This window comes from Rhipicephalus sanguineus, chromosome 1 (assembly GCF_013339695.2).
Source record: "Rhipicephalus sanguineus isolate Rsan-2018 chromosome 1, BIME_Rsan_1.4, whole genome shotgun sequence".
Taxonomy (NCBI): Eukaryota; Metazoa; Arthropoda; class Arachnida; order Ixodida; family Ixodidae; genus Rhipicephalus; species Rhipicephalus sanguineus.
This window is the reverse complement of record NC_051176.1, coordinates 133,349,357-133,488,261: the sequence shown is the minus strand read 5'-3', so window position 1 is coordinate 133,488,261 and position 138,905 is coordinate 133,349,357. Positions and strand designations below refer to the sequence as shown.

Sequence of the window (138,905 nt, the reverse complement as noted above, 5' to 3'; positions counted from 1 at the left end):
AAGAAAGAAAAAGAAAGAAAGAAAGAAAGAAGAAAGAAGAGAGAAGAAAGAAAAAAGAAAGAGAGAAAGAGAGAGAAAGAAAGAAGAAGAAAGAAAGAAAGAAAGAAAGAAAGAAAGAAAGAAAGAAAGAAAGAAAGAAAGAAAGAAAGAAAGAGAGAGAAAGAAAGAGAGAGAAAGAAAGAAAAAGAAAGAAAGAAAGACTATGTAAGAGAGGCGTTCAGAGACATTGCTCTTCCAATATGGAGGCTGTAGCATGAGTACGGATTTATGAATCACTGTGCCAGGCTGAACATTTATGGACGAAAAAACAGAGGAGGCTGTTTTTCCAATAAGCTGACGTAACGGAGGTAATTGAGTGCGTCTGTAATTGGCAGATATGAGGAAGGGAGCCACGGAAACGCGATGTTAGCAATGACATCACCTACACTTTCACATCGTTATGTGTGTCGACCACAGCGCAAAAAGCGGCGCCGCAACACGCGAGCAGCTGCGCATTGGAACGCATTACACGAGGCTTGTCGCGGCCGAGGTTGTCGCTAATTGCTGTACCCACAGACTCAAACACCACGAAAAAGGTTGTTTTCAACACTTTTGTTTGTGTTCAGCCGCATGTATGCAATGATGTATACAATGATATACAAGGAAAATGCTACTACAGAGACAGCTTTCGAAACAGGGTCTGCCTAACAATGTCAACTTGCAACAATTGCAGAAACGCATTTCAATATGCGAGAGCGCATCTTACACTCCCGATATTTGTGAACAGCTGTGAACGGCGACCCGGTGTCCCGGCCTGCTGTATTTACTCGTTTACTACCACCAATGGTTAGCACTGGCAATATGTAGGCTAGTATGGTAATGGTGTTAATGTGTGCTATCCACTTTTATAACAACAACATCGTCTTAAATTCCAGTGCAGTGATGATTTCGCATGTACACAGACAACGTGAGCGGATATTTGCGCAGTGTTAAAATTATGGGGTAAAATAAGCCAGCCTCGAATAAGGAACGTATACTTGAAAGAAGTAAAATTAGAAAGGGTAATCTTTATGCTGCACTCTTAGGAAATGTAGTAGCATATCTTACTAACTTTGCAGTAGTAAATGCTTGTCATAACATTCACTGGCTATAAGTAGATGCACGTAGTAACTGCCAAGTTACGAAATTTACTAACCTGACACTTACTACTTATTTTTACTGCATATACAAAAAAGTGTCGAAAGTCGCAGGTTCGGTCCCTGCCGGCGGCAAGTCATCTTTTCGTCCACTTTACTTTCTTCACATTTATGTTCTAAATACTACAGATAACACCCCCTATACTTTCCTTGGCGTTATTGTCTGTTAGTTCTCATTAATATTGTGTCTAACAAAGATAAACGAGCCCTTAGAAAATCATCTCCCTTCCTTTATTACAAGGTTAGTGACTTTACTACCACGACAGTCACTGCCTTGATAGTACAATTACTAACACCAGTGATCTACAATCCGCCTTTTTTCACAATGCCACGGCGCATGCGCCTTTCTCCTAGCGGAAAAGTCGTGAAACGCCCCTTCAGCTTGGAGGCTTTATTTCTGGCAATACCGGCTGCACCGGCCCCTACTAAAACCCTACCAGAACGGCAGAGGGCAGTACAGGAAAAAGAAAAAGGCGGATTTCCAAGCAATAATAGGTTTTCAAATATTTGGTTTATGTGTGCTCTTGGTATTTATAATCAAGTCGATTCGCTTACAAAAGCATAAGCTCAAATAAAAAAAAATGAAACGGTACGGCAATCATTGCTACATATATGAATGATCCCTACTTACCTCATGAGATTACCCTGGTAAATACGCACTATAAAATGACATCTTCAGATAATAATGTACACATATAGGCGTGAACGAACCATAATCGAGAACACACACACACACACACACACACACACACACACACACACACACACACACCGATTATCAAAGCTTCTAAGCGGCATATACAGGGTGTTTCAAGAAATGTGTCCGAAAATACTCAAAAATCAGGAAGATGTGATATTTGTTCGATGCCCTCACAATTACTTCTTTTGTAGCAGCAGGCAGCTTAAGATTAGCTAAAGACATCATTTGGGACATAATTATGAAAGTTAGATTAATTAACGTTTTAATCAGTGGAGGTGGGTGGTTAAGTCAAATGGGAGAATTCAAGTCCTTCGTGCGAAGAACCTATTGCAGATTTGAGATTTCGAAAAAGCGGCCTCTAGTAATAATTGCGAAATAATGAAATAAACCATGCAGCGGCGAAAACGAAACCGAAACGCGGAAGAGCTATACTGCCAATTTTTCTGAAACGTCCAGAATGAGTGAGCGTCCTTATATCGACCATCAACCGACTTCGTTGTATTAGTGTGCGGGCTGCGGTTGCAAATATAGCACGCATGGGGCACATACATTAACGAACGCTGAAGAACTACAGCTCTTAACTCGTTGTCTTGAACAGTGACATCATTCTGGTCGTCTGCTTCTTGCGCTCATCGGTGCTTTCGGTTTCGGTTTCGCCGTTGAAATTGGTTGAATTTCATTCCGCTGCAATAATTATTAGAGGTCGCTTTTTCTTTATCTCAAAGCTGCGATGGGTTCTTCGCATAAAGAACGTCAATTCTGCCATTTGACGTAACCGCCTGACTCCATTAATTAAAAAGTTCATTAATTTAACTTTCTGAATTACTGTCCCAAATGATGCCTTTAACCATCTTAAGATGGCTGCCGCTACAGAAGTAGCAACTGTAAAGGCAGCGGGCAAATGTCGCATTTTCCTGATTTTAGAGGATTTTCGAACACATTTCTTGAAACACCCTGCATCCTCTACCAGCAACTTTGAAGCAGTACTGTCACAAAAATGTCGTATCTTGTTTTCCTGTTGCCATAAGAAGGTAATGACCCACCTACCACGGCTAGAGGCCTCGTTTGCTCGAGTGCGCGACGGTAAATTATTTGTAGACGCTTTTATAGTGCCAAGTTATAGTTTCGGTTCCAGAAGCGGAAGCAGGGTAGTTTTTTTTTTTTTTCTGGACACATCTGGACACGTGAGTGCGCAATACAATGACGCATTCGCCGCGCCCGACTGCGCCACAGAGCAGCCGCAAGGAGCATAGCAACCAACACGAACTCGTGACGTAGACTTTTGTTGGTTGTTTACAATAAAATCAAGTTGATGTCGATGCCGCGATGTGTGCCGTGTCGCGCTTAGCTGTGTGGCATACGCTTTAAAATTGATTTGATATGTGTTGTAGGTTGCATTAGCTGTTGATATTTAGTAAATGATGAGTCTGGGTCCACACAGATATATTTCACAAGTTATCTCGCGTTTAAACTTGTATGTCATTACTTCTGTAAGGCTACACCTGGCGATATATAGCCCTACTTGGTGCTAGCACTCGTCGTACCGGTGAGCAGCCTGGAACATAGACATATCATCGATGTTTTAGACCCAGATTATTATACCTTACTCCGTGCGTATGCATGTGCCATGAAGTCGCTCAAAACTGTTTTTCCAACATAATCAAGAAAATTATTGTTTGCCTAAATTTTCCACAAGACTGTCACAATTACAGCATGACATACTACGGCCAGTAAGACAGTAACGTTTACTTACCAGTCAGTGCGCAAATAGAAACCTTTACTAACCATACCACGCTGCGTAGTATACCTGCGTTTACTACCTCTCATATATTTCTATAGTAGTAAAAGGTTAGCGACACGTACAGTAAAGTTGATATGGGGGTAGTAAATAATGTAGTTACTAACTTTTCCTACCTTTTTTTTTTAAGAGCGTGCATTTTCTAATGCCTAAGAACGCACGGCTGACATGCATGGTACCACACAAGTTGATCAGAAGTGAGAGTGGAAATTTCCCCAACACTTCCTCGCCAACTTGAGACGCTGTACCATCGTCTTCGACTGAACGTGGCATACACGAACAGTTATTTGTACCGCATATGGCAAACCACTAGTCCCTGCTGTGATAACTGTGGCAGCATAGAGACAGTGGAGCACATATTACTGGAATGTTCCGCGTACCGCGATGAGAGGCAATTGCTTGAGCGACAAATGGACATGATCTGCCATATTAGGCCCAGTGCCCAACCCATATTAGGCCCAGTGCTCTACCCTTGAAAGCAGCGACGGGTTTTGTAGTCACTGTTTAGTCACCTGTCAAAAATTGGCCTAGTCGGAAAGCTTTAATGGTTGGATATTCCACATAGCAAAGCCTTATCTTACCTGACACCCTCCTTGTAAATATTTCCATCAGGTTCACTTGCTCATTTAATTTTTTTTATATTCTTTCTTTCTATTATTATTTCCTCCCCTCTCTCCTTTAATCTGTCAATCCCATTCCCCATCCCTACACAGAGTAGCATGCCAGCAGTATACAGACGCCGGCAAAAATCTCTGTTTTTCTAATAAAGAGCATCTCTCTCTCTCTCGCTCTCTCATGCAATGAGGCAGCTGATGGACGTGGAGAAAATGGAAGTCGTCACAGCTCGTGTACAAAGTGACTCCCCAATGCCGGACGTCATTGCTGCCATGAGTCGTTTGATGGATTGTTATGAGGTGGCCTAAGAGGCGCGAAATATGCGTAGATAACTAAATGGCTGTACGTGTTATTCGTTGCTTAATCATTTGCAGCTAAAACCTACAGTCTCCACAATTTACTTTTTGCCCTCACGAGGTTTAAGTATCTTTCTAACCCAGCCGATGAATGAGCAATGCAGTGATAATCACCTAAACATGTCTAACCATGCTTTAATTGCACTTCATGCAAGCCTATAGAATCGCCATGCGTAGGTACACCAAGTGGGCCGCATTTTTATGCATGTGGGGAATCTCATACGACGCTCAAATGGCATGGCACTATGCCTTGTAATTCATATGATAACAGGTTTGCGATGCTGCTTCTAGCAAGCTTGCATCCTGGATTATATATGCACGGTTTTCAATGCACCGCATTTATCAGACCACGATGCCTATACAGCCAACGTTTCCACAAGGCAGGTGTCATGTCTTCGTCAGGGCTACAGAAGATGACGCCACAAAGTGCGTGTCGTCTACTGCACTGAACGGCGTTCCATGTTCTATCAATGTTTCCTGCTTTTCGTATCCGTATTCCCTTGAACTTGTGTCTCATTTGTCCAGCCATTTGAGTGTAAAACGAACCATATTAACCAAGAAAGCATCGCTCCTGAACACAGTAGCGCACCCAGGATATCTGTAACGGGGGAGGGGGGGGGGGGCTGAAATTTCGACAAGATCCAGGGATTGCGGGGCAGGTGTCAAACTGCCAACCCATGAAAGGCGAAAATGGCATCTTTGCAAATGGAAGATGGCCGACCCCTGCTTCAATGGAACATATCGCAGAGCCACCGAGCATGCGGTTTGTGCTCCTTCAGTTTAGAAGCGAATGAGTGAATGTACGTTCTGGCGGGCTAGTTGGTTCATTGCTGTTAGACGTTCTTAACCTGCGCGAAATGTCTAGGACACAAGCAAGAAAACACAGAGAACACGACGAGCGCAGTTGCGCTCGTGGTGTTCCACCCACTTTCCCTTTTCGGTGCGCCACTGCTTCAGCGCCGCCTGGTTGTTACTCTATTCATCTCTATCTTACATTCACAGAATAACGCGCGGGGGCGTTACACGAATGTTAAAACTAAGTGGCGGCAAGTGAACTGTATTATCAGCTCAGAAACTGAGAGTAAACAATAGTAAAGTTAAGATCACGTGGCAATTGAGCCCGAACGAGCGCACACTCATCCCCAGCTGAAGCCTATATATGTCCAATCCAGTGCTTACGCAGTTGATCATTTACGTCACTGTCACATTTCGAGCTGAAGAATGCGACATTTAAAAACTGCATTTATTGCTGCAAGGCGAAATGCCAAATCAGGCATACGCATAGCGCGTAGAGGAAGACGGTTATTTTATCGCTTCTGCGACAAACAGGGGCCGGCACACTGAATTTTCCCCAGCGACGCGGCATCGAAGCAAAATCAGTTACTGCTTGATAATTTTTGGAACTGAATTTCTGCCCTCAATATAATCATTTCATCGTTACTCTTTTGCTAACAATTGCTTTGTGTTATTAAAAGATTTTACAGTGTTAGCTAATGACTCATTCAATACGGTGTCTTGTGTGTTTGCATATATGTGCTTTGTGTTTACTTACCTCACTCATTTCTAACGGGGAGGCCTCCATTACAGCCTGTTCACTATGGGATCTCCCTCTGTATGTTTGTAAATCCCCATTTGTAAGCTTACTCTTATGCATAATAAAAAGAACGACAGAAGACTATAATTCTACCAGTCATCAATGAACGTTCAAATAATTAGCGCAAAAGTGCTTGAATTGCTCTAAACAAAAAATTACACATGTGTGAAAGACATGGTCGTATGCGCCCTATATGCAGCAAGCAAAGCGCTGCAATTATGAATGTTAGCCCTCTGCGCCGAAAAAAAAAAAAAAGAACGATGCTATTATTTCATGCTATAACGGCTAGCGGGAAGACGTTGTTTCTTGCATCTTTGACGGACAGTGCAAAGATTTTCGATATACACTTCCGTATTCATACTTCGACTCTTGCCATACCGTTAATTCCGCTATACTTGCAACGAAACAACGAAAAACGAACATCAGCGCCTCCCATATAGGAGCACACGTATGCACACAAAAGGGCAAGAGGTGTAACGAACACGTGTGCATGCGCTGCTGCGGAAGAGGAAGAGAAAGGAACACTTAAATGTCAGCGTCTGGCGTTTCTCTCTCGGCTAAAGTAATGAAGAACAAACCTCGCGTAAACTGCCTGTGAAACTGGCCGAAATCAACATGTACAGGCCCAGTGCGACGTGTGGTCCCGGTGGGGCAACACCAACTGTTGCCGCCGGTCACGGCCTCCGCGGATGCGCCGATAAAACCGAGCGGCAGGGTATCACACGCCGCCCATTTGTCTGTGACGAGTCGGCTCGGACGGGCCATTATGCATTTCGGCGGAGCCCGCGGAGGCAGAACGGGAGAAAATGAAAATAAAAGGGCGAGATAAAAGCTGCCGCGCAGCTCGACGCCCAGCACCGAATAAAAAAAAAAAAACGACATAAAGAGAAGGTAGCGCGCGTCGCACAACTGGCCTCGAAACGCACTCGCCAGGTGAACGGCGCGCGCGCGGCCGTGAAACCGCAATGCATGCAGCGAACCCCCCACCCCCTCTTTGCTCTCCGGCCCGCGCTCTTTCTTTCTCCGTGCCGCAGAACAACCTGAAAGCGCCGTCGAATGCGCCACGATAAGCAGCCGCCGCGGCGTCGTCGCCGACACTGAAACAAAAACAAAAGGGACGTCGAGGTGGAGGGGTGGAAGGCAAAACAAAGGGAGACCTGACAGGAAGGTGCTAAATGAAAAGAAGGCTTCGAAAGGAAATGCGGGAGGTAGCGGGCGCAATTCAGTTGACGCACCTCGTACTTTATTTGGCTATTTATTTCTTTTTGTTCCAGAACGGCGTCATACACCGGTGCACTCGCGCCGTCCGTCTCTGTTTATTTATTTATTTTTATAAATCGTTCACGGTTTCCATCGTCTGGGCGGCTGCAACATCCACCTCCGGCGCGCAACGCGCCGGTGGCTCTCTTCCGACTGGTGCGCCGCGCTTAGCGCACACACAGGAGTCCTCGTTCTTCAGTTCCCTCCTTATAGATTCTTGTATTCAGAGTCAGCGTCACGGGAAGAGAAGGTGGGTGGCTGCACAGGAGAGGTGAGGAGGATCGCAGCGGTCGCTTTCGTGAACTGGCTCACGGCGACGTCGGTGGTAGCCGGAGCTGGACAGGTGGTTTCTCTTTTTTCGCTCTCTTCGGCATCGCGCGCCACGTAACGCCAATGGCTCGTCCCTACAACTCTAACTTCTTATTTGTTTTGGCTGCCCCGTTTAAACTGTTGCTATGCTACTCACCCTTGTGTTTCCGGCCCTAAAAACCATGATTGCTTGAGCTATAACTGCTACTTCACTTACTGGCGTATTCTAGCGCGTTTGTACTACGGTGGCTTCTGTAACCGTCCATGATTATAGCGTTGGAACCGTTTGCGATCTCTGCGTGCCGCCGCGAATGCCCGGCGGTTTCAGTAAGAAAGGGGGCGGACTTAGCTACTTGTCTAATACAGAAATGGCACAGACGGTGGTCAGGCTCGACGTTGCAGCGCTTTGTGGCAGTGCGTCATAGACTCCCCACAGTCCCAGGGCAGAGTGGTTAACGAGATTTGTGTCTCTCCCTTCGTGGTAGCCTCGTGGACAGTGCGATCTCCTTCCTGTACCGTGACGGCTTGAGACGCTGCCACGTTGGTTGCCGATGCCTTTTGTCGCGCTGCTGTGCCAACAACATATGAAACACGGGGGCTGAGTCGTGCGCGCCCTTGACGCTTCCGCACTTGTGTGCTGGGTGCATGCAAGGACATTTTATTGAGAAGAGCGCACAGCCGAACATCTACGACTCTTGCTCAACGTAAGGGAATAGCGAGAAACTTCCTTAGGGAGAGCACTCGAGAGAACAGGAGCGCGTCAAACCACAGGTTGTGCCGTACTTGCACAAGTTGAGCCACAACCTCAAGAAGGTGGCCGCCAGGTTCGCAATCCCTGTTGTGTTTTCCGCTCCGAATAAACTGGCGCACTTGTGCCGACGAATCTCTCGTGCTAAGGAGCAAGGGTGCCAAAAGAGGCACGTAAATCCTCTCAGGCGTTGTGCCGAAGGGGTTGTATATGAAATTCCCCTGAGCTGTGGCAAGACCTACTTCGGTCAAACGGGTCGGTGTATCAACGACCGCCTCAGGAAGCATGCCAACAGCATAGGTAAGAGTGATGGTGCGCACCTTCCCGCGCATGTCAGGTCATGCTCGTGTGTGCCACGTTTTGCGCAAGCTAGGATTATCGGCAAAAGCAGAGATCAAACAGCAAGGGAATTACTAGAGGCGTATCATATTAGAAGTAAAGGGTCCGCTTGTGTCAGTGACACATCCATTGTTCTCTTTCAGTCTGAGTTGTCCTTCTTTAATGAACTGCTCACGTGATGTCATGTTTGGGGTAACTCTTCCACTCCACTGCGCATGTGTGGAAGTTTATCTGTTTTTCAGCCTGCGCTGGCAATAAACAGTTGGTAGTTTGGCGCTCTTCTGTCTCTTTCCTCCGGCCCTTTTTCATGTTCCTAGCTTCGCGCCACTTACGATATGTTCAGCAAACTTCCTTAGGGAGGCTTAGGGTGAGAGGGGGCTACCCCCCCCCCTTCGCTTTTGGCTACGCTAGTGGCTCAACGGCGTGGTTAAAATGTGTTATTGACGCGAAGATCTATTAATTCGCCGCTGATTTATGCGGGCACTTGGTATATATACTGACAGGCTAGAGGAGATGCTCGGGACTATAGCGAAGCGAATTGCGCAAGCAGGGTAGTTTTCAGAGGAGCTGTCACGAGTCAGGTGTATTTCGACACAACAGCATTGCCAATAACAAGGACATTAAGTGTAAGTGGGGATGTTAGCAGCGAATATGTCTCACGCTTACATTAACGAGAGTAGAACAATGACGGCGATGATGAGGATCTGGAAAAGAACGAATAACACGACGCGTTTATCTACACGGCTCCACAGTAACTCGTGCTTAGAGCATAAAAAAAAAAAAAAAACTCGAATTTGTTCCCCCTACTTCTGAAACAGCTAATCATCGACTTCGAATCAATCTCTTAGCAGCTATGCATCAAGTCCAGGTGTTATTCTGACTCGTGTCATAAAATCAAGTGTATAGAGATCAGAGGAGAATGCTCGTAGGCGTTCTCAATAAAAGACCGTAATGCTCAACGTACAAGCACCAAATATTTCTTGTGATACTAAGGTCGTGTCCCGCCGGGTTGAACTGCTTGATTTCTTATGCAAGAAAATAATTCATATCTAAAAAATAGGGAAATATAAAACGCAACAACAGCAGAAAAGTGTGTGATTGTGCATGGTGCACAGGGGAAATCGATATCTGTGCCTCACCAATGGTAATTGTCCGCACGATAATGATAATCTTTTTTTTTTATTTTTTTGCAATGAATGCCTATCCCTCACTGTGCGAGCCTCGTTGCGTTTAATGACGTGTTACCTGTGATTCTCGTTGCTGTGGCATTTTCGGCTCACCCATTTCAATTTTTAGAAACTTTTACAAAACCTGGAAGACCAACTGAACAGTCTGCCTTTACCATGGTGGTTTTCAAGGATGCACGTAAAAAGCGGAACTAGCTACAAGCTGTATAGACTAGATTCAGTCTTCAAAAAGGGATTTGTATACTAGATTATACACGTTCTTCCAGCAGTACTATAAAGTTTTGCATCCACGTCATTTGCGAAACCACCTATAAACGATTTTGTTTTAAATATTCCTTATTACGTTACAGTGCCATATATGCCAGGGGTCTCAAGCTCACCTCAGCTGGCGGGCCGCAGTTATGAAATTTAGTCTCCCACAAGCGCCGGAACAGTGAAGACGATGACGATAGGAGCGGGGGGGGGGGGGGGTTGAACGAGATATCAGCTAACATTTCCATTTTCAATGCCTTTCCTATATCTCATATATGGGTCATTTCAAAAGGGGATTTGACGTCAAAATTCGCGAAACATTGACACTGATCTCTAGTATGACTGAAATCCTGATGCCGATTCTGAAATATATAGTTTTTTTCTTTTTTTCTTTTTTTTTTGTTCCACGGTTATGTTTCAATTGCGTTTCAACACATCGTGACTGCATGGGGTGCTTCACGAAAAAAAAATGCTTGAGATCAATCACTGTCGTGTCGCACAAGAACATACTTCAAGGGGTCATGAAGCACCCCTTGGGCTTGTTGAAAAAACACATCCGGCGGAAAGCTGACACGGCTATGAACTGCTCTGCCAAATATTACAGTCGTGCGCGCCGCCTAAAGGCCACAAGCGGAGCGCGAAGTTGTCGTTTCCCCAGGCACCCTCTTTTCAAACAGAGGCCGGTTCTCACTCTCGTCGGTGGGCGGGGCGTCTGCACGTTGACGTCGCGGATCGTCCAGTTTACGTCGCAAGAGACATAGAATGCTTATTGGCCGATAGCCGACGTAAATCGAGAGCGGCGTTCGGATCAGATACGCTTCTTGCAGCGGGGTGCCGCCACTTGCCGGCGCCGCACTCCTCAGTACACGGTATAGCCGCACTTGCGCAAGCGAATCACAGCGGGAGAGCGATCGCGTTTCATGACGCGCGCTGACGTAACTTCTTTCCCCCGTGCCAACCCTCCCTGTCTAGCTTCCAGTGCGCTCATCGGCACGAGAAAAGAGAGAAAGCGCTGATAGCGTGCGCCAAACCCCCGTAACTCCGCTGATTCTTGAAGGATTCGAGAAATTTTTTGCGGCAATCGATTCGGGAGGCAGTAAGCTCCGATACTGAGGTCATTAGATCATTACTTGGAAAAGTGGTTCATGACCCCTTTAAGAAAAAAACATATCCACGGATGAATGATGAAGAGCTTGGGCGAAGCTCCTGAAGCAATCATGGTCTCGGGATTCGCTTCTCGTTGAACCCGTTTCGCAGCGGCGTCCTTGGCGCGCACCGTCACGGGATCCGCCTGGCTGCCGCCAAGCGAGCGCCCGCCGCTGCGCATCGTCCATGCTCCGCCAACGATCCGACACGTACGGCGACGATCCAGGAGAATGAGAGAGGCGCTCGCTCCCCGTGCATCCCCGCGCAGCCCGCGCAGCAGCCAATCGGAGAGCAGCGGCACTTCCAGCGCCATCTAGTGTCGATTCACACAAGCGCCATATTGCACACAATTCTATTGGACCAACGGCATCTAGGAAATGAGACGAGAAATGGTGATGACGACACAGATTGTGTACAGCGCCATCTAGAATATCGTCCCTGAACTGCAGTTTGTATGTACTTCTATGAGACAGCGCCATCGATTGCATCATACGGGAGATCCGTTTACGCCGGACAACGGAGACGTGACAAGGTTAGACTAAAGGCCCGAACACACGTACGCGTTGCAGCGCGTCAACGCGTGACTTTTTGACACGGCGTCTCGCCCTCTCCCTATGAGGAGAGAGGGCGCGTGGCTACGCGAAGCTGCGCGCCCTCCCTCTCCACAGGGAGAGGGTGCGACGCCGCGTCAAAAAGTCACGCGTTGACGCGCTGCAACGCGTACGTGTGTTCGGGCCTTAAGAGGAGCTACGCCCCTAAAAAAGACACTGGACGAAGACAGTTAAGTGCAGGCCGGGCCGCGTGCTTGAGACCGCTGCCCTATGCGATCTTTATTAAATCAAGCACGGCGCCTTTAGGTTCGTTGCAGAATTTCTGCCACTTTTTGTTTCCTATTACGGCAATGTGTGCGAACATCTAAACACAAAGAAATATACGCACAACGTATTAAATAAATGACAAGCATAGCGAGGAAAATCCAACCTATAAGCTATTACGGCTGTATATATTGCTTGAAGTGACTGTGACATTCATGACGCAGGCCCACTGGCACGTAAAGCGTCCCAGACCTATGCTAATAGCTGGCCTTTATTTTCTTTGGCAACATTCTATGGACCCGTTCATTCTCCGCTATTGTACTCTATACATGTAGAGCAGCTGCACGTGCAGTGCAGATCTAAAGGTAAAACATACCGGATTATTCATGTCACAAGACCCAAGGATCTAAAAAAAAAATGTGCTTAACCGTAATTGAATGAAACCAGCGACATATTATTTGCCGTTATGTGACGCTCGGTATTGTGTTCTTTATATTGCGCTTAATTAGTTAAATAATGAAGATATTTTGCAACATTTTTAAGGTTCCCTTTTGCGCCAAGTGCGTTTCGTTACATTGGGGCATTGCAAGACGATTGATCCTAACTGATCCAATTTTTTGTGGCAACGTATACATGCTGCATGGAGATTTTTTTCTGGCGTTTTAAAAAGGCCGTGTAATATGAAATAAAACCACGTGACTGCGCTCATGCGCTACTGCACTGCAGCGCTGTCAACCGTGCTTCGAGCCAAAGAACCGTGAGCGCGGATCGTGGCGCAATGAGTGCCCCCGGCTCTACAGGCATCGGCTTCAAGAGCGCTGCATTACGGCAGCGCATTTGCACACTCACGTGTTTTAGATGCGAAGTATCTTAAGGCGGAGCTCAATCCGGTGGTGGTGGTGTGCGGCGTGACCTCCCTTACTGCGCATGCGCATACCCTCTCCACACACCTCCTCTCTACACACCTCCTCTCCACTTTCCATCTCCCCTCCCCCTCCCCCCTCCCCCTTTCCACTCTTCCTCTGAAACGAGGGCTAGACATGCCGAAATTCTCTCCTGCGCAACGCCGCGATGAGCTCGAGCGCATGCGCGTCCCCTCCCCTTCTCTCTCCTCTCCTACGCTGCCCCCCTCTCGCCCACCTGTCGACCGCGTTCCCCGCTCGCCCTGTGAGAATTAACGGCCAGGCTAGATGGAAGATACGACGCGCGTAGCGTCCCTCTTCGCGTTCCACGACGCGAGGTCGGTAGCATGCCCAATGAACGCCAACGGAACGCGATCGTGCAAGTGCTCCGGCTTCGCATCGCGTCATGATCCCCTTTAGCGCGAGATGGTGTAATTTTTTATTTCATATTACGCGGGCTTTCTTTAAGCGCCGGAAGAAATCCCCACGCAGCATATTCGCTGCCACAGTAATTGTATCGGTCGTCTTGGAGTGCCCTCTACAGTATAATGAAAGGCACTGGGCCCTCAAGTGAATATTAAAAATTTTGCATAGTTTGTGTTACTTAATTGACCAATTAAGTGCAATATAAAGAATATCCTAACGAGCGCCAGCTGCCGACAAACCATAAGTTCTTGGTTTCATTCAGTTGCGCTTAACCACTTTCTCTTTAAATATTTGGCTCTTGTTACGTGAAACACCTTGTATACGTGCGAGATTCCATCTTTCGTGCATGCCTCTTCTGCAATGCTCAGTGGTAGTGCGAAGAAACTTAAGCGATGTGGAAATGCTGCTCGAGGAAACTTGAGTGACCATCTTAGCCATACGCGGAGCTCGTGAGGCTATAGATGTGCAACTTAGCGCTTGTTCATGTCGCTTGCCCCGTCTCATCAGCTGTTCCTGCTCTAGGAAGTCTGATCATGAAATACCAAGTAGCCCGATTTCTTACATTACTAAGACTTACAAGCATTCTGCTCACAAGTAAGGTCAGCTTCTAGGCTTTTACAAGTGAAGCTTGTACTGAGTGACCTGTGTAGCTGGCGATGGTGGTGTTTAATAAAAAAAAATACCCCTAACCCACAAAGAACCCTCCTCCACTACAGCTTGTCCGCACCAAAGAAATAATAAATATACAAAATAAATTTCCTTCCCCGGGCTGCGGTTTGAACCCGGTTCACCGCTGTCCGAGAGCGAGTGCCTTGAATACTAGGCCACGCGCCTATGCTTGCCCAATGTGAACTGAACTGAAGCCTACGAATGCGTTCTATACTGACGATGCAAAAAACAATTGGGAAGCCGTACACTTGGTATGGGTGCTTCATTGAAAAATTTCATGTTGTTGGACTAAAAGCGATCTGCAGGCCAACACGTAAGGTCAATACCAGGAATTGCACATTTCAGGAAAGTTGAGACTTCGAGAATATTGAATTCCAAACCCGCGTTTCCCTGATGGCGTGTTTGTCCTTTCGTTGGGCCGTTCTAGATGCTGATGAACACTGGAAAGAACATGAAAGATGCCATGCCGATTCAGCCCGTAAACAGCGTTCCGGGGACGGCTGCTACCTAGAACGAAAGAAAGAAAGAAAGAAAGAAAGAAAGAAAGAAAGAAAGAAAGAAAGAAAGAAGAAAGAAAGAAAGGGAAGCAGCGCGTCAAGCTTCTTCCCTTTCTCCGATTGGGGACGGGCTCCTGATCTTTTAGGGCTTCTCACAGCAAGTACTCGTATGTACGCCTGGGTGTTTCATGTATGCATATGCGTCCATCACCTGTCTTTTTCCAAAGTGCTTCAGTTGTGAGGATATCAAATGCCGAGGCCTTATCACCACACTTTCTCAACGGAATAAGTAAATGGGCTAAAAAAAGCCACCCGGTAAGCGCGCGAGGGAGAGATAAATAACTAAATAAAATAAGAAACACCCACACACACACACACACACACACACACACACACACACACACACACACACACACACACACACACACACACACACACACACACACACACATATATATATATATATATATATATATATATATATATATATATATATATATATATATATATATATATATATAGATAGATAGATAGATAGATAGATAGATAGATAGATAGATAGATAGATAGATAGATAGATAGATAGATAGATAGATAGATAGATAGATAGAGAAAGAAAGAGGCGAGGATAAAAAGCTGAGGTGATTGGAATCTTAGTAGCCGAGAAAGCAATCACTGCAGAAATAAATGCAAGGGATGAGGTAAGTGATGCATTTCCGAGCGCAAAGCGGCAGTTTGGGCACGTTGGTATTCCATCTTGAAAAAGCTAAGAGCGCACGGAAAGCACGGACGACAAAAAGTCACACATATGCACACACGTATACGCGCATATGTGTGTGCATATGTGTGACTTTTTGTCGTACGTGTTTTCCGTGCGCTCTTAGCTTTTTTCAAGACCGAACGCAAAGGTGGTGGACAATCGACACTCATTGCAAAGAAAGTACGTGGATCATGGTATAGTTTATTTACAAGCAATGCAAACTTTATTTAATGTTAATTCTGCTCTTTAAATAATATTAGCACACTTTAGCTATTAATATTACTTGAGGCACACTGCAGCTATACTGAAATATTACTGTATTGGCACGCAGCTACAATGAAGTGTAGCTACACATCGTTACAATTATTTATGTGTGCTACGGGAGCTTTGAATATTATCGGGGACAGTTCGACGCTCTCTTAAGGTATACATCCGTTTGTGTATATATAGTTGCAAGTAAACTAAATGCTTCGAGCATGGTGCTTCCGGTGAAACGACATATGGTCCCCGCTGCTAAGGGAACTAACAAATTCATCCCTGGGGCGAGGAATTGGCAGTTAATCTTCCACTCTATAGGTTTCTACAGATTTAGGAGTTCAAACGGATTTAATGGTAGCTAAATTTTCTTTAAAGCACAACAAGTGGTTGGCGAATATTGAAGTTATAGAAACGCTGAACAGTATCGCTGGCCAGTCCACGCGCGTAAACATTTTGATGTAACATGATGAAATATCCGCAGGTGTAGTCGAAGCTTTGTGAACGCATCTTAGACCCATGCTTGCATCCATTTGACCAGTATACTCTGTTACTCCGTTACACACCTTTTGGTCCTTCATCCGGGTGCACAGCGACATGTCGCATCTGTGTAAGAAGCTACGGGTATTCGCAATTCGTACAGGCTCTGAGATTCCGCTGCATTGCCAGATACACCTTCTTGTCATCTACGATTGGCTCGAAACGCCGAAGCAGTCAGTACTGAAAAGAGACTCCACATCCAGGAAGCGTATACGCACTCCCGCGCATCTGCCAAATCTGGCGGTGCTGTCAGCTGATCTCCGGTATATATAGCCATCTGCGAGGCGGCGCTAACATTGACACTCTAGCCTTCGCAATCTTTTCAGCGACGAGAATGTCAAATTTTCTCTTTTCTGATTAAGTTTTTGCTAATCATACAAGCGCATAATATATTAACACGCCAGGAGAATTATTACATGTGCTGGCTTTCCGCAGACCTCCACTATCATATAGTGGCATGCCTTGAGCTTGCACAGATAGCCCGCATCCGGAGGTGCCATTCGATTAAACTTGAAACGATCACGTGAAAATGAAATTACGCCCGCGATGGACGGCTAATTGCAATATGCACCTCAATGCGTCCATATAATCTTTCAAAAGCAGGCGTTGGACACCTTCTCATCTTATGTCGCTAGTTTTCTGGTTTACATCCACGCGCCGCGATTAAGCATTTGAGAATGAACTCGTGGTGTAAGCGACGTGCGGCCATGCTCGAGTTCTCATTCAGCATGCATGCTGTTCGTGTTCCGTATCTCTGCGGCGTATTACGCCCAATGGCAACAAAGTCGATACTGCGGAAATAAAAAAGGCCGTGTAATTTCTATGCAGTTATAAGCACCCAAACAAATTATGCGAGTCTTGGAACGAAAAAAAAAAAAATAAGTAAAACAGTCCCTGCATCAAACCTACCATTTCACTATATTTTTCCATCCAATTAGACCGCCGTCCTTACAGACCCTCTGCTGGCGCTCATTACTGGTACTTAATCTCTCCCCTCTTGGACACTAACTTCACTTTTACTAAACACTGCAGAGAGGCGTCGCAGCATGTACCACACTGGAAGTCGCATTCCGAAGTAATGCACGGATATCTCACATCGGCAACTTTAATTAATTAGATGAAAACACGCAGGAGAGCGGATTTACGGTATATTTAAGAATGAATCACGCCGGGGGCCCTCCCCATCCCATTTTTTGTTTCATTTCAGAAGAGCCCGGCAACTAAATCTCAGCTGATTATGGGATCAGACTTTGGAACGGCACCAAAGGAGTATTCTTCTCAATATCCTTCTTTCGCTATATATTCAACACAGTTCATTACGGTCTTTTTTAATTTTAGGTGTGTGCAGCACAACAGAATCAACAAGCGACCCACAGGGTGTATATGTGGCGCACGACCACCAATGCATCCAACCTCTTCATTGTTCGGCTGAACTTGCAGACCATTCACGAAGAGTTGAGCATAGTTCCGTTGAAATACCATACTACTACTACTACTACTACTGCTACTACTACTACTACTACTACTACTACTACTACTACTACTACAACAACAACAACAACAACTACTACTACTACTACTACTACTACTACTACTACTACTACTAATAATAATAATAATAATAATAATAATAATAATAATAATAATGCTAATAATTACAATAATGAAGGAAAGGTGCAGGTAAAAGCTGCTCTTCGCAGAGGCAGCTTGACAAAGGCCCACCGCTGCTTTTGTACAAAACAGTGGCAATTTCAAGAGCATGCAACATCAGCTAACAGAGGACAACTTAGCCTCAAACAAAAACACGAATAGCAATATGCAATACTCAAATATGATTTGAAAACTTAACATAGGTATTTCTCTCAATTTAGTCTGCGTGCAGTGCAAGAAGTCAATGCCAGCTCTCACATATTTGCGAAGTAGTGTTGGAACCGTGTAATGCAGTTTACCTTTAGAGTAATTTGTATTGGGGTTTTATTTTCTACATTTCGTTACTTCGCGTATTAAGCAGTATAATATTTGGCTGTAGTTGGGAAAGATTGTGTAAAAACTGTCGATTTTATTTCGCTTCGCGCCTGATAAGCTAATACAAGAGTGCAAAGATGATGGACGGGTAACATTCCAGAATGCCACATTGTTTCCTTCCAGAACACGCTCAAGACCGGAAATTAATTAGAGAGGGAGATAATCTTGCAAATCCCCCCCCCCCCCCCCAACGCATTAACCAATTGCGTCGCACGGTAGCATCCCAGCAATTTGAAATAGCGTTATTCGGGGCAATTAAGCAGCAGTAGCCGTGTCATGCTGCGGTGTAGCGAGGGGAGTGCCGACAAGTCTGAAGGTGCACTGACACGGGCGTGCCAGAGAAGGGAGCGCTTGGCTCTGCAAGTCGGGAGGGTGGGGGGTGCAGCAACATGCAGCAGAGAAGCAGCGGCAGGCGCAAGAGCGCAGCTTGGAAAAGCGGCAGCGCGCAGAGCCGCTTCTACGCGCGCCAAGTGGGCGGGGGCCCCGTGACGCGAGTCCCTCCTTCGCGGCTCTCGCGGCCCCACCGGCAGGCGGTGCCTGGGCCGAGCGCAGCGGCGGGATTTTATTCGCGACCAGGGCGCTGCCGTGGCCGCTTCTCCCGACTCGCGCGGCCGCCTCGCTGGATCCGCCGCTGTTGCCGGCTGCTGCTGCTGCTGCTGCTGTTGCTCCCTCCGTCAGCGCTCGCTCTCCGCCCGTGTTACCGCTGCTGGTGTAGGACTCGCCTCTCATCTTGCTTTTCCATCCCCTCCGCCGCTGACACCCATCATCGGCATCGATCGTCCCAGCGTTCTTCTCTCCGCCCTGGACTTTCGCCACCGGACAGCTCTCCGCGTCGCCGTGTGCCGCGCGGTGCGCGTCCGGAGACAGCAGCGACGAGCGCATCGCCGGCCCCGACACTCGCTGTGCCGCGACGCAAGGGGGGAAGCGCTGGATACTTCGCGCCAAGGTGGGCACTGCATTGGATATTTGATTGTGATGCTCGGATGTTGTCGCTGTGACAGCGCTTCTCGGTTCCGCGCCCGCTCGAGGGACAAACGAGGCAGGGCACGGACGTTCAAGGATCCATGATCTCTCGTTCGCTGTGTCGTGTCGGTTGTCTCTTTTGTTCCTCGCTTTTCGGCTTCTCTTTCATCCCTGCCAACGGTGCACGAAGTGCACACGAAGGTGAGATGTGCACAAGCGCTCACTAACAGCTGTTACAGAGCGCTTGTCTTTCTCATCTTTGCAATGCTTCACGATCGATCGATTAGCTATGTAAGTCAAGGTAAGCTTTCCCTTCGACCTTTTTGTTCTTTACTTTCGTTATTATATAAAATTATCTCTATGTAGCCTGCCACGTCCCATCCGTGCGGAAAGAGTGTGCAAAACGGCCTTCTTCACTCGTTCATCCGTGTTCGCTTTCAAAGTTTGCATTATTGAGAGAGGAGGTAGAGAGTGTTTGTTATTAATTCGTACTCAGTCTTCATGAACATTCAGGTGGTGTTTGTGAAAGTAAGATGTATGCGAATTGCCACCGGTGGCAGATGTCGAGAATTCGGTTGTATGGGGGAAAAAAAAAAACTTTGATTGGTGGTACCCGAAAGAACTTCGCGAGTTCCGTAGCTTTATAGCCATCCCGACAAAACACTACCGCATTCCCTGTAAAGCAGTGCGTTTTATAATGCTTCCCCAAAGTGGTCCGTTTTGTTATGACTGTATACTCACACAAGACACCACCGTGCGCAGTCGTTTATTGTGGAGAGTGCGCATAGAGACGGCAGCGCCGACAGCAGCTAACCGAAGGCTATATAGGTATACATATGTGTGTGTTCTTTATATATATTTGTCAACGAATTGGTTTTGCAGTCGGGTACATCAACCAAACTATAGGCAGAGTAATGCTTGCTCTCGTTGCTGTCATCTCGACGAATTGACACTGCTCTACTATAGCCATATATCAATAAACACTATACACGGCGCACGTAAGATATGCATGTACGATGCGAGCGCCATGCGGGAACTGCGCGCACTAGATTTTGAACTTTTTGATAAATTTATCATACTGTCTGAGGCCGCATACTGTGATGCATTTGTGACGACGAGCAGTTGCGGAGCCTTTTTGCCACAATACCATCGCCCAGCCGCCATCCAAAGGCGTTCCAATCCATCAACCTGAGTACCCGTCAAATGAGCCATCTTAGTCACAATGCATCGGCTCATTTGCGAGCTAAGCGCGCGCGCCTTCCGTGCAGAAATGATTATTAGTTGAAAGGTGTTCGGAGAAGTTCAAGTCTCGCGTTTACCGAATTCGCACACGTCATGTCAGACAGAGACTTCTTTCGTTGCCCATTCATCACCTATGGGAGTTTTGCCGGTGATTAGCGGAGTTGAATGCTGCATGGGCCGCTCGCGAAGCTCTTTGCCGTATATCTTGGGTCGGCACCTGTTGCCATCTTCGTGGCTGTTAGAGCTGACTACACAGTGCCCGTCTATACACGAGGCTCGCTTTCTCGCGAAACCAGTTTCTATGACTCGGCGCCTATCGGTATGCATGCGACCATCTGTATCGTGTTTGCATGTAATCTGTCTATTAATGTCAAGCATCCCGCATTCTGCGATGCGAAAACGGCATGTAGCGTTAATTAGAGCTTTATAAAATATCATGTATTTGCCCGATGCTATAGCCATTGCTGCGTGCGGTGGTATATATACACATTTATTCACACATCGTAAAGCTCGTGATAATCAGAGAGAATTCTTCATATCGCACGACCAGTCGTCAGAACTAAGAAGCGAATTTACCGCTCGTAGTATGTTCGCTGGATGATCGGGGATGTCCTTCGTTACTAGTATGTACACTTTTTCTATCGAGCAGGTATTGTTCTTACAAACTTAACTAGCACTACAACGTTTAGCAGATGGCCCGTGCACTGCTCTGCAGGTCCCTCAAGTTTCACTTGGTTTGTCTCCTGGGATTAAGCCTTTCTTCTGAATTAGGAGCATATATACATGGTAACTCACAAGGACGCAAGCGAGGGGATACAGTACACGCGTGTTGATCGTACAGTACGGTCCACTGTTAAAAGGAACACTCGAATGAGCCTCTTTCATTTTGCTGGTACCCTATTCCAAGTGGATGTGGAAACGTTGTTCGTGCACGGTACCGGTCAGTCAAAGGGAGTCGGAACTGTCAACCACCAGTAGTCTTATACAAATCTAAGTCACTGTGCTGTTGCAACAGAGCATATCCTGACGTGCCCTGATCGCAAATGTTCCCTTTAAGAGTGGACCCGTCTGTACATATATCATGCCCACCCGCTACATATGACTGCTCCGAAAGACGCGACCTGCATGTGTTATTCATTGATGTCGATGCGGGAAGAAAAAGTGAAAGATTAAGCGTGGAAGCATGAGAAGGTGGAGAATATGCCTGATACTTGCGTTTCATTAATCACAGTGAAAGCCCGCAGTGGCAGCTTAGGTGTTATGAGGTCGCGTGTTCGATACCGGCGGCGCCTCACTTCGATGGAGGCGATGTGCCAAATATTGTAGTGGGGCGCAGGTTTATGTGCATGTTAAACTTAATCGGTAATAAGTTATCCCGAATCCCACATTGTCTCATAATAAGACATTCGTTGGCGCTTAAAACGCCAGCATTTTCTTGGGTTAACTCGACAATGCGATAAAGACTGATGGGCTACGTCCATTATAGTCACGCAAAATTGCGATGTGGAGCTTCAACATCCCGTTTTTCGCATGATCCATATAACGTTTTAATTCGCATTTTCGTTGATAGTCGGAAATTGCGTGAATTTGAACTATTACAGCTGTACAACTTGCTGCACTTAATCAGGAGGACAAAATAAAATCAAGACAGCAATTAAATACAAACACGTCATTAACCTCCAGTCGCGCTTTCACTTCGTCAGCGTCCGATGTGTAAACAGCTGCGTATATTTGATATAATGTGAAGCGAACAGCGTTTGCCCTTCGTCATCTTCTTTCAGCGCATAACAACGTTTAAGTTCTGCAGGTATTAGCAAGGTAAAGCCATACAAACATTAGGGCAGATACTGCACCTGGTACCGCCAAATCCGTACGTTAACCGCACACATGCGAGAGGGTATGGGTGTCGGGCAAAGATGGTAGCAATACAGTGGTGGGGGATAAACTGAAATAAATTAATATTGGAGGTTGACGCCCGTCAACTGTGCGGCATGTAATAAGGGATGCGGTGGTGGAGGGCTCCGTATTTACTTAGCCCACATGGACTTCCTTAAAGTGCACGGTATACATGAGTATTCCGTTCCAATCGGAATGCGGCAGCCGGTCTAAATCGAACCATTGAGCTCGAGATAAGCAGCGCGACTTTGCATGACCACTGCATGGACGAGCCCGTCAGGTAAAAATATAGCAAGAGAGAGCTATAGAACGCGTATAGAGATAGATAGATAGTCCAGAGATAGTTCGATTTGATTACTCAGCACGGGGAAAGAGGGGATAAAAATAGAAGGAGAATGAAAGGGGACATAGTGAGAGAGCAATAGACGAATCCAAGCGAAGTATCAGTGCTATGAGGAGGTGTTCTTACAAGTCTCTCACGAATGCATGTAACCCCTAGTAGCTCGAATAATGCTTTCCACGTGGACTTTCTTTGAGACCACTGTCCTAGAACATTTTGTACTATGGTGGCCGATTGCCTAATTGGTGCAGAACTGAACCCACCACTTGCTTCACGGCAATCGTGTGGGCAAATAAAGTGTCAATGGCCACGAAAAACATCAGCGATATGCAGATTGTACCTACATAGCCCATGCAGCTGGATTCGTTGTTAACGTGCGCCAAGTATTAAAAAGAAGCATGCGCTAAGCCTGCCAAATTGGCCCAGTATTGTTCTGAGCCATATGCTGCACGTCATGTTTTTTTTTGTTCAAACCTCCAAGCTGGGCAATCAACAAAAATTGCTTAAATAACTTTTTAATTAGTATCTCTAGCGCAAGTTCTTCCATAGCCTTGTAACGCTTGTTCAGCAACGTCGGGCTATTTCACCTATGCAAAAATAACTGCCCTGATTAATTTATAAGAGCGGAGCTCTTTAAGGTTTTCACGGGACAGGCGTTGTGGCAGGTTTTCAGGACAGTTTTTCGTTGCGCCGGGTAGTGCGAACAGAAACTATCCCCCATCGTGAATCAGCACGCGCTCTCTTCGTCCTCTACTTCCGCTCAGTCCTCTTCTTTTCATATTCTGCTTCGCTTCGAAAACACGTGCGCAGATTTCTGCGGCGCGGGATGGAATAACTCTGATGGGTGAGGGAACGAGTACAGAGAGAGAGAGAGAGAGGGGGGGAAAAAGAGAGAGAGAGACAGAGACAGACAGACAGCAGAAAGAAAGATATAAAGAAAGAAAAATCTTGGCGAAAAAAATTCCCTCATGAGGCGGCGGGATTCGAACCAGCGTAGCCACGATCCGAAAGTGAGCGTCTTAACCACTCGGCTATCCAGGCACGCCGTCAGAAACTTGTAGCCTTGTATAGCATAGTATAGCAATGTGGCGCGAATGGGAAGTGAGGGTGAGGCGGAGGGAAAGGAGGAGGGGAAAGAGTAAAGCATAGCATATAAAGAATGAGAAAGAGAAGAAAGACAGAAAGGGAAACAAATAAAGACAGAGAGAAAGAGATAGAAAGAAAGAGCAAATGAGAAATAGAGCGAGAGAGAAAGAAAGAAGGGGCAAGAAAGAGAAAGATAGAAAGAGCGAGAAAGGCAAATGAATACATAGAGAGAGAAAGAAAGAAATAGAAATAAACAGAGACAAAAATATAGAGAAAAAACAGAGATGAGAGAAAAAGAAAGAAACTGAGCGAGAAAAATAAAGCGAAACGAAAAAGGCAGCCCAACTCCGCGCTTCCTTCAGGCTTGGCACCCCAAGTGCGAAGCTTCCTTAATTTTTTTTTCCGGCTTTTCTTTAAAGCGCGAGAAATTAAAAAAAAAAATGCTTGGCGTAGTTAGCTGAAACACCCTTTATAGTTGCGCATTCTCGAAAGCCCCAGACACACTTAAGCGTTAGAAGATAGAAAAGACGAGAAGTAACAGACAGCGCATCCTGCTGACTCTTTCCAGACGCCGTTGCATGCGATATCGTGAGCTGTCAATACGGAGATTTATTAAAAGGAGTGGAAGAGCCCGCAACATGCACGCGCTGAGGGCATCGGCTTGCAGCATACACCGGATGTCAGTCACGCGTGGTCATAAAGTTTTAGTACAGCGGTTCTCCTCCGTGTTCCAACGGGAAATTTTTAGTGGCCAAAGTGTGCGGAAGTCGTAGCCATTACGAAGTTGTCAGTGTTGTGCGTTTCTAAAAAAGAAAAAATAACGAGAATTCCCTCTGCTGTGTTACATTTGATATTTTCTTTATTGCACACATGCTGCTTACGTTTCTCAGTGCCATCTCATACCCATGAAATGTTTGAACCAAGACATAGCGCTACATTGGGAGCTGTCGTGGCGATTCCAGATGAGACAAACACGTCTCGTTGCGCTTGGGAACGGTCGGATTTGCTGAACGATACCCGCCTCGATAAAACATGAAGAGTTCTCTTGGAATTTTCGAGTCATTCTGTGTGCTCGTAGACTGTGAGTCAGCGGAAATGGATCGAAGTGAACGGTCTGATGCAGCGTATGCGCGCGTTACTGCCGCGCCGTTTAACGCACCTGACGCTTGAATATTAAAAGTGATATCCGAATACTTCGATACACATAATCATTAAAAAAGGTCGAGTTCTGTATAATCGCTTCATTTGGGGCCGCGACAAGACGCCGAAAAGCTTTTATTGATGTTTTTCTTATTACATCTTTTTTTCTTGGAACCTTCTCGTCAGCGTTCGCCGCCAGTCGTCTCTTGGCCGGCGTATACAGAGGCTTTTCAGTGGCGTTACGTGGAATTGGTCTGCCGGGTTCTGTGTGCATTCTGACTTAAGGAGGACAATTGCATATTTAGCGCAGTGGCACCAAGCGCGAAGATCTCATCGTTATCGTTTAGGTCATCCACGCCCTTAGTTACCGCACTGTAAACACTCCTTGCGTGTGAAGGATATAATATATATATATATATATATATAGCACGTGCTCCATCTAATACGTGCCTATGAGTTCGTTAAGAATCCAAGCAAAGTGCGTATAATATCCAGCGCTAGTCAACAAGTTCTGAAGCTGCTCTTACCGGTTGGCATCTGGCCGGTCAAGCTCATGTCCCTGTGTCTAGGCATATACGTGGCACTACAAACACGTTAGGCAGCCTTACGTGTCGCGCGGAGCGTGAGAGAAAAGACAAAAATGGCTCAAAGCTTGCACTACTAAGCCGCGCAATGCTCCAAACAGAAAAGCTGATTGGTCTCATGCTTATTTATTGCTGTACCCAGGCAGAACTTTTGCTTGAACTTTCGCTTTAACTTGACTTGAACTTGGCTGTAGTGATGTTGAACTTTTGCTCGAACTTGGCTTGAACTTGGCTGTAACGATGTTGAACTTTTGCTGGGCACCGCAGTCTCTTCCGTTCCGTTTCTTGGGCATGATATTCCGGATCCAATCCACGCTTGCATTGCCGTTTTCGCACAGTGACAAGCCTTGCTTCTCGGATCGTGGCTTCTTTCTCGGGAGTGCGATTTATCTTCGGATGACCCATGGCTGCGTACGGTTATAGGCGCGAGCTTTACTCTAGCTTTTATAACCACAAAGTATCACGTGACAGTGATGTGGCTATGGTAACGCGCAAGCCATTTCTTGAGCTAACTGTTGCCTCCTTCCTTTTTAGTGGGAGTTGTGTATAGTGGGATCTACCCAATTTCCGTAGCACATACGCGTTTATGATGATGATATTTTCCCGATAGGCCGCACAAATTTCTGTGGCACATGCCCGTTTGTTGGGTTAACTCTTGCCTTTTTTTATTTTTAGTGGACCAGCGGTGAGTAGTGGGATTTACTCAATTTTTGGGGCGCATACCGGTTTATGATGAGGGTAGTTTTTTGATACGCGGTGAAGGAGGAACGAACAGCTTCGCTGTTAAGAGGTCTTAAGGAGTCGTCTCCTGAGCGCGTGTATTTCGGTAGCCAAAGCAATGTCTTCGCTGACAGAGACAACAGCCGACGACGTTTGTCACACGGTGTGACATCTCCCCTTCTTTCGTACGTTGTATAACTAGAGTGACTGACCCCTGCGCAGTTATCATTGATAAGATTCGCCGTGAAGTCGCGGGAAGATAAGAAATTCATAGTTCCACGAAGAGAATGGCGGGCATCATCAGAGTCCTTACCGGACCGATGATCGGCAGGTCTCTCTCGTTTCTGCGTCGCTGTGATGACTGCGGCAGCGATATACTCTTAAAGTTAGCGTAACCAACTATGCTGCTTACGCCGGCCTCCAATGTATTTTGCATGGCTATGGGTCACTGCAACTGATATATACTTATACAGGGTGACCCCGCTGACTAGCCAGAGTTTAAAAATATGCCGACGCATTCTATGACGACGCGACCGAATGTATGTTGCTTACTATTGCATGGAGTAAGTCATACTACTCTGTGTGTTTTGCTTAATTACCTAATTAGGCATGTAATGAACTTTTGAAGCAACGAAGCTGGGCGAAAAATTCCAGAGGAAGTTGTAGATCGGTTTGCAAAACGTCTGATTAGACAGTTTCTAACTTAATATTTATTAAGTATTAGTGTTTTTATGCTTGCTACAAATACCCGCGAAATACAAAATATACCACGTGACACGCCCGCTCGCGCGCCATGATTGCTGTTCTCCTTAACGTTCCGCGTGCAAACGACTGTAGGATTCGGCTGGGTGTGCTGCTGCGACAGGGCAGCGACGAAGCTGGTGGCTGTGCGATGACGCACGTTTCGCGTCGTCATAGAGTGCATCTACATATTTTTAAACTCGGGTTAGAGTTAGCGCGGGTACCCTGTATATTGATGCAGTTTGCTGCAGTGGGACTTATTACGTCCTCATAATAATATCTTCAGAAAATTTTCTTTCCTTGTTTCTATTTTTGAAGAAGGGTATACTTCACTGTTTTCAGGTAACAGTGCGCAATACATTCATCAGCACTCCAGAGAATACATTTTGGTTTTTTGGTTTTCTTCGTACGAAGCTTTGGTATACTTAAGGCTACCAGCGCTTCAATGTGTGGGCCTTTTTTTACTCCCTAATTGGTGGCGGTTATGTGTGAACACTTTTATATTTTGCAGAATTTAAGATCAGCTGTCAAGCGTTGTAAAATTTGCACTTGGTAGTTTAGTTCGCTTTGATAACGCCATCTGAGCAATGAAAAAGAAAACAAAACTATCCGAAAGCTGCGCTGTAGCATGTGTAGTTGGTTTCCAGTAGAACACATTTAACTAAATGAAGCGAACGGGTGCGCAGCAGCAAAGCTGTCCAGGAAACTCGGCATAAACGTGACACATGCCACACCTGTAAGCAGTTGGAGTAAACTGGTGAAGCTGTAGTATTTATACTATGCATTATCACTCATCTCAGCCTGAAGAGTTGAGTAGAAAACTCGTGAGTACCAGCTTAAAATGAATGATCGCTTGGAAGAAAAAAAGAAAAGTCAACGGAACCTCTGTAAACGGGAATTATGTCCCCGACATTGGTAACGTTATGCCCGTTCGGTTTTCTTCTGCGATTGATGCGGTTGTTTTGTTAACGTGTAGTGAAAAGAACGATGGTCTGCGTATGCGTATGGCGTTAATAACAACTTTCTATCTATCCAGAGTGTTTTAAGAATTGCGTCCGAAAATTCTCAAAAATAAGGGAAATGTCATATCTGCTGACCGCCTTTATCATTACCTTTCATGTAGCTGCAGACATCTTAAGATGACTAGAGACATCAGTCATGGCAGTAAATAAATAAATGAAATGTATTAGCCATTTTAATTAGCGAAGACAGGCGGTAAGGTCAAATGGGAGAATTGAAGTCCTTCCTGCCAAGAGGCCATTGTCGCTCCGGGATTTCGAAAAAAGCGGCCTCTGGTAGTTACTACGGAGCACTGAAATTTGACCAAGTTCACCGGCGAAACTGAAACCGAAGCGCAGATGAACGCAACTAGCAGACGACCAGACTGACGTCACTGTTCACGACAACGGTTGCAGTGGCGTTAGTTCTTCTGCGTTCGTTAACACGCATGCGCCATCCGTGCTGCAATTGCGAGCACAGCCCGGACACCCACGAAACGAAGTCGATCGATGGTTGATATAATAACGTTCGCTCATTCTGGCCGTCTCGGAAGAGTACGGCAGTTAAGTTATTCCTCGTTTCAGTTTATGTTTCGCGGGAGAAATCGGTCAGATGTCATCACTCTGCTACAATTAGTAGCGTCCGCTTTTTGGAAATCTCAGAGCGGCCATGGGCTTCTCGCCGGGAGCGCCACAATTATCCCATTATACTCGATGCTTGTCTCCACCTATGGAGTAGTTCATTTAATTTCTTTTATTAATGCCGTAACCGACCAACTCAGTCATGTTAAGGCGTATGCCACCAAAGAAAAAAAAAGTAATTATGAAGGCAGGGAGCAAATGTCGCCCTTCCTTAGGATTATTTAGGATTTTCGGACGCATTTTCTGAAACACCCTGTATATATTTATATACACTCGGGTATACGTACTGTGTTTGCCATTCTAGCCCCCTTCCCACCCCAATTTACGCACCGCTTTCTTTCTTCGTTCTTGTACTCATCTTGTACTTCGTGTTTTCTCTTGTACGCGTTTGGTGCAAGTATCCTGATTACTGGTGTGGGTGGTGCTAAAGGACACGTAATTATGCGTCCTTATCGCGCCACATTTGAGGGCCACTCTCGCACACAGCGGGCTTAACCTACCCATTCTACACCTGTTTCGGGAAAAGCGTCAATACCGGGCCGTGGGTCGGTCCGGTATTGCACTTTAGGAAGCCTGTTTTAGTTCCACCGAGGTTCGACCCGGTATTGCACCTCGTAGCTTCGTGCGACAAAACGGGTGGGTGAGAATTTTTTCCTTTCATGAACTTTCACGTTGCGGGCTCTTCGCAGAACCGATTTGCCATATTCGGTGCCATGCTACAAGTTGTTTGATTGATTTGCACTCGCGCTGCGACTGTGGCCTCGTTTTAAGCTCAGGTGCGTTGTGGCTTTCTTTCTGTCTTTCTTTTAAATGCGAAGCATTTCTTAGCGAACCTCAGGCACTTTGGGCGTTTCTATCTACGTATCTATCTATCTATCTATCTAGCCGCCTACGTCTTGGCGCTCTCCCGGTCGTGTCCATAGGTTGTAATATACCAAAGTTTGCATAGCATAGGATGAGGTTATGACGAACACGATTCACTGGTGACGACATGAATAACCCAAAATAGCTGACGCGTACGTCATGAAACCCTTTCCCTCAGTCACGTGTGGCACATACCCGCATACCAGAGTTCATGTTATGCGGGTATGTGCCACAGGTGATAGCAGAGTCTCAATCACCCAGTAACCGCGAACAGACACATTGACACGGAAGGAAAGTGATAATAATAGTAATTGCTGGGCCTCTATAGCATTTCGCCTAATGCGACCGCTGCGACTGGGATCGAACCCGCGACCTTCGGGTCAGCAGCCGAGCACCGTAACCACTGCACCACAGCGGCCGACGCAAGGAAAGTTAGCGAGCTGAGGAAATAGCACCCCTGGAAGACGCTGGGCTACAATCCACACGTCCACGTGATCCGCAACGTCGACCACTTGAATTAAGCAAAAACCAGGGTCAATGCTTCCTACAATAACTCTGCCGAGAGGACCATGTCCTTCATGATTACCGGTGACTTCAGCATTGATTTATCAAAACCCAACCACGCCTGGTTCTTAGACGGCATGAAAGAGGGCTTCTATGTGGCCAGAGCATCACAAGACTTCGGTGCACGTCCAGGACAGGAGGCATCATAGATCATTTTTTCGTAAAAGCCATCCGCGGTTTTCACCAGCTCTACTATACCACGCACCTCATTACACTTAGAGCGTTCGTAGCTGCGATAACGAACGGATCCAATAACAAGTCCTGCCCAGCTGCTGGTTCTCACTGATCACGGTGATGATGACCTTATTCAAGAACTGCCAAGAGGCCCTTCCACACATGCACACGGGTTTGTGAAACGTGCGTGTGTTCTCCGTCATAACGGATAAGTATTAACATAACAACTGTAACGCAACTCTAACAAACTGCAAGTGTGACTGTAACGTACGTGCAGTGCGCATGCGCGTGCCACTCGGCTGTGTATATATCTAAGGAAAATTTTCTGAATAAAGCTTAGTTGCGAGTAGCGCCTGTCCTGTGCATCTGTGTTCCTTCCTTGTCCCTCTCGAATTCGCGCTATTCAGTGTTGAAGAATACAAGCACTACATATCAGCTTACTGCGTCTGGTGTTGGTAATACCTATGTTGCTGTTGGCATCGTTAAGCAACTGCAAACTGATTATATAACACATGTGCGACTCTTCAAAATATATGTGTGCGTATACCATTTGCACACTTCTCTAGCGTCCTTCCGTAGCGTTTCGCGCAATGTGAAAAATTTCGACGCAGTCACCTTCCTGCACACGCTTCGCATAACATCGATTGCCACGGTACGTGGGATCTGCCGATTTTTCTTTCCTTTCTTCTTTCTTTCTTCATCTTGTTGTCGTTGTTGTTGTTGTTGTTGTTCTTCTTCTTCTTCTTCTCCTCCTCCTTCTTCTTCTTCTTCTTCTTCTTCTTCTTCTTCTTCTTCTTCTTCTTATTATTATTATTATTATTATTATTATTATTATTATTATTATTATTATTTTGTTGTTGTTGTTTTTCAATACTGCTCATTCAGAGGGAGTTCATGATTAAGTTACGATAAGTAGATAAAAACTAGGGGAATGAAGGGTGGCGGGTCGTTGAATGGGGAGGATGAGTTATTTTCCTTTCTGCACTCTCAAATCAGCGACACAAGGCGCCACAGCTTGCTTCGTATAGGGGTGCAGAATAAGATGGCGCCTGATGATCCTTTCCGCAGTCATCCTCGGGCTTTGCGGAGAAATTTTTGCGGGGGTAAGACAAGGTAATAGTCGATCTACAAGACTGGGCAGACAGCGGGCCCCACTGCATACGCATGATGGACTTGTGTATATAGGGGACTGACGAAGCGTGAACTTCTAATGGTGAATATTGCCTTAGAGAAATAAAGAAGCCGCATTCTATCCCGCACCTATTACACGAACTGTCTACACCAGGGGTCGTGCCGTCGTGCCGGGAGCCGCATAATGCGGGCCGCAGGTTCCCAACCCCCGGTCTATACTGTCGAAATTCGAGTCGAATGCAGTGCTTGCAGATTTCGCGCAACCCAAATATAACGCTTCGCGATCCAGAAACCCGCGGCCACGTAAGCAGTATACGTGGGTGATCTCTGAAAAGTCATTTCATCCGTATGAAGATATAACTACCACCCGGAACACTTCATGTTATGAAAGTCTAAGGACCAAGTGTTTGCTTGCCAGATTTTGACGATATTGTTCGTTTCAAGAGGGAGAGAGAGAATAAAGACAAGAAGTGAGTTCGTTTCAGCATTAACAACATTTCTAGCGCAAGCACCAGCTTCCTCACGTGTGATAGCGAAACACCCCGGCCGTATATACGTCAATGCGGCTGTTGACATGACATCTCCGGTATTCAGCATATGTTTCAATTCCGGTACCCCGGCACCCGCTGCTCTTCTGCAACATGCTCGCGCGGCACCATGGCGTCGGCGGTAATACGTGCGAATAGCCTGGCCATGATGCACACGTGCGCTTACAGTGTCGCAATATATAGAAAAGAATTTTCATCGCTTTTATGCGGCAGCCATGTTTGGCCGGGAGCTGCTAGCCAGGTTGAATGAACGACTATATACGGCATGTGTTGCGGCCTGTCCTTAACGGATGGGCGCAACATGTGCTCTTTAACTGCGCCCTGGGCTTCGCAGCTCAATCTCTGGCCTTAGGAGAAGTATTTCTCTACTAAAGCGAGCATGGTTATGCATCTTTCCAAAAGCCCATCAACAACAAAAGAAGACCAACCTCGGTAGGTAAGTTGTGATGCTGCGGCTTTCCTGAGCTCGAGGTATCGGGTTAGATAGCAGCTGCAGCCGAGTATTTTATATGGGACGAAATGCAAGAAAAAAGTTAAAAAAGAAAAGCTCGTGTACAAAGACTCAGGTGCACGTTACAGAAATTTGGGCAGGCAAAATCGACCCGAATTGCCCGCTGTAGTTCGTGTTTCGTCATCAGGTCGTCTTATGGCAAGTAATACATCACAGCATTTTTTTTTTCCTTTCAAGGGAATAGTAGAAAGCTTCCTTTGCAGGAATTCAGAAACATTAGCGGCAAATAAGTTGTACTGTTCTTGAGAACCTGGTCGCACGACATAGTGTAACCAAATAAATTTTAATCTTAGGAACACGCACCCGGAACATGACAAAGCAAGATGAAAAGCACGAGCGCCATTGTTGCAATAGAGGCTAGAGGGCTATAGCAACAATGAGAGCGTACGATACACGGATGCTGCTAATTACCGAGGGGTAGCAAAACACCTTGGAGGACGAAACAATTCTACCGCTGCGATATATGCAAATGATGTAACCACCGCAGAGGAACTGGGCAATGCGCTACCAATCAGCCCAATATATATATCTATATATATATATATATATATATATATTATATATATATATATATATATATATATATATATATATATATATATATGTATATCTGCTTAGGTATACCATTTATGCTCTGTATTGAAACAGTTATGAAGTAAATAAGCACCATATGGGGAATGGGCTAAACGCAGGTGTTCAAGAACCGTTTCAGAAACTGCGCAAGTGTTGACTGCTTTTATTTGTATTTACATACAAAAAATGCACGTATATATTCCAACACACAGCTGCTGCGAATCCGGTTTGGGTGTCAAGCAACGGAAAAATTGGCATACGAACGAAAAAAAAAAGAAAAACGTGCTTACATAATGTTTCGGCCGTCGCACGGCCTGCGTCAATCAAATATAAGAACATTTATTTTGAAGTATCGGCCGGGGGCCGGCCTTTACATTTATCTTGCATAAAGGGTGGTCTCCGGCCGAAACGTCAGAATAAATTTTATGGTTTTCACGGTGGCTTTTAATCACATCATTAGTCGAATAGCCAGGAGCCTTCTTCTGAAACCATATATATATATATATATATATATATATATATATATATATATATATATATATATATATATATATATATATATATATATATATGCGTGTGTGTGTGTGTTCTCTCAGTGTTCTGTAACAGCAACATGCTACGAAATCATGCCGCTTTGTTGCCTCATTTATGAGCCAGTCAGGATGTTTCCTTTTGTGTTTTGCTTGACCGCATAATTAATCGCGATTGATGAACCAACTTTACAGGTGTTATTATAACACCAGGAAACCCCATAAACCGAACTTGTAGAGCTTCGCAGGAAACAACTTCTTCATCAACGTCTAACTTTCGTACTGTTTTACTGAATTATTCTTTCTTCGTACTAAAGGAAGCTCGCGAAACACGAACAAAGTGAAAAAAAAAAAAACGTGACTTGACCGTTTGCCCTCCACCTTTGCAGCGTTCTCAGGACGTGGGCCTTATAAACGTATACAGTGCATTCAGTCTTCAGTAAGAAGCAAGTGACAGTGCAGCAACGCAGGCGTTGGCTGCGCGGTTTGCGCCAGTGATTTGTCTCGTGGCTGTTCATGGCAGCTAGAAGCAGACCAGCAAGCAGTTCTAAGGAGCTCCCTCGCTTCCGCCCTGTCGTCTCTTGAAGAAACTTTTTCGTGGTCCACGAGAGGTGAGAGCAGACGCGACGACGCAACGCTCCTCACGGCGCACGGAGGAAACACACACACACACCACACACACACACACACACACACACACACACACACACACACACACACACACACACACACACACACACACACACACAACACACACCACACAACACACACACACACAACACACACACCCACACACACACACACACACACACACACACACACACACACACACACACACACACACCACACACACACACACACACACACACAACACACACACACACACACACACACACACACACACACACACACACACACACACACACACACACACACACACACACACACACACACACACACACACACACACACACACACACACACACACACACACACACACACACACACACACACACACACCACACACACACACACACACACACACACACACACACACCCACACACACACACACACACACACACACACACACACACACACACACACACACACACACACACACACACACACACACACACACACACACACACATTAAGCACCGGCACTGCTCAGAAAGTAGCCTGTCGTTCATGCACTCAATTTGTGATTGACAGGAAGCGAAATGGAAGAGACGAACTCAAGATCGCGAAATCTCAACGGAGCGTTTTTTTTTCTTTTTTTTTTGTTCTATATCTGGTCGATAGATTTTACATTATCGCTACGTTTAACCAAGATTTAGATGTACGAGAAGCCGTGCGGACAAACCATAAAAAAAAAAAAGGAAAACGACATCATAAAGACTTTCAGAAAATGTGGGCTTTGAAAGAATAAAGATTTTTCTTTTATTTATTGCCTCAGCTTGAAGATTTTTCAAGATAATAAAATTGTGTTTTTTTTGTTTTTGTTTTTTGTCCGAGAACTACGATGTCTTGATGACGCGCGCCGAAAAGGACGAGAGCGGGGAAAGTGAAAGGAGTGCTATGGATCAATTCTTAACCACCCAGGGTTCTTCCCATTTTTTTTTAAACGTGCACGCAGTGCACGGCGGACTGTGTTTTTGCATTTCACCCCCATCGAAAGGTGGCCTTGAACTCGCAACCTCCAGCTCAGCATCGCAAAGCCGTAGCCATGCACTCGAGCCACGGCGGCGGGTGACTGAAAAATGAAGAAGCTGCGTCTACATTGCGTTCATATCAGAACACGTCTTGCTTAGTCTTCTTCTTCTTCTTCTTCTTCTTCTTCTTCTTATTATTATTATTATTATTATTATTATTATTATTATTATTATTATTATTATTATTATTATTATTTCATTTTTTCATCTGTGTATTTTTCTTTTTTTTTTTCAATAGTCCATGGTTGCAGGAAGCGCCGGCTGAAGCGTTTCTTTCTGCGTGCGGGAGGAATTTCTCTAGGTCGCGTCCTTCCGCTGAGTCCTCTTTCTTTTGCCGTTTCCGCGATGCCATCTAGGACGGCATCCGCCGCGGTGCATGAAAGCGTAAAGATAATTGCTTTTAACACCTTCGTGGGATGACTCTCGCTAAGCGTTCGATAAGCTGTTAACTGAGAAGCAATTGACTCGTTGGCAGGCAAGGCTGCCGACATATTGATAACTGGTGGTATGCGTGGTGGTAGTTAGGCGCGGTAGTTAAGGTGCACTATCGGTTAATTCGTTTTTCAACCGAAGGCACATACGGGTGAGGAGCAAGAAATAACTCTTGACAACAGACGGCCGAGTTGGCATTTGGCACCATCACATGTGTCATGGTACGCTTTTAGGATTTGAAAATTTGCAACTCCGAGCCTCCCTAAGGAAAAGCTGTTGATAAACACAGCAGAAGGTATATATATATATATATATATATATATATATATATATATATATATATATATATATATATATATATATATATATATATATATATACACCGCATTTCGTAGCTCGCATTTCAATAGGGACGACATGCGAGCCACCCCTGTACTTAGATTTAGGTGCACGTGAAAGAACCCCATGTGGTAGAGATGAATCTGGAGTCCGCCACTATAGCGTACGTCATAATCATGTCGTGGTTGCGGCACGTAAAAAACCCCAGCAATTATATTATCATGTCGCGGCTGCCGAATCTCATGCATACATACGCTGCCGCTTTTTAAATTTAGCCTGGCCTGAAAAATCCTCGCAAATTGCTAGGTTAGTTCCACGCCATATTGAACACAAGTTTTTGGGCCCTGAAAATTTCTGTAGCAGTATATAAGAATGTTGGGTAAAACACACGTTTTGCACCCTCCGTCGATTATGCAGTGAGACAGCGGCCGCGGACCCACGTGGTTGAAACAGATTGACCGTAGTTGGCGGCTGCATCGCGCACGCGCACCGCGTTATATGCGATGAAATTTCGACGACCACGTAAATCACCTTGTTTCCACGAAGTGAGCACACTTCCGCAGCACTATAACGTTGCAGTATGGTGACAGTGACACACGAAGCGGAATTAGGGCGCGGCTGCGCCGTTCTGACGTACGCACACACACATTAATTTTTCTTTAGGCCGATCAAAGCTGCATCGATGAGGCACGGCCACCTGTAAACGAGCTGGTGCGATCTCTCGGCTCTGCATGGTACACCACTGACGACTGTCGCTTTTAAAGTGCGACAGCTGTGCGGCGGTAGCCGTGTTATATCAGCCACATATATCCACGGGTTCAAACCGTCGGCTAGGCTAGCTAGGCGCAACGCACGCTTCCTCGTGGCTACACATCTATACACTGCCCTTATGAGGATTCGCGTTCTCGCCCTCATCTTGAAGAATAATAAGAACGATTGCTAGAGCTTTACGCGCCAAAGCCGCGGCATACTAATGAGGCATGCAGTAGTAGGGGACTCCAGATTAATTTAGACCACCTGGGTACCTTTTACGTGCACGTGAATCGCCCTGTGCAGAATCGAGCCTCGCCGTCCGAGTTATATCATGCATATGAAATTCACACTGTCGGATGGTCACATTACAGAAGCCCTGTCATCACGATCCAATCATGACGAGAGCGTCCCTTGTTTCTAACACTCAAAATAAACCCCGCCTGCGGCGAAGCGAAACCTTGCTGGCCGCTGGTCGAGTCCAATGTTTCTGTGACAGGCGAAGAGGGCCATGCTTCCAGTTTCCAGCAGACCAAACATTGCCAGGAATTTCGCGCTTCTTCCAGACGACTGATACAGCAAGCTCCCCAAGATAGGGTGGATTTATTTCGAAGCGCAGTCCATCTATGGGGACGGGGAGGAGGCTGGAAATTTGTGGTCTCGTTTAGCATCTTAAAAATACGCACATGCACTGCGCTGCCTTCTTCATTGTCGCCGTTCTTGGACTTCATTGCATGCGTTAGACCTCTCGCACCAACATCGTTCAGTTGAAGGTTCTATATTCGCTATTTAGCATGGAGTTGTCATGTGTGTGGTGGCGCTGAACGGGTACTCGGCGTTTGTCGAGCTCTCCTCGGCCCATCACTCAGCCGATCAAACGCCCCACGCAAGAATACGCAGTGCGTGGTAGCGCGTAAGTGCCGTGCGCACTCCATAGGTTCTAGTGCCCTGCGTCATTGTTTCCAGCGCCGATAATCCCTGCGCGTGAGATGGTTGATGCCTTTGGAGGCATCAACCATCTCGACAGCAGAAATTGGTTTCTTGGAAACGTTGATTCTTTGGAGGGGACCAGGCTACGCTGAGAAGGACAAGCGTGGAAAACTCGCCGCTCCGACAATCCAGCAATAGTCACCGGAAGTTTCTTCTTCTCCTCCTTCTTCTTCTTCTTCTTCTTCTTCTTCTTCTTATTATTATTATTATTATTATTATTATTATTATTATTAAATAGTTAAGTCACTGAATACAGTAAATTAATAATATTTTAATAAGAGGAGGCAGGCGATCGGGTCAAATGGGAGATTTACAGTCCTACTTGTGAAGTGCATGCCCATCACCACTTTGAGATTTCGAAAAAGCGGCCCCTGGTAATTATTGGGGAGTAATGAAATTCGACCAAGTTCACCAGAGAAACCGAAGCGCCAAAGAGCGCAACAAGTAGACGATCAGCATGACGTCACCGTTCACGACAACGATTCCAGTAGTGTTAGTTCTTCTACATTCGTTAACGTAGTACGTGCGCCATACGCGCTATAAACCCAATGGCAGCCCACACATACACGAAGCGAAGTCGATCGATGGTTGATATATCGACTCTCGCTCATTCTGGACGTCTCGGAGGAGCATGGCGGGAGCGCTCTTCTGCGTTTCACTTTCGCATTCGCCGGCGAGACTGGCTATATTTCATCACTCTGCTAAAATTACCAGCGTCTACTTTTTGTATATTTATAATCGGCAATGGGCTCTTCGCAGGAAGGGCTCCAATTGTCTCATTTTAAACGACCACCTGTCTACGTTAATTAAAAATTAACTAATTTAATTTATTGAATTGGTGTCGTGATTGATACCTCTATTCATGTTAACGTGTCTGCCGCCACAGAAAAAGTAACAGCGAGTAAGTATTTCATTTTTTTTACGATTTTCGGACACATTTCTTGAAACCCCTGTATACATCACACAATCTCCTCTTAAAGTCTTCGAGTGGATACAAGTGTGTGTGTGTGGAGGGGGGGGGGGGAGAAGGAGGGAGGGAGGGAGGAAGGGACAGGCGGTTGTGCAGCACGTGCGTGAGGTATACGCTTTCTTGCCCTTCAATTCCCCCTCTCTCCCTCCATTTAATATTTCCGCCGCGCTGGCGACAAACGGAGCGATGTGCACGCTGGTATATATGTGCTTGCAGTTCTTCCTGCTGCTGGGCTTGATAGAGACGGATGAGGACGGATGCGGTGTGCCGGCTTAGCAAATGCAATCAACGGAAGAAAGCGCACATTCCAGAGATGTCACTTTCGTGTCATAGGAGTCACGAAAATGGCAGCTTTCGCAAACACGCCGCGGTGTCGTTTCTTGCAATGACAAGAGATGGAAATCTGTTGTCATCGCTTGCCACAGAAGAATAAAACAAAACAATACAAGCGCGAAAAACGAGATACATCGTTAATAAGGTTCTTCCGTTTCGGAGGTTCTTGTTTGTGTTGTTCTTTTTTCAAGCACGATTTTTTAGATAGCTTGCGCTGAGTGTCGCCTAACTTCTTTGCTTTAATTTCTTTTCTTTTTTGAAAGAAGAAGAATGCTTAAAGAAACCGCTGTTCATGCTCAGAAAAATGTAATGCGAGCCGACAGAAAGATCAGTGGTCGCCTGTGTGCATCTAAGCAAATTCAAGTCGGCGTTATGTACAAACGTGTTACATCTCGATGGCTGTCTATAATTGTGGCCGGGTCGGCGTCAATTCATGGGTATAATTTGCCCGAGAAGTGATGCGCTTTAAGTAGTTTTAAACGAAGTGTTTAGCATTCTACTGAGCAGCATATCTAACTTGTGTTTCGTAACTGCATATATACATATATACACACTCAGACTGAACCAAAGAAAAAAATAAGCGATGAGATTCGCCTTTAGAAAAACAACGAACGATGGAAGGGTCTCGGAATATCTCCATTAATGTGTATATTGTGCGAACATAAATCGATCGAACGAACAATGTATCAATTAATTAATTAATTAATCGAAACTGTATTGATCAATCAATAGGTTGTCGAAATTCTTACGACCCCCCGGGAGAAAATGAGAAGCACAGCGACAGAGTACACCAGCAGCGTGGTAGCGAATACGCTACATACACTGTAAGAAGGAATCGAGTATTTGGTGAGGATTTCTGCCCTGCAAATAAAATTGTCATCGATCTCGCGCGCATTCCTTGCGTTATCACCGGATCACCGCTATCAGTGCCCGCTATTAGCGTGACATAGCATTCTTGATAGCACAGTGGCGAGAGCCGAGTTTTCGAGAATGGAAACGCGAGCGAGCCAGATGACGGTTATTGTTCCGTGGCAGAAATATTCCCCTAATGCTCGATTCTTTCTGCGAGTGCAGCGCGATGCCTCACATCAGCGTCATATCTTTATACTGTAGCAGTGGAGTCGGCGCTGCAATGTGATTCTTTCTTCGTCCCATTAACCCCTTTTCTCTTGTAGGAAAATAAAGAAAGATACGAGTAATCCCACAAACCCACGGACGACGCGTGTAGACTCGACGGCAACGAGACGTTGTGGAGGCCTCCAAGGCGCGCGGTTAGCGGCGTAAGAAGCGCCGAGTGAAAGAGGGGACGAGCCGCGTGGTCTATCTGATCGCACTATCGCGTGCCGAAAGAAATCGGCCGCGAGTCTTCCGACTATATACGCACCGCGAGGCACGAAAAGAGACCGCGATTCGTCACTAGATCGCCAAGCGAACGCGCCGTCGCGCCGCAGTATGAGACAGCGCTCTCGGGAGTTTCGTGGGTATGGGAACGACTTTCATGAGGGGGGGGGGGGCTCGGTTTATATTTGGAGCATTTCGTTGTTTAGGTGGGGGCTCAATACTGAGTGTCCTTAGCTGCTGCCACATATGAGCTTTCGAAAGGCTGTTACTGGTCGTGTCTTATACATATATGCGCTTTCTGTCCATTGGAACGCTGCGGCTTTGCTGTATGTGTGTGACAGAGCTAGTCGGTAATCGATTGAGGGAAAAACAGAAAAGCATTGCGCCAGTGCACGGGGGAGGGCTGACAAAAGAAACGGACACAAGCGATCGGTGGCCGTCCGCTGGCGCACCATTCTCTCTCGCTCTCTCTCTCTCTAATATCATTATTTTTTGCAGTAATTACGAGAACAAAATCTCCGCGTGATTACCATTGCTAGTGCTGCTGGTAAATCTAAATTAATCAAATTAAAATGAACACTATTATGAGAATGCATGCAGGTGATTCTTTGTTACTTCTGCCCGTAACTTATTCTTTGCCCCTGGTGCCGTGACGTTGCAGCAATGTTTACCTAAAGGGTACAAAAAAAGGCTTTCGTGTTCTTTTACAGAAGGATCATTCTTGGTAAGTGCCGGTGCTAGGCCAAAACGTCGAAATCAACATCTCTTAAGTGTGCACGCCTAACTCAAGTATAGGAGATTTTTTCTACGAGTTTAAATAAATAAATAAATAAATAAATAAATAAATAAATAAATAAATAAATAAATAAATAAATAAATTGTCGGTCACGGCCGATTGCATGCGATGCCACTTGTAATACCGAGCTTATCATAACATTGCTGCGAAGCTGCCTAAACAGGAGCTGTGCTCAAAAGTTGCTAAATGACGCGAGTTTGTCACGTCAGACCATTTGGCGCGAACACAACGAAGTTCTGGGTACAGCGCCTCTTCCAAGAATGCACGTACACCATTAGTCGTGCCTTGGCCTGCCTTGGCTCAGCGTTCCAGCGCTCATCGAATAATGAATTTGGCCTAACGAACCAGACCTGTCGCGTCTTGACATATGCAAATGCAAGATCTCCAAATGTCACCGCGAAGAATGTCTTGCGAATATTAGGCGCGCGCATTTACCGCGAATGTCGCTTAGAGTTCCGCAGCCAACTTCCCGCACAATTCCTTCCGCCAATGCGAGCGCCCCCACAATCTCTTTTGCTTGGTTGTCGAATGTATAACATATAATGCGATATTTTGGTTCCGTGGCGTTGAGGTGTTTCCACGGGGGGAGCGCACATGAAAACACTTGCGGTTGCTGGGCGCGGGACATCAATCCACACAATCACATTCGCGTCAGCCTGCTAATGCGTTGCCACGCGACATTTCTTTCTCTTTATTATCTTGTTCTTTTTGCCGCTTGCTTCCGTTTTATTTTTTCCATATCTCGCTCTGGAAAATTAAAGGTTGCGAGGAACTGAGGAAATATGAACAGCCTGTAATAAAAGAGTATTTCTTTCACGAAGTCAACATGTGATACATATATATGCCTTCCGGTGATAGCCTTTTTATATAAAATCTGTATTGGCTAAAAAATAAAACAAACCTTGCGTAGTTCTTGCCGGTGAAATTGCGTTTTTATTTTTGAGCGACTATGAAACACCTTTCGCCATATCATGATTGGAACTGTGCTCTTCAGACTGACTCGGGAAACATCTGGATCATGTCAGGCAAACATCTCCAGCTTCATTAAAATGCTTATCTCTCTATCTCTGCGGTTTTAAGTGCCAAAACCACGATATGATTATGATGCACTGACTGCGTAGTGGAGGGATTCGGAAATTTAGGCCATCTGGTGTTCTTTAACGTGCATGACATCGCACAGTACACACGGGCCTTTAGCATTTCGCCTCTATCGAAATGCGACCGTCGCGGCCTGGATCGTACCCGCAACTTTCGGGTCAGCAGCCGAGCCAAGGTAAATCTAACTGGTAGCGAAGCTTCCATAGAAGCCCATACGTTCAGAAAATGGCTGCTCATCAGGTGCTTATGGGGCTTAGCACCATCTGTGTGAGGAGGGAACACTTCCGGCGGAACAAAAAATAAAGTGGCTGTGACGCAGTATCCGGTAAATAGTGACGTCATTTTTTTGGCACTAGCGCGAAATTTGACCTCAAAATATTTTTCTTATGCCCCTTATCTCTAAGGGCTCGCGCTACGGCGAGACGGCAAGCCCTTGGCGAGTGCGCCTGAAGCCAACGCGCTTAACTAATACAGACCCGTCACTAAACAGCGGTGTTTAAGTGTACCGCCGTTCAATTCGCCTTGGTTTTACTAGAAAACCTTATTCTTGGAGCTTTTATTCTGCGTTCGTGTCATCTTCCACAGCGTGAATAAAGCAGGCAGCAGCGTACCTCTCATGTTTGCAGAGTTGCTTATTTGCTTCGCACATGAGCAGGGGACTTAAATAGAGCATTGCATGTGTGCTTCAGTTCTAACGAGAAGAAATGACGCCTGTTCACCAAAGTAATGATACTTCAGTTTTATTCAATGGTCACAATAACGAAAATTTCATCACACCCTACACACAATGAGCAATAAATGCCGTAATATGTACAGAAAGTGCGTACACTACGTATACAGTGTTTTGCCTTATGTTCCGATAAATTAATCTTAAGTGTAACGTATCAAGGCATGCGAATTCTAGAGAGAGAGAGAAGAGGGAGAAAGGAAAGACAGGGAGGTTAACCAGAAGCAGTCTCCGGTTTGCTACCCTGCACGTGGGGAGGGGAAAGGGGATGTAAAAGAATGAAAGAGAAGAAGAAGAAGAGTTTGTGACGACAGCACGCGACAAAATACTACAACAACAATAAAAAACAAACAAACAAAACGAAGTCATAACAGCAGTCCAAGTACTACACAGCAACATCAGTCATTTTTCTTCCATCAGTCATTTTCTTCCATCAGGAAATATAGTAGGCACTGCGTGTTCACGAAGGAAACCGGGCAGCAGGAATACTGATCCATGAAAATCCAGCAAGCACGCTACTCCGAACCATTGTCCCGGTGTCTTATCTAGAAGAGAGGGCTCGCCAGGCATACGCGTGTTGCTATTGAATCCTTGGAACACCACATTGTTTCCGCGGGCGTGAAATGTTAGTCGCGTCGTGCCGTTGCCCGTTGAACACCGTAGCCAACACGTTCACCTACGATGAAACGCACCTCGCAACTTCGCGCACACCAAAATCAAATTCTCACCACAATATTTCACAGAACGCATGCAAGTGCGAAACACCAGAACACGTGAGGGGGCGTGGGGGCGTGTCGTTGCAGACGAACTTACGAGCGCGCCTTTCCATGCCCCGCAAGGGCTGCACTTAATAACAATGACGTGCGCCTCTCTTCAGGGGGCGCTAAGAAAAAGGTTTTTCGTAATAATTAAACACTGTCATACATTCTTGGCACGCTGCACCTACATAATATTGTTCGGAAAATAAATTTGTAAAACTTAAAGACTGCTTTACCATTGAGTAAAACTTGGTTTTTCGCTAATAATGTTTGTTCCCTCCAAACATAGTCGCGCTTCAATCGCAGCGCCCATAACTCCCCTTGGTGGTGTCGTTGGCAATAGGTTCTGAACCGCTTTTCGCCCGAAGCTTCGCGACTTATGTGGATCGACCTTGGCCGAGCACCGTAATCACTAGTTGCTATGCCCATAGACTGTCACGCCACCGAGCGGATGTCGGGAGAAGGGTTAGCACACGACAAACCGACAGCCGCTCCCTAGTTCGGCTATGTCAACGCGGTTGTTGGAAAGAAACACTACAACTTTGCATGTTTCGTGAATCCGTGAACAAACCGGGCCGTCCGTGACAAGTTAAATTTGATTGTTTCTTGCGAGACGCGAAGTTTTCGTGAAAATGCGTGGTGAAGCACGCTGGGACAGTCATGCTGCCAATGATGGCACGCAGTGTACACATTTCAGGTCCGCGAATTTTTCTGTGGCCACGCGGGTTAGTGAAATGTTAGTGTCTGTCTTCTTCTGTCGAAATTTGCGCTATTTCGCTTGTATACAGCGTGCATTTTTTGACAATACAGATTGTTTATAAAAATCCTATGACGGTAAGCCTTTTGCCATTTTCACACATTAACTTTATGTCGAAGCGGAAAAATTTTGCTGCAGATAAAATGACACAGTTGACACTAATTAACAAAAACTCGTTAAATAACTTTTTAATTATTGACCTGAGGGCAGGTGCTTATATTATAAAGTTGTAGTGCGTGCCAATTTATGGCACACCCATTTTCTTAGAAATCACGAAAGTTGCACGTAGTTCGAGATATTCATAATTGAATTTTAATAGCTGAGTGCCTGTCGATTGTCGAGTTCAGTCAATAAGTGCAGCCTGCAGTCCCTTCAAATCATTTGGAGCGGCTGGCGTCTCGGTGTGCTGGCGCTTGTAATGGCGTGCAGTTTTTCCTACTTCGCATGCTGCGACTAATGCGCCGATAAAAACAATTAAAAAATCCGCGCTTTATTGCTCTTCAACGATTATCGTCATTGTAATTAAATCTTACTGCATTTCAACTGTTATTGTGCAATTAGCAAGATAATAGGTGCACAAAAATATCGCGATGGCGGGACAGGACATTGTTGTCCTCATGTTCGTTTGTTGTACAAGCTTTTTTCACATCCAGGCTGAAGTTTCGTAGCTCATCTGCCTATATAGAAGACGTACTGCTCGTACCTAATCGTTTTCTAGTTAAGCAAGCATTGTTCTGCTGCTCCAAACGACACCGGGAGTGGAGCGCCGCTGCTGCAGAAAATCCAACAAGATTGAGGAATGAAACTTATATACTGTGGTGGCCAGCGGAATTTCAGGTCTATAGTATAATAAAATATACGTACTATTATGGGCGTGCGTTTCCCTGATTAGCTCCGATTGTAGTGAACTGCTATATTATGTTGAAGAAACAAAAAAAAGCGCGAGAAGAGAGAGAAAGAAAGAATAAACGTTTGATGATCTGAATGTGTGAGAAAGGTCGCTGTATGTTCCCCCAAGGTGGCTGGTCACATCGCTCCAGGCAGCCATTGGACTTTGCTGCTTCCCTGGCCTGAATCATCAGCTTGCGCGTGCCCTCCGGTCACAGCTGCGAGCATGGCCTCCCACGATTCGTGAGCAAAATAATTTGTCTTTAGTTTAACAACAAAGACAAGTCGAAAGTTCCAGTTCGCACCTGCGCGTCGTGCGCAGCGTTCCACATCGTGTCCTGAAATTTTCATCCATACACTGACGAGTTCTTGACAAAGGACGGCTTGCGCAGGCGCTATACTCGACTGCTTATCGGCAGGCGCAAAAAAAAAAGAAAGAAAAAACGAAGTCTTAATTTTGAGCGTTCGTTATTATGACTTCTCTGTGTAAATTTCTTTTTGGCAGGAAAATGGCGATTTCTTGCTGAGAAATACGAAGTCTACCTGAGGCCTGACCCATGGCCATGTTCTCTAAGAACATGGCGACGTGAACAGCGCGTGAAACACACAAGGACGGTAACCGACGAGGACTAGCGCTGGCTTCCAACTAAAATTTATTAACACGAACATGGAAAACAGAAACAAGATGGCACACGTGATCACGGTTTCTCGGTCCGCCTTCCATGTCTGCCGCCATGCCCAATGCCATCTTGTTCTCGTTTTCAATGTTCGTGTTAATAAATTTCAGTTGGAAGTCAGCGCTACGGTCCTCGTCGGTTACCCGTCCTTGAGTGTTTCACGCGCTGTTCACGTCGCCATGGAATACCAACTAGCCCAATTACTCACCTTGCTTCTCTAAGAAGACTGTAAGCAAACGAAACAAACGAAGGAAGCGAGCCGGTGCGAGACAGCGCACCGGCTGGTGCAAAAAAAAAATAAAATATAAGGGCTGTACGCTCAAAGATCGAACTGCCAAAACCAACCGCCATGGTCATCCCGCATGATAAGGATGTGACTCATCCGCGTTGGTCTGCATTTGCGTAATCGGGTTACATCGATATGTTACCTCTTGCGCAATTGTTATACAAAACAGACGGTACGGCCTGTATGATTATACAGGTTGGTTCGACCATTCTTCGCAGCTCCTTTGTGCGACTCATTGAGGAATGCCTCTTAGGCTGACATCCTTGGTTTTCTTACATTTAGATGTTTCTTTCGGGCACAGACTGATCTTAAGGCAGGTGCTCTATGAGTCAAGCACTAGTTCGCGCCGAAATTTGTATCGCACATAGCGGACGTAAGACAGTTGAGGCTGCAGGGGGAGTTGAGTCTCGAGCTTTCACCTTGCATTCGAAGACGAAACACTTCAAACTCTGGTTCCTGTACTTTTCCGGGGAGCAGAGAGCACCGCGAAACCACGAGACCTCGCAAAGTGACGTGACTTCTTATGGTGCGTCATTCGCGCAGACTCTGTCGTCTGTCCTACGACCAGAGATGATGAACCCGTAACGCCAAAACCTTTGCTGTGTCATCCATTGACGTTGTCATGCAACGCCATCAGTCATGACGACGTGAAAACCGAAACCCACCGCGGTATCTTAACGGCTGAGGTGTTGCGCTACTGAGCTCGAGGACGAAGGTTCGACTCCCGGCGACGGCAGCTGAATTCGATGCGAGCAAGATAAGCGCCCGTGCACATAGATGTATGTACTCATTAAAGAACCCCGGGTAGTGATATCAATTTGGAAATCCACCACAACAGCGGGGCTCGTAATCATATCGTGGTTTTCTTTGTGAAACCAAACAATTTAATTCAATTTAAAGCACGAAGAGGAGAGGAAGATATGTGAGCTCGTGACGCCACACCCTCACATGTTGCACGTCACACTGAGCGCGACTGTACATCTATGCATACGCCTATGCGGGTTAGTTTTATGTTAATGTTCTCAGTGTTTCAAACTCTGAATGTCGATTATACTTAAATAAGTTACTGGCGACAAGCATCAGCGTTAATACTCATTTGTATTATATGCCAACTGGAAAATTTTTCACACGTCATTCTCGAATGCCGGCTACCGACGCGCATGTAGGAAGTCATGCTCGCGAGTTTTCAGCATGCGGCTAGTTCGAGAGTGCCCTGCAATTGCTTAAATCTTCAAAGTGGCTCTGTTCCGTCATCGTGCAAGGTCAGTGTAAAAATAATTTTGAAAAAAAGATCACGTTCTTCAGTTAACGACGGCGTGCTTTTTAACACACGCTCTAAAATAGAGGGCGCATCATAGCCTAAGCCGCTTTTGTGCCATTAAACTTAATTTAACTATTTCAATGGTGGTCGTATTCGGAAGTTCTTCTGTCACACAAAATAATTGCCGTATACTTGCTTGCGTTTGCTTTATCGAAGACTGTGCGCTCGTTATTCTCCTAGAATACCGCTACGCCGATAGTACGCACGCCATTAGTGACATAGAAGGGCCGGGCGAACTGCGATAGGGCAAGATAAGGCACGCTAGGTAGACGACTGTTATCGTGCAACACACAGGATACGCAAGATACGTCTTGTATTTCTTTTTCATTTTTTTAGAGTGTAGCTTAAAAGAGAATACTACGCCCTCTAGATATTTTGTGTGAAGGCTCATCTATGCTTCGGAACACCGTACTTCTTGGAGAGTCTGAGATAAGCGATTAATTTCATGAAAGAAAAACAAAATTATAATAAAGTTATTATTGTTTGTTCTGGAATTGATGACGATTGGTCCACTTCATTAAGTTTACGATTATATGGAGGCGCAAATAAACGAGGACACAAGAAAGAGCGCACGTTGTGTCGTGTGCGTGTCTTCCGTGTGTATGATTCAGAAAATACGTAAGAGACACCAGGTTAAGTACGGGTCATAATCCTAATAAATTAGTCAGTTAAAAGCGTCAAATGATGTGCACAATAACTGTAGTACACCTAAAATACATCATAGAAACTTCATTCAGCTTTAATAGCGCGAACTTGTACACTATTGTAGGTTAGTGAAACTGGAGGTTTCACAAACATGTACTATAGTTTAGTACGTCTTGAAACTAAAGCTTGAGTTTCCTGACCTACATGAAAAATGAAACCGAAGACGCATCGAAAACCAATCCTTCTCTGCATATTTTTCCATCTCCACTCTCCAACTTCGCGATGAAGCGTATTGGTTCATTGTATTGAGCCACCCTGCGAGCCATCGGATGCGCAGAACATTGCTAGAAAATTCCGAGCTCAACGCACTTCCTTTTGCTCATAGCGTTGAAATACACACACGCACACACGTGTGTGTATATATATATATATATATATATATATATATATATATATATATATATATATATATATATTGTGTGTGTGTGTGTGTGTGTGTGTGTGTGTGTGTGTGTGTTTGCGAGCTTGGAGTTCAAAATATCCTCTGTAGTGGCTCAATTTGCTATGGCGTTATGCTGTTGAAAATGGGGTATGGGGTCTCGGGGGCTGAATTCCAGAGGCCCCACTCGGATTGTCACCGATCATAAAGTTTAAACCGAAATCTCCACAGCAACGCAGGAGTTAAGATGGACGCCTTTGTGGGAGGGCTTCGGAATAAATTTGACCGACTGGGTGTTCCTTCACGTCCACACGACGAACAGTCATGAAATGCGTTTCCATCGCAATGCGTTCTCCGCGGGTCGAGTATCGAGGCCACGACATTGTACTCTGCAGTAAGAACGACGCAAGCGCTGCGCGAGCACATTTGTTACCAACGTCAAGAACTTGCTAAATATGTGTGGGGTGGAGTGTGCGTTTCTTTTTGGGAGGTCGGAGGGGGGGGGGGGGAAGAGGGAGGGTCGAGGGTGCTTACGGTTGTACCTTAAAGCTTACATGCGTATCTTTGAAACAGTCTGTGCCCGTGGACGCGCGTCATCAGGCTGGCGGTCGAGAGCAAACGCGATCTGTCGCAAAGCGACATGCGAACGGCGCCCGTTTATCTTTCTGTCGAGGGGGTTTGAAGGGGGGGGGGGGGGCGAGGAGAGGGACAGGTTTTCGAAGCTCCGGCGTGTCTGAAAACAGCGACGCCGCTCCTTCCATCCGCCGCTGGCTTGTCCGTCGTCAGTGCTTTTGCTCGATTGCGCGTCCCTCGTCGTCGTTTGTTAAAAGGTTGTCAGCGGCGCCCTGTCTTGTATTGGGGCCGGAAAAGAAGCCGCTGGCATAAAGATAATGCATCACGCTCTTCCCCATGTCACTTCGCCCTCTTGTCACTGTCACCTTAAACGAGATTCTTTTAACAAAAGCACGACGCCTTCCTTGCATCATAGGCTACCTGATACGTTATTTTGCGTTGCCCGCGCTTTATTTCCAATTTGTTAAATAGCTGGGATCTCGGCGTGCCGCCTACGCGTGCTTCTTCGTAGTTAAGGTGGCTCCTGCGAAGTGCCGTACTTAATTTCCGACCTTGGTTCTTGCTGTAAGATTCGCCTACCTATAGACCATTGATCACGTAGCTCCATGCGCGTTGTGCCTTAATATCCTGCATGGACTGAATAGTCATTTTCGTCATTGATAGCATCTTGGCCTAAGTCATGACAGTTTTCATTTTTGTTGCGGTACGTCCTCCACCATACAGCCTTCCTGCCAAGCCCTTCCAACCTCATCTCATGAATCTACAAATTATGCGTGCCCCACTGTTCGGAATTATCGGATTAGGTGGTCATCCTTCTGTGCTTGCAAGTAGTCCACGGCAGTTTTGCATAATGCGCAGCTGGCAATGAGTTACGTAAAGGAGCATCAACGCGTTTTTCCGTTTTTTTTTCCTGGTGGGGAGAACGGCGGTCTCGCTGTAGGCAAACTGACTGACATGTATAATACCGATGCCTCCTTTCCCTATTATAAATAAAGTAAAACATTCACTGAGCAGTTAAACAAAGAAATAATGCAATCTTCTATATAGTGCCTGCGCAAAAATCGCCCCTCAAGACAGCTCTGCATTTCCTATTCGTTCTAGACAGAGATATCCGTGACTCCAACGATTGTGAGTAAGAATACGAGTCTACCAAAGGTCATGCGTCGAGTTCAACTTTCTTTTTTTTCACAGAACGTTCATTGTGAGGCTACCAGCGCGTGCGCAAAACTATGCACCCACTATACAGGGTGTTTCAAGAAATGTGTCCAACCTTCTCAAAAAATCAGGAAATTGCGATATTTGCTCCGGGCTTTCAGAATTGCTTTTTCTGTAGCGGCATGAATCTTAAGGTAGTTAAGGACATCGTTTAGGACAGTAATTAATAAAGTTACATTAATTAACTTTTTAATTAACGGAGTTAGGTGATTGTGTCAAATGGGAGAATTGAAGTTCTTCATGCGAGGAACCCATCCGAGCTTTGAGATTTCGAAAAAGCGTCCTCTAGTAATTGTTGTGGCGTAATGAAATTCAACGAAATGCAACGGCTTTCAACAGCGAAAGCCATCGAATTCGGTTGAATTTCATTACTTCGCAATTATTACTAGAGGCCGCTTTTTCGAAATCTCAATGCTGGGATGCCTTTCTGCCACGAAGAACTTCAATTACCCAATTTGACACAGTCACTTAAATCCACTAATTAAAAAGTTAATTAATTTAACTTTCTTAATTAGTGTCTCAAGTGATGTCTCTAACCATCTTAAGATGCCTAGCACTACAGAAAAAGTCATTCACTCATTTTGGACGTCTCAGAAGAATATGGCAGTTGCGTTCGTCCATGTTTCTGTTTAGGTTTCGCCGTTGAATTTGGTCGAATTTCATTACTTCGTAATTATTACTAGATGCCACTTTTTCGAAATCTTAAAGTTGGGTTGGGTTTCTAGCACGAAGAACTTCAATTCTCCTATTTGACACAACCACCTAACTCCACTAATTAAAATGTTAATTAATTTAAATTTCTTAATTACAGTCCCAAATAATGCCTTTAACCATCTTAAAATCCCTGCCACTGCAGAAAAGCCAATTCTGAAGGCAGCAATTAAATATCGCATTTTCCTGATTTTTTGAGAAGGTTGGACACATTTCTTGAAACACCCTGTATGTGTACTTATGTCAAAGAATCGCCGTGCATCGCAGCAGTTGGCATTGGGTCGTGCTCCCTGGATTATCGAGCCTTGACACTGTGCGTTACACATCTGTGCAGCTTTTCTTTTCTTTGTTTTGCTTACAAGAACGATCTAGCAGTCGACCACAGCTCCCGAGTCATCTCTTAGACCACGCCCAGTTCATATGGAACGCGTTAAAAATTACCGTAAAGTGTACGCTGTAAAGAATGACCTCAGTGGGTAAGATATCTGTCATAATTATGGATCATTCAGTAACAGAAGCAAGCAAAAGTAATGTTTATTGCGTCAGCTTGGTATCAGCGGGCGTGCAACTTCACCCCTCATCGCGTTAACATGGATGGGGCTGACAAGTGAGAGATAGTGACAGACAGTTGTAATCGCGCTGTCAGTTTCGGAACACTAGTATTGTTATAGATGCCCTGCCACGCGACCAGTGATGGCTGAGGTCGCTCGGAGACTTTTACAGTTTTGCGACCGACCTGCGAAGACCACAAGCGGGCGGCCCACTGAAGCAGAAAGGGTTGTTGCGTATGGCTGTACATCATTTCTTTTTGCATACAGTAGTCAATCTACGTTACCTATGATCTGTTAAAAATGACTTCCAAGCTCCTCCCATGTCTACGTGCGCCGCTCTTTTAAAATAAAAAAACAACAACAAAAGAAACGAGAGTTCGCTGAAGCGGCTTTCTCCACACTTATTGTGTCAGTGCGGAGAAGACAACTTCGGAGGTTTCCCCTCTTTGACGCTGAGCCCATAAGTACAGTCCGTTACACAAGTGACGTATTGCAAACTGGGTGTATTATGCTTTCGTATATTGTCTGGAACGTTTTGATAGTGACAACAAGTGTTCCTATAAACGAATGAATAGTGCATACTTAACAAGCCAAGTGTGCATCAACGTAAACTAAACCCGAGATCTCTCCAAATTTGCACGATGCAAAGATGGATAGGACTCAGGCAATAAGAGTAAATACATCAGGTATTCCAGATGCATAGGCTACAAGCGTCTGCCTGTAGTTCGGTGCTCGCGTCGCAAGGTTAAAGATCCCGGCCGCTGCATCGCCTTGCATAGAGAGAGTCACCTAGGACAAATGGCGCTGTGGCGGCAGTGCTTGAAATGATAATGTGCAAATACAAAATTGGCAAGGTTATCAACACTTTGAACTGCATGTTTCTGTGATGAATTGGGGTAATTAATGCGGAAGTCCTCTCCCGCTTTGCCAGTTTGTAGCGTTTTCAGTTATAAGTCCGAGCTCGCAACCTTTTTGTTCGTAATTAATTTAACAAGAGCACGGGTAATAGCAATATCGTCTCGCAACTGTGTGAAACGGTAATATCATCTTGAGACATCGCGCAAAACAAGAGAAGTAGCGTAGAAGAGAGTTGCAATTTTTCGACTTCCAGATATTTTCTTTATGCGACTGTAGACGCCATACTTGCAGTAAAGGTCATGCAAGGAAACACGGTGAAATCGAAAGTTATACGACATGTAGTTTCGTTGGGAGGTAAAGATAAGGTCAAAGGAAAGATAGCGATGCCGATTAAAGAGGGGCGGATGATAAGTATCAGGCCTTACAGTTTCCATGCGAATGAAACAAACACGACGACATGAGCGCTCGCGTAGTCATCTTTCTGTTTCTTTCTTCCCATGCTCTGTGTTCGTGTTTTTAGCGGCGATTAAGTCTCATAACGAAATATATCCTTTTATTTTTAAGTAATAAGCGTTCTAGTGCATATTTCGTCGTCATTATAGAGGTTTATACGGTGGTTATTGTGACTTACTTTACACCGATGAAGATTTGTTTTTATACTCTTGTCAAAAAGTTTTTCTTTCTTTTTTTGTGCTGAATACTTCGCATTAAGCATTTCGTTCTAAATTCCCCGACGCTCGTCCGCAGGATCGTGCGTCTGCTTGTCTCCGGCGGCAGCCCCAGCGGCGGAGGCGCGGCGCTGAAGCCGGCATGCCCGTGATCAGCCCGGGCCCCGACGAGGCGGCTGCGCAGGCCCTGGCGCCACCCAAGCTGTGTGCGGGCTGCGGCGCGCCCATCGCCGACCGCTTCTACCTGCTGGCCGTCGAGCGACAGTGGCACACCCGCTGCCTGCGCTGCTGCCACTGCAAGCAACAGCTCGACTCCGAGCTCACTTGCTTCGCCAGAGACGGGAACATCTACTGCAAGGAGGACTACTACAGGTCCGTACTCAGCTGTGACAGCATCTTGACGCTTGCAGTTCCATGCGTTAGCATGGTTTTGCAGTCATAGCGTAAATATTGCGCCCTCACCCATTATTGCGAGTGGCGTAAGCAACTTGATATGGCCAGATAAGAGGGTGATCATAAACCCTACGAAGTACTGGGTTTCTTTGACATTGTCCTTTTTCCTCACATTCTTCTTCTCCTTCTATTACGTTGTTTCCCTTGACGCCTTCATGTGTTCATAAAATATTACATGCGCTTTTCGCAGTTTGGGCACACTGCGTGAGGTGGTTCACTTTTTTTTTTTTTTGCAAAACGTGCTCAGTAATAGTAAGGAAAGAACTGAGTGCAGCAAATGGCAGCTCGTTTACGAAGATTGGGAAGATTGGTTGCCCGAAACTGTCTTCAATACATCTTTGGATCTACGCGAATGTCTGCATATACTTTCAACACTCCAACGAACTGCAGCTTTGGATTGGAGCCCGTAGTACCAAAAGTTGAAAGGTCTTAACACGCACTGGTTACCAACATTGCGCTGGCAGCTTTCTGTATTCTGATACGGGAAAACGCACGGGCTTGTGTCGGAGAGGGAGAGAGAAAGAGATTCATTATGAGAGATAAGCCAACACGGACTTCGTTGTTCTAGCCGGCTACGCAGCCTAAAAGTAAGAGGGTGGGACGGGGCTGGGCGGAGGAGGGTAATGAATGTAAAGGAATAAAGCGAGGTTGACTACGGTTCTGTGAAAAGAAACCGCATAAATAAAGAAAATTGAATTAAGCAACAGCACTTTACTATCGTGCATATATAGTTCACTCTATTAAAAAAAAAAGCTTGAAGTGCCATTTATTGGTTTTCAGGGCACTACATAGTGAAAGAAACAAATGTTTAAGGCATTATATACGATTCGTCCGCTGTCGGTGTCACAGTACACGTATTAATGAGGTTATGAAAAGGATAGCTACAAGCAGTCACCCCACGTTAAACATGGTGTTAAAGAAACGCAATGGATCGAGCTATGCAGTTAAAGACCCCCATTAATTAGTTGTAGAAAAGTGCTGGGGCGTTAACAAATGTTCAAATTAAATTTAACAAAATAAAAGAAAATAGACGGAAACTTCGCTTTTCAGACTGAAGAGAAGCGTTTTAGCTACAGGTGGCTGTAGCTAGTAGCTGTCGGCAATTATAGCGGCCGAAAGCGATAGAGAGCGTGCAAGCGTGAGTGAGTGAGTGAGTGAGTGAGTGAGTGAGTGAGTGAGTGAGTGAGTGAGTGAGTGAGTGAGTGAGTGAGTGAGTGAGTGAGTGAGTGAGTGAGTGAGTGAGTGAGTGAGTGAGTGAGTGAGTGAGTGAGTGAGTGAGTGAGTGAGTGAGTGAGTGAGTGAGTGAGTGAGTGAGTGAGTGAGTGAGTGAGTGAGTGAGTGAACGAACGAGCGAGCTAGCGAGCGAGCGAGAAGTCAGAAGGAAAAGGGAGGAAGGTTAACCCGGCAGGCTGAGCCCTGTTGGCTACCCTGCATTGATGAAGGGGAAACGCGAAGTATGAGAAGGAGGGAAGTGCGCGTACTTCGTACTAACACGCGCCCACAAAGAAGCATTCGGCGTCCTGTCCATCAGAAGCGTTCCTGTAGGTAGCGCATCTCAAGAAGCGCAGCATCGCTTCTGTGAGCATTGCACATCGCAGACGCACGAGTCCATGGTCCTAAAATCGTCTCTTCTCTTCAGGGCCTATCGTCCAAATGGCTTAGTGCTGCCCGAAGGGCTAGCCGCTCATCATCGCATGCAAGACAATCATGCAGGAATTGCTTCATAGTTTCTTTTACGTCACAGGTGTTGGAGCAGCGCTATCCGCTGTCTTAATTAAGAATGAGGAGGCGTCTGTAAGTGACGTAAGAGACAGGGGCCCATCACAACGCAATCAAATAAGATCAACGGCGACAACGAAGTTTGATCGGGGCGCAGCATGCTGCGCAATATTTCTACATATTTTCATTTCCGCACACTTCCACGCGTATTAGACCCGCAGACGCGCCACTCGACGCACCTTGACTGGCACGCACAAGAGAGCGGTCATCGAACGGAAGCAAAGAATGAGCGCGATATGTGTTGCAATAATTTCTTCCACGGTTTTTTTCTCGATTGTTTTATAAATGAGACCCCAAGCGTCAGGAATGTTTCGAGTGATGTACTGATTGTGCGACGCAGGGCAACTAAATATTTACCTAAGCTCATTTACCGCATTTCACAAATACCATACGAAAATCCACATGTACAGTGTCCATTAATACCGCGTTTGATGCTATGCATTAGTAATCGTTGCGTTAAGCATTGCCCTACCTGCGTGGATCTTCGCTAGAATTGCATGGCATCACATAACACAGGATTTTAAAGCACTAGGAGGGAGAACTACACTGACCTCAAGATATTTCTCCTTCTATTGCTCTATAAAATCAAGTCCAACTCATTTCACTATTCCTGACTGCAACATCTGCGATGGGAGCAACCACGCCAAAGAGAACTATAGCGTCCCGCTATAAATTAGCGTGACTGCGATAAACACCCAGTGTTATGACGCAAAATTAAGATAGCGATTACTAAAGCATGTGTTGAGCTGCTTATATATCGTTAAAGAGCTCGTTTCGCAGAAATTCCGGTGTCCGCGTCGCTCGTTGTGAGCAAAAAATCAGTGTTGTCCATGAGCGAAAATTCGAGATAAGTGCAAATAAATAAGTAATAAAAATCTTCGGTCGGAGTGGGAATTGAACCCAGGCCCTCAGTTTCGCAAGCAGGTGTTCTACCACAAGCACAACTGTTTCGGAGAAAAACCCTATACGAATGTCATTTAGTGCGAGGAGTCTACTGAACGCATGTGTGAGAGAAGCGTAGAATCGAACCAAGCGTCAGAACATGTGAATTGAGCAACGAGTGGGTGGTTTTAAATACCCAACCATTACAAAGTGCTCAAGCATACTTAATCATCATCATCATCAGCAGCAGCAACGGCATCAGTAAAGCGCACAGCTGCGTAGGTGCGCGTGTTGCCTTACGAACGCGTAGTGGTTACCCCTCCAATTCGCAAAAGGAAGAATTTTGGCGTAGTGGGCCCTTTGCAACTGTACTTGCAGTAGGTATCCTAGGATAGTTTGAAAAGGCCAATGTTACGCGCACAGACGTTCTTTTCCTTGCAGCACGGTTGAGGTTTCCACCGGGAAGCGAAGCTAGGCTAGCGATTGAAAAGGCGATGCGCACGGGGCCCCATTGCGCTATCGCGTTCTACTCGTGAAGGTGAAGTTCAAGCGTCCTCCAATTTGACTCACACAGGAAGCTGTACATCCGAATCACTTTCCTGGATATTGAAACTCGCCCAACATAACACTTTGATGAATTAAACTCTGCACGACATTCTCGTTAGCAGTTTCGAGTTTCAAGTGCTGAGAACGATCATTCAAAATTTGTCATCACGTAACGACCGCTGTGTTACACTCACGCCGACGATGCATATGGAGATAGGCACACTTCGAAACCTGAATGAAAGAAGAAAAAAAGAAGAAAGTAACGATAAATGAAGCTAAAGAAATAAATGCGCCCTCGCGGCGCGGCGGCGGATTGTTAGCACGAAAACACGCCAAATGATCCGGCTGCGAGCAGCTGCGAATGTGTGCCATCGGGGTCGTACAATTCGCACAGCCGCGTTTTCCGTCGAGCACGGGGAATGCCTGACGCAGATGCTTGGCCGCGCAGCCCTGGGGAAGCACTGGGATGTGAAAGCACCCTGCACCACTGAAAACATCTTTCATTACTTGTCAGTAATATATATATATATATAGTAAATCCCTCACTAATGAAGCTCCTGACGAATGGAAAACTGCTAACAATGTTTTGGCTCGTAAAAGTGGGTCTCAAGAAAGGGTAATCAATTACAGGCCCATATTTTTAGGCATAGTGTCGGTTTTGAAATCACGTAATTTACGCAAGAATATTCCGGCTTTCATCATGAATTACAAACTCGCCCAACAATCAATCCTTCTAAAATATTCCGACACCTTGAAAGCAATTAGCTTCCTGTTAAACACCAACACGGGTTGCGATAAACACGGCCGTCGCGTAAGCGAATTACTACAGTTCACTCACAGTCTATTTTGCTTATATGATAAAGGAGTTTAACACTAACTGCATTCTATTTCATTCTTCGGAAGGCGTGATGAGAACTCCCATCTTATTGTTTTGCACTAACTGTCTTTCTTTGGTCTGCTTACTACTATTATTTATGGCGATATAGTCATATAATAGGTCGTTAAAAAAAGTTGTGAACGCTGATTAATATACTCATATTGTACCTTCTTTAGGTGCTTCAAAATGATCTGTTATGGGAACATTTTTAATGTCAATTTGCGTCAATGACACTGACAAAAACATGACTTCTAAAATCAGCCTTTACGCGGGCGACTGCCTACATAGAGAAGCTCAACTCACACGGGGCAGCTCTACAAACAGTTTTTAATTTCATACGCTCGTGGTATCAAAAATGGCTTGTGTCGCCAAGAACGCCAAACTGTACCTACATTCATTTTCCACGCAATCGGAAAGCGATAAGCTCCATCTACTATATAAATAACGATGCATATTTCGGACGTAAGCCAGGCGGGATATTTAGACGTAACATTTTCTTCTGACCTCGTATGAAATGCCCAAATAGAGGCCATAATTTAAAAAGCCGCGTGCGCCTTGAATTTCTTGAAATTCTCAATCGTTCCCCTTAACAAGTAAAGGATCTTCTTTACGAAACTAACATTCGACCGGTACTGGAGCACGTATACATAATTTGCGATCGGCTTGTGCAGACATTTGAAAAATGTCTCGGAGCAATACAGGGCCGCGCAGCCCGATTTACGACTAATAAACGCAGCCTCCCAAGCAGCGTGGCTGAGATAAAGAAGCTCGACTGGCCCGACGTGTCTGCACGAGGTTCTTTTGATCGACTTGACCTTTTTTGCGAGCCCTGCTCCTAAAGCGCAGTGCGATCAACGGAGATCATTATCTTCACACAAGGACGCTTCACTACGCCACGAACACCCGCTAGCTTCATGAACCTCTGCCTGTTATATTTTTTCCGTTCCCAGTAAATCTTTGGAATGTATACCCTTCAAAGTCGTGTACAAGCTGCGCTTCACTGCGGGCCCGCGTAGAGACAAAAACATGTTATGCGGCAACTTTTCACGAGAACAAACTTTCAGCCAATCCTGATGTTGGATATAATATCATTAGTGAAAGCCGTCGGCCAGTCGCAAAAATCGCTAACGAACGACAAGATTTGCGAATTCAGCCGCAGATATTTATGACGTTCTGAGCTTTCATCTGGAGTTACTAACGCATATAGAATGTCTTTGTATCTTTATCTGTAGCGTTTTATGTACATTCGCTACGATATTTAACAAATCATCCCATTTAGTTTTTTTTTATTATTATTCGTATATTGCCTTTTTTTTGTTCGCAGTGTTCGGCAGTACTCAGACAATTTACTATGTTCCACGAACATTGTGCTTGGACTTGTAGCGTTGTTATGCAAATCACTGTCTTAAGCAGACCGAATGTTTTTCTCTTGCTATCGTAAACAGCCTGCTATAATGCCGATGGACAAAATGTGGATGACGAACAAAAAAAAAAATCAAACGTGTTGATACTTGCGGTTCGATGCATACATATGCTTGTTCAGGACTGTGAATTCCCTCCTTTTTTAACGAAGGTAATGCAACCACTCGTTGTGTTGTCGCGTAGGAACACAGTATCAATCCACCGTATGTTTCGAATATCATCAAGTTTTATCTCTTGATAGCCTCAGGTTGGAAATAATGTACACCGAAGTGATCTTCTCTCAACGCTGTCATAAGATATACATTCGTCTCAGCAGCCGCCGATGTGCTACAGTGGTTACAGTGCTCGGCTGCTGACCCGAAGGCCGCCGGTTTAAATAATCCTGTCCGCGGCAGTCACATTTCGATGGAGGCGAAATGCAAGAGGCCCATGTGCTTAGATTTAGGTGCACGTTAAAGAACCCCAGGTGGTCGAAATTTCCGGAGCCCTCCACTATACGGCGTGCATCATCATCATATCCTGGTCTTGGCACATAAAACCTCAGAAATTATTAATGTTATTACTATTATTAATCTCAGCACGCTGTGTTCTTTTCGCGACTCGTGCTCTGCGTGCGCTCAACAACAAGCGAGTTGCTTCATGTCAACGCAAGTACATTGCAGTAGCAAAGCTCTACGTTCTTTTGTTGCTTTCTTTCTTTTTTCTCAGACGGAGAGGAAAAGGGGAGAGGGGCGCTAGACTTTGGCACGTCAATTTTCCTTTGTGGATGGACAGCTGCTGCGCCATGTACCTTTGCGTCATGGTTATACTGCTATTAAGGCAGTTGCTTTTATAAGCAATAAAGCGGGTTTTCTTTATTATAGATAGATAAGAGTTTGTACACTGGAATTTACACATGATTACTTACGACGATTACAGCACTGTAATGCACTGACTATCATACCGCTTTGGCATTAAGGCTCATTCCCACCTAACGTCGGTGGCGCAACCAAGTTAGTCGCAAAGCGACTGGGCGCAAATGGCCGCCTTGGCCGAAAATCGACTGCTTTGGTTCAGTCGCTCGCTGCTCGATGTTTCAGTAGCGCAAGCCTCTGAACCAATAAGATGCCCAATCACAGGGCGTCAGCTTATTTTGCGGGGCGATGGCAATGCGAGCAGACGTGAATTCAGCGCGACGGCGGGTATATATGTTACACCAGCAGGTGTGAACATCTGTCGCCTTGAGTCGCTTTTTGATTGCCAGTCACAAATGGTCGCATGACCGGGGGTAGTCGTAGGTGTGGATGAGCCTTTACAGACAGACGCCTTGGCTCGCTTGCAAATTATGCGTACCCACACGAGTGCGTTTTTATTCACTGGTAGCCATACTCAGCGTTCACGTCACATTATCCAACGAGATGTCATGTCCATCAAACTCACAGTACACTATCAATAAAGAGAGTTGATAGCCGTTGAATATATATATAAACAAGGATCCCGACTTTACTATTTTTTAGGAGCCGTGCCCTGATAAGGGCATATATACCTTTATCAGGGTACACCTATAGCTTGCAAGAATGGTCGCATGCTTCTACAGATGTCACGGAACCATAAAAAAATTGCGTGGAAAATTTCACGGTATTAATATCCCCACACGGGCCTGTTTCCGAACACTGGACTACAGAGAAGGTATATATATATATATATATATATATATATATATATATATATATATATATATATATATATATATATATATATATATATATGCATGCTGCGTTTGAGGACGCCTCCATTCATGACTATACAGCCAGCTGCGGGTGACACCACTTGCGCCTTAAGCCTTGTTTTTTTTTTTTTTTTTCTTTCTTGAGCAGCGCTTTCGCCGGGCAAATACGCGCGCACAGGTATATTCGATCCGACAGAAGGAAAAAAAAAACCGCGGCGTTTTCTCGATTTTACTTCCGCCGATCATGCGGACACATGGCGTGTGCGCAGTTGTGCGCTTTGCCTCCACGCTCGCCGAGCGACGCTAGCGCCAAGGCTGCTTTTGTGCCGAAGAAGAAAGCACGCTGCCGATTAAACGGCGAACTACGTGCAGAAAAGCTCTCGCGCTGTTGGCACGGTCGAGAGATCGAGGGGCGTGTAGGAGCAGAAGAAACGGTAAAAAGTGTGGAAATGTGTGGGCGCAGATTTGAAATTGATTACCTAAAGTCTTCATGGAAGAGCGAAAAGAACGAGAGGGATACTAGAGGAAAAGAAATGAGCTTTGCGAATAGCCATTTCTAGTAATAGGCCAAGTGTTACCATTTCACTATTATCGCGGAAAATGAACGATCACCTTGCGTTTGCATTCGTACAAAACAAAAGCCTTTTATATGGACTTCTCCGAAAGTACGTACGACTCGTTTTGAGCGCTTCTCGTTCCGCGTATTCCCGACGGGCACGCAGCCAAACGTGCCCGAACGAGCTCCCACCCACTGCCCACGTTGAGGGCTATCGCTCATATACTCAGAAACGAGGCATCTGAGAAAATCACGCCTTTCTGGCTGTAAGTCCAAGGCCGTCCTCTGTGGCCAGAAACTTTTATGCAAAATGACATACTGTAGCCATTTCAATGACAGTGCTCATTAATGTACCCAGCCATGAGTACGCTGGACCTGCAGTGCATGAGAGACAAGGGCGCAAAACAAAACTTTTGTTTTTCAAAACAGATTTCAGTCGCGCTTGGGCAGGGCATGGTGTATCATCTAAAGCAGGGGTTACTTTCGTATACCCTTTCGTAAATGTAGCGCGAAGCACTCGCGTTTTCGAACAAAAAGCGCGTCAAGTACGTGCGTATACTAACTCTATAGAACTACCATGCGAGTTTCGAAGCTTGCGCCTAGGAGATGGCGCATGCCCTAACTTAGCTACGTGGCCACTGTCCAACATACTTCGCTCGAATTATAGCACGGCTAAAGGCGAGCATAATATTGTTTTTTGCTCTTGATGGCGGACATGATAAAGACGACAGTCCATGCAATTTTGGGGGGAAGCTCGGATTTAATTGAGTTTACGGAAGCTTCTCTCCATTTCGAGTGAAGTCTACAGCCTCATTATGACAATATCTGCTAGCCTAGTTTTTTTTCTGTTTTTTTTTTTACGTTGGCTTTACGACGCTACGGTGAATGCTGAAAACCTACTTTGGTTCCGACTACCCTCTCCACTTATCGTCAGGCTGCAGCTGAGGACTTTTCCCAGCATGCCAAATGAATTCATTAAATTGACGTCATGACGGTAGACGTCTTAGCACACGAACTGCTTTAAACGCTTTGGTTCAGATTCAGAGAGCCGTTCTACGCTAATTTAGCAAAATTGTAGGTTCTCAATGGTCCAAAAAACCTTCAATGCCCGACAACATGCCACGCTATAGCGAAAGCGGCGGCCGTGTGTCAAAATATTGTCTCCCATAAGCGAATGACGTTGCAAGTTGGCGCTTTTGTTAGCGTTGCTCGGAGGAGTTAATCCGTGCTTTCGCGTGGCACTTGCCGCATCAAACATTGGAGTACCACCTCCACGCATAAGGGCACCCTCTCAACTGGCAAGATGAGTAAGAGTGGCACGCAGCTGCACGCGTGTGTATGGCCGCCAGAATAGGTGCGCGTTTCAGATACGTGCGTGCATGTCTGTAGGAAAGATAGCTGCGAGGACGGCGCGCTGCGTATACAGCCAGGCGTAACAACAAAAGCACAGCAAACTGCTATACGGGAAGGAAAGGAAGAGGGGGGGGGGGGGGGGGGAGTTCAGTACTCGGCGAACGCACTGATTTTCGGCGCAGCTGTTCGAACGAATCGCGATTGTGGCCTTATCCAAAACAAAACGCATGATCCTGTCAGATGATGGCCCATCCCATGCTGCATTCGGTGTCCTGGTGGCGAGGCAGCGCATATCGACAGGGAAGGTAATGCAACGATATCGTACGCGCGATGCAAACATGCATCATACGGCACTGGTTGCGAGACTAATCTGAATTCGCTCTCGCAAAACTTGTTCAGTTGACGTTTGTACGCCGTATTTATTTTCGCATGCAGTCGCATGTGGCGCACAGGAAGTGCCGTTCTGTGTAACGTTATTTTTCCTTATCTATACATATGGAGAAACTACGTGACAGCCATCCCTTTTGCTTCCGATACCTAGCACGCCGCCGCAGAAACTATGCATGAAAGACGCATGAATGCTGGGCACCCACCAACTAATACTCTTAGAACGCCCGTGTCAGGTCCTGACTGAAAGCGTTGAACGAGCCTCAAGTGATTAGCAAGACTACTGTGGCATGACTGAATCATCGAGCGCTAACGTCCGGCCGACCCAGATGACGACGAGTTAAGGCACAGAGCCGCTTAGATAATTCACTGAGCGCGAAAAAGTGATTTTTTTTTTAACTGAGAGTTTCGGTTACGCCCGAATTGCGTAGCACTGCTAGGGGCAAAGAAGTAATGCAAAAAGCAAATATTTCATCGTTACATTAACACAACTTGCAGTAAAAATTCGCCAGCTATTCAAACGAGCGTTGTCTCACACACCCGAGGACACCCATCAACAAAGTTCATTCAATAACAGCACTCGCATTAACAACGGTGGTGCGATAAGAAGCGCCGGCTAGTGGAGAAAGCGTGCGTGTTAATGCTGAGGTGAACGTTTCACATCTTCGCGGTGACGCTGCAGAAAGAGAGAAATTACGCGAAAGGCAGGGAGGTTAACCAGAACAACGCTGAAAACGCGCGATGACTGCCTGGATAAATTGCTACGTTAGTAAAAATGAAATGGAATTGTAGCGTGGTTACAACGAAACTGTATCACATGGGACCTACTTTGCTCTTGTATGACGCCCATCGTTAGCAGCAGACACGAAATTTACCGAAGCTGAAGAAAATCAAGTGAACTGCTCAACTAAGAATAGAATAAGAATTTGGTTGTGCGCTCTCCGAACCAAACTAACGCGGCCCGGCTGTCATTGCGGACAGATACGTGCCTCTCCGCAATGCCGACCACCTAGTAGATGGGCGTCCCGCTTGCTGGCGCCCACAGGACGGCCGTTGCTGCAGCACGCACGGGAGTCGACTCGGGTCCGGGGACCCCCTCCGGGCGAACGACGGCGCGCATCATCCACTCGGTGACCACCAACAAACTGCCTGCTTCCTGGAAGCCGTAATGACCGGACGGGTACCGCGCCCGGCACTTCTTTCTGTCCGCGCCGATATAACGAAGACATCACGGACCGCTCGTAAACGACGCGGCGCAAGCCAACCCGTGGGAACCCGCCAGGGAAGCGGCCTGGAGTGGAGCGCATGCTGCGCGTAGGCCCTGGGTGCATCGACGCTTCTTTGTGTGTGAGCGCTGCGCCCATCATGGGCAGCCCTTTTTTTTACGACCGTTCATCATGAAGAGGCCCCCTCGCGCCTCCTTGCGCGCGAAGCCCGCTTTACGGCGGTGGATGACGGGGGCGGGTAAGAGAGCCCGCATCTTCCTTTCTTCGTCCACTTCACCTGCTATCGGATGCGACGCTCGCCCGGCATGCGTGCGCGCGCCCGTGCCTACGAACGAGCCCATGCGCACGCACTGGCTCTTTGGTGCCTCCGCTTTTGTGATGCTTTGCCTGTATGCCCCGACTTTTTCCTCATTTGCGCGCTGGTCCCTTTTTGGGGCACGCGGCCCTTCCGCGCTTCGCCGGTACCCCGGGGCTCTGTTGACCCTTGCACGGCTGTTCACTAAGGGCTACCCATTGCTCGATGCTCTGCCGTCTTTATCGACGGAGACACCTTGGGAGGATCCCCCATTTTTGGTGCCGTAGCGACCCGCCGCGCCCGGCGTGGTGCCGATGTGTCACGATACCGGCGCCCTAGGAGAAAGGGGCGCGCAGGTGATCATCGAGGTATAGGCAGCGTGGGAGGGCGACGCTCAACGCTTCGCTAACGAGGTTTAATGCGTGGGTGGTTCTTCCTTTAAGCACATCGCTGGTTAAATCTTGTTCTCTTTTGTTGTCGTAGGTGAACAGAGCAGCATGTACCACAACGTCATGAATCCCTCGAGTCAAACGTATTCTTGACATTCGGGCACTTTAAGCACTCTCAGATTGCTACGCTTCTGCGGTGGAAGGCCACCTGACCTGCCGTATTTTTCCGTTAGGCTCGCTTCATAGGTATGCTTAGAAAGGCAACTTTATCATTTAAAAAAGTTCGCATGTCCAGGTTCTTCTTTTACTCGTCCTCTCACCACTGGTGGAGCGGTTTTGGCCGGCCCCGGCTCCGCCGGGGTGCGTGCCATCTCGGGGCCACTACATGTTTAAACGTCACCAAAGAGATCCCCTTGCATGAATGCTTTAAAGAAAGCAAGAAGGGAAAGAGAATCACCTTTATATAGAATGTTTCGTTGAGTGTTAGTTCCACAGGGCAATATACATACGTGATAACACATTGTTTTTGTTTTTTTTTTCCAGGAGGCGGTCAAAAAAAAGAGACAGGACAAACTATATTTTTTTCGCATGCTGGGGTCGTTATAGCAGTGATTTCTAACACCTGGGGCCTTTCACAATGTTTCTTTACGTAACTGCACATATCATTGGCTGGTAGCTTTCACTAACGTTATGTGCAGTATCAGGATTTTCTGGGCATTGCTCCTATGAAAAATTCTAGCGTAAGAAATTTTTCTAAGTGCGGCTCTTGTTTGTTAACACATATAATCATTAACATTTACATATACAAAACATCCGGTGTTCCAGCTAAAGAACGTGATACCTCGTGGAAGCACTCAGTGTTTTCTAGCGGGATCTGCTATTATTAATGCCATTATTATGATTTATTAACATTGTATAACTTTTGTAACCATACTGATCCGAATTTTTTTCTTCAAGACTAAACGTGCAGCCCTATTGCACTAAGGTAGAAATATGGGCGAGTTGTAATCGATGCATGTTTGAAAAATTCAGCGCGAAAGAAAAAAGAACACACAAAGAGAAAATGACACAGAAAATGTGCAGTCTAACAACTGAAATTTATTGAACAAAGGAGAACACACAAAAAAAAAAAAACACCACGCTTGCGTGAAAAATTCTGCTGAGCGTGTGTACCTCGCAATCTAACAAACAGACGGAAGGTTCAGGTACGCAGTCATCACGGAGCCTTTCAATAATTTTGTTAAACAGCGCCCGTCCTATGTCCTTTCTCTGTGTGTTCCGTTGTTTTCAGGCTGGTTTTTTCAAGCCTTATTGGCGTGCGCGTTGTCTGTGTCGTCGCAATTGCTTAAAAGCCAGTGAAATGTAATGTGTCCTTTCCCCTTCCACGCTTTGCCTGAAGGCTGTATTTAAAAAGAAAAAAGAAAAACGCTGGCAAGATAAAGGCTCGTAAAGGAATATTTTAGGCAATGTAGCCACTCGGCAGATTATTATGAAAGCTGTAGCGGCCGCCAGTCTGAATGGTCGCTGTTCGAGCTCCCAACGAATGCATTTCAAATGGCGATGAGCGCTTATGTATACGAAGGACAAGCTTCGTGTACTCGGTCCAAGATCTCTAATATCGATATAACGTGTGGCCCCTGGGGTCCATGCTACAGGGCTGATGGCAAAAAGTGGAGTGGGGCCGTCGAGTCGCTTAATTTAGCGAGCACCTTCGAGGTTTCACTTGATTGGCAATGCGACCTGCAGAGAATAAGTTGTTGTAAAGCGAATCGCACTTGTAGCCAGTCTTCTATTTTGCTTATTTGCCTGCCCTGTATATGAGCGCTCTTGACTGACTGCTAGTCATGGTGGTTCGTGGGAGGATCGATGCATCGGCCCATTGACCAAGCTAGTGTGGAGCGGTGGGAGGAGTTGCTGGCCAGCGATAACCTTGATGATCAGATCAGTTTGATCGACAGGGCACGCAGGGCGGCAACTGCCTGTGGCGTCCTGGACTGAGGGCAGCCAGCACTGCTAGATGGTACTTGCGGACCGAGCATCACAAACCCCTTTCTGTTAATAAATGTTTTTTCCTCCTCGACTGAGAAGAAAAAGAAGTAGACTTTCGCCTTCCAGTCGTCTTATGCAAATGCATAAGGGACCCCGTGAGCTTTTCTTTTCTTTTCATCTTTTTTTTTTAGCCGTTTACGTGGAGCTCCGCACAGTGAGCTTAGGTAGTCAAAGGCACCTATTGCTCTGTGAAAATGAGATTTACATTGTCGATCGTAGTCCAAACATAAACATGGGAGCATATATAAACATGCGGTCGCATCAGCAGTGTACAAATCAAAGTGACGCCACTCCGGTCACAGCCATGACCAGCCAGTGAAGCGTCGTAGTCGTGCTCGCATACAGAAGCTGGCGTAACACAGGTTGCGCAAGCGGATTCCGCGCTGACGTCTGCGGCAACACTCGCGAGCGCAAGCAGCGCAGACGGCACCGAAGCAAGGCATTCCGTCACCTTGGCCCAGAGAGAGAGCTCAGGGGGCCGTAGTGCGCGACGCCGTCTATTGTAAGCGGGTTAGGCGCCCGCCTCCCTTCGGTAACGGATCATTGCTGCACGTGCGCGCCTCGCTTGCCGCCTCAGCTTGGTAGCAGCGCGAAGACAGTTTGGGGACAGTGTCTTGGGCGCCCCCACTGCGCGAAAGGTGCGCTGCGGCGAGGCTGCCAAGCTTTTGTGTCTCCGAATCCGCCATCCATTTGAGCGCACGGGGTTCCCCCCTCTTTTCCATCTCGTCCTGATGCTGCCGTCTTTCGAGCTGCCTAATGACGGCGCGCTGAGCGGCAGCTCGTCTTGGCGCCCTCTTGCCTGCGAGCGCGCTTTTGGGTCGTCTCCTACTGGCAGCAACTGACGCCGTCGCCGCAGCGACTATTCTTTGGGGAGCCGTGCGTCCTCACTCCTAGGCCACTTGTGTTGTCTCGATGAAGCGTCAGTTCAGGAAGAAGAAGAATAGGAAAGAGAAAGGAGAGGGGAAAAAATATATATCAGTAAGGGGGTGAGCCCTGAGGGTGTCGTCGTCTTCTCTTTCTTAGCATACACGCAGACCTTTCGCGCTGCAGGAGCTCTCTCGCGGGCGCTTCTTTTCTCCTCCTTGTCTTCCACTAGGGTGCTGTGCTCCCTTGGCGAACGATGGTCCTCCCGTTTCGCTGCGACCGGAGACAATGGCACACAAGAGGCGCATACTTGTCGCCGAGGGCCCGGGCAGCGTCTCTTCCCTTATCTTGCGCACTCGGGATGCACGCTTTTGAGCAGCGTCAACCTTTGAAGTTGTAGCCAGTCTCTTTTCTTGACATATATGAACGCAGTGCTTCTGCGCTGGGTGCAGCGGTAAATTTTGACGAAAGTGCTCACTTTGCTTTGTCGTGCGTGCGCTCTCTCTTTCTCTCTTATGCGACTAGGAGACACCATTGCGAGGTTGAGGAATTTGTGGGCCACAAATGGACACAGTACACTGGCAGTATTTGACTGGTTAACGAGAAAAAAAAAAGATATACGGCCGATCTCTGGTGCACTTATGAACCCCCATTGAGCGTGTTAGCCAGGTGAACGAGGAGGCCTCGCTTTCATTTCCGTGGCGTCACTAGTAGGTGCGTTGAATGAGTGGTGTGTGGAAGATTATAAATACTGCGCGCAGGCCAGGCCTTGCTTTTAGCACTTGCTGAAGTGATGGATGTGGACAGTGACGATGCTAGTCTTTTCCGTGGGAAGATGGAACAGACAAGTGCTACGGGAATGTTGTGTTTGCCTCGTTGTACGCGACTAAATAAAGAACATTGGCAGCAGGACAGGTCTCACGAGAAAATTATAGTAATCTTTGCGATCCTTATCTGCAAAGTTGCTGAATTAAATTAAAGAAGTGATGAAGAAAGGAGATACACGTGGTTCAAAAAAAAAAACTATATATATATGTGTGTGTGTGCGCGCGCGTGTGTGTGTGTGTGTGTGTGTGTGTGTGTGTGTGTGTGTGTGTGTGTGTGTGTGTGTGTGTGTGTGTGTGTGTGTGCTTTTATGTTTTTCCAAACCTTAGGACGCAGCTTACAAAGTTGTGCTAAGATGTACGCACCTTCCACGCGCATTACCTGAACGTCGCAGTATTCAAGTGCGCATTAAATGAAGCTACCGCCGAGTAAATGGTTTCTTGTTTATGTCCGTGCTTCGAACAGCTGTGTTGGCAGAAGGAGATGGCACGCGTGTATCGAGCATCAGCCACCGGGCAGTGTCGCCTTGTTGCCAAGCGCGCTATCTGACTAACAACCGCTGAATGAGACAAGAACGACACAAGAAGGAAAACAACAAAGCGAGATACAAGGCGGGCAGGCGGCTTAATTGGCCTCGGATACACCACGATAGACAGGATACGCGCGGCGAAAAAGTGCGAAAGCCAAGCTCCCGGACTTCCGTCTCCGCTGTTCGAAATTGAGCCGGAGGCGAGTTCCTACATGACTGAGATAGCGGCTTCCGGTTTAGGAGGCGGCGTCGTCGTCTAGCACGCGTGCCGCTGGAATGGTGCAGGGTGCGCGTTCATCGCGCGACGCCTGTGGGCCCCGCTGCACTTGGCAGGCGTGTGGTCCACCGGACGACGCCGGGGTCATTAGGCACGCGGCACGAGCAATGTCTCAGGACGCCGGAATCAAGTTCGACCACCTTCCTTTCGGTTCCTTATCACACGCCGGCGGATCAGGCGACGCGCAAACTTTCTGTTTCATGTTTTTTTTCTTCTCGATCTCTCTGTCTCTGAACAACACTTCTTGGACGTTAAATTATGCCTGGTACTGTTAAGTCGGTTATGCCTTCGGTATTAGTTCTAAAGCACAAGTTCTTGCTTTCACATCGCTTGTTGTTTGTTTGGACGGAACACTGACTTGCGGTTGTCGTAATAATTGAACTTCTTCTTCGGCAAGTTTTTGCCATATAGAAGAAAATAATTTGAACACATTAAAGAGACACACGCAAGGGAGAGCCACTCAGACACACAGCGGCACTTGCCAACTGAGTTATTGAAATATAAGATGGGGCACGTGCAATCCTTCAATGTCATGTCACATCTCTTGCGTTGCACGTGCAACACAAGAGATGTGACATGACATTGAAGGATTATCTCTACCATTACATCTGTGCTTCGGTATCCCAGTCACGTTGCACGATACTGAAGTGAACTTGTTTGGAGCACAGATGTAACTACACAGATAAACATTCCGCGTCACGTCATATCTCTTGTGCTGCGCGTGCGCTAGAATTAAGATATGCCCCACCTTGGATTTAACTAAAGCAGTTGGTAGTTGGCGCTCTGTGTGTATGTGTGTTTATCCCTTGCGTGTGCCTTTTTAATGTCCTAAAGTTAAGTTTCCTGTAAGCAGACTTACAGTGCTGAGCCCAGGAACATACAGCTGCACGCGTGGCCAAACAGATGAGACGATGAGAGATCTTGTATGAATGATCATGCATAACTGAATTCAGCTTCAAATGAAATAATTTGTAGAGAGCATTTTATGTTACAAAATAAGAAAAGAAAGAAAGTTTTCACCTGATGAAAAACACTGCCTTGCCTGGATCCACTATTCTGTGCGTTGCGGGACAAAGTATATCGTTAAACGCTCTACTAAGGTTGCGCTAAGGTCTGTACGCATAGAAATAAATGGACTAGAGGTTACGGGTGTGTTCGCTCTTACGCAGTAATAAAGGACGACTGCCAAACATACTTCTTTTAGCGAACATTGTGTGATGTATAAAGCTGCTTGTAGGAATGAAGAAAGAGGGCAATTGCGTCGGACACATACGTACCAATGCCCCTTTTGTTGCTGCAACTTGGTCAAGAGAGAGAAAAAAGAAGGGACATTAAATATTTGTGCTACTGAGGGCTCCTTTCAGTATCTCGTTCTGGACAAACATGTGGTTGAGGAAAAGAATTATGGAAAATCTCAAGTTGGTTATAGTATGTAGAGGGAGACCAGAGCCTGTAGAGCACCCTCGAAAGCTGCAACCTATATTTAGGACACCCGGGACTATACCCTCCTTAAACTCTATCTGTGGTCGTGTACGCATTGCAAGAGCTTCCAACGTGGTTTAAGAGGGCGCACTACAATAACCTTGTTACGTGGCTGCTCCGTGCACGCAGGCTGTTCGCCGTGAAGCGTTGCGCGCGCTGCCAACAAGGCATCTTCGCCTCGGAGCTGGTCATGCGCGCCCGAGACCTGGTGTACCACCTGCACTGCTTCACGTGCGCCTGGTGCAACGCGGCGCTGGCCCAGGGCGACCACTTCGGGCTGCGCGATAACCTCGTCTACTGCCGCACCCACTTCGAGCTGCTGGCCGAAGGGTGCCAGCCGGGGCTTCCGCCGCCTCCACCCCCGCCACTGCTGCAGGACGACGACGCAGGCGGCAACGGAGGCACCGTCGGAGCCTGCAGTCCGCCGCTGGCGCAAGGAGCCGCGTACGCGCCTCCGCAGGGACCGTACGGAGTGCGCAAGGGCCGGCCGCGCAAGCGCAAGCCCGGAGAGCTGCCCGAGGGCCCACCGCACCTAGGTACGCCGTCTCTCGCTTCACTTTCGAAAACTCTGTAGCACTTCGTGTTTAGCCGCAGCACGAGATAGGGTCACACGGACTCGTGCGCTTCTTGCCGACCACACAGCCTTCGTATCTTCCCTTTAACATTTATATAGCTCTCGAATTGCAGACTGTTCGGCAGTTGGTTTGGTGCGGTTACTGGGGGACTGTAAAACAAAGAAGGCGATTTTATTCATCAGCCTTCCTTTTGTGCGTCGCAAATGCGCCATGGTAGACATCCGCCTACTTGACCACGATAACAAAAGGCCGTTCTTTTCTGCAAGTTGGCAGAAAAGAACGGGTGTCGTAGGATATATCCTTAACAACTGCAGATTTCAGAAGTAATTACCCAATAACACGCGCACTTAACGATCAATAGCTAGTGATATTGAGTGCTTTATAATGACGTAAGCGTTCTTTCTTTAGTGACAAATTTAAATCGAATGCAAGCACATGGGGTCCCTTTTCTCTATGTTGACAACACCATTGCTGCGTTGTACTATAAGTGCAGATTGGTATATGAACTTGTTCGAGTCGTTTAATTGCTGCTCCACTACATACGTGAACGCACACTAACTTTCGCAACAAGTTTCGGTAAGAGCGTAAGCACCTTGTCAAGGTGTGGTTACCAATATATTACCACGCCGCTAGCGAATGCGCTAAGTACCACGACCGTATGCCGTTGCGTATGACAATGCGTTTTTTCGACTCCGCGTTAAGTGTCGTGGAGAGCTTGGCTTTATATTGAATTTTCCCTCCTGCTGCAGTTATATCCAGGAGAACCACGCGCTATCATTTACTGTGAACTGCACTAATAATTAAGCTGCTCAGTCGAGCGATTTATAGTAGTTGTTGCCCATTGTTGCTATCGCATACACTGACGTGAAGGAGTGTAAAGATGCTAGGAACGCGTTTGAACTTCATTTCAAACGTTTTTCCCGCATTACGTTCCCACACTCAGGGGCATGGTTTGGTAGCGCATGCTTTGGCTACTTTCTCTGCTCCGATCCATGCAGCTGGGACATGAGCGAAAAGGCCTTATAGCAGTCAGCGCAGCCGCTCTGGCAAGTTATGTGCAGCACATACGCAGATTACCAGGACCACTTGATACCGTGCACTCTGGACATATGTCAAGTTGCAGGCGTCTTTTCTGTAACTATCACATACAAGAATATATGACACAGCATTAAGTATTTAGTTGTTTATTCAATGCGTTTTTGTTTTCTTTTTTGTAACACGAATGTGTTTTATGCCGTGGTCCACCAAGGCTTCACTGATGCATTACCGTCATGGATATGACGTTGCGAAATGTACACTAACAGATGACAAAGAAAAAAACTACAAGTTTCGTCGCCGGGAATCGAACCCACGACCCCTCGCTCCGCAGCGCGCGGCGCTAAACGACTCGGCCACAGAGCACTAACGGCGAGCTATTTTTATACACCATTTACCGTTGGCGGTACTCTGAGCTCGGTGGCACGTCAGCGTGTTCTCATTATCTTTAGCGAGATGGCGCAAAGGGCGCGCTTTAAAGGTCGTCCCTCGATGCGTGCGCGCCTCTTACCTATACCATCTGTACTTTGCATACAGGGCGTGGTCGCCTGTGTGCGCGCGCTTATCTCATGATGGAGGCGGTTTGTACGTCTTGTGCTTTCACCGCAAAGCTTGCGTTCACGTTACAGAGCGCACGAAGGTTGTCACTTCGCTCGCTGCAGCGGCCACATTTGCGAAAGGAGCGCGCTGCTCAAAGATAAAGAAGTAACAACTGTGACAGTTGTTAGTTCGTGCCCGACCCTGTGTATACTTATGCGTTCGTTTCGTGCGTGCTTCTTTGTGTTTGAGCAGCGCGCTTTAAGTGTCGAGCTGTGACAGTTGTCATTTCGAGCTCGCCCTGTGTGTGTTCTTTTGGTGCGTCCTTTGTGCTTGAGCAGCAGGCTGCAATATTGAGCTGCTTGTCGTTCTTCGCGTGACATTCCAATTTTTAGCTATCGCATGCATTGCTTCGCCCTTGTGGTGAAACTGGCTTTTTTATGTGCTTGATGATGCCATCCTTGCGCGGGCTTCACGATATGCTGTGTCCGGGCATATGTTAACAACTTCAGCTACCACAACGGCTAAATCACGATCATGCGCGTTAATCATGGGGATGGAGATGTACCACTATAGGCCTCAATATAGATGATGTACCACTATAGCATCCTATAGGAGATGTACCACTATAGCATCCACGTCAAACGGTGCTATAGCTGCCAAACAACAATAGACATTGTACAAGCTCTCATATATCAATGCACAATAAACGCTCAACTACCACTGTGAAGACATGTTTCACTTTCGTGTTATACCGATTCTTATGACGGAAGGATCAGCCATGTTTTTTCCTTTTTTTTTCTGTCTTCCAGGTGGCATGTATATTCCCATTATAAATACTTATTGTGCATTGCTTGCTTTGCTTTCTTGTTGCTTCGCTCCAGAACATATAAACTTTTTATGACATTTAAATTAAGGCAGAAATTTAGTCATTCCATAACGGTGACTGCAAATGTTATTAACATAATCGCAACTATTATAATAAAGAATATTTTAAGTGAACAACAAACGACGTCATATATCAGAAAATCACCGGCCGCGGTGGTCTTGCGGTTAAGGTGTTTCAGTGCTGACCCGAAGGTCGCGGGATCGATTACCAGGTCGCGGCGGCCGCATTTCGATGGCGGCAAATGCTATACAGGCATGTGTGCTTAGATTCGGGCGCACTTTAAGGAACCCCAGTTGGTCGAAGTTTCTGGCGCCCTTTACTACGGCTCCTCTCATCATTATATCGTGGTTTTGTGACGTTAAACACCTGGAATTATTATTATGTAGAGGTAAATCGGGAGCAGAGTTTGCTAAAGAGAGCATATAAAATTCCTACGCAGTCCTATAGACACGCATCAAGTTCTTTGCACTTTCCCACGTGTGTCCCTGCAGGGCTCCAGGACCTTGCCGGCCTGGACAGCAACGGCTCACCCATGCTGCAGCAGCAACAGCAGCAGCAGCAACGTACCAAACGAATGCGCACTTCGTTCAAGCATCACCAGCTGAGGACCATGAAGTCGTACTTCGCCATCAATCAGAATCCCGATGCCAAGGACCTCAAGCAGCTTGCCCAGAAAACGGGGCTCTCCAAGAGAGTTCTCCAGGCACGTTGTATTATTTTTCACGTCCGCTCTGGAAACAAAGGTGCGACGATACGCGCACTGCTCCGTTATCCCATAAAGTGAGAGTAAATGTGTGAGAATGAGCAAATTTGTGAGATGGGGCAGTATAGTGCGGCGCAGTATACTGCGCCATACTACTACCCCCTCCCACAGATGTGCTGATCTATAGATCTTGTCTGTTCACGAATAAGTGTAGGCCACAGTCGGTTTGATGATGACGATTGAAAGCGGTGGAGCAGGAAAGAAAAAAATGGGGAGAGGTGCAAGAAAGTTAGCCAGTGTAATATTTCTCTCTGTGTGCACCAATAAAGTTTATGTATGTACATATAACCTTTACTGGCGCTTGGGGAAAGGCTTGGTTGCGACGCGGCGGTCAGTCCAGGACCCCGTGAGCCACAGTTGCCCAGTGTGCTCTCCTCTATAGTCTATAGATCAAGCTGGTCACGGGAGAGTACGCTCAATGGCGAGGCTACCTACTGTTGTGCGTTCGCATGGGATTTGCCTGGTGTTGAGCTCGTTAGCTTGCATACCCATCTGTAAAGAGCGAAGATAATGAACAATGACGAAAATAGAAGGAAAATAAACAAAATAATTCAAGAGTTGATGAGCGTCGAGTATACGAGCAAAGCAGTGCAGTGTGAACTCAATAAAAAAGTGAACTTTACACAGTTGTGTTTTCTTAAAAGAGCTGAGTGAGCGGCGCCTAGGTTCCAGCTATTTTGTTCGCGCATGAGCCTTCCAATATAAAAAATTATTCGGTGGACACTCCTTTACTCCTCCTCCTCATCTCCCTCTCTCTCTGCACTCGCGCGGTCGTGCACGTCGCCATGTCGGACTAACGCGGTTTGTCTCGTTTGATCACGCACCGCAGGTGTGGTTCCAGAACGCCCGGGCAAAGTGGCGGCGAAACAATCTACGTCAGCAGGAGCAGCCCACAACTTCCCTTCCGGCGAGCAGTCCAGGAGGCACGAGCTCATTTTCGGAACCAAGTCCCGGAGCACCCCTGGACTACAGCAACGCTCAAACGACCCTTGTGGTGACAGCGTCGCAGGAGTCGCTCGGATCGTTCCAGGAGCTCTTTTGATGGCACCGGGGCTAAACTATTTATTGACTGCATCCTCTCCTCATCACGACATCATCACCTCGACCCACGCGCCAACAGCAGTGAAGAAACGCGCCCCTCCCCCAGCACCTCTGCAAAGTACTGTTCCAAAGGTCACACCGACGGACCTTGCGGCGTTCGATGCCACACCTGGCAACCTCCTGTGGGACGCTCCCTTTTACGTGCGTGTGCTCTCGGCCAAAATGCATTTACTGCAGTCTACGTCATGGGAACTCATTCCTCGGACTGTGGCGGTTCTTCTCAAAAGACCGCAAATTATATATGCGCAGAAAACTGCGTGTGACTGAAGCATTGAAGGTGGAAAAAAAAAAAAACAGGAGATAGAGATATTTAGAAATTCCATCACGCGTAGTGTCTGCGCTTCGGGAAAGTCAGCAGGCTTTCCTTTGCCGAGATTTCATTGTGCAGTGTACAAGTGTACCTCTGTTTTCTTTTTTTATTATTGCTTCACTGTAAAAAGAAAGTTGTACATATTTATGGCTACATCCCACCACCTATTTCTCTGAAAGGGTCAATTTATTAAAAAAGAAACGCCCATATTCAAATTTGTGCAAGGTCTCCTGCTATCAACTTCAGTGTGTGGTGTTATATCTGCATCGCTAGAAGAGTCCTACGCAGTGCGATATAACGAGGCATTGCCCTTATGACCAGCGCTGCTCGTTGATGTTAACTTATTTTTGCGGTGCAACAACCCGAGTAAAATTTCGGCATGTAGTCCGCTTGCGCAAGTGCCGCCGATGGTTATGAGCCTATGCGCAAGTTCTAAGCAATTAGGCGAAAACAATGTTCGTGTAAATTAGCGCAGCAATGAGAGCTCTAGTAAGACTCGTGCATCCTGCCATGTTTCGCTCTACTTTGCGTTGACAAATGCGATTCTGACGTGTGCTCCCTTGCGTTGCCTGATGTGTGCATTCACTTCTAAATTGATTTGCTGTAGTGTAAATTACGGGCACTATAAACGAGCGGAGGTCGATAGATAGCTCATTTTCACAGCGGCGTAGACTGTCGTATCCGCCATGTTGTGCTTCGGCACTTCGTTTAGAACTGTCGTTCCTCAGTGCAGCTTGTGAGGTTCTGAGCGCTTTACATTCAAATACCGAGCCAAACGCAGCCAATGGTAGCAATACTTTGTCTGCTCTATCCCTCACGTTCTTTAAAAAAAGATAAAAGAAAGAATACCAACTCCTAGAAACCACAGTATGTCTGAGTAAGCTTTCCAAGGACAGGGTCATGTCATGATAATGATAAGGTTTTATAGATGTCCAGGAAGCTACTACTATGGTGCCCGCAGAACGTCGTTAAAGCAATCTGCAGGTTATACCCGTACATGCATTACCTTGTCCTTAGCCCAGCCGTATACAAATGGACTGCCGTCGTACTAAGTCCGTGCACAGCAAGTTACAGTGCCCCATGCAGGCAGGATCCTCGGAAAAACGCCGTGAAGACAGCTCCAGCTAATATTCAGTAGTACCACATGTCCATAGCTTTCTACTGTAGAATTCACAGCAATATATTGGGATGACAGCTCTTTTTTTCACCTCTATTCTAAGCTATCTGGCACGTCGAATACACAGAATTGCAGTAAAGGGCTGTTACGTTGTACCCTTGGCTCAGCAAGAATGAAAGCCAAATAGAAATTACAACAGTGCTTTGTTTTAACGTAAGAGGACCTGCTGCTGGCCAAACCGATATCTATTTTTTTATCAAAGCTGCTCTTCTCATTATTATTATTCGACTGCGACCCGTCAAGCATACATAACTATGAAACATTATGTTTCCTAGATGCGACTGTGACATTCAGACGTCTAGACCAAAGAGGCGGGCGGTACTTTTTTTTTTCCATTTTTGCACGTCTTCTCTTCATTGTAAATAGCCCCACCGCCCTTCAGAGTCATCGTGTTTTGTTTGGTGAATCACGCATCTACAGTTCGCGTGTGATGTCATCCTTGTATCGAGTGTTTCTCAACGAATGCTTTGAGATGGTTGTTCAGATGAAAGACGCTATTGGCAAAATATAGTTGAGATAGCGAATTTTTTTTTTTACTACAAGCAACCATGTTTGCAACCTTGTTTGGCGACAGCAACCTTGTTTGGCGACATTTAGTAACAACCCCAAACCGTTCTAACAGGATGAAACTCTGCTTGAGCGACGACGTGAGACGACGAACCAGCTTTATGCTAGTTTCGCACGCGTGCGAGTGCCGCCATGAGCACAAGAACAGTTGTCTCGTTCTGATCTAGCTCCTTGCAGTGTCTGCGCATCACCGTGAAAAGCAGAGACGGCCACACAACCACATGCTTAAGAGAAAAGATCGGCCACGCTCAGTTTTTGTTATTATTCAAACGTCATAACGGCAACTGCGAGTCACAAAATTACATTAATTTAATCCGCTTTTATTTTCCCGGCTCCAGGGCCAAAAACACTTACCGCTACTTCCAAAGAAAAAAAAGAATGCTTACCGTCACGCGTCGAGCGACCAAAAACATCGCGCAGAAGTATTGCCATACTGAAGCAATTTCGCACGTCCACTGATAAATTGGTATTTTTGCCACCTGATTGACCCGTTTGGTAAAACGTCCGTTTCATTGACGTGTATGTATGTTGTGATTACGTACTGCTCGCCAGCAAAACTGTTAAACGCAAGCTATTACGCACATGCTACTGCGCTACCGTACTTGATGGTACGTTTTCCTCAAGCCCAATCGAGACAGATCATATTAGCTCCAAACCGCTGGCACTCCTCCAACGCATGACTTCAGCCGAAGGAAATTGTACTGTGTAGGACTGCCTAATAAGCGCGTTAACCGGAGTACTGAGAGGGCTTACGAAATTACCTTGATTTTCGTCTTTCACTTGCGGTGGACAAAGCTGCTGACGAGCGCTTACGTCCACACGAATTATACCTCACTGGCCGCTCGTTATCTCTCTTCTGCCCTCTGTGTTTTCTGAACCCATCTGTGTCCAACGTCGTATGTGGTGTGACCGTTCATGCTCGCATGCCTGTCTGCGAGTATACGTGATAAGGAACTCCACAGAGTCATGTCAAAGCAAGGAAGCGGCTCTGCATGTACAGTGTGCATGTTCCTGAATGTGTGTTCGCGATCTCTACCTGTAACTGTTGCAAAGGTTGATTTCCAGTGACACATTCGCTACCATTTTCAGTGTACATATCGTCATCATTCAACCGTCGCCTGTCACCAATACTGTCGAAGTGACGGAAAAATAAACCACCAGGCTGGCTCGACTCAAAGCGGTACCTTGGTCTTGTGTTGAGTCTCCTGCCAAGGGGTTTTCTGTCCTTGCGCGCACCTTCCTGGCCTTTTAAGTGCGGAGCACTTTAGAGGCCTGGGCTGTCGTATGCTGTCGTATGCTGTCATCGCTTGGCGTAACGCAGGCAAAACCACGTATAGCATAGCCATCTGTAGCAAATAGAGCGCGCGCTCGCGCCGAGGAGGTCTTCTTCCTCTTGTTCTTCCAGCGCCTTGATCATGATATTAAGTGCCGAGCACATTAGGGGCCCGGGCTGTCGTATGCTGTCGTTCCTGTCGTAGCTTGGCGTAACGCAGGCAAAACCACGTATAAAAATAGAAAAAAAGAGGAAGCAAGCGGGAAATAGAAATAGAGATAAAGAAAGAAAGGCAATAAAATAGGAAGAAAAATTGAAATAAATAAAAATAAAGACAGAAAAAACGCAGAAAAAAAACTGGAAAAGAAAGAAAGAAAGAAAGAAAGAAAGAAAGAAAGAAAGAAAGAAAGAAAGAAAGAAAGAAAGAAAGAAAGAAAGAAAGAAAGAAAGAAAGAAAGAGAAATCCCAAGAGAAACAAAGAAGGCTGCCCAGCTCCGCACTAGTGGCTTGTAACCACTAGTGCGAAGCTGCCTTATTTTTTTTTCTTTCTCTTTTATTCCCCTGTTTGTTTAGTCCATATATAAGCGTAATCGTCTGCGTGGAGAGAACACAACCGCACATGGAAGCGTTCAGAGGACATGCGCTTGTGTCTTTTTCCCGCATACCAAGGGCATACCAGCACTCGATCTGGTCTTGTGTGTTGGTTCGTGGCTGGTGCCTTTTCTTCCTTTTTCTTTTTTCTGCGGTGTACTTTTAAAACTGCTGATTTTCTGCATATTAGATAGGCGCGCGTAATAGCGATTGCGACAACGTCGTGGGAAAACGCCGCCATTTGTGAATGGGTAAATTTAAATATCAACTTCGTAATACTTTTTATTTACATATACAAGGCTGCTGTTCGTGATGAAACTGTCATTCACAAAACGCAAATTGAGAGTACTTGCGGTCACTACTCGAGCCGCGGCATTTACACATTGCTAATGTTTCAGCCCATGCATATAATGTACAAGCTTACGCTTCTTATCAGCCAAGAAATGCGGGCATTATGGAAAGAGTAATCAGCTGTGCTTTGAGAAACAGCTTTAACAAGCGTTATCGCATTTAAATGGACCGTAACACGACTGGTATGTGTATGCTGCCCCGTTACATTATTTATGCGCTCATCCAAATCGAAAAACGGACACGTTGGCCTATGGATCATGGTACTGGTTATGGGTATGATGGCAATTCTGAAAACTCAGCCAGGCTCCCACAAAAGAGCCATACGTACGCTGCTAGTGTACCAGACATAACATGCCGCGGCGTAATTTTACGGGCAATCGACGTCTTGCGACCGCTCATCAAGAAGTCGCCGATCATTTACAGGCGTCGCAACTCTGCGAACGCCATTTTCACGGCTGACCAAAGTTTCCGCGATTGGCGAAAGTTGATTATACTGAGCTGAATGGCGATTTTCACACTGAGGCATTGTCTAAGAAATGACGGCATCATGACAAAAGAAAATATTACTATCTGCGACCATTGCTTCAGGATTTGGTAGCGCGTAATTGAAGTTGGCTCTATCGCACGCATAAATGTTTATTTCAATGCGTCATTTCTTCGGAGCTGCTAACTTCACGAGAACAAAGAATGTAGTCATGTCCTTGTTTCGGCAGCGTTTTACTGATTATATAACAAGCCAGTGCCTATGCTGCCGACCTTTCTTCGGGGCAGGAAAACTTTGACAATCTGTTGTATCGTCTGAAAGAGCTAAGGAATTCATGCAAGGCTTTAGCGTGTATGCCAAAGAAAGATTGCTTTCAATTTTTCTTTATTTTTACCACAGAGTAAAGAGAGCTACGAACTCAGGGTGATCGGAAAACTGAGAGCTCCAACTATTGCTTAAAGCGCAAAAACTTTGAGAAACTAAATCACTTTCGCCGGCAACAAAAATGTCAAAGTAAATAGAAGCATGCGCGTACGTACGAGAAAAAAAGAAATGCAGCGCAGGCACTCGCTTTCCGTCCGTATAGCGCTGTCGAATAGAGAAATGTAAAAGTAAACACAAATGCGTACTCTTTGCACCACTTTCTAACCACGCGATCTGCACGCGCCTCCCAAGGTCGGACACTTATCCATCTACACTTCTTACGATTTAGAATGAGCTTCGACGGCAGGAATTCGGAGACGCATACGTTCTCGTGAGAGCGCGTCGTTGATGCGCAGGACAAGGAAGAAAAAAAGTAATAAAGCTAACTGCAGTCATCGCAGGAAATTGACAATGAAGCCGTGTTCTTCGCTTCCTTGCCGGCTTCTCGTTCATAGATAGCTTCACAAGTGGCACCTCTTCCGGAAGGACAGCTCAAGGCGTGTGTCGTTCCCGCCGCGGTTTCCGGCGCTTGTTGCGAGCTCCCTCGGAAATCCTCCCACGCGAAGCAATGAACGTGAAAAGCTTGGGAGCCGCAGACAGCGTCTGCCTCGCATCCTCCTCCTCTGCTGTCACTGAATGCCGCGCACGGCCGCGCCTCTACTTGTCCTGTCGAAGTGAACAACGACGCTGCTCAGCACCAAAAAGTCTATATCGACCCGATATTTACGCAAAAGGGTATACGAAGTGAGTAAAATTGAAGACCACGCACATTTAACTGCTTACGTTTGGGGCTGTACTGATTACTGCCGTACGTTGTTAATACGGTCACTAAAACTAGTGAACTACAAGTAACCAGAACCCGCCGCGGTGGTCTTGTGGCGATGGTGTTCGACTGCTGACCCCAAAGGTAGCGGGATTGAATCCCGGCTGCGGCGGCCGCATTTCGATGGAGGCGAAACGCTAGAGGCCCGTGTACTTAGATTTAGATGCACTTTAAAGAACCCCAGGTCGTCGAAATTTCCAGAGCCTTCCACTACGGCGTCCCTAATAATCATACCATGGTTTTGGGACGAAAAATCCATACAATTATTGTTAGTATAAGTACCCAAGAATAAGTTTACACGTATTTGGTTTGCGTGTACCGGTGGCATTTTCATATCAAGTCGGATTTGTCACATGAGCCTAAGCTAAAATAAACGAAAGTGAAACGGTACGATTGGTTGGCTTGTGGGTCCAGCGACTCTGGCTATGAAATACGCGGTAGTGGAAACGGCATTGCCTTGGTGCACTAATCGCCAAGATTTTAATTAGTAGACAGGCGGTCTGGATCAATGGGATAATTGGAGCCCTTCTTGCGAAGAGCCCATCGCCGCTTGGTGTTTTTCAAAAAGCGGCCTCCGGCAATTCTAGCGGGGTGACGAAATCTCACCAAGTTCGCCGAATAAACCGAAACGGGGAAGATCATGTATTCGCACACAAAGGTATTCTCACACACACACGCACACACATACACAGATAGAGGGAAACGCATGCGCGTGCACGCACGCAACAGTTATTTCGCTAAACTGCTCGCCTTCTGCGACTATCTTTTCTTGAAATTTTGTAAAATTTCGCTCATCAAATAATATGACTCGCAGAGCGTTTATAATAAATGTTGGGGTTTCACGTCCCAAAACCACGATACGGTTACAAGGGACGCCGTAGTTAAGGGCTCCAGAAATTTCGACCACCTGGGATTCTGCAACGTGAACCTAAATCAAAGTACACGTGCCTCAAGCATTTTGGCCTCCATCTAAAATGCGGCCTCCGCGGCCGCGATTCGATCCCGTGACCTTCGGGTCAGCAGTCGAGCACGTCAACCACTAGACCACAACGGCGGGTTGACTCGCAGAGCGTTAACAGGAGCAAGAAGCTGTTACTCTCGTTCAAACAATGATGACACATGTTTCCATGAAAGATGTCGATGACGATGACGATGATGATGCAAATAATGTATCTTGTTCTAAATTTTGCAGTGAGCACGATGTAAGAAGTGTTTCATTCAATAATGTCGTGGCCCTATACACGACAGTCTGGGTCGTCGCTTCGAATACACTTCGCTTATTCAGGACATGTTTAATAAGCGATAATTATTACTTATCCCCATTCACCTTCTATTACCTCTCTTTACATTATCACCCAGCATGGTGTAGACAGCTGGTATTTGCATGGACTACCTTTCGCTCTATTTTTTGCCCTCTCCTAGGCTTCGAATGCGCGGATTCTTTTTTGTGAAAACAATGACGCAAGAACAGCAGCGCAAGTCACGAACTGCTGCGCACGACTTTGCAACACTGGTCTACGACTACAGCAACGCGAGCGTGGCCTTTTTGGCATGACTTCAACGTTCCTTCGACCCCTTGTTTCGCCTTCTATAAACGTCACAACCGGCGGCGAAAACACACGTGAGCACGTTTTGCATAGCATTACAACAGCCCACACCTCGCCCTCCAGCAGCTATGTATACGTGAAACGGCAACGCCGAAGAGAGGCCTCAAAGTTTCATATTTTGAATCCTGCAATGACGAAAGAAGAAATCAGAGCCAGAATAGAGTGCAACTCTTTATACACAGTCATCAACTTATTTCCACTAAAATATACATAAACATTTAAAACGCGGCAAAAATGTAGTTTTGCAAAAGTGGTAAAATATTTCGTCAATCTGTAAAAGTCATGCTTTGTCTCACTAATTTTCATATTCTCTTGCGGAATAACTAACAGCGCAAAAAGGTTAGAATACGGACAGAAGAAGAAAATGACACAGCGCTGAACAATGCCAGTAATGTAACCTTGTTGCGCTGTTAGCACTATCGTAGCCAGCGGGTCGGAGGGGGGGAAAGGGTTTAATCACCTCGAACTTTTTCAATTTTGCATGTGTATATATACACGCACACATACAAACACACTCACGAACATAGATGATAAAGTATGGTTGAAGCCACACCCCCCCCCCCCCCCACTCCTCGAAAGAAATTTCTGGCTACGCTAGTGGCTGTTAGTTAAGGCCGAACCCCATATGCGCGAAAATGCACGCGACAGCGACGAGCGATGCTATGAGCGACGAAACGAGCCGTTCGCGCGACGTGTCGCGTGGTCGATTTCGCGCGATCGCTCGGTTTTTCAGATTTGGAATCCGTCGCTCCTCGCCCGGAAGTGCTGTGCTCAAGCAGCCAATAGCAAAACACCGGAACGAGATGCATCAGTGACGTATTGCTGATTTCCGCCACTTTCTTAGCGGCGCGCATCAAGAACAACGTTCATCAACACGTTCATCAACATGGCCAACGGCGACGAGCGCAACGTTGACGTTGTTGAACGCGAACGTTCGTTACGGGACCTCAGGGACGGGAACTACAAATCCCGCGCTGCTCTGTGACGCGGCTTGGCGGCACGTAGCAGCAGTGATGGGATCGAAAAAAAATGCTGCGAGACAATGATAAACATTTTATGTACCATTATGCAACAAAACATCGTATTTTACATTGCATACCGCTGACGACGGGCCACTTTTGGTACGAGTAAACGCCCTCATGCCAGCAACAGTGGAGATCGCTCGCCGAAGCCGTCGCGTGAATGGGGTTTGCCCATCCAAGCGACCGCTTGCGCGAAGACGATCTACGTCGCGTCGCTCGTCGCTGTCTCGTGCATTTTCGCGTATATGGGGTTCGGCCTTTATTCCACGATGAACATCCACCAACTAGCTCAACTCGCAATTCTGCTTCTATATATTCCTTACGTGCCATTATACCGCCGCACTGCACGAATAGCAGCACCTCTGACTTTGATTAAAAAAATGATGATGTACTTCAAACACAAGAATACGAGGAACACAGACTATAATTATTGGGGTTTAACGTCCCAAAACCAAAATAAGATTAAGAGGGACGCCGCAGTGAAGGGCCCTAGAAATTTCGACCACCTGGGGTTCTTTAACGTGCACCTAAACCTAAGCACACGGGCCTCGAGCATATGCGCCTCCATCGAAAATGCTGCCGCCACGGACAGGATTCTAACCCGTGACCTTCGGGTCAGCAGTCAAACAACATAGCCAGCGGTGGGTCGCGCCTACACCTACAAATTATATATATATATATATATGAAAAGAAGAACCCATCGATGTTCATTCATAATATATATATATATATATATATATATATATATATATATATATATATATATTCTCGTCGTTTGTCATTGGTTTCCTTGTGTTCAGAACACTTAAGGGATTTTGAACTAATCAGCGTCGTGTTGCACTAGTGAAAGCGGAAGGTTTTTCTCCTCTCAATAGGTATGTAACTCACTTAAAAAGGTATATCACTTCCTCCTTCTTAGAATGACAAGGAAGGCCAGCGCCAATAGGAAAACATTACACGTGGCCCCGCCACGGTGGTCTAGTGGTTATGGCACTCGACTGCTGACCCGAAGGTCGCGGGATCAATCCCGGCCACGCCGGCTGCATTTTCGATGGAGGCGAAAATGTTTGAGGCCCGTGTACTTAGATTTAGGTGCACGTTAAAGAACCACGGGTGGTCGAAATTTCCGGAGCCCTTCACTACGGCGTCTCTCATAATCATATCGTGGTTTTGGGACGTTAAACCCCAGATATTATTAGAAGACATTACACGTGCGCGCGATGTCGACATACCAGGCCCTCCTTTCTCCGCATTTCTTTTGCAGACTGCAAGAGCAGCGATACGCGGAAGGAAACAAGGCGGGGCGTTCCTTGGAGGGATAATATTGTACTCCAACTTCACGAATACACGTGTGACAAATAAAATCTGTATACCTCCCCGAAATTGAAGGAAATCTTGACGATAGAAGTTGGAATGCGTCTTTTTATTCTCTTCCCGGCGTCGTCCCCGCTGGTACTACAGTATCGGCTGATTTTGTTCACCAGTGACGTATCATCAAATTTGCCCCAGAAGCAAACGAGGAGCTCACGAAAGCGTACACACGACAACGATACCTACTTATTGTTGTAAGGACGAAGAAGAAGAAGCAGAAGAAGAATGTGACAGCAAAAACGCTCTGTTGTTGTTGTTGAGATATGCGGCCGCAACAAAAACAACAGTTCTCTGCCAGCGAGAGCGCCCAGGTACCGCGCTAATCGCTGCCACCGAGGCACTCCCGCCATTGACAATGACGGTGCGGTGTCTTCATTACTCTTTGAGCACTGCAGACATCAGAACTTCATCGCTCTTCCTTCGCCGTCGATGTGCATGCTAACGCGGTGTCACCAATCCTAGGACTTCGCCTCCGTCACTCGTGCAGCGACCGTGGCCCCCTCGGGGCTACCGGGTGTCGCGAGGCAGCAGCTGCCAGCCCTTGTTAACTTAAAAGCCCATCGGGTCGAGCGATGCCGGACGCGAAGGACAGGCTCGTCAGCGCGGCGGCGGCGGCGACGCTTTGGAGCAGCGAAGAAAGCCCGCCGACTAGTCACTCGACTGCCGACGAGTGCGACTCCTGGAAGCGCCGTTCTGACTGCGCTCAGATCCCGGCCCGAGATTGCGCGCACAAGTGCCCGTCGCCCCGGAGTGCCGGCGCGCACGGCGGAGTTAAGACGCGCCTGGAGCGGCGGTGCGTGGTTGGCCCCGCATATTCAGAACTATCTCCCTCATACACGATCAAGTTCCCAAGCGGCCCCAAAGAAGGAGCAAGATCTCGTGTTACACATTCTAACGCATTTAGTTGACGTGCCCCACTAACTAAAACTAGCGCAAGTGATAATAGAGCTGGTTGAGACATAGAAAAAAGACGAGCGAGTTCACTTGTTTCCCACTTTTTGAACCAGTTTCGGGAAATTTTGAAAGTTTTTCACGAAAAAAAAATCAAACAACTAAAATAAGTGCCGTTCATATCCGCGAGTAATAGCATCAAGTTACAAAGAAAAGCCTTAAAAACCTGGATGGATTTCCCGCATTGTTTTCATTTGCTTTCCGGCATTTAGTTTTGAAGTTTTTTACGCGAACTTTCATCCTTGCCAATAGAACGGAACGCCGACTAACACGTACGATGTACAGTAAATCTAAGTTAGCTCACTTCAGACGAGTGCAGGTCACTGTGCCACAACATTTTCACACTGACGTGACATTTGGCTGAGATTAGGAAATGGAAGAGGTTGTGGGAAGCGCCACGACGAGTTTCGCCGGTCCGCTGTGTCAAAACAAGTGGAGAGTAGAACTGGGTGTTCTCTACGCCGCGCGAGATGCAGCCCACTTTCCGGAAGGTCTGTTCTCCAAAATTCAATGTCCAAGGAAACAAATTATGTTGTTTTTTTACTACTCAGACCGTCTCGTTAAACTGTGGCAATTAAGAACGTACAGTTTTTACACAAGACGCAAAGAGGACGCCGGAATAGCGCACACTTACTACTTTGTAAGCGCCATAAACTGTAATAATACCAGAATGCACAATGTCTATTGAATCGAAGAAACACCCGTGCGTTCCAGAGAACGCATTTAGTTTCTCGCATGAGACCACTTTGCCGTATGGAGTGTGCCCTTCCACTGCGAACGTGCTCACTACAACGTGATCCTTGCTGTCCGCAGAGCATTTACTAGACGCCTACAGCCATTCGCCGTGCTTGTTGTGCAAGAGTGTGGAATGACACGTGCCTCCGCTCCGCATTGCGTTTTCGTTACAAGATCGCGCTCTTCAAACATCTCGAGGAGGGGAGTGTGGCTGGAGGGGAGCCGAGGTTTCGAGTATATAGAGAGGCGGCGAGTTCGAAGCGGGGAGGCAGTTTACGACTTTTCCTTTCAAGAGGACGGGGCCGCACTTGTTGGCGACGCCGCCCCGCGGGCCGAACAAAGCACGGTGCACGGCTGAGGAGCGCGAGATAGGCGAGCCGCGGCGATCCCGCGACCACCACGCGTCGCGCACGCCCTCGGCAGCGCGCCGGAAGCTTCCGTCGCCCGTCCCGCTTAATTATAAAATCAGCTCCGCGGCGGCAGGACAATGCGACCGGAGACGCGACAAGAGGAGAGCTCCCGCGACGACTGGGGCGCGATAAGGCGCGTCGCGACCTTGGGCCCGCTTTCTTTTCCGCTCTCCTCTTTGCTGGCCCGGAGCGCGCGAGTTGACACGGGCCGCAGAGGACTCCATTGAGTCGTGAAAAGAAGCCCTTTTGAAACAATGCGGTGTGCGCGCTGACCCTGAACGCGTGGCTGGCGCGGTGTTCCACTCCATCTGCGACAGCGTCGCCGGCTGCGTGGACGTGAGCGTTACGAAGTGGGAGGAGGGCCAAAGTGGGGGGGACCACTTTCGCCCCGCGCTGCAGCCTCCGGCGACAACACGCGCACCGCTTCCTTCCACAAACGGCACGCGCGCGTGCTCCGTTCCCACAGGACCGGAAGCCCCGACGCGAGCAGTGGCGCGCGCGGTCTCAAGGAGTGCGACCTGCTGCTTGCAGGGCCCAGGCTCACGCCGCCGCGGACCGGAAGTTGTGGCCAGCAGCGAGGATCGTCGCTGCCCCTTCTTAGCCTCGACGACGGAAATCGGCGAGAGGAAATTTCCCGCCGCTTGCGACACGATGGCATATATTGCCTCCCGATTCTCACGGCTATATACCGCCGGAAACACGAGCTATAGAGAGCCAAATAAAGGAGATGAACAAAAGAGCGAGATGTATATGCGGCACAGCGATGCCACCATAGACACAGAACGAGCAACGTCCCTTCCGCACAAAATTGGTGGTGCTATTGCAGACGACACTCGCGAGGTGCGCTGAAATAATGAATGAATAGCGAATGTCCATTGATTCAACGAAAAGTACCATGTTACTTGAAATGAAGATAGGCTGTAATGAGCACTGCAGAGATCAGCAATGCCGTAAGCTCGTGACTCTACTCCAGATGCTCAGAGTCAAAGGCGTAAGAGCAGCGTGACGTGCATACATTTAAAAACAGCAACACGTAATGCATAGACGAAAAAAATAAAAAGAAAAAAAAGCAGAGTGAGTGGGATTAATCTGGGTGGGGCCTTCCCTGATGCGGTTCACTTTCACTTCTTGTAACGTGCGCAGTAATCCAAGTAGCAAAACCACGAATAAAATAACCCTCTCTAGTCGTACATGAACCACCTCTTTACGCAAGTTACATCAGTGTATGTACAGTCGCCGTCAAAGCTCTCAAGACCATTGAAATTGGGAAAAAGTTTATTATTTGCTTAGGGCGTGTGAATATTCGAAAACTTGTAATATCGAATAGTGCTCCCTCGGAGTCGGCCTTCAAATCTAATAGCCACTGTTCGCAACTTCAAATGAACTTCAAATTAATATTTCGAAATTTCTGCTGCACCCAAATATACAGAGAACTGGCGTTAAATTACGATTAAGTTCAGTCCTAATAGCACAGGATAATCACAAAACAATGACGCTTACTTAAAATTTTAATGTAAAATTTTTTAATACTAGGGTGCGAGCATTATTTTATATTAATTACAACGGCGGCTGTCAATATGGAAAACTATTAAAAAAACATTCGATTCGATATCTGATTTGATTCTATAGTCATCCCTGGCAGAATTCGATTCTGTCTCAAAATTAACTACTCGCCCACGTCTAATATTTTCTGAGCTTATCGGCATAAATCCTGGCGTTTTGGTATTGAATCAGCATGCACTGCAAGATACCTACCACCGTGTGCAGTTTTACTGGCTATGCGGTATCAACCAGCGAGGAATTGAAACGTTTCCTCAGATATCGTGGTGCGTAAACTTTTATCGCCCACTGCCCGCATGTAATCGTCCCGTCAGGAATTATACATGTCGACGAGAAGAGCGGTGTCAAGTTTAATATTTTTTTCTCGCCAAAAGCGACACGTTTAAACGTGTCACTGCAGCTGTTCGCCGTACAGCCGCCCTCAACTCCGTGTGTTTCGGAACGGCGCGATGCCCAAGACGCGGATTACACGCGTTGCCCGCACCCGAACGCGGGTCATACGTATTCTGGATCGATCGCCTTCCGGGTCTATCTAGTTCAGCGCGTGTAGATTTGCCGAGCCAGCGGAACGGATTGCCGGTTGCTACGGCGCAGCAGAGCGGTGGTCTTCGTATCACGCAATAGTGAAAATATCTACGAATGCGATCAATTAAGAGCACAGGCGCGGCTTCATCAGTTATAGTGGACCTGCTCGGAGTCAGAAGCCGTGGGGAAAAAAAAAGAAGCAAAAAAAAAATACAACAAGGAACCGTTCGCATGCAAGTGTCCAGTGCGTGAGTAGCAGAACATTTGATAACACAATTAAAACAAGCGCCTGGTTTAAATAACATTGTTGGATATCGCGAATATATCAGTTCTGCGGAATTCAGCCAGGTGTACATATATACAGTTTCGTGCAATGGAAAAGTGCCTGTCGTCCATTAGAATTTAGCAGCTGTCTATACTCCTGGTATATACATTCTGATGGATGACTCCCCCCCCCCTCCCCCCCACCAATTCAATACCGACAGAAAACAGAGGCTGTTCACAAAGCAAACAAGCAAGCACTATAAAGAAAGCCATCAAGTACATTTTCAATGGTTAATGAAAAAGAAAAAAAAAGCCTAAAGATAGTATGGGGATCACATATATGAAACACATAACTCATTCTATCAGACAGCGCATCTGGACGCACAAAATGCAAAACCCATAAAAATCAATGTACAAATTACATTATAAACTCGCACAGAGTATTCTCTGTCACCGGATCGTATACTTTGAGCGAAATAGCTGATGATTTTTTTTAGTCTAAGACGCGGCACTTTCATCAAGCTTCTTAGCTTCTGTTGATGTTCTTGAAGCCAAACAGCCCAAAATGCAGCCTGTAATTTTGAGAGGAAAAGAAACATATTGAAGCTATGAGCTTGCTCTGATTTATGAGAAGAAACAGGGGGCGGGGGGAGGCAGGGAGAAAATGGAGAGTTTCGAAGACACTGGGTCTGCAAGCTATACGTTGGGAAGGCTGCTCCTGCGTTCGGAGGAGCAATTGAATCAAACGCAACCTTCGTTGGGTCAAACGCACGAGGTGCCACAAATTAAAATCGTCCGAGACGCGGGCCATACTTCGTCGTGGCATGCGCTGCGTCTGCGCCGTCTATCTGGCGACTTAAGACGCCTTAGGGACCCACGCTATATTTCGATTTTTGGGTCTTGGGTCAACGGGAGCGCAAGAGCCCAAGAATGGCTTGGTTTCTATGCATGCGCCCTGGCGGCTCGAAAATTTCTTGGGTCCGTAAGATCCTTGGGGCCTCACTTCTCAAACTCTCTAATAACAGCGCCAAGACTCCGGCGCGATTTGCACACGTCTTTGTGACGCATGACGTTAGAACCCTAGGGTAATGTTCAGGTGGTAGATCCCTAGGGTAATGGTGAGGCTACAGTATCAATTCTGGTGACTTCACGCACCAGTGTGGCTAGTTGTGATGATGTCAGGCACTAAAAAATTGAAATGGCCTCTTGTACGTCACCAAAAACATTCAAAATGGCCGCTTGTGCGTCACCAACGGAGCCAGGAATGGAGCGGCCGTGGAAACGTCACGACACATAGGCGTACGCACGAGGGGGGGGGGGGCAAAGTCTGCCGCATACATTGACTTAGTAGGGAGGGGGGGCGTCCCCCTCCCTGATGAGGAACCCTGCACACGCCTATGGTCACGATATCTTGCGCGAGCACATATGACGAGAAGCTCACACCGTGTTGTGACGTTACGGTACAGTAGGAACCGAAACTAGCTGTTAGAAACATTGTAATTACTTTTACAAGGTGCACTCACGCTTACCAGTACATTTTCTATGCTCTTCAGGGTTTGGTCTACCATTTGACGCAAGAAAACGACAACTGAAAATTTTCGTGTCAGCACCCCTTTAACGGGACAGAAAATGAGTATGGACCAAACGATGAGCCAGGGAGTCCGATCGCTATTTCTCTACGAAACTTAAGTAATCGCGCTCAGTTCGGCAGCGAAAGGCAACGGCAGCTTTCCACCATCATGTATATAGGTGTAGTTAACATTGGGGCGAAGCTCCTGGATTACCTTTTCATTCGCGCCCTGTACTGAAGGTCGCAAAGTTGCAGGAACAACTACTCTCCACTCTTTTAACGCTCGCGCACAAGTAGCGCGGTTTTCTTCCTAGCTTTTTCTTCCTTCAGAGCTCACCGCCGACCTTATAATGAACACGCCAACGACACCACTCATTAGCCGCCGGGACCATACCTCGAGTTCCCGAACTTATCATTGTACTTCGCGCAGGCGGTGGCGCTTCGTGAGCGACCGCGAGCTTCTACAACACTCGTTTACGGAAGTTCTGGGCCTTGCAAACGCATGGACGCGTTCGGCGAAGAGGCTGTGTCCGGAATCAGCCGCTCACCCAACAGCCGATTCATCACCGCGAATTGCTTTCCGGCGCGCACTTGCGAGAGACCGTCTTCGCCTCCGCCGATCGCTCTCTTCTTTGTTGCCAAAAGCACCCAAATGTTTGGAGTCATTCATTCGTCGCGTCTCGGAAGAGGGTGGGAGATGAAGTCGAGGCAGGGAAGCTCTTTGCAGTCCTAAGGGAGCATGGCTCCGCGTCATAGGCAGGAGTGCCACACGTTGTCGGCCTCCGCTTTTTCCTCTCCACTCCGGAAAACTTAGCCTCGGGCGCCGCTAAAGCACTCCTCTGTGACCTTGCCTTTCTTTTTTTATCATTATTTCTTCTTCTTTAGCATCTGCAGTGATGCACATGTACGTGCCAGAATTCGGCAGCGCCTTCTGTGCGAAGGAGCACTCCACTTCTTTGTGTTCGGCGTTCACGGGCTTTAGGATATCGGGGAGAGAATGCACCCTGGCCTGTCTGCCACTTATTTTCTTCGGCAGCGTGTTGGTGCTCCCCCGCGACGGCACTTGACGTTCTTTGGCTCCCGAGCCGTACAAGCAAGGTATCGACGCGGACTGCTCGGCCGTGACACCGCCATTGTTCTGGGACAGTCACAGAGCGCGTGACTCGTTCGTGTTTTATAGCTCAGGTACGTTAAAAGCACGTGACCGACGAAGCAGAGGACCGTAGCTGATGTATACAAGACGTTGCTTTCGCGGGCGCATCACTTGGGATCACGGGCATGTTGCCAATCGCATTTGTAACTAGAGGCTAGCAGCTCCTTACCGTGTTGTTTCTTGATACTTCGACATCGCGAAGTTCCCTGTCTACCGTGAGAAGAGGTACCGTGTTTTAATCAAAGCGCAAGAACACGCCGACATATAATGACAGAACGGGACACGATAGTTCACTGCGTATTCAAGGGCTATGCACATATAGTTTGAAGCAAAGAATGCCGTCTGAGATATTCGCAGCACTAATCTCTACCCTGTTTTCGTGCTGCTTGAAGGCAGTTGCATGACTAACTAAAATTTAGACTGATGTTTCGACATATTTACTGCAATCATAATACATTTTTTTAAATTAAAAGGCAATGGGTCTCCGTGTACATGCATTATTGTTGCATATTTGTGGATATAAGGTGGAATGTGCGGTTCGCTTGAAAACGCTCAACAGCGATGAGGACGGCGCTTAAGTAGCTTTAGAGCACAATTAAATAATCTATATATTGTGACTGACAAGGTGCCCTTCGTTTCTGGAACATCTAAGTGAGTTCTAGGATTTCTAGTTATTTCGCGCAATCGCATCAGTCGCCTAGCCGGCCACTTTCGAATGCGTACGGCTCGACAGTCCGGGCTGCTCCCATTGCACAATGAAATGCTTCTCAGACATTTTGACGCGTGCACCACTTGGAGTCATTATCTAATAGGGAAGCGTAATGAGGCAAGTGATGCGCAAAATTAAAAAAAGAAAGAGGATATATTTCATGCAATTTTTTATCGGACAAGCTGTATGAAGGGAGAGCGAGCGTTGGATCTTTCTCTGTTGATTTTTTTCTAAAGCGCCCTAAAAGGGGCACCTCAGGGCAGCCTTGTATTTCTCCAACTGACAGATCAGCTTGCTAGTTTTTCCTTTTCCCTATGACTTCACGCTGCTTGTCAGTCAGTTTGTCAGTGCTTCTTCGTAAAAACGGCACAGAGTAGTAGAAGTCACAGAGTTCGCTGCATTGAGAAGAATACAGGGTGCTTGCTATACAGAACCTTGCTAGCGAGATTGCTGTAAATTCGCGACGCGGCTGAATCTATGGACTTGAAGAAATATTTTGATTATTCACAGATGAACAATCTGTCACTACATCAATTGGAAACAATCTTACTGGAGAGGTGGGTCGATCATTTATTCATATCGTGTGTATTTTTGAATGCATTATTCACACTGCTCGAACACGTGAGAACCGGCTAGCAGTTCTGGAAAGGGGAGCCGCAAGCAGCTTACGCGAGTAAACTTATTGTTATTATTATTATTATTATTATTATTATTATTATTATTATTATTATTATTATTATTATTATTATTATTATTATTATTATTATCGGAAGCTTGCAACAAAGAAGAAAGGTGGTTTTCAACTGTCACCGAAATAGGTAGCATAAGCAGTTGACCTGTTCTAGAGTGACGAATATATGCGAAATACGAGAGAGAAAAATTGGAGAACTATGCTACGCGCGCTAGAAAATGAATCACCGCATTTTTGTGCATAGCATTAAAGAGCCGAGTGGTGCTACATTACAGGGAGCTCCAAAGACAACACGCTCGCCACTCTGAATAAGTATAATGAAACAGCAAAAAAAGAAAACAAAGAAAAACAAAGAATGAAGATGACGGGGTTGTGCAAGAGGTCGTGTTGAATGGCGGACGTGAGCTCGGATTCAGGACGTGCTACTGCACTCGGCAGACGCCGCCACAAGTGCGCACCACTGGAGCGGCGGGAACGCGCCGATCGACGAAGGGCGGCGAGCCGTGTTCAAGTGCCCAAAACAGCATCGGTTTGCAGCGCTCGTGAGCATGCATGAACAGTTTGCAGGAACATTTTATTCGTGATTTTTTTAAATTTTCGTATTCAAGCCTTAGATGAGAGAAGGGGAAGGGAGTCGTATTAGAAGAGGGACCTCAGCACAGGAAAGGGGGCGGGGGGAGGGCACCGAGTGTCACGTGGGTAATGACAAGTCAATTCGAGTCTCACTGGAGGGGCGACCACCAGAGAGGCCCACTGCATCGCGCACTGCTGCTTGCGCATTGAACTCTCTCTGTCTGCCAACGGCATTCCCTGCAGATATCGATTTCTGAGGAGTACAGGATACAGTTTCGTTAAGAATATACGACCTATTCTCAGGCAACAAAAAGGCTATAAACTGTAGAGACAACGCGCCCCTGCCGACATATACTACATTGAATAAACTGCGGCAGACAGCTATACGGTCAAGTTGTACTGCGGTGGGCACGTAAGCCAGTACTCAGGGTATTTCGAATTGCACTGCGACATCTACGGTAGTGAGTGCCTGTGAAGCTGCGCAACAGTGCGCCTGTAAACATAGGCCCTGTATAGTAGCAGGGGATTCACGGATGACGGGGGAGGACATTTTCCTATACGATTAGAAATGGTTTGGAGTAGGCGTTACCATGCCATGAACGGCAGCGTTTGTCGACGTCCTTTAAATGTGTACTATCGTTTCACAACACTAAACCAGGGGGGCTGTGAGCCTATAGAGCATAATAAAGATTACTGAGAAGGAGTTAAGAGTAGCGCAACGAGCGATGTAGGAAGAAATAATATAAGAACATTATAAAACTGACACGACATTATTGATTACATACAGACAGTGCTGGGCAGTATCGAAGATACATGTATCTTAGATACTATCTTAGATACTCGTTGGGTATCTTGTATCTGTATCGCGATACGTCTCGCAAAACGAGTATCTGTATCTGTATTTCCGATATATTCAATAATGTATCGTGCATCTTAAGATACAAGACACTGCTATAGAAAAAACGCCGAACAAAACATTTAACGGAGGCTGAACTACGCTTCTCAAGGTGATACTGCTGCTACTAAGCTACTTGAATAGAACTAACAACAGTGACATTCTTTTATATATCTGCCAGAGTACTCCAGCGAGGGCAGGTGATGAGGTCAGCGCGTCCCTATTGGTGGAGCACAGTCACGTGGTGGCGCTCGCCCGATCTCGACAAAAACAAGCCCGCGAACATCTACGAGCAGTCACTTCGCTTTCTCGCTATTTCTTTTTTCTTTCTTTTTACTTGTGTCGATGCCATGACACTTCCTCGTAAACGCTGTACTGTTCTACGTACTCGAGCGCGTAGGGCACCTTTCGCGAAAATTCTGATGCTCCTATACTGTCGTTATCGCAGTTTATCTTGCGTGGTGCTTCGTTACGAAGTCTGAAGAATGCAAGAATGGGGTTTCTTTGCGTCTCGCGGCTTTCACGCGACAGCCATTTAAAAGATCTCGTGGATGTACGTTTGACTTACATACGATGAGCTTGACTTATATGCAAATGAGATTCTAAAAACTGTCGCTCCACCTGTGCTTGCTAGATGCCGGAGAACAAGCAGTTACGTAACATAAGATATCTTTGCGTACTGTACCTTTGTTCTTGCTGCTCAATTATTCAAGCGGTTATTTTGATCATAATTTGAGTGTCAGCCTGAGGGCTATTTTTGCTGTCCTCCGTTTGCTTCCCATTTAAAGAAAGCCCGCGAAACATGACCACGTCACTTCCCTAGTGCGCTGCCGTACTGCAGCGCTCTCAAACGAGCTTCGAGCGAAACAACCGGCCCGTGGACCATGGCGAAATGACCGGCCACGGCTTTATGCATCGACTTTACAGTGCTCAACTAGTACACTCTAGCTCAACATTTCTGACGACTGCACGCAGCAAGAAAACGCCGTTGTCTTTTAGGAGCGATATGCTGACTGTTCGCGCGCCGGTTGTTTTGCTCGAGCACGTTTGAGAGCGCTGCAGTACGGTAGCGCACGAGCTGCGCAGTTACGTGGTTTCATTTGATATTTCATTCGCTTTCTCTTAAAATCGCAAAAAAAAAAAGATCACCACGCAGCATGTACATCACCACGAAATAGTGGACCAATCGTTTTGGAATGCCCTCTAGGACGTGATGGCACCCACTTGGTCCTAAATGGATGTTAAAAATGCTCCATAGTTGACCTCAGTTAATCAACCAATTAAGCGCAATATAAAACATATTATAATGAGCGCCACATGACGGTAAGCCATACTCCATTGGTTTCATTCAGTCGCGGTTAACCAAGTTTTTAGATATTTGGTTCTATAGTTACGTGAACCAACCTGTAAACGTATTCACTGTGATTTATACGGAACCGCGCCTTGCTATTTGACTAAGATATATTGTTTTTTTAGGTATCCGTAAAGTTTTTCGCTGTTGCAAATCAAGAGATAGTCGGAGCTATAAGTGGAAATAGTGGGAATAGCAGTGGTATCCTGCAACGCTTTGTGCCACTACAATACGCCTGAGACAATTTTCGACGGCACTGGTTCTCTCGGAGAAGAACTTTCAAAAGATTGCACGTTAGCGAATATGTTGCTAACGAACGCTTTACGCCAGCAGATAAGTAGAATATAAAAATCATTGCAGCTTTATAACCCTCAATGTAAACATGACGCATCACAAAAAAAGAAAAAAAAATTGCGCTAACAGCGTTTTTGATGCATTTCGGGTGGTCCGGTATTGCGAAACCGGTAATACGCTTGCGGACAAGGTAGAACTGCACAGCGGTATTTGCACCATCGTGCGGAGGCTTCTTACTGACGTTCTTGTATTCAGATGGCAACCCGCTAGCTGGTCGGCAAGCAGAGAAGCGGCACCCGTTAATTACAAAAGTGTCAAACAAAATCCGTTGACAGCGCAGCGTATAAAGAGCTCTCATGTTAAGCCGAGTTATTTCGGAATGAAACTAATATATCTTGAGCAAGTAAAACAGAAATCTGAGGACACAAAGAGATATTTTCTCAAAATAAACAAAGTTGATCGAGTTAAGAAAATTCCGAGTAAAGCTTTTTGTTCATAAGCGTTTCTTGCTTCATTATATCAATATATAAGAGGAAATTTGCAAATGCATCGAAGTATCTTAAGATACAATTGGGAAGTATCGTATCGGATACAATTACCCGGAAGTATCTTGTATCTGTATCTCAAATACTTCTTGCCTGAGTATCTTTTATTGTATCGCGATACAATTTCAAAGTATCTTTGCCCAGCCCTGCATAGACAACGGGTGCAGTCGGTGTTCTTGCACTCGTTGGTCATCGCGGTCATTGGTGCATGGCAACCTACTGCAATAGTTCACCCTTCAAGACCGCTACTACTTCATTACCAGCGTAGCCAGAAATGTTTTATTTTTTTGGGGGGGCGGGGGGGGGGGGGGTCAACTATACTTTTGTGTATGTTTGTGCGTGCGTTTGTATGTATGCGTGTATATATACACACATGCAAAATTGAAAAATTTCGGGTGGGTTTGAACACTCCCCCCCCCCCCTAGCTACGCCAGTGTACTTCGAAGCTTTGCAGATTCTAATATTGAATTGTATCTGCAGAAGTATTTTTTTCTGTGCTTCCTCGCATTGCCTTCGGCTGCCTCACCCAGTGACGAAGCTTTGCAGATTCTAATATTGAATTGGATCTGCAGATTAGTACGATTGTCTTTGTTGCAATATATGCCACGTGTATTTTCCTGTACTGCCTTGCTTAAGCACCGAATCACTCACAGATTTTACGCGATGCCATGAATATGTTTATGCGCTCGGAATTTGACAATCTAAAAGCCGAGATGAATACGGCAGTACATTGTGAGACGTCAGGGGCGTCAAGTCGCGAGGACGAATGGGACAAGTGGCGAAGAAAGAATTGTGAAGATCGATGTAACACTGGAAGAGAAGCGCAATGTAAAGACCCAGCGGCAAAGTGGTCTAATATTTTACCCTCTTTATCGGGTGCATCCGTGACCCCTTCTGGCAACTGACGTGGTCTGCGCGCCAAGCCCTTGTATATCTTTGCAAGACAGAAACAGTCATATGGTTAGTAAAGTGCAGAAAAGTTCGCTAAGTAAACCTTGTTTTTTTTTTAAAAAAAAAGAATATACACTCAGCGAGGAAGTACGCTTGGTGCACTTGAAAAAGCGGAACAATCAGAATCGTGCCATGAAAGCGAGAACTCATGCATGATCTTTGGCAGCTCATAGCGTCAAGTTCTCAAACGTGATATTGGCACTGCTATGACTACGTGCAGTATACTGGGCATTTAGAATATGCATCATTGACAGTCCCTGAGTGTCCGAGACGCGTAACACTAATTGGTTGAAGCCACCGCCGGGATCAGCCTGAAATGGGACGCGCCTTTGGTTCTGGAACTGCGAGGGACGGACAGCCCATCGCACTGCAGTTTTCAAGTACGGCTGCTGTCGCTATGTCAGTCTGTAGCTTCAACAATAGCAGAACAAACAAACAAGCAAACAATTAAATAAACGCGATAAATATTCGGTCCCTGTATACAGAATCATCTCCTTTGCCAAGTCTAGTTCGCGCACCTTTGACGGGAACACCGAGTGCGGCGGCCAGCCGCTTGTCGTCGCATCAGCACCCCGTCGAGAGGCTTAAGCGGGGGCGAACAGACCCCACCGGTCGTCGCAGCCACCGTCGACCCCCCTTGGTTCGCCCTGCGCAGCGCGAGCTCGCGCGCACATATAACACTCGGGCTGGCAGAGAAAAGCCCGACGCTCTCGATGGCCATCTGCCTTCTCGGAGCCCGCTGCATCGACGGAGACCATGAATCCATCTTGGCTGTCCAGCCTCCTCGCCAGCTTCTCACGGACCTGTGGCGCTACGGCAGCTACCCTCCGGGGTGGCGGCGGCGGCGGCGCGTCTTGCACGGCCAGCGGTCCGCTGCTACCGCCAGCGTTGCGGTAGCCCTGCGCGTAACAGCTCGCGCCGACGTCTCCCGCCGAGCAGCGCTGCGGGAGATGGACAGCGCGATACAAGGACGGACAGAGCCGAGCCAGCCGCCGGCACATTATCACTGCTCCTTTATGATGTGTGGCCGCGTGTCGATATAAGCGTCTGTGGGCGGATATGTAGAGAGCTGCCGCTTCGAGGCGGTGTTATTGAGACGTTTTCTGAGCTGGGTGGGCGAAGTTACACGCGCGGTGATCACGGTGAATGCGTGATGTGTGGCCGCACGGTTATTGTTGGAAAATACGGAGCGAGCGCTTCTGTCAAGTGGTACGCTGATCAGTGCGCGCTTACAGTGACATTTCGTGCACCGATTATGTAAGCCTTTTACATAATAAAGCTTTCAGGTTTGTCTGTCTTTTTCCGGGGCATTCGGATGGCGAAGGATTACTATTGCCTTTACTCGTACATTAGCGTGCTCCGACAGTTTTAGCATTATACAGTGTCCACGTAAAATCAGACAAAAGAAAAATACAGGAAGGTTAAATAGGTAGTACCCTGCTTATCTACTTACACAGGTGAAGGAGCAAGAGTGCAGAAAATAAAAACAACACCGTGAAGGAAGGAAGCAAATATAAAAAATGGTTTATGGTTGATCGTTGTTTCATAAAAATTGGTATAACACCAAATCTAAACGTGTCTTTACAGAAGCAGTTTCATTTGGATTGCACATCAAGAAATGTGAATTATAAAACCAAAATTTCCACTGTGTATATTGGCATATTTGGCCGGCATTGCATCATTTTCCATGGTTGCATCCACATTGACGCTTACTGACACACCCTCATTCACACGACTAACGTTGACTACCGCGATCAACCCCTTATGACAGCTGCCGCAAAAGGCGCACGATTTGCGGGTCGGTGGTCGTCACTTTGTGTGCGGCGTCCTGTTGTTGAGCGGCGTCCTGCTGACGAGTCACTTCAGCGATGGTGCACGCGGGCACTTTGGTCATAGTGTCTTTGGCAGCCACTTGAGGTGCGCTCAGCTTCGCAGCACGTCTTCTGCGGCTCTCCTCGCTACGCTAGGCAGAGAAGCGATCACTCGCGATCGCTCTATAGCTCACCTTGACCACAGACTGACGTTGCTAGCAACGATCCTGGAATGTCGAGGATGAAGGCGATAAAAGCATTACTGAAATTCTTAAGGACAACCGACTTGGACCAGCGGCTGTAGAGTGAAAGTAATGCCGTATACCGTACAAGAGTGACGGACTGTGACGTTATGTGTTCTCCCTCTCTCTCTTTATCAGCTTCTCGACTCTTCCAACTTTCAAGCTCCCCCAACCCTTTCCCCATTGTATGGTAGCGTACTGGTTATTCTAAACTGGTTGACATCCCTGCCTTTCCTCTCTCTCCTGTTGTCCTCCCTTCCTTCACGAATGCCAGAGGCAGATTTCGTAGTGTGTGCCGCGAGCTCGCGCGTTCTGCCTCCCACTGGTGTCTCTCGCTGGACCAAAGCGTTCCCTTGCGCGAGATTCAGCCATCGACGTCGTTGCTTTTCCGCGACGCTTAGGGCAGCGGTTTTCTTATTCGGTGCGATCACAGGCGAAGCAGTTAGCGGCGTGCAAACACGGTTGATGCATGTGGAAGCTGTGCTACGTAGGCGACGGGGCGTCACAGGTTAATCGGACGCGACGGACAAACACGTGAGAAAAGTGGGTCGCCACCGAAGCAAGAGGTCTACACCGCACAGCACCGGAACCCTCCGCTATGCTGAGATTACCGAAGTGCTCCCTGTCGGTGCTCACTGTCGGCCCTCGCTGTAGTGCACGTGATGCAGTACTCTGTTTTTACCTCTGTTAGTTAGGCACCATCAGGGCCGTAGCAAAGGGGGGAGGGGCAGGGACCCCCCCTCCCCCGAAATTTTGATGACACATCGTGTTTTATCGAAAATGAATCATGAAAATAGGCGTTTTTCTCAAATAGTCAAGGTGGGCGCCCCCCACCCCTGAAAAAAATTCCTGGCTACAGGCCTGGGCACCATACCAACCAAAAACAGTGTGAATGTTTACAGTGTTACAATGTTTACAGTGTTTCATTTGACGCCGATAGTACAGGCAGATATCCTTAGGATTCTGCAAGGAGAGAGTATATATCGAAGGAGCCCCTTTATTTGATGAGTACTGTCTGAAAGACATGCGGTTCTATTTTAGAAAAAAATATAATAAAAAATATAATCTAGTGTTCGTAGTCGCTGATCGGGATCGAGCGTCGGTTAAAACGCCGCAAATCAACTGCGCGAACAGGAAGAGCTCAGCGCGTAGGAGTGTCACAGATGAAGACGGCATGCACTACGGCTTCGAGCGGAAATATTCTCCGAAGCGCATTGCGCAAATAGTAAACAGAAACAAACAAACACAAATGAATCAGTGTATCCGCTGCTTGACGCTCAAAAGGAGAGCCGTATCTTTAGCACGTGTCTCTGATAGTAAGCCTCGGCGACGCACTCCTGACACGATGACGAATAATCCGCCGATACGGCGTCTGTGAGGCGTTCACTTACTCCACTCGTAAAATACATGGGCCCCGTCGCCGGGAGCAAAACACGCGCGCGCACGACGACGAAAGGGCGAGCACGCGCACAGAAAACACACACGGCCCCTCCCGGCTGAAAAGAGACAGCGCCCGCTGCTGGCGATGGCGGCGGCATCCGTAACTTCCGCGTGTCGAAAAGCGTGGGAGAAATCTGTTGCCGGTGGCGATGGTGGGGGAGGGAACGTGCGTACTCAGCCCGAGCGCCAAGACTACCTGGCGGAGGCCGCAATGAGTGATGCCAGACGCGACCTGATGACAGAGCCCCGGTGAAACGAGACACCAGAGGGGCGGGATATACACTGGCGTAAACAGCGCGGCGCGCCGCGAGCTGCATGTGTACGCTCGTCGCCGGCGATTACGGCGGAAGCACCGAATGGCCGGGAAAGAAGGAGCGCCGGAGCGCAGCCTCGCCGTTATGATACTGCGAGCGTCGCCAAGGGGCTCGGGCCTGCTGCTTGCCTTCCGGAAAAAAAGCCTGCCCGCAGCCGGCTGACAGCGCGGCGATGGAAAATGACGCTGGCAATACATCCTTAGACGCCAGTATACGGATGGGGTGACCCATTGAATAATTGTCTACCGCCTAAACGTGCTCACTAGCTATACACCGGAAAAGAGATAATCTGCTGCCAACTGACGTTGCACTAGCCTCACTCAGACCTCACATTTGCCATTTTTCGAGGATTCCGGACGATAACTTGGTTTCTCCGTTAGAGCGGCAACACCGAGCTACGTTTCCACAGCTGATCCCCGCTCACCACGAGAGAGTAAACCATCACTCTGTACACCACGGGTGAGCCCTTTTTTTTGTTATTATTATGAATAATATGATACAGAGGCACAAATAACGTACCGGCTACTCCTTGGCTCTCCAGTTGGTAGCACATACAACAGATAGGGCTCAAAATAACGCATCAAATCATATCAACATATCAGTGTATCATCAGGGCGTTAAAAGAATTTGTGGGGTACAGTTTACATATGGGTTTGGTAGCACATGCAAGTTAAATATGTCCAGAATATTGCAAAAGTAAAAAATGCCATTAATAAAGTCCCATGAAAGGAGCTCTCAAACCAACATACAACATGCAGTTGTGTTATGACGCACAAAGATAACTATAGCAATCACGTACGTACATATAAACAGTGATGTCAAAAAAAAAAAGGACATAAGCGGCAATAACGGCCAACAATGCCACTCTTTGGGAGAAAAGAAACAAAGTTTAATAAGGCGCACTTCTTCACCCCTTTAATCTTTTCGATAGTAAGTGTGTTCGAATACTCGAAAATTTCGAAAAACCAATCGAATAGTGCGTATTCGATATATCGAACATTTTTCGATTGCGCTAATAATCAACACCAAAGGAAAACCCAAAGGAACGATATCTTGGACCAGCGAGGGATTATTTTTCTTGTTTCATTTATGGAATTACCAAGATGTATGGAACCCAAGCTTTTACGGGACAATCGACGCTATATTGATCCCCGGATGAAGGCGTTCTTGTTTAAAACTTCAGTGTCACCGAACCGAAAGTGTCCTCAATTCACTGGCATCGTCATGAGATTCATGATACTGCTGAATCATGAAACATCGTTTAATTTTGATGGCTATGTTTCATGGGAAAACTGGCGATAAAGTACACCCCTGAATACTGAAGTAACTGCTGTATTTCAACCTACAGTTACAAAATATCTCAAGAGCTCTTGGTCGATGCTATATGCAAGCTTACTTCAGCAAGCTTGCATAGGGGAGGCGCGTGACTAGCGTTCGTATATATTCCGGTAATTACGAAGGCAGCTGATTATTCTACAGTGGCACTGAAGCAGATATGTTTAATTTTATTGCATGAAACAACCGTGGAGGCCGTATGCGCATTTGTACTGATGACTCCAGCTTGATTTGTCTACCAGCTCAGCAGCCGCTGTTGTGATTACAGCAAGGCAAGTAACAGTGAAATTCAATGTGAGACATAGCGAGATAGTTGACTGACGTACACGTGACCAGGCGGTCGTCAGTTCGCAGAAAACCGCGTACATAAGTGACTATCCGCACTCCCTAAATCCCTATAGAAGCAGGTGGTTCTTTCGTTGCAGGTGTTTCTTTCATGCCCTTAAAGTGTCACAGAGGGAAGACAAAATCTAAGCGTGATAAACACAGTCCTTTGGGAGCAACAAAGGGGCTGCCCGTGTGGGGTTGCCTGCGGTGACATATATAGCGTGAGACTACGTTCTCCTGACAGTTGCACGAGAAACTTCTCGCTGCATGTAGGCCAGATTACCCCAGACAGACAGTTCCGCGCTCAATAAGTTAAGTACCGTGACTATTATATTGGTTGGTAGGCCAATGCACCGATTGGCCGAAATTCAAGACGATAATGGAAGACTGTTGTAGCGACGGCTCATCCTATAACCTAGAGGCCGCGATAAAGGATGCCCTGCAGAACTCCACGCATTCGCTTTTGACGAGTTACACGAGTTCCACACGCACCGATTTCGACATTCGAACTTGAGAAGCTTCGTGCAATGCGCCGTCGCGCAGAACGAAGATATAGACGCACAAAGTGCAAGGATGATTTGAGACTGGCTCGACGCACTCAGAAGAAAATACAGCGTCACATGGATAAACTGGCTTCGCGACGATGGGCATCCTTCTGCGAGTCGTTGGATCCGCGAAAGCCTTTATCGCTTATATGGAGAACTGTCCGTGGTCTTCGCACAACCTTTAGTCAGCGACACCCGTTTAAATCTCTGGCACTTCACTTGCAGTGTAACGAGATTGACGTCGCAGAATCCTTCTGTAGAAGGATTGCCGGCGACTCAAATTTCACAGATACAAGGACGGTGGAGCTCGGCCTCCCATTTCTCTCACGTGATCACCGCATGGAGTGCCCGTTTTCTATGGATGAGCTAGAAGCTGCACTGGCATTGTGCAGACGTTCTTCGGCGCCAGGACCTGACGGCATTACATATCGTGCTCTTTGTAACCTTGGAGACGAAGCTCGGAAGGCACTCCTGCACCTATACAACGACTCCTGGCAGACTGGCACTGTTCCCCAAGCATGGAAGTCAAGTCGCCTCATTCCGCTTCTCAAAGCTGGCAAGTCGCCGCTGGACATTTCCTCATACCGTCCTATCGCGCTTGCCAGTTGCGTGGGAAAAACAATGGAAAGAATGATTCTAACACGACTGGAATGGTACTTGGAGCCCTATGAAATCTATCCAGATGCCATTCATGTTGAAGCACAAGGCTTATAAGCGCACATAAAACGGGGACCGAAGATAAAAGAACTTGACAGGACAGGTCCTGTCAAGTTCTTTTATCTTCGGTCCCCGTTTTATGTGCGCTTATAAGCCTTGTGCTTCAACATGAATGTTCACCAACTAGCCCAACTCACCGTCTTGCTGCAGATGCCATGGCCGGATTCAGGCGCGGCCGATCGGCAACAGACAACGTTGTTGATCTGGTGACATATGTCGAACACCAGAAGACCTGTAAGAGACTGTGTGCTGCTCTGTTTCTAGACGTCAAGGGGGCTTATGATAATGTCTCCCATGAAGCCATCCTGAGTGCATTAGAAACAGTAGGTCTTGGTGGCAAGGTATATATGTGGGTGTGCAGCTACTTGCAGAGAAGGTCGTTCTACGTCACCACGGAGAATGGCCCGACAACTGAGTATTACAGTAGCCGAGGAGTCCCTCAAGGAGGAGTTCTAAGCCCTACGCTTTTCAATCTAACCCTCATTGGACTGGTCGAAAGCCTACCAAGCACCGTAAAGCTTTCTATCTACGCTGACGACATCTGCATTTGGACTTCAGGTGTGACACGGCTTCAGCTTCGCGCACGCCTTCAGAAGGCAGCCACAATGACGTCCTGCTACCTTCTTAAACAAGGCCTGGAAGTGTCTTGCGGGAAATGTGCAGTGGTAGCATTCACGAGGAAGCCAATGTCTGCCTATGGTATATCAATTAACGGAGACCTGATATCATTCAGCAGAAGCCACAGGTTCTTGGGAGTCATAATTGACAGAAACCTGTCTTGGACTCCACACGTGAACTACTTGAAGAAGCGGCTGACTGCTATATGTCACATGTTCAGATTCCTTGCAGGAAAAAAATGGGGAGTGCCGATACCATCTATGTTACAACTGTACAGGGTTCTGTTTATTGGATTCCTACGGTACAGTTTGCCTGCAATATCGAACACTGGCAAGACTAACCTGCGCGCGATTCAGAGCATTCAAGCCCAAGCTCTTAAGATATGCCTTGGGTTACCCCGCAGCGCGTCAACGGCTGAAACCATTGCCATCGCGCAAGACTACTCAATCACGACACACATTATCACCGAGACAATGCGTACGTACCTCAGGCATTATGCCAGGACCCCTTCCCACCATCTGGCGAGCCTCGCTGCTGAAAGGCCCCGCACGACATATAGTGCCACTGTCGGCAAACATCGCTCGTCATTTACTGCGGGGTACGCACCTGCGTCAAAGCCAGTGTTCCCTCCGTGGTGCTTGAGCCGCCCACGAGTTCACCTAACGGTTCCGGGAGTGCGGAAGAAGTCAGACCTACCGACACATGCACTGAAACAATTGAGCCTACTCCTACTCTACGAAAACTACGGTAACCACGTCCACATCTATACGGATGGCTCGACTACGTCGTCCAGTTCTGGTGGTGCGGTGGTTATACCATCACAAGGGATAACTCTGCGTCTTAAAACTTCACATGTGACGACGTCTACGGCGGCAGAACTCGCGGCTCTGCGCAGCGCACTAGAATTTATTGATACCGAAAGACCAAGTAAACGGGCTGTGTTTTCTGATTCAAAACCGGCGTTACAGTGCCTGCGGTCAGTTCTCCGACGAGGATGCCACGAACAGTTGACGTATGAAACCGTAAAACTTCACCACCACGTAATTCAAAAAGGCCACGATATTGACTTCCAGTGGTTACCTGGCCACTGTGGAATCAGTGGAAATGATTCCGCTGATCACGCTGCTCGCGCATCACACCAGGAAGCAAACATTGTCCCAATTCCGCTTTCAAGGACAGACGCTGTAAGGCAGATTCGACAACTGGCCCGCAGTCTCACACTTACGGAGTGGAACGCACCAAGCATCAGACATACCAGACTACATCAACTGAACCCTTCACTGCAACTCCAACCTCCATCCGGCCTTCATCGACGCGAAGCTTCGCTTCTCTATCGCCTTTGGTTGGGAGTTGCTTTTACGAAGGCATATACAACGTTAATCGGAATGACGGACAGCGCGGCGTGTGATGTTTGCGGCACCGAAGAAGACATCGAACACCTGCTGTGCCACTGTCCTCGTTTTTCCTCGGAGCGACAAGTACTGTCCAACGCACTGCGGCGACTGGATGATAGGCCAATTTCCGTGCAGGTGCTACTACAGCACCGTCCACATCTCTCGGCGGCCCACAAGGCAGTGAAAGCACTCTTGTGTTTTTTGAGAACGACGGGCTTATGCGAACGCCTCTGACTTGTGGTGCAATCCCGCACGCTGTAGTGAATGCACTGCATCTCTTCTCTCTCTCTCTCTCTTATTTTTTTTTTCTCTTTCCTCCCTTCTATTTCTCGTCTTTCTATTCCCCTTCCCCGACCCCCCAGTGTAGGGTAGCCAACCGGAAGTGTTTCTGGTTAACCTCCCTGCCTTCTCCTTTTTCTGTTTCCTTCCTTCCTAGGCACTCTAATATACACAGGGTGAATTCGAGGGCAGCTATAAAGCTGAAAATGTGGTATTCTCTGGTGATTCCTTTCGTAGGTAAAATTAGCACTGAAAGCATCGAAGTGTTGCTGTATATAGATGTTTATATTGGAAAATTAATAGAGCGATTCGTATTGTTAGTAAGTTCGGCGTATCGCTATCGCTTTTGCGCAGAAAACCCGATTTTTGGTTTGATGTTGTCCGTGAGATGTGAGAACTTGCCAGCCTAAGTTCTTCACACAAGTGGTTGCCGCGCCGCAATGCAGCCAAGGGAAGAGCCGGCGTTAAAAGTAAACGGGGATTGTGTTCGAAAAGCTTCAACTTTCAACAGTTTTAGCCTGCAGCCATAGTACAACCGTAAGATATTCGCATATGCTGCTGCAGAGGCTGCAAATCTCGATGAGGCAGCTTGCCCGCGGACCTCACCGCTTTCCGCATATCCCGCCCTCCGTAAACCTTTACACACTGATGGTGTCTAACAGCTTTGTGTCACGGCCATAGGCGTGCGCACAGGGGGGGGGGGGGGGGCGGCCGCCCCCCCCTAATCACCCAAGAGGGGGGGGGGGGCGCAAAATCTGCCCCATACATGGACTTAGTAGGGTGGGGGGCGCTGCGATGAACCTTCGCCCCCCACCCCCTCCCCTAATGGGGAGCCCTGCGCACGCCTATGGTCACGGCGATTTAGTTTGGCCGCTTAGTTTTTACTTGCTGATAATCGCAAAACTGACGCTCTGCCGGGGAGCTTAGGGATACTTCATTATAGAATATTAAACAGCTGCAGCCAACTCACGAAGAAGCCACGTACGCTTTTAGATTTGCGTGGTCATTGCAACAAACCTCAATTAAGAAGTAACTTTGGTGTCGCGCGGGCCTGTTGTATAATGCAAAGTTAGCAAAGATATATTTCATTTATGAATAAATGGCAGCGCAAACAAGGAAAGAGAGGGAATCAAACGGAATAATAATAAAATTGAGTTGATATTCGGTGCTCGTCATATACGATCTCATCAGTGAAGTCTGTTAACATGTCCGCGCTACCGTTAATCATCAACTCTGGCTTAGATGGAGAGAAGAAAGGCGAGGCAGGGAGGTTAACCTGACGCCTGTGTTATTTGCTAGTACTTTGCTCTGGGGAAGGAGTATTAAAAGGCGAAAAAAAAGCAACAGAGACGGCGCCCGTTTCGCGCGCGCTATAGTTTCCCACGTCTATATAAACAAACGCCGCTTGAACCTATTCAGACAGTATTAGGGTAATTGCAAAAATACCTGCAAGCGATGATGCCACAGAACCTCGTAAAGCCAGTGAACGGAAAAAAAGCTTACATTAAATACAGACGTTCTCTCATATCAATACAGCTGGAACAAGCGCCCGTGCGTGCTTCAAATGCCTCAAATGCCGACTTTCCTTGGTTCGATACAGAATTTCGGCGGATTAATTCGATACAAATAATATGTTGCTCATTTTCTATTTTTAAACTCAAAGTTACGTATACACTTGACATATTAATTCGATTATCGGGCCTTCACGATTCTCAGTGTGATTGATAACCGATTCTCAGTGTTCGATGAGAGCCAGTACCCGGCCTCAGCATTCGTAATGATGTAAAAAGGGGGCAGCGCTAGAACGAACACAAAGGACAAGATGAAGACAGGACGTGCCCTGTACTCACAACTCAAGTTTTTATTGTAAAAATGCCCCTTATATGCAGCCAGCATCATCACACAAAATTATCACAGAAGGTGCAATATTATCACAGAAGGCCTCAGCATTGCTTGCCATCCCGATTACCGAGGGCATCACATCAACGTCCGTCAGGCTCTTTCAAAGGCTGTTTACGATATTAACAACGCCATTTTGGTCATTATAAAGTCCAGTAGTCTTGAGAGCAAAAGCGTTGGTCCCCTAGTTGCAATGTAGGCCCCGATTAGCGCCGATTTAATGAAAACATCTCGACAAAAACCCTATGGCTATACTTAAAGACGAAAGAATAGGCCGGAAAAGCGCAGCATGCCCCCACTTGTTTCTGCCGAGCAGTTTTAACCTGCTCCTGATTTACACACGCGTATATACCAGCGTGCTCACCGCTCCGCTCCCGCGGTGAGCAGACCAGGTAAGTTCTCACCAGACAAGCTCTCTCGGAGATCGCATACGCTCGCTGGACGGAAAAGCGGCGAACGCCGTCGCCGCCGTGGCGGCGGCGTCGCATTGCGCATGAACTGAGGCGAAACCCAGAAGAGCTGTGGCGCGGCGGCCTTGCGTCTCTCTCTCTCTGTCGGGGCGTGCGGAAAGAATAAACGATGTCTGTCACGCTGATCGATGAGCCGCTGATCGAGCCAGATCGGTCGCCGTCTTCCCCGCATCGGGGCCCCTGCGTCCGACGATGGGACGCCCCGATTTCAACGCTCGGCGGTGCTCTGCTCCTGCGCCCCTCCCCACCCGAACGTCCTTTTCCACAACGTTGTGAGACTGGGTAGTAGCAGGCACGCGGGAAAAATCGAAAGCAAGAAGGAAAGACACGCGCAAGAGGGAAGAGGCAGCTTCACCTCCCGTGCTTCTGCAAAAGACGCACTGCCTTCTTTTGGGTGGTGCAAGAAGAAGAAGGCAAAAAATTACCCGGCCTCACTCGTCGTGACGCCGCCGCCGCGTTTGTCTTTTCTCTCCGCCCGCTGCTCGCGCTCGTGTGCGATCGGTCCACTAAATCATTCCTATACCGCTGTCCCCGCCATCATGAACGCGTCGGTGTGCCTTACGCGACCGGTTGCGATGGTACCGCCGGCGGAGAGATATGCGCTCGCCGATGGGCGCGCGTTACGCAGAGGCGCTTTCGCCTCAATCTGCGGCTCATCGAGCGCGCGTCCGAAGAGTCGATGCGCTGCTCGATCGCTTCCGCGGCGAGACGCGTAGGGGAGCCGAGGGAGACGGCGGCGTGGCTATGGAGATATATTAGCGTGCGGCGCCCGGTTATCGCTGCGGACGTCAACTCTGCGCTGCAGGCCACATAGGCCCGGCTTGACGAATGCGAATCGACAGCATCGATATGTGTCCTCCTCCGTGCGTTACTGGGCCGCGCCGCGCTTTAAATCTGTTTTCTCAGGCGCGGAGATTTTGTCCGTGATTCTTTGACGGAAGAGCGGCGAACGACAGAGATCGCTTCTAAACGACGATGGCGTTTTGTTGCTCCGCCTCTTATCAGGCTTTGGTAGGAAGTTCTTAGACTGCCCGAGTGGTAGACGATTGCCGCTAAGAAGGGGCATTCAGAGCATTGCGCGGGTACTTGAGCGTCTAAGGCCGTTTATAACGAAACCGACTGAGGACGGGTGATCAAATTAAGAATCGCGAAAAAGAAGTTAAGCCCTGAGTGCCCTTGACAATTTTGGGTGATCTAATTTTGCGGTAAACAGGGGATATGCAGTAGCGTTCACTTCAGCTCACGAGCAGGCATATGTAATGCGCGCACGAATTTCAGGCACCGTTCGTTAGCAGCCTTCCCCTCGGCTTGTTCTCATCGCGCAGAGTGTTGGTATTAAGACATTTTACGGAAAGAATGCCGTAAATAGCCGTTTCAAGGCAAGGAAAAGTAGAAAAATGTGCAGATGATTGCCAATCCAGGAAAATTGTATACATAATATAGCGAAGTCATAAGTGTATAACGAAGTTCTGGCACCATTAGGAAGGCCTAAGGTCAGTTTAGATTACGCCTAAAAATTATTACGAATACTTCGCTTATGCCCGTCGGAAGTTCGCGACGCCCCGAACCTTAATTTATGCGTCGCTATATGTGAGCTTAGCTACATTATACTCTCTGTTATTTCCGTCGAGCTTTCCTGCATACTTAGTCAGCTCTGTGCCGGCGTCTGGAAGCAATTTTCGATGGCTGCATTGCTGGCTTTTCCGAAGAGCCTCACTGTGAAGTGCTACAAGTTAAAACTGTCGTCTAACCGTAATCATATGCGGCTGGTGGCGTCTGGCGCCAATGTAGTTAACAGCAAACCAGGCCAAAGTTTCAATACTGCTGTTCGTTTGCGGTCATTTTTTTTTTTTTAGGAGCGAAGCTCCTTAGGCCCGCACCCCGCCGTCGTCGTCGAAGCTCCCTTCTTTTAAGCATCACTTTAGGAGGCAGTGGCCGGTGATTTAAGAGCAAATGTTTAGGCCTTGAGCAGTTTGGTTCCAGCGCACCAGAAATTCGAGGTTAAAAGAAATAAGCTCTCTGCACAACTGGTTTAATAGTCGTCTTCACTTTCACCACCTTTATCGTGGATTGTGAAATGACAACCATCATTCTAGCGCACTACGGGCGCTTTGTCGAAGCTAGTAGCAGACGCTTCCCCCGCCCGGCGCCGGCGCATACAGACAATGAAACGCTGCGCGCGGCGTTTCGTCGCCGCCGTCGAAGCTCCCCACCGCATCACCGCTCGCACCCCTCTCCCAGCTGTCTCCTTCTCCCTGCGCTGCGCGCGCCGCACATTAGAGAGTTTTAGCAAGTTACGGAAATACGGTACGCAAATACGGTAAGGCAGTACGGTAGCGTTCCTCCTTTCCCGCTGGTTGTGCTTTTGCCGCTCCCCGTTCCAGTGACAATGCGTACCCCAAACGACAGGTGTCTCGTTAACAATGCGTCGGCTGGCGGGCAACAATAAGGCGTGACAACCCCACAGTAAATTTCGAAAAAGCTTTTGTGGTGTTGGGGTGCCTTCCCGGCAAAAGGTCGACGACCTGGAAAGGAGGAGCGGTACCGTCCTACGGTAGCGTATTTGCGTACCGTATTTCCGTAACTTGCTAAAACTCTCTATTCACTCGCTCAGTCGTTCCCGCCACCGAGCGCATCAGACGCTCTCCCCACCCGCTCCCCACCTTGCCACCTTCATGAAAGCCAGCAGCGAGATCAGGCTCATAGTCGTTTGCGTCCCATTTGTAAGGAGCTTCGCTCATCAGTTGTATTCCTACATGGAACAACACCTAGTTTTTTAAAGGGGCCCTATAACACCATTTGGTCATAGAAAACGCTGCCGATCGGTAGTCGAGGCTCCTGAGAACACGTGAGCAAAACAAAAGAGTGCTGCACGAGGCCTGGAACTTACAATTAGTTCTCAAAGTCAGCTAGAAATCGATCCCTCTTCCCTCGTCAAATGATGCCATAAACACAAATGACCGCGCCTTAAATCCAATGTCCACGGATATTGGCTAATTTGAGCATCGCGAGCTGTATAGTTACCGCGGCCGCCGCGGGATGCCGCGACGTGCCTGCGCGCTCACTCGCGGTCCCGCTGAAAGTAACCCGCGCGTTCGAAGAAAAAAAAAAGAAAAAGAAGTGCTCAAGCTCATGACGCGCGCTGACAAACGGATGTAGCTTCTTCCGCCCTTTTCATCCTCCCCCCTCCTCCCTGTGCAGCTGTCAGCGCGTTCACTGGGGTGAAAGGAGAGAGAAAGGGCTTAAAGCGTGCGACAAACCTCTGTAACTCCGCTCGTACTTGAAGGATTCCAATATTTTTGGCGGCAGTCGATTCGTGAGGCAATAGACTCCTTTAATGAAGTGATTCGATGATTGCTTGGAGAAGTGTTGCAGGGCCCCTTTAAGGCAATAGCCATAATTAAGTCATCGTGCAGAGTCCTTGAAAGAAACCCGCTGTTAGCTGATTGAAGCAAAAACCTCTTCGACATCATACCACTCTGTGGTAGGAACACTGACTTGGAGTACGTGCATCGCCGATGTCGTGTAGTTGTGTTCTGTGTGCGGGGCCGAATTTGAAGTGCGCGGCATGTTGCCGTGATGGTGATTGTGCGACGCGGAAGAAGCGCGGCAATGTGCGTGTTGGCATCCGCGGGCCTCGAGTGAAGCACCCGAGCGACGGGGAGAGCTCGGCGAACATCAGAGACATCGAGCGATCGAACACCGGGCCACGCCCCAACATCACGATCTTGCTCTGCTAGTCCGGGCATCGCCCCGGCTTCCACGTTCACGGGGCTCTACTAGGCTGGGCATAGGCCCACCTGTCCCCAGCGGCTTTCTCTGGCGTCGTTCCTGGCGGCTGGCCTGGTGTTGGTCCTGGCGCTGGCCTGTCGCGGCACCTTGTGCTGCTCGAGGTGTCCTTCTGGGTACTGTTCACGGCGCCCTTCGAGGCGCTGTTACTGGCGCCGTTCCAGGCGCTGTTCCAGGTGCGGACATTGCCGTGCACGAATGCTCCCTGGCAATCGTCCGCTGGACCGAGCCACGCCCCGGCACTGACCTGAAGGAGTCAACGCGCCCTGTCTCCTGGCGCTGCGAGAATGCGCCCCGGTCCCTGGCGCTAGGACGACACCACAACGTTCACCGCCGTCTTGGCCACTGAGCACAAGTGCCGCCCGTCTTGTGTTCGGGTCGGAGTTTCTTTCTTCAACAACACCACGGCTGACACACCGAGGCGCACTGCAGCGGGGTGTGAGTGGCAAAAATTTTGATGCTAGTCACAGCATAAGCACGCGATTGTTACATGTGTCGGCGTTTGTGTCGTTTAATCCGATGTCTGTCGATATGTACATAATGGTTTTTCTCTTTGTCTCTGGGTGCTTATTGTGCACGTTACTGACCTGCCTCCCACATGTGCCCACACACGCCGATGCGAGCTTTAGAGCCGGCAAAGCAGTCACAGCAACCATGGACTCACGTTGCCAAACAATCGTAAAACATCATCATGGCGTTCCTTCCGTGGCAATAGCAGAAGTACTGGCCATAACGCAAGCGATCGCACAGCATGAGCACTTCTCTGAAGAAATCACGGTCAGGACAGACTCACAGGCAGCCCTACAGGCCTTCCTCCGCAGCCAACTCCCTCCAAACGTACTGGCTGAGCTCGCTTCTTATGGGCATCATAATCCCGCTATATTAATCCAGCTGGAGTGGACGCCAGGGCACTCTTCTTCCTTGGGCAACGCCCGGACCCAACCGGAGGCCTGAATGCCCTGGTGTTCGAACGCTTCCCAGGGCTTGCCCGAGGTTTATCTGCCGAGAGTGACCGCGCAGAACGCCATCAGGAACGAAAGGCCCGGCTGAAATAACTCCGAATAGCCCGAAGAGAGCTTCCTAGACCACCCGACAGTTTTTCGAGAAAAGAAGCCGCGCTCTTGAGGCAAGCACAAACGCACGTTCTACCGAATGAATTTACACTGCACAAAATCAACAAGCCCCAAATACACCTCATTGCCAAGTGTGCGGTTTCATACCGACTCTATCTCACATACTGGCTCTGCCCCAGAGCCAGTACACCTCAACGCCATTCACTTTGCTGTAACGTACTTACATGGGAGGCCTGGGTTGCGAACGCAAAACAACCTCATCGTGGTCAACTATTCTTCACCATATACTCAACATCTTGGGGGCGGTCAGTGAAACCTCACCCTACAGCTCACACCCGAACATGGGTTTTGAAAACAAAAGGTTTTTCTCTCTCTCTTGCATTGCTCCCAGTTTTTGTTGAGGCGCGCGAGTTGCCCGTTCACTTCGTCTTGGTGGCGTTCGCTTGGCTCGGCCTATACTGACGGCAATAGAACACGGAAAAGGCGCGCGGTAGATTTCGCTGAGCCAGGGCCTGGCAGACTGTGCGGTAGGTCGAAGTGGTATGCAACGCCAGAGGAGGCTCAGACGCGACGAAGCAAATGGCTCGTCAGATTCTGACGTGATGTTTCAGTTTTTAATGCATCGCCTGTAAGGCTTTCGCCTTCGAGTCGTCCTATAGCGATAGTGTAAAAGACCCTCAGACCTTTTGTTTTTCGTTCTTTTTTAACTTGTTGCACTCTTTTCTGTATAGAAGGGCCGTAAAAGTTTGAAGCCCGTGTTATATTGAGTCATGTGCTAACTTGACGCACGAAGAAGCTACCAAGTCTTAATTGTTAATGTAAATTGCTGACGCTACATATGCACATAGAAATGTCATATATAACTTATACCAGCAGACAGCATGGCTTTAGTTCTAAAGAATAAGAAGCAAGACCGTAAGGACCCTCGTCGTCCGCAGCACATATATAAACGTGAGCGGCCGTTTGGTGAAATCTCGTATTCAGTATTATGGAGAAAAGAAACTGGTTGGCACCCTCGCAAGCATTTTTCTATCGTTGTCGCGACCAATACACTGCTCTTGTTTGATGAAAGCTGTATAAGCAGGTCAGAGGGTCTCCTTTTTGCCACGCCTCTGCAAGAGGTCACCGTGTTTTCCAGCATATAAGACCGGACTTTAAAACGCACGAAAACGAAGCGAGTTGCTCAGGGTCTCGGAAAAGCATCGGAAGGTGCATTGCTGCCTTAACAGTAAGCCCCCGAATAATGCACGCCACCCTCGCGAAGATGGACAACACTATAAGCGCTCAAAGCTTACGCAACTTCACATGAATGTGAGTTATGCTGGATTTACATCAGCGGCTTCTTGCGGCAGTGCTATTCTTCCCTTCTCTGATATAGTATACTACCAATATTGTTTCGTACACTTACCTTGCGCGTTGTCTCAGTTGAAGGCGTCCATTGCAGGCTTGCGCCTCGCGTTACGCGTGTCGCATCATTTAGGCTATAATGCTACTGGCATACGCGCAATAGCTGGGGCATAGCATCGAAATCGTACTGGCCACAAGGCTCTATATTATTATCAAAGCACGAAAGAAGGGGAATTATTCGATGGGCTCATTTCTTTTTTAGACAAAACCTAATGAAGCCAACGGACAGTTAAGCCAAGGATAATAGGGGACAATATTTTCTAGCTTCAACGGCCGTGCAGTAATTATGACATCAATGTAAATGATTTAATTTGGACGAAAAAAAAAAACGCTTTTGCTGTCGGGGGCGGCCGAAGCCACAGCGTTCGAATTACGCGTGAGTGCCACTCGTGACCAAGGTGACTCGCCGCCTTGGGTACGAATGGCACGGACTAACGCTCCCAGGGATTACAGGCACGGAAATACCCAACGAAGTGGACGAGGGAACGCCCGCCGTCGTAGCTCCCGTGGTAGAGCATCGGACGCGTAATTCGAAGCTTGTGAGTTCGGGACCCAACGAAGGCAATGTTTTTTTGTCAACATTAATGCATTTCAAGTGATGTCATAATTAGTACACTGCAGTTAAAAGGACAAATAATCTCCCCTATGTTTTCCTTGGCTTAACTGTGGTGGTGGTGGTAAACATTTTATTGTGTTGGATTCATTAAGTTATATTATTATCAAGACACATACATGTACGCTTGCGCACCGTATATATCCCGGCCGCGGCGGCTTCATTTTCGATGGAGGCGAAAATGTTTGAGGCTCGTGTACTTAGATTTATGTGCACGTTAAAGAACACCAGGTGGTCGAAATTCCCGGAGCCCTCCACTACGGCGTCTCTCATAATCATATCGTGGTTTTGGGACGTTAAGCCCCAGATATTACTATTATTATTATTATGCACACCGTATACAATAAAGATTACGCCACGGCACATGATTACACCACGGCATGGCCGCTCATAGTTATATAGAAGAGGGCAGCTATGCCTGTGCGAAATTATACTTAAAGTCCACCCTCCACGTAACTTTATGAGCACAGCTCAATTTGTCTGAGGCAAGGGAGTCCACTCCCATTTTCTACCAATCGCCAACGTCTTCTTCAGAGGTTATTTGCAATGCCTGATTTGCGAATACTTGGACGCACGAGTTTGTGCTCCTATAGTCCAAATCTTTCATTGCGAACTCAACGTTCAATACGAGTAGGATTGAACCGTGCTGGCCGGTTAAATACACTGGAGCGCAAGCGCGGAGAGCGCACGACGGTCGGCGCGACTGGGACGCGCCGTACGTTTGCAGCAAGACGATCGCGTCGACGGCGCGGCGGCGAGGGAGCGCGCGTCACGCTCCGGCGACCGGCCGCGGGCTCGTGTTTCGCGAGCAGACCTCAAGAAGAGGATCGGGTTGCGCCCTAGGCGGTTCTGACAACGAGCACTGCGAGCTGCCTTGTCTGCGCTGCGGTCGCGCGCCTCGCCGCTGCAAGGACCGCGCGAGCCAAAGCGACGGAGACAGACGGTCGGAACGCGTGTGAGAAACGGCTCGGAACGCTATTGGTGGCTGCTGTCGTCGCAAGAGAGACTTGACACAGATTGCTGCGGCCGGCTTGAAGAATGTGTCTCGACTTATATAGAGAGATGAACAACTCCCCAAGGCCTGCTCGCATGTAGGCCCCATCGTGAGCCGCCTTGCAATCGTCGTGAATGGATCATCCCTGAACGCCGAGATCACATTGACACTAGTGTAGCTTTGTCAGGTGCATAGGCACACATACGGGAAAAAAAGTGGGCTCGAAAATATCGCTGGTAAAAGCTTTCTTTGTGACTTAATTTGCGAAGTTTCCCGAGGCAAGGAACAATAAAAAATATAATTAAACAAATTTTCTGGATACCTGCTCAAAAAAGTGAGCTGTTACCAAAAAGAGAGAGTGTGTGAAAGTTCGGCAATTAGCGGTGTTCTGGCCTTTGCAGTGTGCTCTAATTCCTTTGACACTTGAACAGATTCCTTCCCCCCTAAGTTTGTTCAAGAAGCTCGCGTAACTGAAGTTGAAGGGGAGCCATTGCTTGACCCTTCAGATTGCGACCATCTCGTCCCGCACGTATAACACAAAGCAAAAGCAAAGCGAGGGCCCGTCATGCCGGCTTCCTTTGAGGCGCTCATTTACCTTTCCCCAGACACCCGGGGGATGGTTATTTTTAGTTGCTCATCTGTCAGGAGCGCCCTACGCGGCTAACTAACGCGGCGTCTCTATATATACATTTTCGGTTTCCGATTTGCCTCGTTTTTTTTTCTGACGTAAGGCGGTGGTAAAGTAGGGCTACACGTTGAACAGAAAGATTAACGATGGTGTAAATTGTCACGCAGCTTACTTTAAACGCTAAGAGGGGGCTTGAAAAAAACAAAAAAAAAAAAAACATGGTTGATCCCTATGTCTTAGGAATCGGAATAACACGAAAGTAAAACGTGTCCTTACAGAAATAGTTGAATGTTTGTTATACATTTATATGAGAGAGTTTGCACAATGTATATTGATGTCTGGCAGCTATATCACCGTTTAACGTTGATGCAGCCACTTTGATGCTTAGTTGTTCATCTCCATCCCGACGACTAACGTACACGTTCAATGATTAAACAAGCTCTTGTGGTAGCTGTAGTAGTTAACGGTGAAAGCGTAATCAGAGAACGAGGTGTGACAGCCAGAAGAGCGTCGCATATTGGACGCCGAACTTGGTCGCCATCCCGTGGCATGTTAAAGTGTGATTGAACACCACGGCCGGACTAGGGGGAAACGCAAAGCGCGACGCGCCCCCCTGTAGCCCGGCCGCCATTTTTCTCGGGGGGGGGGGGGGGGGAGCGTAAGCAGGGAACGCGGTGCTACAGCCAGGTGAGGCAGGCGTGCGTCGCAGAGGTATTTTTGGTTTGGATTAGCGTGATGCTATGAGCGAGACCGACGCTTTTACGACGCTTGGGCTAAGATCGCCACCTCACGGTGTGTTAAGGCATTGACAAAATTGCAATTCTATTGAAAACGCACCGAATGGGACGGACGTTTATCAACAAGCGTCGCAGGTGCTAATCGCGGAGGCCACAGTAATGATGAATTACTTTACTTTACCGCTCATAGAGGGCAACACCACCCCGCCGACCGAGAGCACTGCGAGAGGAGAGTGTGAGTTATAAAAGGCGCGTTTGTAAAGCGTCTAGAGTCTGTGACTGTGGCGCAGTGGATAGTGTGCCCGGCATCTGTTCTTGCGGATCGAGCCGTCGTAGGTTCGATGCCCGTGGACGGAACTTTGTTTCTTTGCCATCTGATGATGTACATTTTCAACGTCATTTCCGTGACGGAAATACATCACAGAAGTCTTGGTGGACCCCGGCATAAAACACTTTCGTGTTAAAAAGCAAAAAAAAAAATGACAAATAAGAAGTCGGCCTAAGGCACCAAGCTATAACCTGTATTGTACTAAGCTTGAATTTCATGCAAGGAGCGAGTAAACCTCAACTATAGTGCACCAGAAACAGTGCACGAGCTTAATAACAAAGTCAACAACAACACAGTTGAACCATCAGAGAGAGAGAGAAATGTTATGCACAAGGCATGGAGGTTAACCGTCAGATAAATAACCACTTTGCAACCCTGCACTGGGGAAGGGGTGAAGGGAGACAGGTAGGTAAGGAAGATAAGAATTGAGCCATCAGTCAGCAACGCGTATCAGTCGACCAACGCCACTCTCGGTTCGTCTTTAAACTTTCCTCACAGGCGCTAGATTGGGTATGTTCGGATTATAATGTTAACATATCGTAGCACAAACCGGCTGTGGAGACTGGAGATAGAACGAAAGCGTACAGTACGTAGCTTATTCACTTATTGCACGGTCATAGGGCTTTTCGAAACTTCTATAAGCCATGCATCGGGCCACGTCACCATACCTGTATTGAATTTAAGGATATATTGCTCCTAAAGATCAGCCACAATAATTATATGAAAAGTATAAGTTTAGTAAATTAACTACAGACGTGCGTGACGGTCACGGGAAAATTCCGGGACAGAAGTCAGGTTATGAAAGCTCGACCATGTCTCACGTTGGTGTTACCTTGTGCCCTGCGCGTCGTGTTGTTTAATGGCACCGTATGATGACGTGCCATAAGTTGCTCATTCTTGTAGCGATCTTTAGAGGTTCCCTGCTCACCTGATGGCGACAAGTACGCCGCAGGGAAATGAGTTAACGAAAATAAGCAAATGTCTTGCCTGCAGAGCTACTTTCCTCATGAATACGATATATACCTGTCGCGACGCGTCCCGTGCGTCCCGTTAATCTAGTGTGCCGGTTCATAGCGTCAACGTATACTGATGAGGTCAGAATGAGCCATGCACAATATGCATTACGTTAACCAGAGAGTATGCCACTTTAAATGCGGCGTCGCCCACTTCAGGATTTATCATATACATGAACTGGGGGGGGGGGGGGGGGAGTGAAGAGAAAGGGCAGAGAAGAGACACTCCGGGAGATCACACGCATTGTGGGAATCGATTTCATGGAAAGCAGTAAGCGAACAGCAGCCTATGGCGGATTTTTCGCTTTAGCCAAGCTTTATTGCAAGGTGGATCGATGTCCTTATTTGTAAGCTTCGTAGTTGTGCGCATATGATGAACTTGTCAGGCATGCGACTACACTGGCGTGTAAAGGGCAGCTCCGACGTAACATCAGCACTTATGTTAGAGCACAGATGCAAGTTTTATCGCTAATGGTCCGATGATGTGCATATGATAAGTAGTGTTGGCGGGCGTATTCGAGCAGCGCTTGGCTATAGATTGCGTAGTAAACGTTTATTAGATTGTAATCAAAGCGTGTAGCCAACACTGCAACCACAGCTGGCATTGCCCCTACATGACGCTTGTGTAGGGTCTTTTAACAACGGAGCTGTTTAAGCTGGAGTTCTGACTGTTGCCGGCGACCGCTCATAACTGTCATCATCATATCGAGGCAATAGCTAAGCGAGAGAGAGAAGCGTAGTAAAACCAAGAGAGGAGTGTAGAGAGAGGGGTTCAGGGTGAGCAGGAGTTATGCGAGGGAGAGGAGGGTGGGAAGGAGGAGGGGGATAGGGTAAAGCATAGCATAGCCACGTAGCAAGTGGGTGAGGGTCAGGAGTGGTGGGAGGATGAGGAGGATAGATGGTCATGCATAGCCATGTATAGTATGTCAATGGGTGGGTGGGAGAGGGAAGTGAGGGTGAGGAGGAGCGAAAGAGTTTAGCGGTGACGAGTGGAAGAGGGAGGCGTGTTGCAGGTTGCAGACATGCTAGGGAAGGCCACCAGCTCTGCTGTTTCCTCAGTCTTCGCGCCACTATATTGCGTGGCTGCCCTAATTTTCCCCCCAAGAATTTTGAAGCACTGTCGTGGCTCTGTGGTAGAGTACTTGTCTGTCACGCAGAATGCCCGGGTTCAAGTCCGGCTTGAGCTGTGTTTTCTATTGCCGCATGGTTTTGTGAGCACCCACGGGTAGAAGAGGACAAAGAAGTTACGGCAGCGAATGCAAACAGCACCTGTTCTAGCCCATTTTGACGAGGACGCTGCTACTGAAGTACACACAGATGCCAGCAACGTCGGACTTGGCGCTGTCCTTGTACAACGACACGGCGGCGCTGAGTATGTCATCGCTTACGCCAGTCGTACACTCTAAGCCGAAAAGGACTAAAATGGGGTATGGCATTGGTCCTTCAGGGGTCTAAATGGGCTGCCACAGATTTTGAACCAATTTTGGACCAACTGCGGGAGTAACTACAGGGGTTCAACTTTTACTCTCTAGCACTTACTCCAGTGGGTTTAAATGTTGGTCCTCGTAGAATGCTCCCGAGGGTCTAACAGTTGAACCGTCGGGACTAACCGAGAAAAAAAAAAGATGGCGGTTCGTCGCTATGTTGGCGTAATTCTTGTTATTTCCAACTGAATCAGCATTGAATGATGCAGTGTTTGCGGCACGTGTATACAAACATAAAACAACACACAACCATTGCAATCTAAACACCACACGCACCTACCACGCATCTACCGCCCGCGCTACACAGCCGAAAACCAACCATCGGCTATATATAGGCACAGTATCTTGACCTCCCATGTTGTGCCGGTGGCAGACTTCTGTTCGGCATAATAAAACAATAAACATTCGCAGCGTACGTGTAAACTTACGTGGGCTCAATGTTAGAACCGCAACACACCGATCTTTTATTATGAACCCGCCGGATTTTTAACGCTCTTTCAGTCAGCGAATTCGAATTATCAGCTGGTACTCTATCGTGTCGGCCGAACCAGCCTTAGTAATGCTGGTGCACAAGTCCGTAAAATCCACTTATGCACACACAAACATAGAAGCGGCACTTATGCAGGAACTCCGGCGAAGCAGTGAGGCGCCCCGCCGATGCCGGCTTCTTGCCGACAACGTCGTTAGGCCTTTACGAGGAGCACGGCTGAGTCGAACGACCGCTGGCGATCACAACATGCGTCTCGTGTGCAGTTTTCGTCGTCGTTCTTTTACATACAAATGAAAAATAGATGTCCGCTGTCCGCGACGTCTTACGGAGTGATGTAGATATATGTGTACCTACAACGACGAGACGGCGCGCAGGCACGGTTCTTTCACCGTGCTCGTAAGTCGCTCGCTGTACACCGCCGGCCGCACGTTGATTCGTATCGGCGCTCGCCTTCACGCTATAGATGTTTGACAACAGTTGTCGCATGAAGAGAAAGACACAGATTGAACTGTACTTTATTCCAGACGACATTATTCTCTGTGAAACAAATTCTACGCAACGTTTCTTTCACCTGCACCGGCAACGAACTCGCACCGGCCGCCGGTCGGCTTGGTGCCGACGACGTAGCGAAGCCTACTTCATATCGCTTCGTTGTTGTAGCCGGTGACTCTGCGGGAATACAACCGCTGACGAACCGCTTACTTTTGTTAGCGCTGGCAGTGTTCTTCGCAGTTCTTCCTAATCCGGCACATTGAAGCGAGAGATCCGCGGTGTCCGGTCTCGAAGGCTTGCACTTGTTTGGGTCCGGCAGCTCGACAGGGAAGAAACGTGGTTGAGCGCGCTCGCTCGCTGTGTGCGCCGGCGCGAGTTGAACTTGACTCTCATAACTGCTTCTATTCGTTGTAATAGTGCTTCGCTTTCACTCTGGCGTGTAAGCCATGTAACTCGTAATCGTGCTAGCCGACAGGGCCGAGAAGTGCAGCGCGGCAGCGGGCGATCGGCGCGCAGTTACACCCCCGTTGGTCCCCTTCTTGCCGGGCGTTTGCGCACGACACGCACTGTCTCGCATTTAGACCCTGTTGGACGAACCGTTGATCTTTTGGTTTAACGACTGCCGTTAGTCCAATTTTGCCCAGTTTCGGCTTAGAGTGTACGCTCTCCCGAGCCGAGGCCAACTACTCTACTTCAGAAAAGGAATGCCTCGCAGTCGTGTGGGCGACTGCAAAGTTCCGACCTTACCTCTACGGCCGTCCCTTCAAAGTGGTGACTGATCAACGCTCGCTGTGCTGGCTGGCCAATCTCGAGATCCGTCTGGCCGTCTCGCTCGATGGAGCTTGCGCTTGCAGGAGTTCGATATCACGATTGTGTACAGGTCTGGGCGCAAACACGAAGATGCTGACGCGCTTTGTCGAGCACCTGTGGGGCATCCCGATATGGACTTAGAGGAGGCCGATGCTTTTCTCAGAGCAGTCAGTGATTCAGACCTCATGTCAAGACATCGAGCAGATCAAGAATTGCACCCTGTTATCGATTCCTTAGAAGGCCGAAACTCCCACGTTCCTCGACACATTGCTCGCGAGCTGTCATCATTTTGTCTTAGAAGGGGCATCCTTTACAAGAAAAACGCGCGAGGTAGCGACAAAGCCTTTCTCCTCGTTGTTCCAGCCGACATGCGTGATGACGTCCTCCTTGCGTGCCACGACGAGCCCACGTCAGGACACTTGGGCTACTCGCGGACTCTCGCCAAGATGCGCCAGCAGTGCTACTGGCCACGACTATCGGCTAGCGTACACCGCTACGTGCAAGGCTGCCGCGAGTGCCAGCGTCGCAAGATGCCCCCTGTGAAACCCGCGGGCCTTCTTCACCCGATTGCACCACGGCGGACTCCATTCGACCTTGTGAGAGTGGACGTTCTAGGACCCTTCCCTTTGTCGTCCACCGGAAACAAATGGATTATAGTGGCAACCGATTACCCGTTATGCCGCGACAAAGGCGTTACCCCGCGGCACGGCGTCTGAAGTCGCGAAGTTCTTCGTGCACCACATCATCCTGCGGCATGGCGCGCCGTCATGTGTGATTACGGACAGAGGGACGTCATTGACGGCACAAATGATGGAAGACATTTTTAAACTGAGCTGCACAAGTCACCAAAAGCAACAGCTTACCATCCACAAACAAATGGACTGACGGAAAGACTTAACAAGACCATAGCAGACATGCTCTCAATGTACGTGGACGTACACCACACAACCTGGGACGAGACTTTGCCATACATCACGTTTGCGTACAATACGGCAACGCAGGAAACAACGCGATTTTCGCCTTTCCGCCTTGTTTACGGACGCAACGTGCAAACCATGCCCGATGCTATGCTTCCGTGCGATAATAGCGATGAACTTGCTCCAGACGCCGAGCAATACAGCCAGTACGCCGAAGAAGCTCGTCAAGTGGCTCGTGTAAACATCAGTCACCAACAAGACGCAGATGCGTGACGTTACAACCTTCGCCGTCGAAACGTCGGCTACCACCCTGGCAACCGAGTGTGGGTGTGGACACCTATCCGATGACCAGGCTCCGGACCATACAAGGTTCTCCGACGTGTCAGTGACCACCTACGAAGTATTTCCGGACGGCGCAGTGTGTTCACGTCGACAACTTCGGCCCGAAACCGTGCACGTCGTACGACTCAAGCCGTACTACACACAGTAGCCCTTGTGCTTTCGCGCTACTTCTGTTACCATGTGACTCCTGTGGTTGTTTTCTTTGTATTTTCCTGTTTGCACATGGCGCAAGTGTCGGTGCGTCATCTTATTTTCCCTGCGGTTACCGGTACTCAGTCTCTGGTTCTCTGCGTCTGCGCGTGTTGTAGTTATTATTTTTTTCTTTTACAAGCATCGAGTAGATGCTTCTCAAAGGGAGGATTAATGCCGCATGGTTGTGTGAGCACCCACGGGTAGGAGAGGACAAAGAAGTTCGGACTGAATGCATAGATCTGGTCTGGCTCCCTCCCCTCTTTGCTCGTTTTGTAACCAGGACGAAACAGTTGAACATTATTTCTTATCATGTAACTGTTTCAATTTACTAAGGAAAAACATTCTCAAAGCAGCGTTTAATCGAATTAGATTGGATTTCATTACTTCTAATATTCTATCCTTGGGAGCCTCCTCATTAGGTCACTGTCACCGGGATGTCTGTTCCGCTGTACAAAAATTCTTAATTGAATCAGGGCGGTTTTAATTCGGAATTTTAAATGAGCATTATACATTTTTTCTAACTACTCTATAATTCATTAGTCATAGAAATCATATGTGGTCACTTCTACCTAAAATTAATCGTTTCTTGGCCAATCCCCCAGAGTGGGTGTGAGCCATGCATCAAGGAAATCATCATCATCATCATCAGCCGCTTCTTGGCCTCACCAGCCCAACGCGCAGAACAACGCAAGGTTGTCGTCATAAGTGCGACACTATTATTTCCTTCCATCGTGAGTTTTCTCTCGACGACGCCTTCAATGCCGGCACCGGATTTTCTGCGACACGAGCTCCTTGACGCTTCCGCGTTAAGATTTATATTCTCGCTTTTCCTGGGTTGATGTGTACTGTGAATGACCTGTGGCGCATACCCTTTTACCAGCGGCCGTGTTATATGGGTATCTGCCACACGTGATAGGTGGAAAGGGTTTCATGACATACGCGGCAGGCAAGTAAAGTTATTCAGATTATGACCTGTGAATCGTGTTCGTCATACACTCATGTCCTTACCAAGTTAAGGAGACGACCACAAGAGCGTCCAGACGAAGGCGGCTAGATAGATAGATAGAAACGGTCAAAGTTGGTTCGCTAATAAATGCTTCGCATTTAAAAAGGACAGCTTGAGGAATGGGCGTCGGCAGGGGTTGCAAAAGGGGCACTTGCACCCTCCCCCTCCCGACACAACCACACCAGCATTTGCCCCCCACCCAAGCAACACCAGCGCTCCCTCCACCCCCACCGCTATGCAACACGGGTTTGCATACCCTAAGACAAAATCCTGCTGACGCCCATTGCTTGGGGTTACATCACGTGCAAATTCTCGAGCTTCTGCATTGTATTTAATTAATTGCAGGACATTCCGCTACGAGAATGTGGCTACGAAAAAGAGTGCCACGTGTTGTATATATATATATATATATATATAATATATATATATATATATATATATATGCGCTCAGGTGTCTTTGCGTCCACTAAAATGCGACGGCTGCAGCTTATGGGAAACGAACCAACCACCTCGCTCTTAACAACAGGATTACCATGTTCACTGTGTCCCTGCGGCAAGTTTTATAGCACCATTCGACAGAGGGTCGGCTACAGGACAACTATAGAGTTAAATCATCTGTGCTCCTATTCACAGAAAGGTATTGCTTTAGATTCATTCGTATACATACAATGTGCAGCTCATTCTGATGCTGAACGAAGGTGCCCGGTCTACTTAACACACAAACATTTTTTTTTTTATATTTTGCCCCAGGTTTGCCAAAGGTCGCTGTGAAAATGACCATTTCTTGTCAACCCTCGGATGATCATCAGATTAGTGAGAATAATGTTTAAGCGTAAATTTAAAGAATTGTTCTCGTTCCGTGCTGTAAGTTATTAGTGAAATAAAAATATAAGAATAAAACTCAGAAAGCAAACAAATATACAAAAATAATAAATAAATGTGGAAAAAAATAATGTCCATGTCCGGCAAGTGAGACAATTACTGTAATTTGGAAGTATTAAAGTACCATCACGTAGTGGCTAACTCTGGGGGCTACACGCAGCCTACTTAAAATCCTTCTCCTGCAAGCAGAGGTGCAACAATAATAGTAGGGCCATTCCATGCCAACTGTCCCAGTCTGGGCGCTCGACAAAAATGAATTTCTCAGAAAAAACCTGAGAAAATTACACATGTATAGACATTAGTTCTGCAGTATTTTCCCAAAATATTTTGAGCGGCAAAAATTTTTCGGGCACGTGAGCGCCATTTGAACTTCTCGATATGTTGGAAAACCAGGTACGAAAGAAAAATTCGCTATAAATGGACCATTTCACGCATTCATTTGAAACTAGCTTTTTTGTGTTTTTAGAGCATCGCGCTTTCATTATAAGAGAGTTGCTTAGGGTAGCTTTATGTTTTTCACTCCTTGGCGCGTAGGTAAAATTGGGTAAATTGCAGCGTTTTCGGGAATTTTTTTACAAAAAGCGACTGTTGATCAAATACATCAATTATTTTTATAAAACTCTCCATAAAGCGTGCTATTGCCTAAAAATATTTTTTTGCCTGTGTGCGGCGCGCAGGTTCTAATATAAAATCCTGAACTTGGAAAAAACGCTACATTGGCCTATGTTCAGACGTCTGTAGCACCCTAAGGTGGTCCAAGAAAAAATAAGCAGAAAAGTGCATACAGTTTAGAATCATAATAACTTCGTCCACAGGAAGTTTAATCGAAGTAGTTTTTGTTTTAGTGAAGAAAAATTTTTTTGAAGTTTAGTCCCACCATTGCATTATTTTGCTTTGGGGGCAGTAAAAACTGACTGAATTTACTGGATAAAAAAAAAGAGGTAATGTATTCGTAGCACATGGTTTTCAGCTCCTTTTGTTGGTACTTTATGATGTATATTACATATCAAGGAGACGATAAACACAGGTAAAAATATAACAATACGATTGGCTTAGGTGCCGAAATTCCCCAATAATGAATCACGTTACTTATTGCAAGCGGCCCTGAGAATCATTTGGCGTCAAAATAAGTTAAGTCTCAAAGTTCATGTAAATCGTAGAAAGGAGGCATGAGCGTGGTAATTTATAACGGATCCAAACGGTGTTCATCTGAGTATTCCGCAACGAACGGCACATGATGTGACAACGCGCCGCGTATTCACGCATTCTGTCCGTCGACCGCGACACTACAGACGGGATATGCCAAGCTATTTTTCACATCCTTATTTGGATGGTTGCAGGCAGCAGATTTTGGTTAAAGTAGAATTTGTCAGTCTAGTAACATGTACTGTTTTACAGCTTTTATGAGATCCCAACAGCCTATTTATGTGGCGTAGTTGTCCGGCGCTGCTTCATCCGCCTCCGGTGTGCATAAACAATGCAATAAGTAACGCGATTCATTACTGGGGGAATTTTGGCATCAAAGCCAATGCTAATATTATATTTTTACCTCTGTTTATCATCTCCTTGATATGTAATATACATCATAAAGCACTAACAAAAGGAGCTGAAAACCATGTGCTACGAATACATTACCTCTTTTTTTATGCAGTAAATTCAGTCGGTTCGTACTGCCCCCATAGCAAAATAATGAAATGGTGAGACTAAACTTTAAAAATTTTTTCTTCACTAAAACAAAAACTACTTCGATTAAACTTTCTGTGGACAAAGATGTTATGATTCTCAATCGTATGCACTTTTCTGCTTATTTTTTCTTGGACCACCTTAGGGTGCTACAGATGTCTGAACATAGGCCAATGCAGCGTTTTTTCCAAGTTCAGGATTTTATTTTAGAACCTGCGCGCCGCACACAGGCAAAAAAATATTTTTAGGCAATAGCACGCTTTATGGAGAGTTTTATAAAAATAATTGATGTTTTTGATCAACAGTCGCCTTTTGTAAAAAAAATTCCCGAAAACGCTGCAATTTACCCAATTTTACCTACGCGCCAAGGAGTGAAAAACATAAAGCTACCCTAAGCAACTCTCTTATAATGAAAGCGCGATGCTCTAAAAACACAAAAAAGCTAGTTTCAAATGAATGCGTGAAATGGTCCATTTATAGCGAATTTTTCTTTCGTACCTGGTTTTCCAACATATCGAGAAGTTCAAATGGCGCTCACGTGCCCGAAAAATTTTTGCCGCTCAATATATTTTGGGAAAATACTGCAGAACTAATGTCTATATGTGTGTAATTTTTTCAGATTTTTTCAGAGAAATTGATTTTTGTCGAGCGCCCCGGCGACACTTGGCCTGGAATGACCCAGTAATGATTAACAATCTGCAGCGATCGTGCGTTCTTTCAAGGGGGCACCTTCGTTGAACAATGGGCGCTTCAGCGTTGCGCATGCTGCAAGAATCGCAGTCAAAACTGCAGGTAACACGAGAGACATATTGAATTATAGCTTTCAGTTTAATCCGGTGTCACGAATAATTAATTATTCGTGCGAATTGAAAGCTAATTAAGGAGCAGCTGTACACATTACAACCTTCAGCGCTTTCTGTCTTTTGTGAGAACAATGGAGAAGCCAAAGTTTGTATGTTGCATTTTAAAATAAAAATTATCTAGTGTACCACTTACGTGTTAATTCCTTTGTTTCTGTTATTGCAATGCTATTTTTTGCGAGGACTATTCGCCGCGAGATCGGGCTACAGGTGGCAGCACCGTCGCCGCGCTAGTGTGGATAGGCGGTCGTCGACGCGTATACAAACGCACACAACAGCGCTTCGTTGTGAACGATTTGACCCGATTTCCGGCAAATAAAATGCGTTGACTGCAGCTTTCTGGCAATATGTGCGCTCTTCATTCCCGAATTAATGCACGAAGCACGCCGAACGTTACTATTACTTGTGAGAGAAGCGCATTCTACCAACGAACGGGTTGCTCGCCTTCGGCAACAGTCGGCATTTTCGCAATGGATGACGCCTTCTTGTTTTATTTGTACATGTTCAGCTCGTGTTGCACCTACTACGCACTGCTGTAGCGCGAGTGAATTAAGTATTTACTTCTTGTTCATCTGGATACCCCCTATCCTGCACGATGAGTTCAAATAGCACTTTGCGCACTGTGTGCTCAAATATTCATCCGCATTTCTTATTCAGTTCTCCAATGTAGGACAGTTGATAGGTTTACTCAGGAAAGCTACGTGGCTTGTTTTTATTCCAGTAACAGTACACAAAGGTAACTGTACAGCACGGAACTTTCTTCGAATAATTACTTGCATGGCAGTAATCGAACAAAGGCCCTGTTATTTCACGGGACCAAAGTACGTTTTTCCACGCGAATAATGTCCGCTGCCTTCCGCCAGTATATTACAACGTAACACAAACGCTCAAGATAATGTATAAAGAAAAAAAGATGTGGCTTCGCGTGAAATTACTACGACATAAATGTAAAGTACGCCATTTCGATTAATTTTGACCATCGGGGCTCTTTAACGCGTACCTTAATCTAAGTACACGGGTGTTCTTGTGTAAATTTCGCCACAAGTTAAAATTGCGCAAGGAGACTCAGTTTTGCAATTTCCGTACATTCCATATTCTGTTCTTTTTAGGGGCAATTTAAGTACCGCAGTGTCAGACGTGACTTGACAGAAATATTTATGTGTAGTGTGACCAGGACCATACACAACTAAAGCTCGTTGCGTAACCTATAAACGACAGCCCCGAAGTTATACACCAAACCACAACGCGCAAGTGCATGAGAGCCTTTTATTTTACCACCGAGCTGCTAAAAGGCTATATTCACATCAGATTTAATACTTCTCATCTTTAGGACAACGCCAAGTGCACTTTGCAATGCGCTTGAACCACACAGCGGCACCTACACTGATACAACTCTCGTGAACGGAGAGTACGACGACTACACACAGCACTCTCTTCAAGTGCACTCACTGATATTATTACAGTATAGTTACAGCCGATCACGGCCAAATGCTTCTTTACATCGTGTTAGGCATACGTGCGAGCGGTTAAAGTTGCACTAACGCAACGGAACAAACCGCCTTTTGAGGACCTGCATGACGTACGCGCACATGCAAGCACAGCGTGGCCTGCAAACGACGCATGGAGCAATCCACACGAGGCGCGGTTCAGTCAGAAGCCGCGAGGTGGCGACTCCACTCGATCTCGCGGCCAAAAGCAAGTCTCTTTAAAATGCGAAATATTGCAGCACTATGATTCTCCACGTGCTTGTGAACCTAGAGGGAGTCGAAGCCGCACGCAATATTTATGCTGTCGCAGCTTCTAGGGAACAAGCTGTCAAATACAAGCATCAGTTGAGAACTTAAGGGCCACACAGTGAACGGCGACGACTTATTAGATCCGAGGCGGGCGGCAGCCATTTTAGCAGCAGCGATGACGCCGTTACGTAGCGGAAGTCGCTGCCAGCCGCACGCTGATTGGTTCTGTCTCCATCGAACTGCTTCCGGCGCCAACGCTGACGCCGGTGATGCCTGGACCGTCCTGAGGTGGACGTTTTGGCCACGGGCACCTATAGCGTCGACGCCGAGTGACGCCGAGGAACGAAATGCCGGAAAAACGCCGCCAGAAACGCTGAATATAGTTCGGCCTTAACTAGGTGTATCGACGTATTTGTGTCAGTTAAGTAGTTTTGCGCATACTGTGGGCTTGCCAGGAACGTCGACTGCACTGGCGTGTAAAGGGTAGCTCATGGCCCGACGTAACATGGTCACTCACGTTACGACACAGACGTCACTCTTATCGCAATGAAGTGCCCGCTGTAGTGCGATGGTCTGCATACAAGTAGCGGTTGTCGGCGTATTCGAGCACCGCTTGACTATACCTTACTGAGTCACATGAGTGCATATGTAATGCTTGTCACATTGTTATAAAAACGGATAGCCAACAGTGCAACCAAAATTGGCGTTGCCCCGATATGACGCTTGCATAGAGACTTTTTTTCAAAGGAAGCTTGAAGCACTCATGTGGCTCTGTGGTAGAATACTTGACTGCCCCGCAGAATACCTATAGGTTCTATTCCGGCTCGAGCCGTGAATATCATGTTTTGCTTCCATCAGGATTTTTCGCTCATGGACAACGGCACCGACGTCGGCGCACGATTTTCTGCGGCACATGCTTCTTAACACTATCTCGTTAGGATTTCTGAAGTCTATTCTCGTTGTACCTGTTATAGACTGTCAATCACCTATAGCACATGCCCGCATACCACGGCCAGTGGTGTGCGGGCATGCGCCGCACGAAGCCGGTGGAAAGGATTTCATGACAGGGGCGTAGCCAGAAATTTTTTTCGGGGGGGGGGGGGGGGGGCGGGGGTCAACCATACTTTATGTATGTTCGTTCGTGCGTTTGTATGTGTGCGTGTATATATACGCAAGCAAAACTGAAAATCTGGGGGGGTTTAAACCCCCCCTCTGGCTACGCCCCTGTTTCATGACGTACACGACGGGCAATTCAAGTCATTCATCTCATGACTTGTGAATCCTGATCGTCATATACTCGTTCCCTCCTGTGCCAATTTTGCTATATACCAAGTGAAGGAGACGAACACCAGAGCCCGCAGACGTAGGCGGCTAGATAGATACATCGATAGATCGACAGACATGGGTCAAACTGGCTTTGGTTCCCTAAGAAATGCTCCGTATTTAAACATAAGGTTACAGTTTGTTAAGTGCAGAGTGGAATCGACACGAGGTTTCACAGGTTGGTCAAACATATCACCTCGATTCGTTATCGATCTGCCACGATTGAGAGTGGCGTTGAGGGAACAATTCTGGGTGTTACCTCGGGCCGCACCTCTCGGAAAAGGGAATTCGGAGTGCGGACTTCGCTAGGTGGCATAGCAACGGGATATTTCTATAGCGATATTTCACCCATCGGCAACGCCGCCGACGTCGCATTTTCTGCGACGTGGGCTCCTTCAAGCTGTCGCGTTAAGATTTCCAAAGTCTTGGTGGCCCATTACCCGAATACCAAGGGGTATGTGAATGCGGGTATGTGCCACACGTGACTGGTGGAAAGGACTTCATGACGTACGCGACCGAGAAGTCGCGTTATTCATGTCATTGCATGCGAATCGTGTTCGTCATAATATACTCGCATCCTTCTGTGTCAGTTTTGGTGCACACCAAGTTAAGCAGACGACTGGGAGAGCCCTCAGACGTAGGCGGCTAGATAGATAGAATGGTCAAAGTACCTTCGCTTCGCTAAGAAATGCTTCGCATTTAATAAGTAAATAGAATACAGTAATCAAATAAAGTCTTTTCACTCACTCACTCACTCACTCACTCACTCACTCACTCACTCACTCACTCACTCACTCACTCACTCACTCACTCACTCACTCACTCACTCACTCACTCACTCACTCACTCACTCACTCACTCACTCACTCACTCACTCACTCACTCACAGTACACAAATAAATGTACAAATTAATAAATAACCTACACGCTGCATTTTTGGCCCACGCAAATTGAGGTGCAAGTGCTTTCAATAAGCATGCGCTAAACTGAAAATTTTCAAGAAATGTACAAATAATTCAATGAAAAAAAAATTTGGCAGATCCCATGTACCGTGGGAGTCGATGTTATGCGAAGCATGCGGCGGGTAGGTCACTGTGGCGTAACTTTTTTTACTGAGCGACACGTTACAAAATGACGCTAAATATTTGTATAAATTTTATACGCACACATATATATGTTGAAGAGCCGCATATGTGTTATATAACCAGTTGTTTACGGTTGGGTAACGCTGCCAATGGCAACGTGGGTATTACCAACACCAGAAGCGGTAAGCTGATATGTAGTGATTATACGTGTCCCGAGAACGCACGCTCGTTTCACGAACCCGCGTGCATGTGTGCAAGAAGCTCTTGGCAGTTCTTGAACAAGGGCATCATCACCTTGATCAGTGAGCACCAGCAGCTGGTCATGACTTGTTATAGGATCCGGTCGTGATCGTGGTGACGCGGGGTCCATGTGTAGTGAAGTATGTCGTATACTATAGCTGTTTGAATTCGTGGATGCCTCGGTCATTTCGTCGAAAAATTACCTGTCGACAGAGCCGGAGACATGTCGGAACCTGAAGCTGCCCTTCGCGTTGGTGAGGTATAGGCCGTCGAGGCTCGTAGGCCTGGATAGTGCTACGTAGACCAACATCAGTGGATGGTGTTTGTCGTATTCGTAGACTACCGGGGCGTATGTGACCTACGTAGCCTAGTCTACAAAGCGGCTGTCAATCGATCTGGCATCATCCTTGGTCAGCATGAGACCATCGCCTTGCCTCGTAAGACATGAAGAGGACATTGCGTCGTTTTGGTGGACGAAGTGCACTTTACGGTGCGGTGATGTAGATATCATATGTAACTTTCGTTAATGTATTCCTCCGGGGTCGAGCAATGCTTCAATATAGCTTGCTGAATCATAGGAATACAAACGTAATGTTTATTAGACTGCTATAAAAGCGGAGCCAACACTGAAACTACAGACGCTAATCTCATATATGACGCCTGTATCGTAGGAGTACACATCGTAGGAGTATCATGTAGTTTTTATTGCTTTCTTGTAACATTAGATAGCCAGCACCACAGCCACAATTGACGTTGCACCGATATTACGCCTGCGTAGGCTGTTTTTCCAAAGCAGTCTATAGACCTGGCGTGGCTCAGTGGTAGAATACCTGATTGCCACGCAGAATGCTTGGGTTCGATTCCTGCTGGGATCCCAATTTTCATTCTTTCCATTCGTTGAGTCAACGCCGCCGATGTTGGTTTTCCTTAACGCTATAGCCTTTAAATTACCAATGTCTGTTCTCGCCGTCCCTGGGTAGATATAAACCGTCAATCACCTGTGGCGCATACCCGTACACCGCGGCCCGTGGTAAATGGGTATGTGCCACACGTGTCGAGTGGAAAGGGTTTGACGACGTACGCGACAAGATTCTAACGTTATTCATGTCATGATCCGGCAGTCATATTCGTCAAATCCTGTTACCCTCCCATGCAAATTTTGGTCTACACCAAGTTAAGTAGACCATCATGAGAGCACCCAGACGTAGGCGGCTAGATAGATAGATAGATAGATACGTAGATAGAAACGCTCAAAGTGCCAGAGGTTCGCTAAGAAATGCTTCGCATTTAATAAGTCAATGTGTTACACAGCTTCCATATATCCAGAAAGTGCTGCAAGCACAGCCTGTGCAACATCGCGCACACAGCTGTTGGCCTTCAATTTCTACTTCCACTTTGGTGCTTAACATCCACGCATCCCTTCTTTTAACCATAAAGAAAACGCAGTGACTATTCTGTGGTCCAGACCACAGAATAGAGTGCAGCTTTATTCTGTGGACCAGACCACAGAATAGAGTGCAGCTTTATTTTGTGCACCACACAATAAACTTGCGCGCCGTGGGCTGTGCAGAAATGTTCTGTAGCACAAGCAGCCCACCTCTCTTGACGACGGTTTCTGCGCACCAGACCGCAGGATAGAGTCCCAATCTATTCTGTGGACCAGACCACAGGGTAAACTGCAGCAGCTTTGTTCTGTGAACTAGACCACTTTATTTTGTGGACCACACCAAAGAGACGTGTGCTGTGCACTGGTGCTGTGGACCGTGCGCACCAGACATCGCTGTAGCCCAACCAGCCCACCTCTCTTGACGACGGGTTTCTCTCACAAATTGGTAGGGTTTATTCTGTGGTCTAATTTACAGAATAAGCACTGCGCCCGCCTCTTTTGACGACAGCTTCTCTCGCGAATCGCAATATTCGCTCGCAGCTTTGTGAATAAGTCCGGACCAAGGAGGCCATTTCCGGGCATAGTACGCGAGATGGAAGACGCTTATGCGTGAAAGGTTCGAAATACGAAGGCGAAGCCCACCTTTGGCATGCTTGCTGGTCTGACATACCAAAGCAGGTAAACTTGTCGTGAATTGAAGCAGCAAAAAGAAGGCGTATAATAACAAATGACAGCGGTTCTAAAAATTTCTGGACCTGATCTATCGAGTGCGGAACACAAGTCACTTTCACCACAGTACATTTGTGTCATGCAAAAAGAAAATGTGCACTAAGATCTGCCCGGGAGACTCAAATTTTAAACGATCCTCCCGATTGTGCGAACACAGCCACAGGTCTCCTTAAGAACAACGTGAACGCCACCTCGAGAAGGGAATCATAACAACAAAGGGCGACACTACTAAAATACTCTGGCCCTGATCTCTCGCGTCAGGACACACTTCAGTCACTTTCACCGCAGTGCAATAGTGCCGTGCAAAAAAAGTGCACTGAGATTGGCAAGGGGCTACTTTAGCTGTTTCTGTAAAGCTTTCAGACGTTGACGAGACGATCATACAAGTACTCTTAATTATACGGCGCGTGCAAGTGTATCTAATTAAGTGACAAAGTGTGTTGTGTCCAGTGACAACTAGCAGGTCCTCGCCAATCTTGTCGCGCTTTTTTTTTTTTTTTACTTGACAAGGTGTAATGCGGCGAAAGTGGCTTAAGCGTTGCGTACTCGATGGATCAAGGCCAGAAAATTTTATACACGCTGTCATTTGTTATTATTGTTTTCTTTTCGCGGTGGCGTTAGCGTTCTTTTACGGGTGATTTATGGCAGCGCCCGTTCAGAAGGATTGCTCAAAATTCGAGTCTCCCGTGCAAATGTTAGTGCACTTTTTCACATGACACAAAAGTACTGTGGTGAAAGTGATAGCGATCCAAAAGAGTAGCTGTCGTCAAGGGAGCTCAAACGTTGGAAAATCGAAGTCTTCATGGGGTGGGTTCAGTTCCTTCCTTCTGAGGGCATTAAAAGTGCCTGTTCTGTGGACCAGACCACAGGATGAACCCTCGCAATTTGTGACAGAAAACCGTCGTCAAGAGAGGTGGGCTGCTTGGGCTACAGAACATTTCTGCAAAGGCCACAGCGAGCAAGTTTATTGTGTGGTCCACAGAATAAAGCTGCACTCTATTCTGTGGTCTGGACCACAGAATAGTCACTGCGTAAAGAAAACCAATCACATAGTACACCACCTGGCAAGCTGGCAGAGGAGTAGCTTAATGCAAAACCGAAAAAAACATAATCTGGCGACAGTGAACTTGTAGCTCAACTTTTAAGCAAAACAACATCAACCTGAGGAGGCAAAAACGCAGCCGGAATTTTTTTCGAACACACCGTCCTCCACACTTTTCTACCGTTTTTCTACGAGGATACCAAGCATCAGGGTGACGATGTCCCTAAATTTCAAGCTAGAGAAGCCGCCCTGTGAGCGGCGCAGGTCGTCCAGGCGCACACGGATCTCCTGTTCCGTGTTTTCGGGCTTGTTCTTTTTTACCATCTGTACAAGCATTGACATTTGCTGTTCAGCCTTGCTCCTAGCGCGTGATGCTACTTGGCTGGATGCTTTCGACTCGACGTCCAAGCATTGAGCGCTAACCTGATTCTGGTGGCCAGGCTTCAGTTCATCGCACACGGACAGCGGCTGCTGCTCTGCTGCTCTCCTGAACCTAGTGGGCATAGGCCATTGCGTTGAGCCATTGGGAGGACTATGTGGATTCTCCTCGGCCTTTGGTCGAGGTGATGATATTCGGCGCAGCGAGGACGCTCGTCGGGCCGTTGGCTTAAGGGGAAGCGATCGAGGCTTCTCGGCCTCGTGTCGACGTGATTGTGCTTCCCGACGCTTCGGGGACACTAGCTGGGGCGTTTGACTAAAGGGATGTACACGGGGTTCCCCCTCGGCCTTTCGTAGAAGTGAAGGCGTTCTGTGAGGCAATCGTGCATTAGGTCCACGGGGACGCACTCGTGGCATTTCAACTGCATT

The 138,905-nt window shown here is 47.1% G+C and overlaps 1 protein-coding gene across 1 annotated transcript; it reads left to right on the top strand.

Moving 5' to 3' along the window:
- The first annotated feature begins 18,925 nt into the window (after positions 1-18,925).
- Positions 18,926-79,458, top strand: LOC119398525 (LIM/homeobox protein Lhx9). Its single transcript, XM_037665369.2, has 5 exons — positions 18,926-19,314; positions 53,530-53,822; positions 71,479-71,885; positions 74,877-75,088; positions 75,978-79,458. Exons 2-5 carry the CDS (start codon positions 53,593-53,595, stop codon positions 76,188-76,190), a joined length of 1,062 nt encoding a protein of 353 aa, XP_037521297.1. The 5' UTR covers positions 18,926-19,314; positions 53,530-53,592; the 3' UTR covers positions 76,191-79,458.
- The last annotated feature ends 59,447 nt before the right edge of the window (positions 79,459-138,905 follow it).

What these genes read in the sequence shown, in the direction of transcription:
- LOC119398525 (XM_037665369.2), top strand. Translation starts at nt 53,593, where the DNA reads ATGCCCGTGATCAGCCCGGGCCCCGACGAGGCGGCTGCGCAGGCCCTG. An exon ending in TGCAAGGAGGACTACTACAG is followed by an intron (nt 53,823 to 71,478) that starts GTCCGTACTCAG and finishes CCGTGCACGCAG; the next exon opens with GCTGTTCGCCGTGAAGCGTT. An exon ending in CGAGGGCCCACCGCACCTAG is followed by an intron (nt 71,886 to 74,876) that starts GTACGCCGTCTC and finishes GTGTCCCTGCAG; the next exon opens with GGCTCCAGGACCTTGCCGGC.